At 40.4% G+C, this 121,896-nt stretch overlaps 1 protein-coding gene across 1 annotated transcript; it reads left to right on the forward strand.

The window, feature by feature from the left end:
* The first annotated feature begins 11,236 nt into the window (after positions 1 to 11,236).
* FAM124A (family with sequence similarity 124 member A) lies at positions 11,237 to 116,154 on the forward strand. Its single transcript, XM_020969997.2, is given in 5 exon segments — positions 11,237 to 11,558; positions 28,568 to 28,599; positions 69,771 to 70,346; positions 70,349 to 70,503; positions 114,894 to 116,154. Coding segments are annotated over 5 exon segments (1,653 nt in total). The 5' UTR covers positions 11,237 to 11,487; the 3' UTR covers positions 115,713 to 116,154.
* The last annotated feature ends 5,742 nt before the right edge of the window (positions 116,155 to 121,896 follow it).

Here is a 121,896-nt window from a genome sequence, read left to right on the forward strand (position 1 = left end):
GGATAGCTCTCTGGGAAGGGGAGAAGAGGATACGAAAGGAAATACAAGTGATATAATGCCAAAATAATAACTTCATTTTGTTTTCATATCATCTACATTCTGCCCTAATCTTTCCCTCTCCTTCTACAGACATCCCTTATAACAAAGTTTTTGAAAAAGGGAAAGAGAAAAAAAATTCAGCAAAACTGGATCGACATATCAAAAAAAATCTGACATTATAGTCAATGTCTGCAACCAAAGACCACTCTCCTTAGAAACAGAATAGAGAGAAGTATATCTCTTCATATATCTCTTCTTTAGGGACAAGCTTGATTTTTATAATTTGACAACATTCAGTTTCTATTGTTTCACAGCATTTTTTTTCCATTTACATTATTAGTGTCACAGTGTGAATTTTTTTTCTAACTCTGCTTCCTTTTATTTTGTATCAGTTCTCATTAGTCTTTCCATGTTTCCCTACGTTCACCATGTCACAATTTCTTACCAAAGCATAGCATTCCTTTATATTCATGTACTACAGTTTATTTAGCCATTTCCCAACTGAATGGTTATTTTGTTTCCTATTTCTTGCTACCAAAAAAAAAATGCTGCTTTAAACATTTTGGTGTATATGGGGCCTTTCTTTTTGTCCATGGCCTCTTTGGGTCATAGATCTAGCAATGGATTCTCTGAGACAAAGGGTTTGAACATTTTAAGCCACTTTATTTGCCTAATTCCAAATGTTTTTTCCACAGTGGTTAAATCACAGCTCCACCAGCAATGCATTAGTGTGCCTCTAGGTACCGTGAAAAACAAATTATATCAATAAGAAATCTATTTTTTTTTAAAAAAATGTAAGCTTCTGGGGGCAAGGACTGTTTTCCTTCCTTTATATCCCCAAAAGAAAGATTATAGTCTATACTGTTGGGAATGTAAATATACTTATATAGGAGGCACTTGACAAATATTTTTTGCTGTTAAGAGATTTATCCAATATTACTCAGCTAGTGTGATGAAGAGGATTTGAACTGGGTCTCACATTGAATTTTTCTTTCCGCTATACTCTAATGTTCCCTAAAGATGGGGGCCCTGAAATTCAAAGAACATAGGGATTGTAAGTTTTGAAGCTGGAAAGGACCTCAAAGAGTTCATCTATTCCAATTCCCTTGTTTTATGGATAAGAAAACTGAGGCCCAAAAAGTTCGAGTGACTTGTCTAAAGTCAAAGAAATCCAGTCCTCTTTCTAATACACCTCACAATTTCTCAGTCACCTTGGATAGGGCTGATACAAAAGGGCAGCTGGTAGACAGGTAAGTTCAATGATCCTGCTGCTGTTCAGTGATTTTCAGTCGTGTCTGACTCTTTGTGACACCATTTGGAGTTTTCTTGGCAGAGATAATAGAGTGGTTTGCCATTTCCTTCTCCAGCTCATTTTTACAGATGAGGAAACTGAGGCAAACAGATTTAAATGACTTGCCAAGGATCATACAGCTGGTAAGTGTCTGAAGCTAGATTTAAACTCAGGAAGATGAGTCTTCCTGACACCAGACCCAGCACTCTATCCACGGTGCCACCTAGCTCCTATTGCGATCCCAAGTTCTTTTCATTCCCCATGCTGATTCCAAAATCCTATTAAGGTTCAACAGAAAAGACAAGTCTACGTTATGCAATCCCATAGACACATAATTTTTTCCTCCTAAGGCTGACACTGGGAAGAGGAGGGAAATGTATCCTTTTATTCATTTTCTGAGCATATTTTTCAGTGATTAAGGAAACTATTTCATCACTTAGGATGCTGGCAGTGTCAAGATCATTGCAGGTCTTGGAAGACTTATATTTATCTCAGATTGGACTTCATGCTAGTAGAGAGTACATGCACTAATATGTTATCTGTGAGGCTGAGAAAACTGAATCTGTTCATTTCATAGTTATCCAAGGAATACATGAGCTAGTAAGATTCACCCTGGCATGAAACTAAAGGGGCAGGGCATTGGATCAGTCCTTTTGAGAAAAGAAATTATGATTGAGCAAGTGTTAAGCAAGGCCAAAAAGCAAGATGAATCATGAAAAAGTGTATCAAATGTTTGTGTATTTTGTTTACATGGTGACAAACATCTAAATATTTTGAAACATTCCAATATTTCACATTGCATGGACGAAAATAAGTGGATGTGTTTCTAATTTTTCTTTTAAATTTTTCAATAGCTCCCTTTTGTATATGTAGGAAAAGACTGATGCCCTATTGGATTTAACAGTTTCTTATCTGAGATTCTATATACATGGCCAGTGGTTGTCTGGTAGACCCATAGACATGTTTCTACCTTGCTAGCTTAATATCAGAGCTCTGTCTTGATCTTTAGGGTTTATCCATTCCCTAAGACTTTCCCAAACACTACAGTTAGTCACTACCTCTAAGCACACAGAAACAACACACACACACACACACACACACACACACACACACACACACACACAAAATCATACATTCTCCCCACCCCCACCCCCAGGCCAATTTATTCCTCAATAGAAAACACCAGAAGCCTCATAGAATTGCTGGAAACTTAATCTTCTGCTAGAGATGGAATTGTGGGATCTTAGGATCATAGATCCAAAGCTGAAAACGGCCTCAGAGGCCACCTGGTCTAACCCACTCCTTTTGTAGAGAGGGAAACTCAGGCCTAGAGAGTTTAAGTGATTTCCCCAAGCCACAGCACAGGAGAGGTTGAGAAATTGATTAATCTAACCCATTTCCTCAAACAGAACTACACAGTCCAAGTGTTGCCATATGGGGATAAGGCAGGGGGAACCAGATGAGAACTCCGAGTGGCCGAATAGGGCCAACAGAGCAAGGCAATGCTAGGACTCTTGTTCCTGGGTTGCTTTTCTTGAGTGTCTATATTTCACTAGGCTGTGTATGTCAATAACCACTTCCAACCTTTAACACCTCTATCCTCCCAGAGGGCAGCTAAGTGGCTCAGTGCATATAAAGTGCTAGGCCTGGAGCCAGGAAGACTCATTTTTTTTAACATCTTATGATTATTAAATTTTATTTTTATTTTTTATTAATTTATTTTTAGTTTTCAACATTCACTTCCATAAGCTTTTGAGTTTTAAATTTTCTCCTCCTTCCTCCCCACCTTCCTCCCCAAGATGGCATGCAATCTGATATAGGCTCTACATGGACATTCCTATTAAATATATTTTCACATTAGTCATGTTGTAAAGAAGAATTAGAACCAATAAGAGGAACCACAAGAAAGAAGAAACAAAACAAAACATAAGGGAAAATAAAAGAGCAAATAGTATGCTTCGATCTGCATTCAGACTCCATAGTTCTTTCTCTGGATGTGGATAGCATTTTCCATCATGAAACTTTTGGAGATGTCGTAGACAGATATCTGACTTCAAATATGGCCTCATGCACTTATTAGCTGTGTGATTCTGGGTGAGTCACTTCACCCTGTTTACCTCAATTTTCTCATCTGTAAAATGAGCTGGAGGAGGAAATGGAAGACCACTCTGGTATCTTTTGCAAAGAAAATTCCAAATGGGGTCATGAAGAGTCAGACACAAATGAAACAAACAAGTGAACAACAGCCTTCCAGTAAAGCACAGCATGTAGCCACAATTGGAGACGAATGATGAGAAAGACCGAGAAGAAAATGAACTCATTTGCAAAGAGAAGACTAAAACATCATCATATTTTTAAGGTTGTTTATTTTTATTTTTGGTTATTCTGAACTTGAAAACACCAACAAAGATGAACATTTCTGCTTAGAAAGAGGAATAGAAAAAGAGGATTAGATATAAAACTGTTGATCTCAATTGTATACAGGTTATGGATTTTTAAAGAAATATATGTAACAGATTAACCATATTATTGTCAAAGATGTACTGTTTGTTTCTATCTTCCCCTGAACTGCGTTCTGTTTTCTTCTGTGAATTTTTTAGAATCCTTCAATGACACTCCTTTATTTCTTTTATTTCCCTTATTTTCATTACGCTCCTCTCTCCCCACCACAATCTTTTCTTGTAATAAAAAATGTAGTCATCTAAAACCAACCCACAAATTAGCCATGTCCCAAAATAAGTGCCTCATTTAACAGGTGCAGTCCATTACTTCTCTGTTAGGAAGAGGAAGGGGAAGGAGCATGTTTCATCATCAGTCCACTGGTGTCCTGGTTGGTCAGTGCTTTGTCATAGTTCTAAGTTTTTCAAAGTTATTTTTCTTTATGAAGTTGTAGCCATTGTATAAATAAATTGTTTTCCTGGTTCTGCTCACTTCACTCTGTACTAGTTCATATATGCCTTCCAAAGCTTTTATGCATTCATCCTTTCTATTATTCTTAAAGTACAACAGTATTCCACTGCATTCATATACCATAATTTTTTCAACCATTTCCCAATATTTAGGCACCCCCCTTAGTTTTTAGTTCTTCGCTACAACAAAAAGTGCTCCTATGAACATTTTTGTACACATGAGCTCTTTTATCTCTTTAGGGTATATGCCTAGTAGTGGTATACCTGGGTGAAAGGGTATTCATACCTGGATGACAAAAGTCCAAACTGCTTTTCAGAATGGCTATATCAAATGATAGTTTCAGCAACAGTACACCAGTGTATCATACTCCCCATATTCACTCCAACAGTAGTCATTTTCCATTGTCATCTTTGCCAAACTGATGGGTATGAGATAAAACCTCGAGTTGTTTTAATTTGCATTCATGATATTACTGGTGATTAAGAGCATTTTATTTTTCCTGTGGTTGTTGATAGCTTAGGTTTCTTCCCTTGAGTCCTACCTCTTCATACGATTGACTATATATCAGTTGGAGAATGGCTCATATTCTTGCATGTCTGAATCAGCTCCCCAGAACATAATTCATATTTCATACCTTTATCAGAGAAACTTGCTTTAAAGATTGTTTCCAAGTTAACTGCTTCCCTTCCAATTTTAATTGCATTGATCTTGGTTGTGCAAATACTTTTCAATTTTACTTAATCAAAACTGTCCCTTTTATCTCCTTTGATTCTTGTTTGATGAAGAAATCTTTCCCTAGTTATAGCCATGAAAGTTATCTACTGTACTCCTCTAATTTGTTTATGATGTGACTTGTGATATTTAGTTCCTGTATCCACCTCTCTTTCTGCACAGATAACTCTCCCATTTCTTGCTTTTCAGCCCCATTAAATGTGCCTTCTCATCATATTAAAACATTTTTAAAAGTCAAAATCTGTATTGCTTGTTTATATTTGTATCTCCAGCACCTAGCACAGTGATTAGCACAGTAAGCATTTAATAAATGCCCTATCTACTCAGCTCTGGTCTTTTCTTTAGAAATACTTGAAAATCCTCTGTTTCATTTAAGGCACATTTCCTCTCACTCTAACCCGCCCCCCATTATATTTAGTCTTGTAGGAAAAATCATTATGATTATAACTCTTTATCTTTGGTTTTTCGGAATATCAGATTCCAAGATTTTATCTCCTTTAAAACAGTGACTTCTAGTTCTTCTGTGATCTTGACTGTGGCTCCTGGGTACTTGAAATCTTTCTAGTTTCTTGAAAAAAAAAATTTCTGTGACCTGGAAACTGTATTTCGGCTGTGGAATTTCTGGAAGTTCTCATTTTGGGGTTTTTAGTTTCATTTTGCTTTCTGGTTGTAACAAATCTGGGTAAACTCCCTTTATGATTTAGTGAAATACCCTATTCAGGTTGATTGTTTTGGTCATGGTTTTCAGAGAGTCTTATAATACAGCAAATATGTTACATTTTATTTAATTTTTAAAAATTATTTTGTAGTAACAGTTCTTATTGTCTCTCTGAGTCATTGAGTTCTGCTTGCTTCAGTCTAATTTGCCATTATTGGGGAAGATTTTTCATCTTCAGTTCTAAGCTATTCATTCTCCTTCCGACTTTTTTTTTCAGAGCTCTTAGGGGCAAAGTAGTGGACTATGATTTGATTAGTATAGACCAGGAGTGGGAAACCTTCCACCTTGAGGCCACATGTAGCCCTGTAGGTCCTCAAGTGCAGCCCTTTGATTTCAAGTTTGGAGTCAATCAAAGGGCTGCACTTGAGGACCTAGAGGGCCACATGTGGCCTTGAGGCTGCAGGCTCCCCACCCTGGTATAGAATATTTCCAGATGAAGAAACTGCCTTTACCAATGGAGGTCAGCCCCTCCTCTTCAACTTATAGTATTAGAGTATTTTGTAGAATACTGACCAGGTAAGTGATTTGCCCAGAACTGGTACTTGAACCATTTCTTCCTGGCTTAAAAGAAAGCTCTCCCTCCACTATGACACCAGAGCTCTTAATTCATTATAATTTCATTTTTTTAATATCTTGCTTCATTTGGACACCACCCCCACTGTTACTGCTTCTGCTTAGCTCTTGCAGTCGCCACCCCTTCCTTTCAGTCTTTTCTCTCACAGACTATGGATGTCTCTTTTAAAACCTCTGTGTATGACTTCACCATCTGCCTTCTGGCTCAGAGATCCCCAAAATGCAAATCAATCTCAGTGCTGAGAGGGCATGCTTGTCCCACTGAAGTACAAAACTCAAGTTGCCAGTCAGTTCTCAAAGCCCTATTACGTGGCTATATGTTTATAGATATAGACATATAGATATTTTGTTGTTATTGTTGTTTCAGTTGCATCTGACTTTGTGACTCCACTTTGGGAGTTTTCTTGGCAAAGATACTGGCATTTCCTTCTCCAGCCCATTTTACTGATGAAGAAACTGAGGCAAACAGGGTTAAGTGACTTACCCAGGGTCACACAGCTAGTAAGTGTCTGAGGCCGTATTTGAACTCAGCAAATTGAGTCTTTCTAGCTCCAGGCCAGGCACTCTATCAACTGCGCCACCATCTAGTGTCCCCTACTGTCCTTTACAAGGTTCAAATAGGCCACTCAGAGCCTAGCAGGGGCAAGCCTTTATACCTCACTGTCTTGGTTACTTGCCTTTTTACATTCTATAATTTCATTAGGTAGGCTGGGAAGACTCAATTGATCAGTAGTCCCCTGATTACCAACCTTCTTCGCCCAAACACTTTTGATTTTTCCAAGCATTTTAATAAATGATACTCTTGTCCCTGGAAGTTGTGTAGTATGAGCTTGAGAGTGTGATGCTCCACTTCAGAATTTAGACTGATACCTTTGCACATTCTGAGAGTGCTTAGTGTAGGTAGGGCTGGAGGGCGCCTAGTGCAGGCGCTGAGCTTTCATTCATTAAAGAAGAGCTATTTGTATTGTCCTGAGACTTTCTAACTCTTAACAGCTTATCTTTAGCTTCATTCATCCTTCTGCCATCTGCTCTCCTCACGCTTACACATAGCATTAGTGGTTTCCTTTGTCTAACTAAATTTGCCCATAGTTGATCATTTTTCTTGTCGTGGTCATAATATTTATGTTCCATGTGGCAGGCTCTTCTAGGGTTTGGCAAAAAAAAATATTTTCTGGGTTTTTCTCTTTTTTTTCAAGTCTTTATTTGTCTAGAAAAAGACTTTTCTAAAACAAGATAACGGCTCTTTCAGCTCTCTTTGGACATCTAGCACAGTGCCTGGCACATTGTAGATGTCTAATAAATGTTCATTTACTGACTCTCAATACTGCTGGCTGCATAGATAGTGAATGTTCACATCACTTATAAGCTTTCATGGTTACTGCTGACCTTTTATCAGCTGAGGTAGCAAGGCTGGAAATAAGAAATGGAAGTTAGGTGGCAGAGTGGATAGAACACTGGACATGGCATCAGGAAGACATAGTCATGAGTTCAAATACAACCTCAGACATTTACTATCTGTGTAACCCTAGGTAAGTCACTCAACCCTGTTTACCTCAGTTCCTCATCTATAAAATGAGCTGGAGAAGAAAATGGCAAACCACTCCAGTATCTTTTCCAAGAAAACCCCAAATGGGGTCACAATGAGTCAGACAAAACTGAAATGACTCAACCACAATCATAACAACAACCACCACAACACAAATTTTGCCAGTTTTACTCCTTAATCCTGCATCTATCACCAGGCCAATTTTTAATGTCTTGTTTTTAGGCTTTTCTCCCCTCTTAAAATTTTTTGCTCTAAAATTAATGATCTATCCTGTGACTATTCTTTGGCATAAACCCCCAAGAAGGACAAAGACTAAAAGAAAAGTCCTGTACACACCAATATATTCATAGCAGCAAGAATCAGTGTAATTTATTCATATGTATGTGTTTGTGTGTGTATATATGTGTGTGTGTGTGTGTGTGTGTATGAGAAAACAGCACAGTGGCCAAGTGGGATGGTGGGAAGTGATGGCCAAGGAGGGATATATTGGTTGGAAAACTCCAGGGTTAATTTGGAGCATTTTTCATATTGGGTTTCTTTCTTAAGAACTACCTGTTCAAATCCTTACACCCACAAAGTATGTTGTGTAGCTACTCAATTCCACTAATTGAACTCTCTGTTTTTCAACTGGGGCCAAATAGTTTTGAAAACTACAACTTTGTAGTATAAATTGAGGCACAGCTAAGCCCCCTTGTTCTTACTTTTTTTCATCATTTCAAAACAATGAAAAAATGCTCCAAATCACTACTAATTAGGGAAATACAAATTAAAGCAATTCTGAGGTTCTGCCTCATAGCCATCAGATTAGCAAAAAAAAACCAAAAAAAAAAAAGGAAAATGATAAATGTTGGAGGGGTTATGGAGAAATGGGCACATAGATGCACTTTCAGTGGACCTGTGAATGGATACAAACATTCTGGGAAGCAATTCAGAATTAAACAGAAAAAGTTACTAAAGAGGCCTTGGACCCAGCTATACCACTGCTAAGCTTGTACTCAAAAGGAATCAAAGAAATAGGAACAGGTCTTACACTTGAAAAAATATTTATAGCATTTCTTTTTTGGTTCTGGCAAAAAAAAAAAGAAAGAAACTAAAGGGATGGCAATCATGACTGGAACAATGACTGAATGAGTTATGGTATACAAATGTGATGGAACAACATGGTGCTCTAAGAAATTAGGAAATAGATGATTTCAAAAAGACATGGAAAGACTTGTATGAACTAATGCATAGAGAAGTGAACAGACATATATATGCGTTGATATATAGCCAATGAGAAAATTTGTTTTGCTTGACTATGCATATTTGTTGCAAGGTATTTTTTCTTTTTCTTTTTTCTCAGTGAAGTGGAGGAGGTGAGAGAAATTAGATTGCTGCTAATTTGAAAAAACAATTAAAAATAAAAAAGCTAGGTGGGTGCTGCAGGTTAGCTAGTTCCTCTGAGCTTTGTGTTATCGGCAAATTTGACAAATATATAACTATACTTTCATCCAAATCACTGATAAAAATGTAAAACAGTGCAGAGCCAAGTGCTCATTTCCGGGGCACAGAATTGGAGACCTCCCTCCAGGGTGACATTGCATACACTACAGACCACTTGAACTGAAAGGGAAAACAGATGAGAAATTAAGAAAACAACACAAGCCTGGTACACGACATAGTAGTGATGAGGTGTGGGGGTGGGGGACAGCCTTCTATTATTTGGACATCTGCCGGCAAATTCTCTCCTCCTAAAGCAGCGCAGTCAATAATTTATTGACTTACCTTAGTGAAAATTTTGTCCTTCAAAAAGTAGAGGAAACAAGGAGAACAAAGTTCTATTCCTTTCTTACAAGGAGGGACTGCTTGCTAGAGTGGCAATAATTGGGATCTTTTAGGGAAGTGATATTCACTCTTCCCACAGGTAAGTGGGACCTGTGTGCCGAGGAGGAGAGTTATGCCATTTGATTAAATGGTTTTTGTGTGTAAGTAATGTGTCCTTTGGCTTGCTTACTGGCAAAAGGTATACACAGTGGGGGTTGGGAGATGGCTGCTTTTAAGCTATGATTTAGAGTGGGTGCTGATCCACAGAATGTCTCCAAACTGGGAAAGCTATGCTAAGGGCCCAGGTGCTACATAAACAGCACCAATCTTCGGGATACAAAGTCCCTTATTGGCATTTTCTTATTCATTTTCATCAGGTCCTTCTGCCGATCTATTTTACCAGCTTAACGTGATTTGGTTTAAGCTTTCCCCAGAGTGTTAGTAAGAAATAAAAAAGCAGAAACAGGCTTCTAACCTGCATATAAAGGCAGTCTTTAGAGAAATATCCAAGTCCTGCAGGATTTACACAAGATGATATTATGGACATCATCACTGGGTAATTTAAATGAACTCCAGCTTGCCTGCTGGGGGTGAGCACTACCCCGACCTCTGGAGGGCTTTTCCAGCAGAGGAGTCTTGGCTAATTATCCTCAGAGTAGCCTCTCACTTATTAGGGCTTTTTCTCTGGAGTTCAAGGTGATTTACTGATACTGGTGATCTCATTAATACAACAAACCTTGGAGACAAGTAAGATCCCGGTTTGTTTGTTTTAAAGAATGCTTTTTTAAAAATCAAGACAAATTAAGACAGAGAGGGGAACAGTCTTATGGGATGAAAAGCAGTTAGACTGATCTTGAAATAGGTAATAATGAATTCAGTGTTGCAAACTATGAAGAAAAAAAGAAGGAAAACTTACCTACGTGTCAAACCAGGTTACTGGTGGAAAAGAGATGCTGGAGCATCTTATCTCGCCTTCAAAGTTCTCTCCTCTATTTCAAATGTATAATTTGGAGAGACTGGGGGGGGGGGGTTAGTATAAGTTCCTTGATAGACGTTGGTAGAAGCACCCACCCTCCTGCTCCCTTTCATAGTATCTAAGACTTAGAGCTAGAAGGGAATTTAGCAGCCACAGAGTCCAAGCCTTTCATTTTGCAAATAAGGAAATCGAGGCAGGGCATCACAGATTTAGAGCTGGATGGAAATTCAGGCGCCATTGACTCCAATCCCATCCATTTTGCACCACATCATAGATTTAGAGAACATTTGAGGCCAACCCTATTCATTTTGTAGAAAGGGAAACAGAAGCACAGAGTGATTTGCCCAGAGTTCACCGAGGAAATGAATGGAGTGGAATTTGAACTCAGGTCCTCCTACCTCCAACACCCTACTCACTACCGGCTGTTCGCTCTCTTACCGGAGTCCTTAAGCTGAAGGAAACTATGGACAGGAGGGAAAATATACACAGAGCAGGCAGCCCACAAACGTCCATCCATGCACACGCGCGCGCGCACACACAAACACACACAAACACGCTCACAGAGCGCTGGGAGGGAGGAGCGTGGCCATAGAGGCAGGAGAGGAGATGGGAGAGGGTGGGAGGAGGAGGGGAGAGGGAAAAGGGAGGGGGACGCTCTGACACCCAGTGTGCACAGCCTAGCGAGGAGAAAGAAGGCGGAGAAAGGAGGCAAAGGCGCCGGCCGCCGTCGCAACCAGAACACAGATGCGAGAGTTGCGGTCGGAGAGCAGGGAGCGACCGCTGTCCCCGGACAGGACCCAGGCGGGCCCCAGCGGGAGCGAAGGAAGGAAAGGATAATGCCACTGCTGCCGCTGCTGCCATCCCGGGAGCCCGAGGAGGAGTCGTGACTCAAGCCTGCCATGGACCCGAAGGCGGGCGGGGGCGAGGAGGAGGAGGATGACTGTGTGGACTCGGGAGCTGAGACCGGCGGGTGAGAAGGGATGGGAGGGATACGGCTATCGGAGCGCAACTGGGGCGCCGGGGAGAGCGAGCGCGCAGGCTCAGCTGCAGCTGGGGACGCGAAAAGGGGGGCGGCGGGGGCTCCCCCAAGCTCGGTGAAGAAGCGGGCGTCCGAAGGGATCGGGTCGGGGGCGGCAGGGTCCCCCCACCCGTCCTCGGACCCCTCTACTCCACCATGGGAGGGGAGAGTTAGAGTGGCGTAGGGAGAGTTTACATGTGGGTGTTACCTTGCTCTCTGGGCTGGGCTGTAGATCAAGCACCCCCACGGGGAAAGATCTGTCTTTCTCGAGACGCAGAAGTTTTAGGGGGGTTGGGAGCAGTTACTAGGAAAAGAGAGCCCCAGGCCCACACTGAAAGGGGCGGGGGGCTGGGACCTGCTGGCCGGGGCCTGGGGAAAGGTGAGACCTCTTGTGCTGGGGAGAGAGTCTAGGAGTGGGTCTCGAGGTGGAAGGAGAGCTATTTTCCTGCCTCTGAACCTCCTACTAGGAGGGGATCGAGATGCTGCTGCCCTTGTTGCTGTCCTGGGCTGGCTTTCTTCTTGCCCAAGCTACTAAATTCTGTTCGGGATGTTTGGGCAGGGTTAGAAAAGACCGCTCGCATTTGGTTTTGTGTGTATGTATATATACGTGCATGTGGATGTATATTTCTATGTATCCATACAGGTTAGGTGCTTTGATACTACACATCAGGTTGTTGGTTTTTTTGTCTGTCTGGCTTTAGAATGGGGCTTTAGTGCAGACTTCCTGACCATAACCCCCCTCCTCCCAATCCTCCCCCCTCAGTTGAATCATTAGAGTGTCTCCCTCCCTTCCTGAGTCTCAGACTCTCGACTTTTGAGATAAAGGGGAGGTGGGTAAACCTAGTACAATAGACTTCTGATTATTTAAATGACATACCATTTCCTATCAGCCAGCAAAATAAAATAATTAGCTCAAAATATCAGTAGAAGAATAATTACTCTTTTCCTCACCACCACTGTTTTCCTGTGTAGGACAAAAGGCTGAATGCTCCTGCCAGTGCTTCCTACCCAGCTCCTATCGCGGGCTGGACTTCCCAGTGCCTCCCCTGCCCAGCCCTCAGGATATAGCTACTGACCTGGGATGACCTGGAGAGGAAAGGGTGGCATGTCCTCGGGAGGAACCTTGAGGGACAGAGATCTGCTTTAGAATCGCGTTATTTCCAAACTAGAAAATGAGCCTGGGGCCATTTAGGACTCATTCTGGGGTTTGGCTGAACTGCAGGGTAGACCTGGGGGAGTTCCTAGAGAGTACAAAGCTTAGAATGGACTGAAGTATTTAGCACTGGAGTTGAACTAGCCTCGGGCTGCAAGCTCTCCTTGGATTTTCCCATCCCCAACCTGAGAAATTTAACCATCTTGGTACTGACTTTACTGGGGGACTTTCCTGTTTGTGTTTAACTTTGATTTCAAAAGCTAATTATCAGCTAAAGAGATTATAATTTCTAATTTTCAGCTCTTTTGTTGCTTTTGTGAATTTGTGACGTTTATCAACTTTCATTTCAGGGTTTTTGTTTTCTGCCTCCTATGACCTGGAATGTGAATCCAAGAAGCCATAATAAACAACCTATTCTTATTTGGTTCAAACCTCTGACATTTCAATTCACTTCCAGTTTGCAATCTCTCCCTAAAACAGATAAAAAGGGACTTTAGCTGGGCTGGTAGAAGGCACTGACCCAGATGGTGACATTATCCTTTAGACTTAGACAGTCAGCAGGACATCTGCTTATGTCTGCAAGCAATGGGCTGTTAATGCTGATGGTTTTATGGAGCTCTTTAGAGCCTGTGGTACTAAAACTGTGGCTGCCACAGTGCAGGCTTAGGTGAAGAATTTTTATTCTTTCAATATCATCCTTAAACTTTGAGGAGAGAACTGAAAAAGATGCATCTAAGTAAGATGTCATTAGTTATATTAGGTTGCCTGATCTTTGACACATAGGATTTATTTTCTCCTCTTTAAAATGAACATTTGTATTTAAATCTTAGTTTTGTCATCCCTAGTTTCTCCTTTTTTTTCAGTTCCCTGTCACAAAGCAAAATTCCTTTTGCCAGATCCACCACCCTTTACTTTTCTCTCTGATAATTATTGACTACTTAAGAATTCAAGTCAGTTTTCTGGTATTTAGTCAAGACAAAATTTGTTAACTTTTGGGTTGAGTTTATGGGGATTTACATTCTGAAAGCTCTCATAGCAATTTTCTTACATAGTTTCATGGAGACCTGTCACTTCAACGCCTCTGGTGTGAAAACTTCCTCCTCCAATGAATCAGTAACCCATCTATAATACAGTTTTAAAGAGAGTGATTTGCCCGTGCTCACATAGCTTATGTGTCGGAAGCTAGCCTTGAATTATAATCAATAGTTGTTATCCCTGAAAAGGGACTGCAGTATCATCCCACACAGTGTCTTTGTGATATCTCAGACCCTAACTCCATGCCTTGGCCATCACTCCATTATATGTGTTGTCTCTCCCACTACCTGTAAGATCTTTGATCACTCTTTCATTTGTAATCTATTGTTTCTTACTCCTTCCATTGTCTGCCCTTCAATGAGAGACATGGCTCCCTTCTGATGACATGGCTTCTCTTGCCACACTTCCATACCTCCATAGTTCACTGCTTGTAAATCAGAATTCTCTTAGCTCATCATTGTCACTTCTAAACAATCTGTCTTCTTTTGAGGTTCATGATTTCCAAATTTATTACCCATTCCAGACACTGATGGCCATTATTACTTGACCCCCAGATTATTCTATTTCCTTCTTCAATGAGTTCAGTGTTTGGCTCATCGTCTTCCTCACCTTCTCATCTTCTGTCATACTAGGGGATTTCAGCATGCACATTGATATCCCTTCAAATACCTTAACTTCTAGGTTCCTCAGTTTCACTCAGTTTCCATATTCCTTTACCCCATCTCACATAGCGATGATCAAACCCTAGATTTTGTCATCACCCAGAAGGGTTCTACTTTCTTCTTCACAGCCCCGGAAATTCTTTTCTCTGATCACAGTCTTTTATTGTCTGTCTTTTCCTATGCTTTTTAACCCCTACACACATACACATACACGCTGCTTTTCCTCCTCACTATGACTTCCATGCCCTGCACCCCTCAGCTCTTTTTCAGGTGACCATCCTTGTATTAGCTACCAGGGGTGGAGAAGGTTTTCTGCCTTCTGTGCTTTCAAGGCCACATGTGGCCCTCTAGATCCTCAAGTACAGCCCTTTAACTGAATCCAAATTTCACAGAACAAATCCCTTTAATGAAAGGATTTGTTCTGTAAAACTTAGCATTAGTCAAAAGGCTGCACCCAAGGACCTGTAGGGCCACATGTGGCCTCGAGGCTGAAGATTCCCCACCTCTCACTACACTCCCCTTCCTTCTTTCTCTCAGCCCTTTGCTTAACCAACTCTTCCTTGGTAGTGAACTTGATGGTGAATAACTTGATAATGTTCACTTGACAGTGACCAACTCTACACTATCCTTTATCTTTGAATCCCTTGCTTATGTTTCCCATTGCTGATCATGCCTTACTAAATCCCAACCTCAATTAAGTCTCACTATCTGCCTCCTCAATTATTCATGTGCTGCTGAATGGAGCTGAAAGAAATAGTGAAACTATGCAGATGGATTTTCATATTTTTGTTATCTATTCTCTTTCTTTCTTTTTTGGCAAGGCAATTGGGGTTAAGTGACTTGCCCAGGCTCACACAGCGTGTCTGAGGCTGGATTTGAACTCAGGTCCTCCTGACTCCAAGGCCAGAGCTCTATCTACTGCTCCACCTAGCTGCCCCTTTTGTTATTTCTTCTCAACTGGGCCCTCACTCCAGCAACACAAATGTTCTGTTCTCTACAGCTGTGTTAAACCTTCTTGTCTCTCCTTAAGCCTCATACCCTCTTTACTGATGACCTTAACTCATATTGACAGAGAGAAAGAGAGAGAGAGACAGAGAGACAGAGAGAGAGAGCGCATTTGTCAAAATGTTCCCTCTTCTCCACATCCTCTTCCATTACTACCTCCTCTCAAGTCTCAACTGATGAGGTAGCCTTTGTCTTTACCAAGGTAAACCCTTGTGCCCTTTATCCTATCCCCTCTTGACTTCTGTAGCAAATTACCTCTACTATCATCACTCCTTCTTCACTAATCTTCAGTCTCCCTCTATCTATTGGCTCCTTCCCTTCTGCCTATCAATATGCCCATTTCTCCTCATCTTTTAAAAAAAACAAAACCTCTCCCTGGTCCTATCATCCCCACTACCAATTGGCCTATCTCTCGCCTCCCATTTGTAGCTAAACTTCTTGAGGATGTTGCTTTCTCTTATTGCCTCTACTTTCCTATCTCTCACTTCTAAACCCTCTACAATCTTGCTTCTGATTTCATTATTCAACTGAAATGTCAGTCTCCAAAGTTACTGATGGTCTCTTAATTGTCAATCTTAATGGACTCTTCTCATTTTTTGTCTTTCTTGATTAGTGGTGCAGTAGATAGAGGACTGGGCTTGGAATTAGGAAGATCTCAGACGTTTCCTAGCTGTGTGACCTTGGGCAAATCAACTTTTGTCTCAGTTTCCTCAACTGTAAAATGAGGATAATAATATCACCTACCTCTCAGGGTTGTCATGAGAATCAAATTAGATAATATTAGCACAGTGCTAATCCATAATCTCCTCTCCTATCCTTCCCATATTTTCATCTTTTTGTATTATTGTCAGAGCACCACCATCCTTCCAGACAACATTCAAACAAATATATACAAAGCAAGCTATATACAGGATAGATAGGAAATAACATCTGATACATAGTAGGTGTTTAAATAAATGCTTCCTGTTTCCTTCCTTCTTCTCTATAGCCCTTGACACTGTTGATCACTTCCTCTTGGGTACTCTGTCCTCACTAGGTTTTCATGATACTGCTTTCTCTTAGTTCTCTTTCTATCCATCCAGGAGCCATCTCCAGTCATCCTGATCTATACCTTGCCCCTGGACCCAGATGGTTCCAGAGGACAAAGTGAGGCTGGTGACTTTGCACAGCCTCACTTAAATCCAATTCACTTGCAGGTCATGGCATCACCTTCCTGATGTCATGGTCCTCTTCGAGAATGAAGGACAAACAACAACTATCAACTACTCCTCGGTTTCCTCTGCTGGTTCTTCATCCATGCCATCCTCACTGTCCATGCATGTCCCACAAAGCTCTTTTCTGGCCGCTCTTTTATTTTTTGACTTACATTATTTAACTTGGTGGTCTTATCATCTTCCATGGATTCAATTATCATCTATATGCAGCTAATTCTAGATCTGTATATCCAGTTCTAGTCTCTCATTTGAGGTCATCACCCACCTCCAACCGCCTCTTGGACATCTCAGACAAAAGGCATTTCAAACTCACCGAGTCTGAAACAGAGCCCATAATCTTTCCCCCTCTTTTTCCTCCCCTCTTTCCATCTTTTGCTTCACTGTCTAGAGCACCACCATTCTCCCCATCGTCCAGGCTCACAAATTTGGTGTCGCCGTTGACTCCTCCCTCTCACGTGCTCCACATATCCAATCTCTTTTTAAATCCGTCTCTTTCTCTCCACTCACATAGAGACAACCTTAGTTGGACTCTTGTTGCTTCCTGCTGGGTTACTACGGTGACTTTTTGGTTGATCTCTTTGCTTCAAGCCTCTTCCCACTCCAGTCCATCCTTCGCTAAGCTGCCAAGGTGCTTTCTGTTGTAAAGTATAGGTCTGACCTGCCACTCCCCTGCTCAGTGTGATCTGGTGACTCCTGTTATCTCTGGAATCAAATATAAACTTTGTTTGGGATGTAAAGCCATTTGTATCCTAGCCCCTTCTTATCTATCCTGTCTTCCTATGCTTCTTCCCTCTGGGTGCACTCTGCCATCACAGACACCAACCTTGCTCTTCCTCACATTCCATCTTTGACTTTGCCTTGTCACTGGCAGTCTCCCCAAGCTCAGAATGCTCTGCTCTCTCACCTTTATCTCATAATTTCCTCAGCTGCCTTAAAAACTCAGAACAAAGTCCACCTTCTGCAAGAGGCCCTTTCCATTCCCTTTGAGATTATCCTCCATCCCCTCCCTATATATCTTATATGTGTATATCTTATATGTGTACCTAATAGTTTGTGGGGCAGCTAGGTGGCACAGTCGAAGAGCACTGGCCTAGGAGTCAGGAAGACTCATCTTCATGAGTTCAAATCTGGCATCAGACACTTACTTAGCTGTGTAACCCTGAGCAAGTCGATTTACCATGTTTGCCTCAGTCTCCTTATCTGTAAAATGAGAAGGAAATGGCAAACCATTCTAGTATCTTTGCCAAGAAAATCGCAAATGGAGTCATGAAGAGTGGACATGAGAAAGTATGCTTCCTGAGGCCAGGGACTGGTGTTTTCTTGTCTTACTTGGTATCTTTACCACTTAGCACTATCTGATGTAGAGTAGACACTTGTTAGCTGACTCATTGAGAGCAAAGAGCATCTTGCTTTGGTATTTATATTCCCAGTGTTTAGTACAGTGCTTGGCAAGTGGTAAGTACTTTAAGTGCTGACAAGTGGTAAGTACTTAATAAATGCTGTTAATTCATTCATTTCATTCATAAATGGCTTAACTATAAGGCCAAATAGAGGCACCCAGTGGCTCAGTGGATAGAGAGCTGTGACTGCAGCCAGTAAGACCTGAGTTCCAATCTGCCCTCTGACACATATTAGCTATGACCTTGGACAAGTCATTTAACCTCTGTTTGCCTCAGTTTCCTCAGTTGTAAAATGGGGATGATAATAATAGCAACTGAAGGGTTATTGTGAAGATCAAATGAGATAATATTTATTTAAGTGCTTAGTACAGTACCTGGCACATAGTAAGTGCTTAATAAATGCTCATTCCCTTTCCTTCTGCTTCCCTCCCAAATCTCTATCTATATGATAATAACAGCTCACATTTTTCCAGCAGTGTAAAGCTTACAGAGACATCCTTCAGCCTTTTGAGCCTTATTCACATTAGTTACCTTCACACATGTTATGTTTTAACTAAACTGGCCTTCTGACATTCTGTGTCCCGTCTCCCACAAGTGGAAAATATATCTTCCTATCCTCTGCCTCTTCGAATCTCTAGCCCTTTTCAGAACTCGGCATGTACCACCTTTCACAGAAAGTCTTTCTGCCTGCCCACAGCTGCTATCCTTCCCCTCTAATAATTATTGTTTAATTGTATCTGACTCTTCATGATCCCATTTGGGAATTCCTTGGCAAAGATACTGGAGTGATTTGCTATTTCTTTTTCCAGCTCATTTTACAGATGAAGAAACTGAGGCAAACAGGATTAAGTGACTTTCCCAGGGTCATACAGCTAGTAAGTGTCTGAGGCTTGATTTGAACTCAGGCCTTCTTGACTCCAGGCCCAGCACTCTATCCATTGTACCACCTATCTGCCCATTTGGTAATATATCACTGTAAATATAGATTGCAATTAATCAGTTTGAATGAAAGTGACAGTCAAAAACTTGCCTTGTGTAGATGTAAAAAGAAAGCTATCAAAAAGATAGACTTTGTCTTTTCATTATTTAATACTCGCATGGCTTTTTGCCCATTTGCCCAGCAGCAAATGTTATAGATCAGAATAAACAAAGAAACATGTTATGATTAGTGTTATCCACCCAGCTACCTATATACTGTTAATTTGTTCAAATAATTGTACCTTTCAGTCTTTAATTAATTCTTATGTTTTTTGCCCTGACATTCTTCTCTTTGCTTGGCATGGCATTGCTGCTGCCCAACATAGCCTTCAAGCTAAGATTGTAAGCAAGGCGATATTCTTCAGCCGTAATTGTTTTTGGTTGGAAGCCACAATTTCCCAAATCCACTTGAAAGTGAGCTTTGTACTTCAGTGTGCTTTTTAGTGCCTACGGCTGACAAGCCAGACTGCTAGAGAGTAGCAAACTATTTTAAGTAACTGAATCCCCTTAACAAAAGGACAGGCAAGATTGTTTTATATCTACATAAAGGAAATAGAACAAGTGAGACTTGGCTTTAGAACGGCCATTAGTAAGATTTGTCCACTGACCCGCTCTTTCAAGTGAGACTACACACCAAGTGGATTCATTTCTTCGGACATTGTAATCAAGCATTGTAGAATCACCCCCTTCACGTCATCCCTGAACTGCTGAATCAGGGTCATACAATGCCCTTTACCTATGGCTCCCTTCCAGTTGATGATATCACAGAATTGGGAGATGAGAGCCAGGTCATGAATCTAGTGTTTTTAGAATGGGTAGATAAGAAAGAATAAACTGAAGAAATCAAATCTGAAATAGACAGGGAGAAAGACAGGGAGAAGTCATAGTACTTCTTCTTTCTGATCAAGAGAAGGTGATACATTTATTACTTACTGTAGGTATTTGTTTTCCTTAGTTAACCAAATTTACATAGTATCTGGTCCAGTGCCCTGGACACTTGCTGAAAGTTAATACCAGTGAGATTTGTGGTGCAGTGAGTGATATTATGCATAAAGGCAAAGGGGCACAATCTTAAACTCTATGCCAATTTCCTGGGAAAGAAGATTGTAGGAAAATATAATTAGAAACCCAGAAATTAGCCAAAAAACTCAACTGTGCGCTGTTTGTGCTCACCAAGTATGCATATCATGTAAATGTAGGGGAGGGGAAAGAGGACTATGGGGAGTTCCCAGGTCAACTGGAAGAGTTTACAGGCTGTGATCTTTTGTGTGGAACTTGCCTAGGGCACATAGCTAGTAAGTGTCAAAGATAGGATTTGACCCTGTCTTCTTGACTTTAAGGCCAACACTCTAGCCATTAAGCTTTAAACTGCCTCCTATCTCTGTTATGGACAGATTAATGCAATTTATTTCCATCTACTAATTACATAACAATGGAGTCAACCCTAACTTTCTAGCCCCTGCAGTGTTGAGTTGATAGTAGGTTATGCCCTATTGGAGGCCTCTCAAAAGGCTCCTGAATTAGAAGCTGGCTAGAGCAAGAGGTTTTGACATGGCATCTAGTTGATGTATATGTCTAGATAGAGATATGTGTGTGTGTGTGTGTGTGTGTGTGCGTGTGTGTGTGTGTATGTATATATTATGTATATATGTATATGTGTATATGCATATTACATATATATGTGTATACACACACACACACACACACACACACACACACACACACACGGGGTGATGGTTCTAAAATGCAACCATACCACTTTGCTATTCACAAAATGTGTCCCACATAAAACTCGTTAAATCTCTTAATCAAGCAGTCAACAAGGATTTATTAAATTCTTACTGTGTGCCAGGCACCATGCTAGATGCTGAAGATGCAAAGTCAGAAATGAAACAGGCCTTGCTCTAGCCAAATCCACTTGAGACTCACTGGAGATGGATGTGGCATGGGAAAGGGTGAGCACTGGTTCTAGAGTTATAAGACATGGGTGCGAATCTTGATTCCTTATCACCAGGTAAACTTAGGCAGCTCGTATTCTTTTGAGGAGCACCAGTTTTCTTGCTTCTAAAATGAAGGAGTGTGATTCCAAATGCACTTTAGTTCATTCTGTATTATGAGCATGCTAAGTCCTTGCAGCTAGGTGGCGCTATGGATAGAGTGTCACACCTAGAGTCAGGGAGACTCATCTTCCTGAGTTCAAATCTGGCCTCAGACACCATCTGTGTGACCCTGGGCAGGTCACTTAACCCTGTTTGCCTCAATTTCCTCATCTGTAAAATGAGCTGGAGAAGGAAATGACCAGCCATTCCAGTACCTTTGCCAAGAAAACCCCAAATGGGGTCATAAAGAATTGGACGTGACTAAAAAAATGACGAAACAACAAAATGATTATTATATGATTATATATGTTAACCTATCACATATGTGCAGTCTATCACATCCTCTCATGTGCTTTGGGATTAGTCATTTCAAATGAGAAAACTAGAAAATTATTAAACATTTTATTACAAAATTGTTATAGTATTTTATCTCTAATCATTAAACATCTCATGGATTTTACTATATTAATCTAATAATAGAATTAGCCAAGTAGATTTGTCATATTTTGGCATTTACAAAAATGGACATTCTTTGAATAAAATGTTGCATTTGTATATTTAAAGTGTTCAAATCTGAGATTGTGGTGTAGCAGAATAGTAAGACAGGAAAACGGAGCTCTTGCCTCGGCTTTTCACTAGCTGACTGTGTAACCTTGGGAAAATCATTTCATCCTTTCCAGGTTTCAATTTCCATACACATTAAACAAGGTAATTGGACTAGATGCTCTCCAAGATTTCTTCTGTTTTTCAAATTCTACAATTACTAAGGCATTTTATTTGAAAAGGGAAAGCCAAATGCTATTTTCCTTTCATTCTTTTCTACTGGCATTATGTTCTCTGTTAGGTCATTTAAATAAGCAATAGGAATACTTTCAAAAATATTTATAGTTCAATATGTTCAGGTTTTTTTTTATTGGAAAGAACCATGACATTTAGCTTCTGGTGACAGCTGCGGAGTTGAGAGAGTATAATGGAGCATACACCAGTAAAATTAGGAAGAATACATCAATTCATCCTAATGCCTTTGTCATTGAGTTGCCTAAGTCTTTAGCCAATCAACAGGGCTGACTTGATATCTATGAAGAATGGAGCGTTGTTCTAGGATTGAGTGCATGTCATAATGGAGAGAGTATAGGATTTGAGGTCAAGAGACCTAATTTAGAACAGTGACTCAAACATCTGCCAGATGTGAATTGGGGAAGTCATTTCACCTCACAAGCCCTCAGTTTCCTCATCTGTAAAATGAGAATAACATTTCTACTATTTCTTACAGGGCTATTGTAGGGAAAGCGTTTGGTAAATCTTACAGTGTAATAAAGATGGCCTAACATAACAATTTATATAAATGATCTTGGAGGCTGAACCGAGGAATTAGTACTTTAAACCCATACCTAGAGAAATCTTGGAATATATCTTGTGTCTAAGACTTTATGAATGTGATTCACAGGGTCATTGGTTTAGAGTTGGAAGGGACCTGAAAAGCCATCTAGGTCATTCTCCTCATTTTAGGGTCTCCCATATCTCACATAAGCCCTGAAGGTAGCAGGATTATATTGGGTTCAGGGCAGCCTTTTTTTTTTCACCTTACAAAAAAGGTAAATATATTTCCCTTCCTTTTCAGGTTCATTTTTTCTGTAAGGTCCTAAAGTTATCTAAACTTGTGACATGCCATGATTTGGACTCTGACCTCAGAAAGAAACTGAGTTTGAAATTGGTAGATAGGTAGTACCCTAACATTACAGTGAACACTTTTTGAGATCTACAGATGCCTATGCCTTATGGTACTACTCTAAGGGCTTGGATCCCTCTGGGAAGAAAACACATTTGGGAATGTTAGATAAGCAATCTCACTATCTTTTGGAACCATACTATCCAAATAACTCACTGTAATAACAAGGCAAAATCCAGGCCCCTTACTCTTCCATATGGCGTCTTTAGTCCCTCTTCACCACTCCCATAACCAAAGTCAAATGTCTCTTCTCCTCTCCTCTCCTCTCCTCTCCTCTCCTCTCCTCTCCTCTCCTCTCCTCTCCTCTCCTCTCCTCTCCTCTCCTCTCCTCTCCTCTCCTCTCCTCTCCTCTCCTCTCCTCCCCTCTTTTCTTCTCATCTCCTCTCTTTTCTTCTTCCTCCCCTTCCCCTGCCCTCCCTTTCTGTCCCTTCTCCTCTCCTCTCTTTTTCTGACTCATACTTCTCAGATAATTTCCGTTGTTTCCAAAGATGACCAGATTCCTAAGCTCTTCAACCTGAAATAATCTTTAAGGTAACTTCCAAGACGTGTTAGCTATGAAGTGTTTCCTCCTTTAACTAGGAAGCTAGGATTCAGGAATGACATTGTCTAGGAACTTCACTCTTGGGCCATATATATGGGTGAGCACATCCTTCTTACCATGTGCTTCTGCCACAAGGAAGCTCTTGGGTGAGGAGTCCCTCCTTCTTTCTGCACTCTCAAGACTTCTCCAGCAGTAAGACAGGAGGGAAAAGGGATGAGTTTTGTTGGTTTCTTTTTATAAAATAACATATAAGGAGGGTTCCTTCCAACAAGGGTTCATCCTGCCAAGGGTCCAAGTCAACCAATTTATCCTGCAGTCACTATAACTTAGCCTTAGCTATGTGACCCTAAGCAAGTCACTTAATTCCAATTGCCTCACCAAAACAAAATAAAACAAAACAACCAAAAAAACCAAAACAACAAAAAACCCTTAGCCTCCGAGGGAAGGGTTCTTAATCTTTTTTGTATCATGGACCCCTCTGGCAATCTGTAAAACTTATAGATCCCTTCTCAGAAAAAATATTTTTAAATACATAAAATAGATAGTATCACAAAATAAATTTTATTGAAATATAGTTGTCAAAATATTTTCAAAAACAAGTTCCTGGACACCAGGTTAAGAACTCCTGCTCTAGAGACGTATTGGTATACTTTACAGGGAGATGCAATCAAAAGTCCTAATGAAAAGCACAAAAGCTCATTATATTGATTCAGTCATTAAGTGTTTATTAAGTATCTATTATGTGTCAGGCCTTGTGCTAGAGGCTGGTATACAAAGACCAAAACAAAATACTTCTTGCCCTCAAAGTGCTTATATTCTATTGGGAAGAAGCAATATATATACCTAAAAATAAATCTAAAATATGTACAAAGTAGGTTAAAGGGTAGCTAGGGGTTGTAGTAGATAGAGCGCTGTGTTTGGACTCATCTTCCTAAGTTCAAATTCAGCCTGAGACACTGCCTAGCTGTGTGTCCCTGCGCACGTCACTTAACCCTGTTGGCCTCAGTTTCCTCATCTGTAAAGTGAGCTAGAGAAGGAAGTGATAAACCACTCCCATATCTTTGCCAAGAAAACCCCAAATGGGGTCACAGAGAGTCAGACATGACTGAAACAAATGAACAGCAGCAACAGGTTAAAGATAATTTCCAAAGAGAAGCCTCTAGCAGCCAAGGAGATCCAGATAGGCCTCCTGTAGGAAAGGGCACTTTGGCTGAGCTTGGAGGCAAACCTGAGAAGTAGTGCATTTCCAGGCATGGGGGCCAGCCTATGCAAAGGCCAAAGATGGCTTGTCATATATATAGAGAACAACAAATGAATTTTTTATTGCTCAGTCATTTTTCAGTCACGTTTGAGTCTTGGTGATTCAGTTTGAGGTTTTCTTGGCAAAGATAGTAGAGTGGTTTGACACTTCTTTCTCCAACTAATTTTACATATGAGGAAACTGAGGCAAATAGGATTAAGTGACTTGCCCAGAATCACACAGCTAGCAAGTGTCTGAGGGTGATTTGAACTCAGGAAGATGTCTTCCTGACTCCAGGCCAGGCACTCTATCCATTGTGCCACCTAGCTGCCCCAGCAAGCAAATAGGCAAGTTTAATAAAATGTAGAGTGTGTGAGGGAAAGAAACGTATATTAAGCTTTCAAATGTAGACTGGCATCTGATTGTAAAGGGTTTTTAAAGCCAAGCAAGGAACAGCTTTGATTAACTGCACTCTTGCCTGTTAATTATTAGTAGTCCTTGACAATGAAAAAGCAATGCCTTTGGGTGCTCTGGTCCACAGCCTCGGTTTGAGGGGCTCTTTGGAGCTGTGGGAAGGCAGCTCGCTTGATGCAGGAACTGCCATTTGGGGAATTGCTTTCCCCACAGCTGTCTATGCATGAAGTCCACTGCAGTGTACATGAGACATTCCTCACGTTAACAATCCATTGTGAGAATCTGTACCTCTCATAGCTGATGGTCCTTGAGCTTACACTCAACCCCACCCCACCCCCCACAAAAAAAACCACATGGTCATGCAAAGTTTCTCTAGGCTTGTACCTGCTATTGCTTGTCAGGATCTCTCTCTGTTTCTCTCTACACACACACACACACACACATGCACATACACACATGCATGCACACATACACACATACATACATACATAGGTGTATGTGTGTATGTATGTAGCACACATTTATGTAGTGCTTTAAAAGTTACAAAGAACTTTATAAATAACTCATCTGATCCTTACAACAATCCTGAGAGATAGGTGCTATTATTATCCCCATTTCATAGATGAGGAAACAGAGGCAGGCAGAGGGTAAGTGATTCACCCAGGGTCTCCCAGCTGTAAGTGTCTGAGGGTGGGTTTGAGCTCAGGTCTTCCTGACTCCAAACCCAAAGTTCTGCGCACTTCTCCACCTTTCCTTTTTTTGAGGAAAGCAAAACTAAAAAAGGAAAGTGAAACTAGAATCTTATATTAGGAAAAAGGAATAAATGAAATGGGCCAGAGCGTTGTAGTGGCCTGGTTAAGGGCAAGAGAATTCAAAGGTTACCTTTCAGAGTTGAGCACCCTGGGGACAAAGTAAGAGTTCCTGTGGGAAGGGGATGAAGAAGATGGCCAGAACGTGGGTAGAATGGCTTGGAAATGGCTGGGAAGTGATGGGTCATTGCATTTAATCTAAGTCCAGTTGATTTTTAGTGTTGTTTTCATTTACATTATGTAGTCATTGTGTATATTGTTTCACTGTTCTTTCTTTATTCTATACCAATAATCCTCCTGTGTTTTCTGAATTCCTTATATTTGTTTTGTCTACTGGAGTGATATAATCCCATTACATTCAAATTCCACAGTTTATTGGGCTATTCCCCAGGTGTTAGACACACACTTGGTTTCCAGATATTTTTTCTGGGCAGCTAGGTGGTACAATAGATATAGCACCTGGCCTGGTGTCAAATAGACCTGAATTCAAATCCAGCCTCAAACACTTAATAGCTGTGTGTCTGGGCAAGTCCTTAACCTCTGTTTGCCTCAGTTTCCCCATTTGTAAAAAAAAATAGCTCCTACCTCCCAGGGTTGTCATGAGGATCAAATGAGACAATATTGATAAAGTGCCCAGAACATATTAAGTGCTTTATACATTTTAGCTATTATTATTTCTATGGCAAAAAGTGATAGGATAAATATTTTAGCATATCAGTCATTTACTAAACACATGCTGTGTGGCAGGCACTGTGCTAAGCGCTGGGAACACAAAAAGAGGTGAAAGATAGCCCCTGCCTTCAAGGAGCTTACAATCTATGGAGATTGTCTATCCTCCATGTTTTCAGAGTATTGATCTAGTAGTGGGATATTTCTAGGTCAAAGAACTTCTATTTAATGACTTTTATTGCACAATTGTGATGAATGTTCATACATCAGTCAACAATCATTTATCAGGCACTTACTATGTTCCAATCACTATTTGAAACACCAGGGAATACAAAGATGAAAGTGAAACAAATACGGCCTGTCCTCAAGGAGGCTACGTTCTCATGGGAGAGGCAACATGTAGACGTGCAAGGATATACAGATTCCACAGAAAACGAATATTAGGTAGTTTGGGGAGAGGCTGTACCAGCAACTGGAGAAGGAGGACAGTCTTCCTGAGGATGGCAGAGCTTGAACTGTCTTGTAGGAAAGCAGGGCTTCAAGGGGCAGCTCGGTGGTGCAGTGGATAGAGCACTGGCCCTGGAATCAGGAGGACCCGAGTTCAAATCCGGCCTCAGACACATAACACTTACTAGCTATGTGACCTTGGGCAAGTCACTTAACCCCATTGCCTAGCCAAAAAAAAAAAAAACAACAAAAAAACAAGGAAAGCAGAGCTTCAGAGAAGCAGAAGGGGGAGGGGAAGAGGGGAGGGGCAGTAAATTCCAGGCATGTGAGATAGTGCAAAGCACCCAGATGGGAAATCTAGTGTTGTGTATGGAACAATGAATAGGTCAATATGGCTGGATCCTAAGAAATGGTAGGACAGAACCAGTCCGTGAAAAGATCTGAATGTTAAGCAAAGGAGTTTCTATCTGGCCCTCTAGGCGATAGGGAACCATTGGAATTTGTTGAGCAGAAAGGTGACAGCAGAACAGTGTTTTACAAAAATCACTTTCGATAGCTGTGTCAAGATGGATTAGAGAGAGGCCTGAGGGAAGGAGACAACTACAGTAAATAATCCTGGCAAAAAGGTGACGAGGGCCTGAATTAGGGTGAAGGCTGCACCAATGGAAAGAATAGAAATATTAGAGATCTTATGGAGATCCAAATGATGAGATTTGGCCACTTATTATAGGGAGTGAATGAGAGGGAGGAGGTGACACCAAGACTTTGAACTTGAATGATTGAAAGTACGGTAGTGCCCTTGATGCTGAGAAAGGAACTTTGGAAGAGGAGTGAGTGGGGGTTGGGTGGATGATGCGCTGTCTTTTGGACATATTGAATTTGAGATGCTTATAGGACGTCTAGTTGGAAATGTCCACTAAGCAGTTGGTTATGTAAGACAGGTGCTCAGGGGAGAGACAAAAGGAGAATGTACAGCTCATTCTAGGAGGGATCAGTGTAGAGATGGAATCAAACCCACGAGAGCTGTTGGGAGTCACAGAAAGAATGTAAGGAAAGAAGAGAAGGCCTGGGACAAAGCCTTGGCAGATACCCATGGTTAGTGGACGTTTGCTGTCGAAATGTCAACTCTTACTATCTTTTGGAATTTAGTCTGATGAAACTTTAAATGGCAGATGACCAGTCCCAATATCAGCAATTGTAATTTTAAAAATAAATGCATAGATTTTAGTCTGGTGAATGCTGCGTAAGACTACATGTGTAACACTTACGTAGATGAACCATTAGATGCAGTGGAAACAGCATTGGCTTTAGAGTTGGGAGTGTTAGTTTAAATTCTGGTTTTGTGGTAAGCTTAACTAGCTATATGATAATGGGCAGGTCGCCTACCTTTTTAGACCCTGTTTCCCTATACACAAAATGAGAAGAATAATGTTTCCATACAAGGCTGTTTTGGGAAAGTACTTTGGAAAGCCTAATGTGCTGTGTGAATGGGAATTGTTGTAATTGTTTGGATAAAGAAAAATTAGATGGTACAACTATACTTATACTAAGATTTTTATATTTCAGGTCAGACTACAGCCATATGTCCTCTACCAGCAGTAAGTATCACTTGAAAAACCATTCTTCACTTTTTTTTTGTTTTTTTCTTTTGGGGTTTTTTTCTTTTTGCTTTTTGCTAGGCAGTTGGGGTTGAGTGACTTGCCCAGGGTCACACAGCTAGTAAGTGTCAAGTATCTGGTCTGAGGCCAGATTTGAACTCAGGTCTTCCTGACTTCAAGGCTGGAGCTCTATCCTTGGCACCACCTGGCTACTCCATTCTTCATTTTCTTAAAAATTATTCCTCTTGCTTCTATCTCTGTACTGTACATGTGGGACAGTAGAAGAACCACTGGATCTCAAGTCAGAAGACCTGGAGACCAGTCACAAATCTGCCACCTGTTATTTGCAGGGCCATGGGCAAACCGGTGCTCTATCTGCTGTACCACCTAGCTGCCCCAAACATCCCTCAGTTTTTTGCCAGGCCATCACCCCCACACTGGTTTCACTCTCCCACCTTGACCCCTTGATGAAACAGTTCATCTCTATATTGGTCTCTTCTCTTGGGTCCCCTGGGCTTCTTGCCCTGCTAGCCTTTGCTCTGGATTATTCCAAATTTGCTGCCTTAACTCCTATGTGCATGCCCCTGAAAGAGCCTGGAGGCAGCCATGAAACTATCAACTGGGTCCACTACAAATTTATGTCACATAATCTCCACTGTGCCCTCACTGCAGCAAGGCAATCCTTTTATACCTTTCTAATTAACTCACTTGAGGACACCTAGGTGGTGCAGTAGATAGAGCTCTGGGCTTGGAATCAGGAAGACTTATCTTCATGAGTTCAAATCCAGCCTCAGACACTTACTAGCTGGGTGACCCTGGGCAAACCATCACTTTACTCTGTTTGTCTTAGTTACTCATCTGTAAAAATGAGCTGGAAAAGGAAATGGAAAATCTGTCCAGTATCTCTGCCAAGAAGACCCCAAATAGGGTCACAAAGAGTCAGACACGACTGAAAATGACTAAACTACAATAACAAATTGACTCACTATGCTACTCACCACAATGTCTTTTGTAAACTTTGGCATCCCTCCTCAAGCCTCCCATGATGCCTCTACTTCCCTTCCCCCATACTCTCAGCTGAGAATCTTATATTTCACTGAAAACAATTGAGGCCATTTGCCAAGAGCTCCTTCTTCTCTCCTCCTCCTCCTCATTTCACTTTATTCTGATCCCTTCTGCTGCTATCTCCTCCTTCACCTCTGTCTCACATGAAGAGATTACCCTTCTCGCCAAGGCAAACCCCTCTGCATGCACAAGTGAACCCATCCCATCCTATCTTCTCCAACAGATTGTCCTCCATCATCCTCTCTCTATCATTTCTCTTTAATCCTTCCTGTCTACTGGCTGTTTCCCTACTGCCTACAAACATGCCCTTGTCTCTTCTATCCTCAAAAAACCCTCACTTGATCCATCCACCCCACAAGCTATTGTTCCACATATCTGCCCTCTTGTGGCTAAACTCCTTAAGAAATCTATCTGTAATCAATGCCTTTACTTTCTTTGCTTTTCATTTTGGTCTTTAACTCTTCAGTCTGTCTTCTGACTTCATTATTCATCTGAAACTGTTCTCTCTAAATTTACCGATGATTTCTAATCTGATGGCCTTTTCTCCATCCTCATCTTTCTTAACTTCTCTGCAGCATTTGATGCTGTCAGTCACCCTCTTCTCCCTGATACTCTCTTCCTTGTGGGCGTCTGCAACACTCCTCTAGCCTGTTACTTCTCCTCCCTCTCTAACCACTCAGTCTCCTTTGTTGGGGCTTCCACCAAGTCACACCCCATAACTGTGGGTATCTCCCAGGGCTCTCTGTCTTGGGCTTTCTTATCCTTTCCTTCTAGACTATTTTGTTTGGTAGTCTTACCAGCTACCATGGAGTCAATGATCATCTCTATAATAATGATTCTCAGATCTAATTATCCAGCTTTCAGCTACCTCCTAACTTCCAGACTTGAATCTCCATCTGAGTATTTGACATCTTTAACAGGATATCCTATAGACATCTTAAGCTTAACTTATTTAAAACCGAATTCTTTATCTTTCCCCCAAAGTCTTCACCTTTCCTATCTTTCCTATAGCTGTGTAGGGCACCACTATGTTTCTAGTCACCCAGGATCACAACCCCAGGTGTTATCCTTGACTCTTCACCTTCTTTGTCTCACATGTCCATTCTGTCATCTTGTCCTGTTGGTTTTACCTTCAAAACATCTCTTATATATGCCCCTTTCTTTCTTTGACATTGCCGCCACTGTGGTGCAGGCCATCATCTTTTCACTCCTGGACTATCTTGAAAGCCTGCTGGTCGGTCTTCCTGCCTTGTGTCTCTTTCCTTCTAGTCTTTCCTCGCTCAAGTGTCTAATTCATCTTCCTAAAGCACATATCTGAGCATGCCATCCCTCTATTTGAGCAACTCCTTCCTATCACTTGCAGAATGAAATACAAAATCCCGCTTGGATTTCAAGACTCTTCATCTCCTGGCCCCCTCTTACCTTTCCAGTCTTCATACACTTGGCTCTCACCTCCCCCATACTCAGCAATCCAGTGACACTGGCATCTTTGCTCTGCCTTGCACAAGACTTGTCTATCTTCTGACTTTGGGCATTTTCACTACAGTCTCTCATGCTCAGAATGATCTCTCTCCTTATCTCCACACCCTGGCTTCCTTGGCTTCCTTCTTGTCCCATCTAAAATCTCACATTCTATAAGAAGCTCTTCCTGATACCCCTCAATGCTAGCTCCTTCCCTTGGAGATGATCTCCAACCTATCCTGTATGTATTTTGTTTCTATATAGTTGTTTGCGTGTTGTCCCCCCATTAAACTGCAAGCTCCTTGAGAGCAAGTCTTTCACCTTTCTTTATATCCCTAGGGCTTAATACAATGCCTGGCACATAGTGAGGGCTTAATAAATGCTTCTTGATTTGACTTGACTTCTTGATTTCCTTTGGGAATCAGTTTCCTCATTTATAACATGAGAGTGTGAAATGACCTCTAAGGCCCCTCTGATCCTTGAGGTAAGGCTCTGTGATCCTTGAGTTTAATTACCTTAAAGGGATGGGGAATGTGGAAAAAAATTTGTTAGGGTTTTCATCAAGGTCACGTTGTAATAAAGCATCTGTAGATGGAAGTCCATTAAGGGCAGACAGAAAACAAATTCCCTGGATTCACTTGGTTGTACTCTCACCTAATTTACAAAGAAGCCTCATGAGATTTCCCCCGCTAATGTGTCTGTATCTGGAGAGAGTTATGGTTGTGTTTAAAAGACATCCAGCATTTAGAGAAACCTTTTCCTGTGAATGAATCCTTTAGACATAAACATCAGTATAGATGAGGAGAATGTAGCCAACTTTTCTTTTTAACTTTAAACATGATCTGAAACAAAATAAGAATAATGAGACAAGAGAAAGAATTTTGAAAGAGAAGCCTCAAATAACATGCTTCCACCTATCTCTAAAGGCTTTTATAAGTTATCTTCTTAGCCTGAAGTTGGTCTTTAAATGAAAGCAATAGAAATATGATTGTTTTTGTCAGCCTTTTGTCAAAGATTTGCTTGTTAAATGAAGAACTAGTTACGCTTCGGGGACCATTTATGTGCCTGGCTTATTGCCCCTACCTACGGGGACTAGCTTGTCTTTTCTGCAGGGACGCTCACCAGGGTCCAAACATAGGCCAGTCTGACAGTATCGCCCTGGGTAGGGGTGAGAGATGGCAAGGAAGGAAGATTCTTCTCAGTGATACTTCCCTCTGCGGTTCCTGTACATGGACTATTTGGGGCTAGACTACTCTGCTGCAGGTTCCCTGCAGGTCCCCTCAGTCCCTCCCCTTCCTGGCTACCCTCACTGCATTCTGTAGCCCCTTCTCGTCTTCTTTCTGATGGTGCTGCCCAGCTGGGATCAGCTGCTCCCTGCAGCAGATGGCACTTGTTCTGAATTCTTCTGGGACTCATGAGATGAGTAGATGGGCTAGCCCTGTCCCAAGTTTAAAGACATGTTCTCAAGTACATTTTGTTTAAGCAGGCTTGGGAACAAAAAATAATGTGACTACTCTGTATCAAATATAGACATGTCCCTTGGATACCTTGACTGAGGAATGCCTGGCAAATATTTCTTTTCTTCCAATTTTCCTTTTTAACTTTGAATTTGACCAACCTTCACAAATATGAACATTTCAATATGCAGAGAACAGAAGAGCCTTGTATATTAAACTTGAACTTCTATTACATATTTTGGCTTAAAAAGATACAGATCAAACTTAACAATAGCAAACTTTTTTCTGTGCTGCCAATTTTATTTTATTTTTATTTTTAATTTATGGAAAAAACAAGCATTTCCATAGCATAATATAATGAAAAGGATGCTTGCACCTGAAACTGCAAATCACAATAGCAAACAATAGCAACATTTCCCTGCTGTCTGTATCCTCCTTGAACTTCCTTCTGCTTTCTTCTGTGCATACTGTTAATACCTCCTTAACACTCCTTTCCTTTCCTTCTTTGTTCCATCACTTCCACTGCCAACCAAATCCTCAAGACCCCCTCTCCCAACAATAGAAGCCCTCTCTTGTAACAAATGAGCATAGTTGAGCATAAAGTTGCATAAGTGTCTCCCACAAGTAAAATGAATCATGGCTCCCCATGATTTAAGAGAGTTAGGCTTATCCCAGTCTCCTACATATAAGCTTTGAGAAGATTGATCTCTTTGGGAAAGACTAACAATAATTCCATGGATGCTAGCATCCATCTATAATATAAAATACTGGTAATGAGTTTAGGCATGGAGAGAGGAGACTGAGCAGGGTCCCTCACTCTACAAGTATCTTTACTCATCTGTAAATTGTGGCTGAAAGTGGAGAAATCCAATGTGCACCAAAAAATGATTCCAGAAGAGCACTCCTCTCTCCTTCTTTGGTCTGTGTAGGCTCACAAAATATCTCTAGTCTAAGGGATTTTCATTCATGTTAGGCATATCTTTCTGCTTATCACCTAGATAGGCTGGCTAAGGAATACTATAGCAATGTAACTGAAAATGTCTGTTATCTTCCAGGAAAGAAAGCATTGTTTGGCTGCCTCCCATTGCATGCCTCATGCTAAGTGCAGGAGGGGCCATGGACTTTTCTCAGGCTGCCTCCCCACTTCCCATTTGCCATCACGATGGATAACATGAGCCACCCAATGGGAGTTAGTAGCCCCTAATTTCTTCTTATAAAAATGGAAATAAACAGCTTTGAGGAAAAGAATAGAGAAGGAATGTGGGAGGGGAAATAATCTCCAGGTGTATGCAGGCAGCATAGTAGCATGCTGCCAACTGCAGAGGGAGAATTAGTTGGTTTCTTTATTTAACTCCTTCCTCTCCCAGAGAGAGGTCAAGGCACTTCCTTAGTTCTCCAGCTTGGAGTTCTAGGAGAAGGATATTGTCTCTAAGGGGTAAATGGGACCATGTCTCCAAACCAGGTCTAGTCAGTGCCACACTTACTGGTCACAGGCTCTTTTGAGTCTCTTTCAGCTTAATGTTAACTATATCGTTAGTGTTGGCAGTTGTCAGAGCTATCTCTCAGCAGCTTTTAGGGAAGCACAGAGGAGCACAAATCAGTGGCCAGCCAAGTGTTAGACTCTGAAAAAAAGTCCATGTGGTGCCAAGATGGAGGAAGAAACTCCACACCTTCCAGTTGTAGACCTGGAGAGACTGCCGTCCTTCTCCCAAGATTCACTACAAACAGTCCTAAATACCCCAGTCCCGTGATATCAGTAGCTAATGGATTTTGCATCTCCACTAGCGTGGTAATTCTGACAGAAGGTTACACAAGTAAAATAAATCCACACGTTCTCTGTCTGAAAATGTATGTCTGTTCTATGCGTCTAGTTCATCTCCTTGTTGAGGGGGAGAGGGAGTGAGGAAAGTAATGATTGGTCACTGCATTATCAGAGTGGTCTTTCAAAATTGTTTATGTGATTATAGTCATCTCATAAATTGTTCTCTTAGCTCTGTTCACTTTGCTCTCTATCTCTGTCCAAATTTCCTTGAATCCACGTGGCATATATTTCTTTCTTCTGTGCTAACCTCTGCCCTAGTAGAGTGTCCCAGTGATAGTCCTCTCTCCTGTCCATTGACACTATGTATCTCCTGTTCTCTCTCCATTTCCTTTCTCTCTTGCTGCAGAAGTCTTTGTTGCCTGGAACCAAGCCCTCCCTAACTCCATCCCTTAATTTCCAGTTCACACAAGGACCGGCCCAAGACAAATTCTTTATTCTTTTTTTTTTTTTGGTGAGGGCAATTGGGGGTTAAGTGACTTGCCCAAGTCACACAGCTATTGAGTGTTATGTGTCTGAGGCTGGATTTGAACTCAGGTCCTCTTGACTCCAGGGCCAGCGCTCTATCCACTGCACACCTAGCTGCTCCTAAATCTTTATTCTTTAGTGGAGATATTGGTGAGGTTGAATGGGAGAGAGAACAGAAGGTAACATTATGCAGCCATCCATCCCTACCCCAGTGATCCTAACTTCCCAGTCTGCAACTCTTGCCATCCCATAGTTTCTTAAACCAAGACACTGTAGCCCTCATCCCTCCCACTTGTTCTCCAGATAGAGCACAAGATTTGAAGTCAGAGGACCTAAGTTGGAACCCCAGTCCTGTCCCCTTACTGCCTCTGTGATTTTGGAAGGTCACTCCCTCTATCTCTGGGCAAAATGCAAGGGCTGTACTAAATGACCTTTAATGTCTCTTTCAGCTTAAAATCTATGATCCTATAACCTTCTAGCTGTCACTCTGAGGAGCCCCATACCAAGAGAGTCACTGATAATCTTTGAGTTAGGGAAGTCCCTAATCCCACATTTGGTTAGGAGAGAGAGTGGGAGAAGTCACTGGTACCATTAAGGGGCCAGGATCATGTGCTTCTGGCATGACACATTGGTATTTAGAATACATTTTACCATAGAAACATTGCTATCCATAGAGGTTTACTCTGTACTCAAGTGCCATAGTATAAATGTTAGGTGAATTCTGGGTTAACTAGGTTCTTGTGGGCTGGTCTGGGACCAGAAACACAGCTTGTAACATTTTGTCTGTGAGAAAATAATTTTCAAGTTCCAACTAGATGCCATTAGTAAGTCCTCTTCTTTTCATGAGCTATTCAGAATGATTACTGTCACAGCTTGAGCAATCAAAGTCATTCAGACTGGTCATTTTTCTTTATGTATCATTAAATAATTAAGAAGCAATGAAAGATTTGAATTATTTTAGTCCTGGTCTGATTTGGCTTATTTCACTAATATACTAGGCTATTTTTAGAGGGTAAACAATTAAACTGTTTTGTTCACAGATAATCTGATTTGCTCTTTTTGAAAAAATGTTTATTGATTTTTTTATCACCTACATTTTTCTGTATCTCACCACCCTTCCTTTCCCATAGAGTGATTCTGAGTGACAGAAAATTTAAAAAATAAAGAAGAAACCTAGTTCAGCAAAACTAGCTAACACAATGAAAGAGGCTGACATTACTTGCAGTGTTCAAAACCCCAGGCCCCCATCTATACCTCAGTTCCTCACCTCTGCAAAGAAGGGAGGGAAGTGTCTTCTCATATTTTTTCTTTGGAGTCAATCTTGGTCATTCATAATTTTATAGCATTCCATTGCAATTATTTTGTAGTTCTTTAATTTACATTATAGTCATTACATATATATATATATATATATATATATATATATATATATATTTCTGCTCCTGTTCACTTCATATCATTTCATGATTCTTCTATGTTTCTCTGCTTCATTACATTCATCATTTCTTAAAGCAAAGTAATATTCTATTACATTCATGCACAACAATTTTATTAGCCATTCCCCAATTCATATGAATCTACCTTTTTAACAGTCCTTTATTACTATAAAAATACTTCTGTAACTATTTTGGAGTATATGGTACTTTTTTTTGGTAATTGGCCTTCTTGGGGTATAGACTTAGCAATGAAATCTCTGGATCAAAGGATATCCTGTTTCTAACACTTAGGACCTATGTGACTTTGAGCAAATAACTTAACCTCTCTGGGCCTCGGATTCTTCATCTTAAAACAAGAGGGTTATACTTACTATATGGCCTTCGAGCTCTCTGTCACCTCTAATAAATCTATCATCTTATGACATTTTTGTTCCATTCTTAACATCATTCCAAATTGCTTTCCAGACCAAGTCATAATTTCACCAGTAGTGCATTAATGTACCTAACTTTCCATAATCTTTCCATCATCTACTTTTCCATTCTTTTGTCATCTTTGCCAACTTGTTGGTTGTAAAGTTATTTTCCACTAGAGAACGTGCTTGGCATTCATATGTTCTGAGGCAATAAATTGGTGCCATAGAAACTCTGGTTGTTGGTGGAAGGGTATTGAATAATTGCTGGTAGCCCCATGAGCAGCTGCTAGGTTGACAAAGCAGGGGGTCGTTTGTTCACCCTCAGTCACTGAGGACTGTCAGTAAGGATCAGAAGGAATGCCAAACAGATTTGCAGGTGTACCTTTTCAGCCCCTGAAGGCCTTTTCCCTTTTAAATTTAGGGAAATCCCTCGACTTCTGCCACTCACAAAGAGGCTATACTTCCCTAGACATGAGGTTTGAAAAGTAGTTTTCTAACCTATCTGCTGAAATTTGTAAATCCAGCACGACCATCTGGTGAGAACATAAGTGCATTCTCTAGCCAGGGAAGTGGGTGGTTTGTTTTGTGAAGGCTTTTTTATCATCATTTTAAAAAGTTTTATTGATGACTTTTGTTTTACATCATAAGTCATTCCAGGATAAACTGCTTGCATCTCCCCTTCCTAATAAATGCCCTCTTTAACAAAGCAAAAAAAGGTAAGCAAAACTGACACATTAGCCACGTCTGAAAATGGAAGCAGCATTTTCTACCCATAGTCCCTCATGTCTCCACCAGAAGGCAGGAGACTCATTGTCTCATCTTTTCTGTTTTTGAAGGTTAAAGTAAGAAAAGGTGTCTTAATTTTGGTGACTACAGTGGGAATGGGGAAAAAGGCACTAATGTGAAAGACTGAAGAAATACAATCTAAAGGACTTGGCAGCTGATCAGAGATGGAAAGTATGGGAGAGGGAATTGTCAAAAGCAATTCTTGGATTTTAATCCTACGGGGCTGGGAGGATGGTGATGCTATCAATAGAAATAGGGAAGGTCAGGGGAGTGGTAGCTTTTGGAAGAAGAGACCAGTTAAACTTTGATGATACTCACATACATATATGTACATACATATATATTGTGTGTATGTGAGACTATATAGGCATAGTTTTATGTATTATGTATACATATATCTGTGTATATCTGTGTGTTTGTATATATATATATACATACAAACATACACACATACACATATATTATAGATTCATGTATGTGTATATATAGGTATGTGTATTTATATATACATATACACATATATACTATGTTGTTGTTTAGTTGTGTCCAACTCTTTGTGATCCCGTGGATTTATCTGTGGGGTTTTCTTGGCAGAGATACTAGAGTGGTTTGTCATTTCCTTCTCCAGTGAGTCCCCATTTTACATTTGAGGAACTGAGGCAATTAGGAGTTACATGACTTGCTAGTAAGTGTCTGAGGCCATATTTGAATTCAGATCTTCCTGACTCCAAGCCTGGTGCTCTATCCACTGCACCACCTAGCTGTTCCATACATATTATAGATGCGCGTGTATACATGTTGCTTGCCCTAAGAGATTGTAAGTATCTGGTAAATAGTAGGAGCTTAATAAATGCTTATTAATTGATTCTCCAATATCACCATTATTTTTTATTACATTTCCTGGTTGGGACGTGTGTGTGTGTATGTGTGTGTGTGTGTGTGTGTGTGTGTGTGTGTGTATGTATGTGTGTGAGATCACAAATGCACAACAGGTATCAGTGTCCCATTATCAATTTTTCTGCTTAAAAATCAATGGAATTCTCACTTTCAGTTGTTGTGTTATTTTTAGGTGAGTGAGTATGTGCATTGCTCCTCAATTCTGCCTTTACTCCTAGCCTCTGGTTATTTGCTTCAACGAGCAAAAGATTACAATGGTGACCTTTCCAAAAATTTTTGCTTGGGGGCTCGGAACTTCAGCTTAACCTTAACAACATGTTATCTAGGCATAAGGAAAAGTGCTTTCAAAATTAGATCCTCAAAATTTCACCTCTGTAGAAATGAGATCTTTGTTGGGCAAAATAATTGAGTGTTTTCAGGTTTCTGTTCAGTGAACTGAAAAGTCGTAGTGTCTGACATGAGTGGCCTTGATTCACCTTCTTATAAGGGTAATCACTTTATTATTTATCCCATCAGAAGACTGTGCTTCATGCTCCCTGCAGCTGGCAAAAGCAGCTCAGAGATGCTACCCTTCCTACCCCCCCACCCTCCTCCCACCCTTCACAGGGATTACCACTGCACTTTCACAAGCACCATTTGTCAGTCCTGAAAGGGATTAGTGTTTGGTGCTGGCAGCCTGCTCAGCCAATTGTGCTGTGGGCTTCTGCCATTGGAATTGTTTACACAGGAGACTGACCATGTGACATATTCCACGCTTGTATGATGACTTCTGCATTGATACAAACTGCATAATGAATACGTGCAGCCTTGGCCTATCCTTTGCTAAAGAAGGTGATGAAAAAATGGAATTTTCTCCCCTTGTCTCATAGCTATTCTTTAGTATGCATATTGTTCTCCCTCCTTTACACTTCGTGGATTTACTGTTTACACACACACACACACACACACACACAACACACCCCCTAATATGGAATTTTGTGTCCAGGACTAACTAGGTCTATCGCTCGGACTGCCCATGGCCTGGCTAGCTCAGCTAGCTCAGCCTCTGCTGTTGTTGTTGTCATTGTTACATCAGTAGATCCATGATTTCATTGGCATAGGGCTTCTTTCCATTTAAACCAATCAGCACCTCAAACAATGCCTTTTTTTTTTTTGCCACAACCACACCTGTGTTCATGGACTAAGATGTCTCCCTTATAATGAATGCTTCGTGACTTTTGTGTGAATGTGTAGTTTACATGTTTAATCAAAGGATATATAAATGATGGTATTTTATCTCTGTCTTATATTTGTTTTTACAAGAAATTATTGCAAATTCCTCCTCCAGTATCAGACATTAACACTCAGTGGCCATCTTTTCTGGCCGAGGTGGACTCTGCTCTCTCTCTGCTCATTCTTCTCTTAATTGCATCAGGTTTAAATTAATTTGCATGTCATCGAGATGATCTTCTGTAAAATAGAAACCCTCTTTCACGTGGCTTCCTGTAAGTCACGTTAAAAACCGAGGAGAAAGAAGTTAGTTAGCAGAATGTGGAAAATACCTATTTTGGCCTTCAGCATTAATGAGAAAGCATAAGCCAGTTCCCAGTGAATCCATATGCCTTTCTCGTCTATATGTCTGTTACTATAGCAACAGCATGTGTGCTGGCAGCAGTGGCCTTTACCTTATTCCCTTTGGTACAAAGATAATATGTGAGGTGAGGATATATGAATAGTGAAGGGTGTGCTGTAGATTGGTCAGTCATTTGGGCCTCTGGCATTGTAGGTACTCAGCCACAGTCTTCTGTTTTCTACTAGGATGGTCTTATCTAGAGAAGCATGATCTGTTATGTCCATCTTGGATGCCTTACTTTCATGGCTAACATCAGTTTTGTTTTGGGGGATTTTCTCCCCATCTAAATGTGTCTCTGTCTTTTTTTAGATTGACAGACCAGACAGGATTTTTCTTAACATTTTCTGAAAAAGTGAGATGCATCATTGGCACTTGGTGAATCTTTAGTAATCACAATCTGTCCCAGAGAAGATGGGCTGAATTTACCTTCTCAGAATATTAAATGTTTCCAGAAGGTCTGGTTAGGAGATTAGTAAGCCACAGTGTATAGTTTGGGTTCTTATAGATTTAAACAAGAGGGGGAGGATTTATAAACAGCAGGAAAGAAAAACAACAGTTATGCCAAGAAAACTCAATATTTCCATGTCATGCTAGTGAAATTCTCATCATGAGAGGACTAAATATTTCCTTATAAATAAAACTGTGGTCATTAAACTATTCAGAGCTGAATCTGAAGGCTGTTTTTCTTTTTCTTTTTTGTTAAGGGTAATGTAACGTTGAATATTCTACTTTGTGTTTTCATAGTAGGCACACTGTCATCAGCATAGGTATTTTTGTAGGCAGCTGGGTAGTATAGTGGATACAGCATTGGACCTGGCTCAGACACTTACTAGTTGGTGATCTTGGCCAATTCATTGTACCTGTCTGCCTCAGTTTCCCTATCAGTAAAATTCTACCTCCTAGAAGTCTTTGTTGTAGTCATTTCAGTCCTGATTCCTTGTGACTCCATTTTTGGGTGTTTTCGTGGCAAAAAATACTGCAATGGTTTACTATTTCTTTCTCCAGCTCATTTTACAAATGAGGAAACTGAAGCAAACAGGGTTAAGTGACTTGCCCAGGGTCAGGCAGCTAGTGTCTGAGGCCAGATTTGAATTCAGGAAAGATGAGTCTTCCTGGCTCCAGGCTCAGCACTCTATTTACCGTGTCACCTAGCTGCCCCAATCTTAGATGTATTATGAGGATCAGATAAGATACTTGTAAGTGCTCTGCATACCTGAAGGTGCTATGGAAATTCTAGCTATTGTTATTATGTTATCAATCTTCGGCTCTTACAACCCAGAATAGGAACAAGGCAAATGATATTATTCACTCTAGTCCTCCCTTACATCTGAACATACTCTTTTGTGGAGAAAAAGTGTTGCCACTATTTTCCCTTTCAGATCTCTGGTCTGGTAGCCTATATGTTGCTTTCTATAGCATCTATATAAATAAGGCTTAATACTTTTCAATACACTTTCAGACACAGAAGGTGGGATTGGTGAGTTGGGCTCAGTGTTCTGCCTGCAGGAAAATTCCCCAGGGGTGTCCACGGCTCCCATATGTCTGTGGCACATGGAAACAGATGGTTAGGAGTAGTCACTCCCACACTGTCCAGAAACAAAGTCTATCCCCTTCCTCAGCCCTATGTAAACTTTGAGGTTTACCGTGGTCCAGTGTTAGACCCATAGCTGAGAGAGCCACCATTTAACCTGAGGAGCTTAAAGGTTAGTTGTCTTGTGTTGGACGATGCAGAAAGTCTAGAATTGACGCTTGAGGACTTCTGTCTGGCAGACTGCTTTTTCATCATGAAGGGTTTAAATTCTCTTACTGAGTAGCGTAGAAGGAATCCAGATCACACATTGCTGCTTTTTCTCTCACTAACCTCTTTCCCCAATAATTATGGCACCGGTTCTTTCCCTCACTCATGTTTGCTAACCTTCCTTTAATTACATCATTACCTTGTAATTTGAAGAAATGGAAACATAGCATGCTTTGAGAGCTGAAGCTATAATAGGAATTTTGAAAGCGTCAAGTGCCCACATCTGCTTTTGTGCACATCTGCTCGGCTTGCTGATTTTTTAAAAGGGGTGGTTGGGTTTTTTTTTTAATAAGCAAGGAAATTGAAGAGCTGATTACATGTTGCAAAATTAATAGATGATTTAGAATATTGCACATGAGCTGTGTACAACATCCAAGAGTCAAATTCAGACTAAAATTAATGACAATCGTTTGTTTTTCTTCTGTTCTATAATAGGAAGTAGTGACTTACAGATTTTACTCACATACAGAGACAGCATTTGTCACAGATTCCCTCAAAGAGATAGCAGGGCTTATAGTAGGCAGATTAGCTTTATATTCCCTTTGTGAATTTAACGCAGTGGCAAACATCTTGTCTTTTACATGGTATATCTGTGCCTTACCTGGATGCAATTTTAAACAGAAGCGATAATTTAGCATTTCTAATTCACACTCTGTTCAGCACACAGTTTTGCTGAATAATCTCTATTGTTTTAATCACATAAAATTTAGATAAAATGGGAGCCTATTTGCTGGTTTTTATGAGGAGTAATTTTAGTCATTGAATTTGCTTAGCTTCAGCAGCAGCAGGAAATGTGGTAGTGCTTATGCCTAAGTTTGGAGTTATCTGAAAGGATCCCAAGAGTATTGGATAATCAGTCCATCCATCAAGAAGCATTTACTAATCACCCGCTAGTGCCATGCAATGTGCTATGCCCCGGGGATACAGACATTCCAATGGGAGAGACAACATGGGCACGTGAATACTTACAGAATATATACAAAATGAATACAAGGTGGTTTGAGGAAGAGATCCACTAGCAGCGGTGGGCAACAGGAACAGCTTCATGAAGAAGATGGTACTTAGTCTGACTCTTGAATGAAACCAGGGGATTCAAGAAGTAGAGTCAACAAAAGAGTATATTCCAGACTTAGAGGACAAACAGTTCAAAGGCATGGAGCTTCATGCAAGAAGTGTGGTATATACAGGCCACTGCTGAGTGGGCCAGCGTGGCAGGAATGCAGGCTGAAAGAAGTGGGGAGTAAAGTACAAACAGACTGGAAAGGTAGGAAGGGGTTAGTTTGTGAATGCTTTAAATGGCAGACAAAGGAGTTTACATTTGATCCTGGGCATTCAGCAGTGTAACAACCTAGGAAACTTTTGAGCTATCACCAAAGCAATCCAGGAGGAGAGTGGGGAGAGAACGTATATTTCTAAACACTTCTGATCAATAAACATTTAATAAGCACCTACTCTGTGCCAGAAGCTGCTAATCCATGGAACAAAAAAGAAAAAGAAGGAACCGGTTAATAGATTGGCCAGGTAAACAAAAACACTCTAAGAAAGCAATAAACAAAAAGCCCTAACTAAACACAAAAACGGAAATTCTAAGAATCAAAGAAAAGATAAAATAGAATACATAAAAATGAGTTTATTAATGAAACTAGCAACTAAGCTTGAAAAATTGCTCTGAGGCACTATTACAAAAAAATGTACCATAAAAATAACCTTTACTTTGTTAAAAGGAAAGTCCACAGCGTCCTTTAGTTTGCCAGCAAAGCTCTGTCCCAGTAGCCACATATTTATTGTTTAGAGTAGAAATGAGAAGAAAATTTGCCTTGTCATCCACTCATTGGTACTCTTAAATATCCTGTTTCTTAAATTTCACAGGGATTAGACATTCTAATAGTGTTTATCATGTTCCATTTTTGACATTGTAGTAAAGCAATTCGATTAGATAAACATTATTAAGTACTGTGTACTAGGCATAAAGCTAACCACTGCACTGAGGATAGACAAAGTAGCATACAATAGAGTCGCATCATGTAAGGTGCTGAAATTTCAGTAATTCTAGTATATTGAAAGAAAGAGGGAGGGAAGGAGAAAGAAAAGGAGGGGAAATGGGAAGAGAGAGTTATTGTTTAGTCATTTTCAGTTATGTACGACTCTTTGTGACTCCATTTGGGGTTTTCTTGGCAAAGAAACTGGAATGGTTTGCCATTTACTTCTCCAGCTCATTTTATAGATGAGGAACTGAAGCAAACAGAGTTAAGTGACTTGCCCAGGACCATGCAGCTAATAAAGTGGCTGAAGCTGTGTTTGAACTAAGGTCTTCCCGACTCCAGGCCTGACACTATCCACTGTGCCTCCTAGAGAGAGAGAGAGAGAGAGAGAGAGAGAGAGATGGAGAGGGGGGAGAGAGAGGGAGGGAAAGGGGGAGAGGGAGGGACAGGGAGAGAAGAAGAGAGAAGGAGGGAGGGAGAGAGGGAGGAAGGAAGAAAGGAAGGAAGAAAGGAAGGAAGGAAGGAAGGAAGGAAGGAAGGAAGGAAGGAAGGAAGGAAGGAAGGAAGGAAGGAAGGGAGGAAGGAAGGAGGAAGGAAGGAAGAAGATTCATGGTCAGCCAAAAGTCCTCAACCCATTCCTTTTGACTTCTTTGAATTCTCTTTTATCTCATGGGTTTTAGGAAGAATAAATAGTTACATAATATGAACCCGTTCTAATATAATTACATGTTTGTGTAAAGCCTCTCTAATCCTCAGTTTTCCTGCCCAAGTCTTTACCTTTTAGGGTTTTCTTCTTTTTGAGTAGAAGCCCTGGTTTTGTCCTGCCTCCTGACGAATAGTTTAACTTAGCTGGGTGATGAGAAAATAAAATTTATTTGTTTTCATTGCAACTCCATAGATTGCGTCTATAAATTCTTGGAGTTTTAACTTGGACCAGTGTGGTTAATGGAAGGAAGATTAGATTGAAAGTCAGAAGACCTATGCCTGAACACTAGCTTTGTCATTTACTACTTATGTGGTCCTTTTGGCAAATCATCTGACCTCTCTGGCCCTCAGTTTCTTCATCTGTAAAATCAGAAGGTTAGATTAGATAATCTATAAAGACATTCCAGTTCTAAAATTCTTTATTTGTTTACATGATTGCACATGTATGATCTCTATCAAATTACTTACCATCTGAGGGAGGGGGGAGAAGAGGGAAAGAAGGACAAAATTTGGAACTCAAAATTTTTTTTAATGAATGTTAAAAAAAAGTCATCATATGTAATTGGAAGAAATAAAATATTTTAAAATATTTTTAATAAATCATTAAAAATAAAATAAAACTCTCTACTTATATAAAAAATTTCACAAGCTAAGGTTACAGTATCTCCCAGTCTACTCAACAATTTCAAAATGAGAAGATATTTAATTAAGGGAGTACTAAAATTATCTTACTATACAATATAGAAAGAAAACAGATTATATGTTTTTCTTTGTACCATGCCCCTTCAGGGACTTGGTTTAAAACAAGTAACCCATCATTTGTGAATTAAGCTAGAGGTACCCAGTGCCTTCTAGGTGAGCAGGTAGCAGCCTCATAGGCAGGGCTATGGAAAATGGGAATGGAGGCCTCTCAAAAAAATTAGATTTGGCCCTTAGAATCAATCTGTGTTCAGAGAAAATCAGTGTGTTGGGCTGTGATTCACTAGGGTGGTGTCTAATGTATCAGGAATAGTACCAAGAGCACAGACTTTAAATCAGAAGACATGGATTAGAATCTCAGACATGTCGTTTATTCTACCTGTGTGATTATAGGCAGATCATTTCAAAGCCTTAGCCCTTAGTTTTCTCATCCATAAAATGGGGGTTTTGGTAGGTGATCTCTAAGGTTCTCTCTAGCTTAAAATCCTGTGATCCCCTCCCTTTAAGGCTTCCATAGTCTTTCCCATCCTTCCGGTTCCACACCCTACCCCCTTCCCCATCCTCTCAGTTGATAATGACATAGTGCAAGGAGTAGTGAATTTGGAGTCGGAGAACCTGGGTTCAAATCTCAGCTCTGCTATATACTTTTTGTATGATTTGGGGCAAGTTACTTCCTTTATTTTAGTCAGTTTCCTCAACTACAAAATGATAGGCTTGGAACAGACTACAAATTTTTTGATCTAAATTTGTTCAGTGCCCCCAGCATTACATAATGCAGTAATCTGCACATAATAGGTATGTTATATATGTTGAATTAGTAATCCTTCATTTCCAGAGTGCTTTAAGGTTTACAAAATGTTTTCTTAACAATGGACGAAAATACATAGTTCAATTATTATTAGTACTGTTTTACAGATGAGGCTCAGAGAGATTAAATGACTTGCCCGAGGCTCCATAGCTACTAAGTGTGGAGCTGTGACTTGATTCAAAGTCTTCTGAGTTCAAGTTCCATGCTCTTTCTCACTATATCATGTCGCTTCCCTTCTTTTTTGTTTTCTAACTAAAAAGATATGATACTCCACCCCCACCCCCCAAATAGAAAAAGCAGTTTTATCAAGGCAGCCTATAAAGTTGGATAAGGTTCTAGAGGAAACTTCCTTATTCTCTGGCTGTAAGAGATTCTGTCTTTGTGAACCATTTACTCTTTGGACTCCACTGGAAAAGGGGAAGGGGGGAATCTATTGTGGGAATACTATAGCATTATCAGCCTCAGACAATGGGATTAGCTGAATTCCTGAATTCTTGGCACCAATGATGATATGCTTTGGTAAGTTCCTATGACATAGGTCCAGAAAGTTCGAGATCATTGAGGAAAACAAAGAGTAGCTCTTAAACCATCCAGTGTTTGCAACTCCTAGGGAACTGTTTGCTTTGCAAATCTGCCTGTGTCATTCCCCTTCTGAATAGATCCGGGTGGCTCCATATTGTCTCTAGGATCAGATGTGAACTGCTGGGTTTGGCATTTGAAACCATTGACAACTTAGCCCCAATACTATTGCATAGTATTCCCCTTCTCATAATTTATGGTGTAGAGAAGCAAACTATTTCTCATAAACGATGCTCCATATTCTGTCTCCGTGCACTTGCATCAGCTGTCCCTTATGCCTGGAGTACATTTGCTCTTCACCTCCAAATCTTCAAATCTCTAGTCTTCTAAGTATCTGAGCTCAAGCATTGTCTTCCATTTGTTATGGGAGAAATATCTCCTCTCTGAAATCATGTGGTAGGTAACTGCCACCAGATACGTATTTACTATGATGCAGAAATTATGGGGGCAAAAATCTAGGTTTTAGTATTATGCTCAAGCATAGGTTCAAGCCTCAGAGATAACCTGAATCATCATGAGGATTCTGACAAAGATTCTCAAAGGCAAAATTACATCACAGTGACAGAGAAATAATTCTTTGACATATTACAATCTTGTACATTCCTCTTCGGTCATAAAAGTTAAAAAGAAGACAGATTCATAATCCCATACTTTCTTCTATGTCATAAAAGTTGAACTTAGTTGAACAGAGTCATAATCTCATACATTCCCTAAGGAAACAAAATTCTGTCAAACAATATGAGGAGTCTGGGACGGTAGAGATTCTTCCTCTGACTTCTTATCTAAGGAATACCTAAGACTTTCTGTTTCTGTGTGAGGCAATTGGACTTTTGAGGAAATTGGACTTGCCCAGGGTCACACAGCTATCTCAAGTGTCTGAGGCGAGATTTGAACTCAAGTCCTCCTGACTCCAGGGTCCATGCTCTATCCACTGCACCACCTAGCTGCCCCAATACTTAGTAGACTTTTTTTTTCTCTTGGATCCAGTCAGGGTTAAGTGACTTGCCCAGGGTCACATAGCTAGTAAATGTGTGAAGTCAGATTTTGAACTCAGGTCCTTCTGACTTTAGGGCCAGTGCTCTATCCATTGTGCTACCTCACTGACCCTAGTTAAGACTCTTAAGTAAATTTTTCCATCCCGTGGAACAGCTTTTGTTCAGGTGAGGTTAATATTAAAAGACTTTTAGTTAACCATAAATTGTGGGAGGAATGGTTTGGAGCCCCAAATAATAAAGGGAAATTTAAAAATTCCTGTAATATACTTAAGGACTTTTCTGACCACTACAACTATAAGGGCTTAACTCTTTCATTGCCTTGTATCTATTTTGCACATTAATGTATTTTAATTTTATAGCCCTATGATGTAGATAGATAGATAGATAGGTAGATAGATAGATAGACAGACAGAGACAATATAGTGGAGAGACTAGAGAGCTGGCCTTGGAGATAGAGATGGCTGGGGTCTAGTTCTGCCTCTGACATATACTTGTTGTATGACCTTGGGCAAGTCCCTTACCCTCTCAGGTATCTGGGCCAGAGGTGTCCAACATCTGCATTGCTGTCCACAACACTCCGTAGTTTCTTCCCCTTCCCCTCCATGAAATGAAAATATAATTGGGAAATATTTTGAAAAATAAATAAAAATACAAGAGAACATAGAAAATGTTGCTGTGTGGTTTTCTAAGTCTGTATGGGGCCTGCAGGGATCTTTCTGTATGGTGTAGAGGATCCTTTTCTGTTCGAGTTGAACACCCCTGCTCTAGGCAGACTGCAAGCCTACAGAGATGCAAACCTTCACTGAAGGGAGTTTCCTCATCCCAGCGTTCCCCATATCAATGGAATGACAGCTCCAGTTCCGCATCCCTATCACTATCCCATCCCTGGAGAGGCAGTTAGGGGGCACCATTGTGCGTAGAGTGCTGAGCCTCTAGTCAGGAAGACTCATCATGAGTTCAAATCTGGCCTCAGACACTTACTAGCTGTGGGCAAGTCAATTAACCTTGTTTGCCTCAGTTTCCTCATCTGTAAAATGAGCTGGAAAAGGAAATGGCAAACCACTACATTATCTTTGCCAAGAAAATGCTAAGTGTGATGACAGAGAGTCAGACAAGACCAAAAGAACTGAACAACAATCCCATCCTATATATGTCTCCCCCAGTAGAATGTTAGCTCCTCTAGGGCAGTAGCTATTTAACTTTTGGCTTTGTATCTCCAGAATTTGGCACATAGTAGGGACTAATAAATGCTTCTTAAATCATTGTTAAAAAAAAAAACAAACCCCAAAACTTTAGGAGCTTTCTGTTTAAATTTGAGAGCACTATGGGTTGAAAGCTACTTCCCTGGATTTAAGGCTAGAGGGGAACCTTACCATTTGTTTGGCATGGTGGAAAGAGTGCTGACTGTAATCAAAGAGTCCAATTTCAAGTTTCACCTATGATAGTGTTTATATGACCTTGAACAAGTCTCTTAGTCTCTTGTGGGCCTCAGTTTCCTTATCTATACAATGAGAGAGGCTTAGACTAGGTCATAGGATCTTAAATGTAGAGCCAGACCTCAGAGTCAATGAAATTCCCTCCTCTTTCTCCCATTTACCGTTCTACAGATGCTAAAACTGAAGCCTGGGAGGGTAGATGTCTTTCTTGAGGTCACAGTTAGGATGTGACTCCAGGTCCTTTGATTCTAGAATTCTTTCACCCTGACAGTTTGGTGGGACATTGGCTACTGCAGTGCTGGCATGGGAATCAGGAAAACCTGAGATCAGACCTTTCTAGCTGCATGACCCTGGGCAAGTAATCTAACATCTGTCTGCCTCAGTTTCCCCAAATGTAAAATGGGGATAATAATGGCCCCATCTAACAAGATTGTATGAAGAACAACCAAGATAACAAGCAAAGCTCTTGCGAACTTTAAAGCACTATATGAAGCACTTTTATTATGGTTATTATTATTATTATTATTATTATATTTACACTGTTACCACGCTGCTTTTTGTTAAGGTCCTTTCTGGTCTGAAGTCTATGAGTCTGGTAAATATGCAATAAATACATGCTGAGCCATAGATTTCACTAGTCCTTCCAATGTCCTTCTGAAAAAAGCTTCAGGGAACCCCATGCTCTTTATTGAACTGATAAAAATATGCCAAGGCTGGTCTACACTAACAGTAAGAAGCAAAGCATTATCAAAATATTTGACATAATTTGAGAAATTTTTCTTGAATGGTATAGATCAGTGGTGTCATTCAAATAGAAACAGGGCCACTAAACCATACATAAAGATCCCTGCTGGCCTTACAGTGATGTAGAAAACCACATACTCATATCAGCTATGTTCTATTATATTTTTATTTGTCTTATTAAATATTTCCCAATTACATTTTAATCTGGTGAGGAGTGGAGTGCCACTCTGGAGTATTGTGGCTATGTTGGCAGTATGATTGACACCTCTGGTATAGATAATTGCCTCGGTTCCTTAATTAGTGTAAACATTGAAAGATCAGTAACAGATGTAAAAGTTTATCCAGCATACTTCTGGGTTCCTATTAAACATGTAAGGCGTAATTTCAGACCTTTTTTGGTTCAGAGGTTCCAAAAGACTATTTGATTTTCAACTTGCTGCTTGCATAAATTTATTTTTTATGTTAAAATTAATTAAAATTTTCCAGATGTCATGGAGCATGTCTATAATCCCAGAGGCTGATGGATCACTTGAGCTCTGGAGTTCTTAGGAATAATCGGTTCAAAGCCAGTCAAGTGTCCCTGCTAAGTCTAGCAACAATATGAGGAGTCCCTGGGATTGGGGGGCTTCTGTGCTGATAAATAGTGGGAAGTGGGATTGGCCTGTAAGTGGCACTGCATTTCTAGCCTGAGCAAGTGAAGGAGACCTGCCTCGTAAGTAAATAAGCAGGTGGACAGAGATAGATGAATAGATTGATGGATGGATAAATGAATGAGTGAGGATAAGTGAATGAATAATAAAATTTAAGAATGTGCTGTCTGAATGATAGATCTGGAACTGGGAGATTTGGAGTTTCATGTAGATAGTGTTTTAGCTAACATCTTTTGTTACTGTTTAGTTGTTTTTCAGTTGTGTTCAACACTTCATAACCCCATTTGGGGTTTTCTTGGCAAAGATACTGGAGGGGTTTGCTATATCCTTCTCCAGCCCATTTTACAGATGAGGAAACTGAGACAAACAAGACTAAGTGACTTGCCCAGAATCACACAGTAAGGGCCTGAGGCCGGATTTGAACTCAGGAAAATGAGTCTTCCTAACTCCAGGCCCTGCACTCTATCCACTGTGCCGCCTAGTTGCTCTAATGTCTTTCATATTGTTTTAATTCTTAAAAGGATCTCTGTTCTTAGTATTATTGGTAAAAACAAAACAGAACAAAACAAAACAAACAAACAAAAAACATGGCAGAGTGAAAAGAGCATTTGCCATGAAATCAGGAAAGGTGTGGGATTTGGATTTTGTCTCTGATACTGACTAGCTATGTGGTCATGAGAAAGTCATATGGCCTTCTTGAGTCTCCTCCTATTGTGAGGATTGTGGTAAGAGAATTTTAGTATTATTGAAATTTTTTTAAGACAGCTAGTCACATCACAAACTAGAGCTTGCATAATTTAGCGGAGACATCAAACTTTAGCTTCGACAATTAACTGGTCAGTGAGAGAAGAATTTCTGGCTCAAGCTTTATTACCCCTATTTACTTAAGCTGAGACATCAACTGAAACCCTGTAGCTTTTTATAGATCTTCTCCTTCTGCTGTTGGTTCTTTGATGTGTAACATTTTCCCTTTTTGTTTGCCTTCTGTGGAATTCCAACTGTATCCATCTTGCTGATGTAACTGGAAACTGTATAGGGTTGGTGAAAATGTTATTAGGACCCATTGATTTTTGTGTGCTGTAGAAGTACGCTTTGAGCATATAATAAAATAAAATGTCTCTTTGTGTTGATAAGCATGATTGGCATCAGTACTATCAATGAATCCTCGAGCATTTTTGTATCAGGACCAAATTTGGAGGTATTTTGCAAACCTTTTGGAGACCAGATAGTGAAAGTCACTATGCTTTTTGAGTCACAGATTCTAATCCATACCACCTAAGGAAATTCACCTCCAGTTCCCTACCTCACCAATGGGACATTATTTGTGATATATTGAAAAATAGTTACCTAAATGTCAAGAAAAACAAGTTCATGGATTAAAGATTAAGAACCTTTCTTCTAGGTGATCTCTTTGTGGTTCCCTCTTGGTACTTAACAAAGGTGAGATTTTTTTTAATAGAATCTTCTTTTGACCTAGAATCCTGAGAGTATGGATTTTATTGTTTAGTTAGTCTTTGGTTTTTAACTATATTTATTTACCTTTCTTGTATTTCTCTTATTTTATATATTTACATGTCAAATAGTCAGCTCAGCTCTGATTTCTTTTTGAAGAATAACCAAAATGTTTCCCTTTTGCTGAGAGTGATTTTTTTGTTTCATTAATGCTCAGCTTCACAGGTTATATTATTGTGGAATGCAGTCTAATCTTGGCTTTTTGGAATGTCGCATTCCTTCTTCACTTCCTTTTCAGTAAGAAGAACTCCTCGGTTTTTTACATTAATTTTCCTTGTTAGCTAAACATCTTTTCCTTGACTCCCTCCAGTATTGGTTGACATTTATATCATGAAGTTTAACCATATTCTAATCACCATTCCTCCATGATCTTGGGATTTAAATCTTGGGGTTTTTCTCTGTTAGTAATTGTAAATTCTATCAGTTAGTACTTTACTGTCTATATTTAATATTTATAAACTATTTGCTTGTGTTATTTATTGCAGTGCATTTTTCAGGTTGTTCAGTTTGCCGTGTTTTTCTGCAAGACCCAGGATCCTTAAATTGTCTTTATGTATCCTGTCCCCAAGGTTGATTGCTTTGGATTATACAGAAGTCACATGTTCTTGCAATGATGCTATCCTTTGTCCTATCAAAATTTCCCCCACATCTATATTTTTGAGTTTCATAACTGCTCTACTCTTTCTTAGAGCCTCTGCACTTTCGGACAGATTCTCCAATATGTGTTCTAAATTGCCCGCTCTCTCCTTTGTCATATTATTTTCTTGAGAGCCGCCTCTGATTTCTACCTTAATTTGATCCTGATTTCCACCCTTATTTCCTCTTTTACTTTTCTTATTTCTCTTTAGAGCCATTCTGGATTTTCTAACTGTTATTCCATTTTTCCTAGTAGTCTTCTTGCTCTGTTTTTTCTTCCCCTTGGGGATTTTTGCACCGCTTTCTTTCATTGAATATTTATGCACTGTTTTGCATACTTTCCTAGTTTGTATTTTCCTGTCTTTATGAGCCTCACCCCTTTTTTGTGGCTCGGGGCCAGAGCTTACCAGATCCTTTCTCTGTTGACTTTTGTCAGCTGCCCTTTCCTCTCTGATCATTAGCCCTACGTTGGCACTATGTTCAGCATAGTTTATCCCCTTCCCCAGCCATTTCTGTAACACTTTCTTCTGTCCAGACCACCAGAGTGGGGTACCTTCAAAACGTTCCTTCGAGATATTCAAAGCAGTGGTGGGACGGAGCCAGCTGGTACTGAATGTCTCCAATTGTTAAATTTTTAGGATGAGTATTTATGCCTCAGAAAAAAAAGACAAAACTACACATCTGGGCTTGTTTTATTATTTTTTTGGTCAGCTTGATTGAAGAAAGTGATGGAGAAAATGTTAAAAATGCAGATTAAACTTTAAAATGAGTTCTCATCTTTTTTCTCCCTAGAGAAATTGTTTATCATATTATCATATTATTTGTTTATCATATTAATATCATATCATTATCATATTAATTGTTTGTCAGCACACCCAAGGGGCAGTATATAACTGATTCCCTATTTCATGAAAGTTCCTCTAGGAAATATCATTGCTATCATTGTTCAGTCATTTTTCAGTTGTGTCTTACTCTTCATGACCACACTTGGGGTTTTCTTGGCAAAGATACTGGAGTGGTTTGTTATTTCCTTCTCCAGTTTATTTTATAGATGAGGAAACTGAGGCAAACAAGGTTAAGTGACTTGCCCAGGGTCACACAGCTAGTAAATGTTGGAGGCCAGATTTGAACTCAGGAAAAGGAGTCTTCCTGACTCCAGACTCTATCCACTATGCTACCTAGGAAGATACCATAGCTGAGTTTATACTCCTCCCTCCTTTAGAAGGAAAGACCAACTTTGCATTGCTAGGTCTCATACACACAAAGTTGTCTACCTTCTGCTGGTGTAGTGGACCAGCATTTTCCTCCCTTCTCTTCCTTATACTGCTTTTGTGACCATAGGTAAGTTTTTAAATTCCCTAGTTGGGCATGGGGGAGGTGGCAGCACCATGGGATTAGATCAGATGGCTTCTGATGTCTTTTCCAGCTCTAAGTCCTATAATCTTCTCTGTCACAGAGCTAAACAAATGCAGCATTCGTCCCACACTGGAGTTGGCAAATGCCTTCAGGCTACTACCAAAGATCAAAATGGTGGCCTGTCTGATAGGTTGCATAGGGCTGGGCTAGAGGAATGGTAGAGAATAAGTCTTCATTCAGCTCTCTTTTATTTCAGAAGACTTTGCATTGTGTGAGATTGTTTACCATCTTTACTTCTTATCGCATTTTTAATTACTAATATCTGTGCATTTATTGTTGGTTTGAGTTATTAAGGCTTGGGAGTTATGTTAAGAGCCATTTACCTCATCATCATCCTGTAATTCACAAGTCCCTGCCCACTAGTTGCCAAATTGAGCAATAAAGAATTTAGAAAACTCTGACAACATTTTTGCTGACAGTAGAGACTAGGAAGACCATTCAGTGATATTACTTTGCATTTTTAAAAAATCTAGACTTTGTGATTTCATCAACTTAGGAAATTTAGAGAGAAGGAATCCCCCACCTGGGAGATTATTGGCACTTAATCTGCACCATTGAGTTTGGGTGAATTCTCTGGGACATAGAGAAGTGATCTCATTTGTCCATGATCACAGCGCTAGAATGTGTCAGGGGCAGACCTTGAACCCAGGTCTTCATGACTTTGAGGCTAATTCATTATCACTCCCATGCTGCCTCTCTTAACTTTGCCATTTCTACTTAGTTTAATTATTTTTCTTTTAAATGCTGATCTTTTTTTTCCTTAGCATTCTCTTCTCTCTTTTCACAGTCTGAACCTTTCTCCAGGAGTGACCTATTCATCTTTATGTTATATTCTTGGTATGCTGGTACATGGACTTTTGCCACTTGACCCCTTTCTGGAAGATGAGTCCCACTGGCAGAGTAACTGAGCTAATAAGAGATGTGATACAATCAAGATATTTACTCAACCTCTGGCATTTGAGGTTGAGAAGGTCTCCAGCCGAAGTCTGGGGCCAATTTTCCAGAAATAAAGTCCCAGACACCAATGTGTCAGCAGCTTGGGTTAGCCAAGCTCTGTCCCTCTGCCCATTTCCAGGTTCCATCAGTCTCCCAGCATGGTGGTGCCCAACACCTGGTGTCTTGGAGCTGCCATACTGAGAGGAATGACAGATCCCTGGATTAATGTCTGGAATTTCTAATCTCCATATTGGGCAAAGCTCTTCATCTGTAGTGTAAGCAATAATCTAGAAAGTGCGGCGCTATTGCTTCTTTTCATAGTAATAATGATCATCTGTATATAGGGTGTCCTGAAATCTTAACACATTTTTACACTCTTAAAGCTTATAACTACACTAAGCCTTTGGGACATGTAATTTTAAAAGCTCAAGACTGCACTGAGACTTTTGGGACACCCTGTATCAGCATTAAAAGTGCCCTCAGACTTTTGGGACACTCCCCTCACCCCCTATAGTATTTAACACTCTGTATAAGTATTAATGTTATTAAAGCTTAAAAGTGCACTCAGATTTTTGGAACACCCCATTAGTGTTTAACACCTTGAACAAGCATTTAATGTTATTAAAGCTTGAAAGTGCATACGGACTTTTGGGACACCCCGTATAGCGTTTAAGGTTTGCAAAGCATTTTCCTTAGAACAACCATGCGAGGCAGACAGTGGAAGTATTGTTATCCACATTATTGCTGTTAGTATCTGTTGGGCTGTGTCTCTGGCTGAGTTGCTCAGTATGTGTTTATGTCAGATGTTGGACTCTCTGACTTGTAAAGCTCTAATGGAGAATCCACTGCTCCCTCTTTGGCCCTCTCCCCTAAGTCAGTTCTCCTGAGCCCTCTTCGTGGTCTTCCTGCCTTCTTGTTCATTTAGGGACAGACCCCTGGCTTCATGTGCCCTGAAGGGACAAACCATTTGATACCTCTTCACCCTCTAGAAAGACTTCTGACTTTCTGTGTTGATAGGGACAAAGCTTTACTCCTCCCGTCTACTTACACAGAGCCTTTGATCAGTCCCCTTACCCTTAGATCTTGTAGGTGTCCATTTTGTAGTTCCTTTAATTCACCTGCTCCTCAGCCAGTAACCATTCACCCTGGATGGGCAGCAGAGCTAAACAAAGAGACAGAGTGGTATAGGGGGTACAGTGTCAGCCTTGGAATCAGGAAATCCCAGGTCTGAGACCTGCTCCTTAAACATATTGGCTGTGTGACCATAAGCAAGTCATTCATTATCTGTAAGAAATTCTCTAAGACCATGTGTTAGAAACAATGGGCTGTTCTTTGTTAGTGGGAGGAACTCCCATACCAAGAGTGTCAATTCCACTATGTGACCATAATCTGTGTCCTTTTAGCTATTCCTGTGTTTCATCTCCCACACCCCCAAATGTATTCACCCTCACTGACGCCTACTGCACTCCTTATTTGGTTTAGCTACCAAGGAATATAACATGGTTTGCTCTTCCCCAGCTACCTTTATACCTTTATGCTTCTAAGGGGGGATGGGAGGAAGGCTGCATGGGTATTATTATATGTCTCTCCCCAGAAATAACGTCCCACTGAGCACCTGTCCACCGTATCACTCTATTTCCAAAGGTACTGTCCTCCTTCCTTCTGACAAGTCAAGCAGGCGACAAGTATTGGGTAGGTACTTATTATGTGCCAGGCACGGTGCTAGGCACTGGGGATTCAAAAAAAAGGCAAAAAATACAAACTCTGTACTCAAGAAACTCACATTCGAATTGGGGGAACAATATGCCAAAGAAATTTTAGATTCAAAGTACATAAGTGTAAATGGAAGGGAAAACCAGAGGGAGGGCAAGCATGGTGGGCGTCGTTGGGGTGAGGAGCTGGGGGTGAGGAGGGACCAGAAAGGGCTTCTTGTACAAGGTGGGATTTAAGCTATCTTGAAGAGGCCCGGGGAGGGATGTGAGTATATAGAGCAACCTAGGCATAGCGGACACCTTGTAAAAAGACCTGGGCTTTGAAATGATGTAACACAAATTTGTAGCAGATCCATTTTGGTTTCGAAAGAGTTGGGCTATAGCGTGTCAAGGATGAGGAAAAGCAAGGCTAATGTATATAGATTGTATGTAAAGACTGTGAAGGCAAGAAGGGGCCAGGTTATAGGGCTTTAAAAGTCAAACAAAGCATTTTATATTTGATCCTGGAAGTACTAGGAAACCACTGGAGTTGATTTAAAAGGAGAGTGACATACTTCAGAAAGCTCACTTTGGCATCCAAGTGAAGGATGGAGTGGAGTCAGGAAAGACTTGAGGGAGACCAGTCAGAAGGCTATTGAAATAGTTGAGGCATAAAGAGATTAGGGCCTGTGCCAGGTTGACAACTGTGTGAGTAGAGAGAAGGGGACATATACAAAAAAAATATTATGGAGGCAGAAACAGCAAGATTTGATAACATATTGGATGGGGAAATAAGTGAAAATGAAGAGCAAAGGATGACGTTGTTCAGTCCTGTCTGACTTTGTGAGCCCATTTGGGGTTTTCTAGGCAAAAGTACTGGAGTGCTCCAGATCATTTTACAGAAGGGGAAACTGAGACAAATAGGGTTAAATGACCTGCCCATGGTCACATACCTAGTAAGTCTCTGAGGCCATATTTGAACTCAAGAAGATGAGTCTTCCTGACTCCGGGCCCAGCACTGTACCACCTGAAATTCTAAGCACGGATGATTGGGGGGATGGTACGTGGATGAGATTAAGAGGAAAGATAATAAGTTCTATTTTGGGGTATGTAAAATTTGAAATGTCTATGGGGCATTCAGTTTGAGATGCTCAATAGGCAGCTGGTAATAGAAGATTGGAGCTCAGAAGAAAGGTAAGGATTGGATACATAGAGCTTGGAATCATCTGCATCAAAATAATAATTGAACCTATGGGAGCTAATGATATCACCAAGTGAAATATAATAGGACAAGAGGGCCTAGGACAGATCATTAGGGGAACACTTGAAGATAATGGGTATGACTTGGATGAGGATTCAGCAAAAACAGGCTAAGAAGGAGCAGTCAGACAGCGAGGAGGAGAAACAAGAGAGAGCAGTGTCATGAAAACCTGGAGAGCAGAAAGTATTCAGAGAAAAGAATGATTGACAGAATGAGGCTACAGAGAAGTAAAGAAGGAGAATTGAGAAAAGGCTGTTAGATTTGATAATTAAGAGATCACTGGTAACTTTGGAGAGAATATTTTCCATCGAATGATGAAGTGAGTCTCTTGTTAACTTTGGAGCTCCAATCGAATGATGAAATTAGAAGCCACATTGTAGAAGATTTAGAAAGAGTGAGTAGAGAAAGTGGGGGTGCAAGGAATTTAGCCTGGAAGGGGAGGAAAGATGTAGGAAAATGGTCAGATCAAGTAAGGATTTTTTAATTAATTTATTTTGATTATCAACAATCACTTCCATAAGCTTTTGAGTTTTAAATTTTTCTCTCCCTTCCTCCTCACCTCCCTCTCCAAGATGGCAAGCAATCTGATATAGGCTATACATATACATTCCTATTAAACATACTTTCACATTAGTGATGTTGTAAGTAGAATTAGAACCAATAGGAGGAACCACCAGAAAGAGGAAACAAAACGTAACAGAAGAAAAAAAAAGCAAATAGTATGCTTCGATCTGCAGTCAAACTCCATAGTTTTTTCTTTGGATATGGATGGCATTTTCTATCATGTAAATGTCTTAGATCCTTGTATTGCTGAGAAGGGTTAAGTCTATCAGTATTAGTACCTAAATGAATATGTTATTCCCTTCTTGAGTTTCCATTTCAGGTCTACCCTATTAATCAAGTAAGAATCACACAACAAAAAGCAAAATACACAAAAGAAAAATGATACAAAAATAGGAAAAGAACAATACATTAATGATGCACATATATGCTTCTTTTCTGTCTGGTTGCTCATTGCTTGTGAAGGCAGGATCAAATATAAAATCCTCTGTTTGGCATTCAAAGCCCTTTACAACCTTCCCTGACTCCCTTTCTAGTCTTCTTAAACATCACAGCCCCCCCTTCCCTATCACCTCTCCACCCACGTCACTCTTCCATCTAGTAGTATTGGCCTCTTTGCTGCTCCTTGAACAAGACACCCAATCTTCTAACAGAGAATTTTCTCTGGCTGTTCCTCATGCCTAGAATGCACTAACTCCTCATCACCACCTCCTGGTTTAAAGTCCCAGTCAAAATCCTACCTTGTACAGGAAGTCGTTCCTGATCCTTCTTAATTCTAGCGCCTTCTCTCTGTTGATCATCCCCCATTTTATCCTTTAATATAGCTTGTTTGAATTAACTGGCCTAAACCCTGTATGATGCTTTATTTGGCTGGGTTTTATTGGTTGCCAGGAGTCTCAGAATCACAAAAGCACAGAATTTGAAAGGGACCATCTCTACCATCACATCCAATCCCATCTTTTGAAAGAAATCCCCACTATCTGACATGCCTGATAAGCAGTAGTCCAGCTTGACCTCTAAGGATAGGGAAACTACCATCTCTACAGATTCAGGCAGTTGATCAGTAAACATTTACTAAGCACTCACTTTCAAGCACCGTGCTAAATGCTTGAGAATACCAAGAAAGGCCCTGTCCTCAAGGAGCTTACAGTCTAATGAGACAGACAACATGCAATCAGCTAAGTACAAACAAACTATATTCTGAATAAATTGTATGGCTCTAATTATTGGAAGTTTTTCCTGACATTATGCCCAAATTATCTTGTTTTCAACTTCTACTCATTAGATTAGATTAGATCTTTATTCTCCCCAAAGGAGCCAAATAATTCAATTTTGTGTAGTGAGATATATTTGTATCTATAACAGAACTGTTATTTTTCTCAGTTAACACACTTCCATTCTCTAATACCCAGACAATGGTTAGGTCCCCCCCTTCTCCACTTCAATTCCTTTTGTTCCCTTTTGAAACCTAGATTCTCTTTCCTTTAGGAAAACTCATCTTTATTAAAAAACCTAGAGGAGAGAGAGATGTTTCTGTTCCTTAAACCTTGTCTTCCAGGAGGGAGATCACTCAGCTATACTGTAGCACAAATATACATACCTCACACTGTGCAACTACTACTCTCCATAATGGTTGAGATTTTTTAGTTTTGGCTTTAAAAAAAACCAATTTGCTAGTATTTACACTTACTTCAACCTAGTTAAACCTTTTATAGACAGTTGCCCCCTTAAATTAATTGATAATGGTACTCAACTTCCTTTCCTTAGTTTCAACAACAATGCTAGTCCCATCTACCTCCCCTTCAGCCTTGTGTCAGCCTTCTGTTTCACTAATTTACCCCACTCACTCACTCTATCAATTTGCTTTACCTTCTAATTCCTTCACTTACTGTCTTGCCAACTACCTTCTCCTTTTTCTTGAGTATATTTCTTCCAGATTTCCCCCCTAATCCTCCTTGATTCTTTTTAATCTTCTTTAATCCTTTTCTGTCTTCCTTAATTATTCATGATCCTCCTCTTCGATCCCAGAAGTAGAATCTCATAGAGGGCAAAAGCAAGGGGAGAGGAAAGGCGAGAGTATAATTACATTGAATGGAGTTATATTTTTTCTTCTTTTCTCCTCCATTAGATTGTGAGCTCCTTGAGGGCAGTAACTGTCTTGGGTCTCTTGTATCCTCAGCACTTAAGCACAGTGTCTGGCATATAGTGGGTGCTTAATAAGTGTTGATGATGATGATGAGGAGGAGGAGGATTTTTTGGGACAATCAGACTCATTTGAAAGCCAAACTCACTGTGAAAATATATTCTCTAATCCATTGTAGAAAAGTTCAGCAAACTTCAAATTCTTTCTTTTGTGTGATAGTAATGGCAGTGGGTTGTTTTTTTGTTTTGTTTTGTTTTTTTCTCTCTCTGAGCAGCTGGCATAAGAGATCCTTAAGGAAGATTATAATGGAACACATGAAGATAAAATAGCTGTGTCTCTGCTTCTAGAAAGCAAAACTATTATTAATTATTAATAGTCATTAACTATTGATGAGTGACATAAATCTCTTTCTCCTCTTTTTCTATAACACTTAGTTTCTGCTGCTTCTACTGAGCTTATTTTCTCTTGTGGGTAGATAATCTTAACACCTAATATGATTATTGAGTTGCCCTGGGAGGCCTTTCACCCTCTGGTGCTGAGGACTCCTTCAGTTCTAGAATACCAATGCCAAGGCTGGTCCTCACACAGTGCCTCTTTATTAGAGATTGTCTGGGTATTCACATCCACTAGTTCTTGCTGCAAAGGGAAGGCAGAGAGGTCATTTTCAATCCTATTTTCTTTGCTTGCTTGCTTTTTGGCTACAGATATAACAACTCATAGCAAAGGTGTCTTGGCTAAGATTTCTGTCTTGTCTCTTTGCTTCAGTGTTCTTTTCTTGGCCCCTTTCAAGGCAGGAAGGTTTCATTCGTCCATATAGACATCAAGAATGACCCTCGTTACTGTCTTCTCAGAAACCTTTGTCTCACTTCTAAGAGATGTTGGGAAACTGGGCACACTGATGGCTTTGTTTAGAGGAGAGCAAAATTATTTTAATTTTCAAGTCTCTTCATAGCACTGGATTGATTCTCTTTGCTTCACTGTTCTGCTTTTTGTTATCCCCAACTTCCAAAACGCTACTTTCTATTTCAGTACCCTGATGAGACCCCTTTTCAAGAGGTGATATCAATAAGGAGGCCTCAGGTGAGAGAGGAGGTCTTTCCCTAAATAATTTCCTTGCTCCCCAACTATTCAGAGGTCTTTGTCTTCCCTGTTTCATTATGACTGAACGTCAATTAATATATAGACAAATCACAATTATTCACAGTCATAGGAGGCAAAGGTAGCTTGGATAATTGAAATTCACATAAAATCTCTAAACTTCACTTTACTGCATGTTGTCAACATCCTCCCCCCAGCTAAATCTCTTGCCAGAGTGACTGACAAGTGGAAAAATTAATTGATTTTAGTTTGAGCATTTTTTGTTTCCCCTGCTCTTCTGATGGCAGCGTAAATATCAGTGAAATGGCCAAAGGGCATGCAGCCAAAAGGAGAAAGCAAAGTAATGGGGCTGAATAAACAGCAATTTCGAGTTACTTTTTTCTAGGAGAGATAAGAAATTTACGTAGATCCCCATGCATTCTCCCACCAAGTATCCCTTATGGCTAAGTGCCCACATTTGCCAGGCAGCTGACTGGAATCAAGGACACAACTTGTGGGTTAGGAAACAGATGGAAACCAACTGCCCCCCAATACGGATGTAGCCCATGACCCTATTAGCATTGTGTCCTGATCACTTGCCTATTTCTGTCAAGATTACTGTCCTCCTTCCAGTCACCCGGAGTCTCAGCCTTCATTCTCATTTACCCCACGTAGAGAATCAGTTGCCAAACCCTGTTGTTTCTATGTTCATGTATCCTTCTTTTCTCTACTCATAGGACCACCATCTTAGTTCAGGCCATAATTACCTCTCATCTGGACTGTTGTAATAACTTTCTAATTGTTCTCCCTGCCTCAAATCTCTTCTCCCCTTCAATTCATTTTCTACAAACCTACTAAAGTAATTTTCCTAAATCAAAGTTCTGATCATGCCACCTCCCTACTCAATATTCTCCATTGGTTCCCTAATGACTTTCAAATCAAATATAAACTACTCTGGCTTGTAAAGACTTTCACCATATGGCTCCAAACCTGCATTTCCAGTCTTTTAATATATTATTATATGTAAATTATATATTTGTATATTATTGTATTATATTATTTTTTATTATGTTGTATGTGTATATTTTATATATAATATATAAAAATGTATATATTTTATATTTATACATTATATAAATATATATTTCTTATATATTATGGAATACACACACACACACACACACACACACACACACACACACGCATATATATCCCACAAGCTAGAGTCTACCTAGATTGGCCTTGCTGTTCCTCACACATAATATTTTCTCTCCCATCTCCATGCTTTTTTTTTTCTTTTGAAGGTAATCAAGGGTAAGTAACTTGCCCAAGGTCACACAGCTAGTAAGTATCTGAACATGAGAAGTCAAAAGAGTCACCACGAATCTGGATTTTAATCTTTGACCCTTGACAGAGCACATCACATAACCAGGTGTTTGACTCAGCTTTCCTTCCTTTCCCCGCCTTGGGATCCTATGGGACCCATGATTTTGCCCTAGGATGCAATGAGTTTATTTTTTTGTTGAAGATCAACTCTTCCTAATACAGTTATGCACATGACCAGAATCTGCAAAGACACGAGAGCTAGTGAATTGGATAGTGGCCACAAGTGAGCATTTTTCAGCTAATCCTTCTAGAAAACATAGCTAGACAGCTTTATGTTCAGTACACCTACAGTTGCTGCTGTTCAGTCGTTTCATTTTGGCAAAGATACTGGAGTGGTTTGCCATTTCCTTCTCCAACTCATTTTACAGAGGAGGAAACTGAGGCAAACAGGGTTAAGTGACTTGCCCAGGCTCACATAGCTAGTAACTGTCTGAGGCCAGATTTGAATTCAGGAAGATGAGTCTTCCTGACTCTAAGCTGGCTCTGTATCCATTTTGCCACCTAGATCTACAGAAGTACACTAATGACACAACTAATTACAATAATTAACACAACTGAGTTTCAGGTAGTTGGTATTTGTTCATTGAATAACTTCAGTCTTTTAAGTGCATATTTTTATTTTTATATGTTCTTTTTATCATAATATTATTTTTTATTTTGAAGTTAAACACTCTAAAGAGCATTTCCAAATACATGGCAGAACACAGAGGATTGTTTATGAAACCATGATTTTATTTCATATCATGTGCTTTAAAATGTGTGTAGATATACATATATAAATATATATGTAAAATAAATTTCACATGTTACTTTCAAAACTGTCCTGCTTCTCTGTGCTTCCTTTCTAAACTTCTTTATGTTCTCTTTTATGTGTTTTTAAAAAATATTTCAGTGGTCCTCTTTTATGACATCACTATTGCTAAACCACCCCCACCCCCACCCCCACCATATCCTCCCACTCAAAAACATAGAGAAAGGAAAAAAAATCCAGTAACAACTGAGACAAATAAAATGAATCTGTGCAGTGACCATGTTAAAAAATGTATCTCTTTCTGCACTTGAGCCCATCATCTCTGTGCCAGGAGCTGGGTAACACACTCCATCATAGGTCTTCTAGAGACATGGTTGCTTTGATCTTAGTTCTGAAGCCTTTAATAGTTATTTTCCTTCACAACACTGTTGTTCTTATATAAATTATTATCCTGATTCTGCTAGCTTCATACCGCATCAGTTCATACTACCCAAGATTATCTGAGCTCATCTCTTTCGTCATTTTCTTATGGCACAGTAATATTCCATTAATTCATATACTACAATTTGTTTAGCCATTCCTCGGTTGTCTAAGAGGCCATCAAAGGCACTCCTTTAGATACTAGCTCTTTTATATTTTTTTCCTTTCTTTTACCCTATTTCAGGATCAAGAAGTTTATTTTTTGTGGCTATCCTTCTCTGATATTATCCTACCACTGAGCATCATTTCCTCTCACTTCCACCTCCACTGGTTTCATTATTGAGTTTGATGTATTTCTACACCAAACTCTGTGTGTGTGTGTGTGTGTGTGTGTGTGTGTGTGTGTTCAACCCTCTTTTGTTTGTTTCAGATAAGAGTGAAGCTCATCTGCTACCCACTCCCCCTACTCCTTTCTCCATGTATACTTTTCACTCACCCCAATTAAGAGAAAGAGCAAGTTCTACCTTCTTTTCCCTCCTTTCTATACTCCCTTTGAAATTTCTGTTCTTCCATTTGCCCTCCCTTCTTTTGGCTCTTTTAAAACCATCATAATAAAAGCAACCTTCCCCTCCCCTCTGAAGCTTTTCTTATTTAACTCCATCAGTGCACTTGGGAAGATATTATGGTTCTGAACAGACACTTGTTTCTTCTCCCCCATCAGGATATTAACACTACAACATCATATGGTCTCTTTCAATTGCTCAAATAAATTTACCTTCCTAGATTTCTCTTGGCTCTTGTATTTGTGTTTTAATTCTGCTTGGTTTTTCCGCCATCTGGAATGCTTGAAAGTTCTCTATTTTATTAAAGATCCATTTCCCCCTCTGTACAATTATAGTCAGCGTTGCTGAATAAGTTATTCTTGGTTGTAAGCCTATCTCTTTTGACTTTTGGAATATTGTTTTCCAAGATTTCCTCTCACTTGCAGTAGAAGTTGACAGGACTTCTGTGATCCTAACTGTGGTTGCTTGGTACTCAAATGGCTTCTTTCTGGAAGCTTACAGTGTTTTTTCCTTTGATGTGGGAGCTCTGCATTTTGGCCATGACATTGCTGGAATTTTTTTCTTTAAGGACGTTATTGGTGGATCCTTTCTATCTTCACTCTGCCTTCTGGTTCTAATAGATCTTAATAGACAATGTTCATTTGTAATTTTTGAAATATAATATTTAGGCTTTTAGGGGGAAAAATCATAGTTTATAGGGAATTCAGTGATTCCTAATTTATTTGACCTGTTTTCCATGTTAGCTTTTGTGGATATCAGCTATCTTACATTTTCATCTACATTTTTTCAGTCTTTTGATTTTGCTCTAAAATTTCTTGTTGTCTCATGAAGTCATTGATTTGTTTATACTTTTTAGGAAGTCTCTTAGATAAGGTCCACCACTTTCTCTTCTAATTATTCTTCCAATTTTTTCCTCCAGAGTTTATATTTCATGGAGTTTTTTTTGTTGTTGTTTTGTTCTGTTTTACCTCTTACTCAGTTCTTCAAGCTATTCATGTAATCCTTGTGGAAAAATAATTTTTTCTTTTGAGTCACTGCTTAAGGTTCTATAATAACTATTCTCTCCCTCCTCTGTGGAGGGGAGGGATATCTAGATCTTCAGTAATTTTGTATACTAATCAATGTTTTCTTTGGTTTAATAATCTCTCCAGCTTTAGTTCCTAAACTGGACCTTTTTTTCCAGGGCCAAGCTCTGCCCCCTGCTATACTTTTACAGTGATGGGTCCTCTGGTTCTTGTTCTGACCTCTACCTTCCAGGGTTTAGACCTCCCTGGATGTTTGAGATTCAGAGCACTGCATCTTCAGGACCCTCTCCACCATGTCAGAAAAGTGCTAGGACCCCAGAGACTATGAACACCTAGAATCTCCATGTCTGAGTGCTACTGCACAGCACTGGTCATTGCTACTCCCTGGAGCCAGCATCATCACCCTAGGACTTTCTCACTGCCATTGGACTTTCAGAGCTCCCTGGGGCTATTGAAGGATTCAGGGTTCCTTTCTTGCTATTTCTGCACATAAAGCCTTTAAAGGCTACCTGTGTCTATGTTTTGTCTCTGGTCATGCTGGGAAGCTGTTGGCTTATTTGCCTGTGGTGTTGTCGACAATCTCCTTTCCTAGTGGCAGTTAGGTGGAAGAAGTCACTATAGTTTCTATTTGAATTTCTTGATCATTATTAAGGCTGGTGTGAATTTTAATTTTTACTGGAGAAAGTATGTGGTAGCTAGCTACCTTCTTTCAGGTATCTATCTTGGCCAGGAGTTGTACATTTTAAAATTTCTACCTGTTTATGATTAAATTTTTTTTCATTTCGGTCCTTTGAAAGGGGATGAGGAGAAGAGGTCTTAACTACTTTATTGGTGGGAGAATAAGAAGTAACATGTAGCTCTCTGCCTTGTTTCCATGACAGGCTTCTCAGCACCAAGGACTTTGCTCGCTTCAGTGTATCTTGGAATACGATTAGACTTAGAAAAAGAAGAGTGATGATTTAGAGAACTATGCATTTCTAAATCTAAGCCATATGTTTTAGAAATAGTTCCAGCTATTCAGATCCCAAATTCATCCACACTTGTTATTTTTTCTTTTTTCATTAGAGTTTTTATTTGTTTGGGTACTTCTGCTTTCAACATCTTGATCTTGTTGCTTTGTGTTATGGATTTGAGATAAATATGTTTATATTGGGTGGTTTTTCTTACCTTTTAAACCATATGTTCAATACTTGTCTATTTTTTTAAAAAACTAGTTGTGAGAAGCAGACTTGTGTAGTGGATAGCGTTGGGCCCAGAATTTAGCATTCATAGCCTCTGACTCTTATTAGCTGTATGACCTCGGACAAGACCTTTAACCTATCCTGCCCTCAGGCAACTCCCTAGGATTTATCTGAGTCAATGACCTGCTCCAAGATCTGCTCTTGGTAAAGAAAATTTCAACACAGAAGAAACTACAAGTCTTTCACATGGCATATTGAAAGTATTTACATAGTTGTAGGTAACACAGACATTATACCGTCTGAAAAGAACCCAGAGGAGGAAACTGGCTCTGCCCCTGACTCCTTATGTGACCTTGATCAAGTAAATTCCTTCTATTTCTTCACTTTGCCTCTAATTCCTCCGTGGGAAGATGAGGAAGATATGTGACCCATACTCATCTTACAAGATGCCTTGATGTGAGTTAATGCAAGTCTATGTAAATACTGATTTGAGCTCCTTGAAAATATTATTAGTAGGTAGTATGGCAGCTATGTGGCAATGGAGAGAGGGCCGGGCCAGAAAGACTCATCATGCTGAGTTCAAATGTGGCCTCAGACAATTACTAGCTGTGTGACCTTGGACGAGTCATTTGACCCTGTTTGTCTCAGTTTCCTCATCCATAAAATGAACTAGAGAAGGAAATGGCCAACTACTCCAGTATCTCTGCCAAGAAAACCCCAAATGGGATCATGAGGAGCCAAGTGCAACTGAAAACAACTGAGCAACAGTAGATACCTATTATTTTTATAGTTTGAATCTGACAAGTATTTCACTTCTAAATCTTTTTTGTCTTTGGCCCCTGCAATAAATCCCCATCCTAGCCGGTTCTTGTCATAATTCTTGAGTTGTTTAGAGTTGGCCACACCCTTATTTTGGTATTCAGTTGTCATATAAATGCAGAGAGACAGTAGAGAGCAGGGGACAGAAGCACAGTCCTGGAATCAGGAAGACCTGAATTCAGGTCCTGCCCCTATCTAAAGCTGACTATATAATTCTGGGCAAGTTGTTTTGTTTGGATATATTTCATGAACTTAGGTAGGTGGGAAAATACATCTTTATTTCAATGTATATGATTTCTTTCATAATCCCAGGTGTTTTATCTTACTATTTGAAGACATTAATCTGAGAAACGATCTCTTTAGGCTACACAAGATTGCCAAAGAGGTCCATGACATCAAAAACATTGAGAGCACAAGATACAAGGAAGTTGCTAATTTGGATTGGTAAAGGAGATTTTCTTTTTTCTTTTTAAATTTTCAAATTTTTTTCCAATTGCATGTAAAAACAATTTTTAATATTCATTTTTTAAAATTTTGAGTTCCAAATTCTCTCCCTTCCCTCCCACTCCCCATGAGAAAGCAAGCAATTTGATATAGGCTATACATGTGCAGTCATGGAAAACATATCCATATTAGTCATGTTCACAGAACAAAAAAGAAAAAAGAAAGAGAGAAAGAAAGAAACAAAGAAAGAAACAAAGAAAGAAAGAAGAGAAATAAGTATGCTTAAATCTGCTTTCAGATTCCATCAGTTCTTTCTCTGGATTTTTTATCATAAGGCTTTTGGAATTGTTTTGTATCATTGTACTGCTGAGAGTAGCTAAGTCATTCACAGCTGATCATCATACAATATTGCTGTTACTGTGCTCAGTGTTCTCTTAGCTCTGCTCATTTCACTTTGTATCAGTTCATGTAAGCCATTCTAGATTTTTCTGAAAACATGCTGCTTATCATTTCTTATACCACAATAGTATTCCATCACAATCATATATCACAACTTGTTCGGCCACCCCCTAATTGGTGGGCATTCCCTCAGTTTCCAATTCTTTTCCACCATAAAAATAGCTGCTATAAATATTTTTGTATGTGTAGCTCCTTTTCCTTTTTCTGTGATCTCTTTGGGGTACAGACCTAGAAGTGGTATTGCTGGATCAAATAGCCCTTTGGGCATAGTTCCAAATCACTCTCCAGAAAAGTTGAGTCAGTTCACAGCTCCACCAACAGAGCATTAGTTTCCTAATTTTCCCACATCTAGAGGGGATTTTTTTAATGTGAATTTCCTATGATAATGAAATCACAAGTCCAGGCCCCAAAAAACATAACTGAAAAAGGAAAAAATATTCATGGAGGGCAATATTTGGAGAAGACCAGGAGGAAAAGTAAAAGCAGAGAGAACAAGACAAGAACAAATGAATGAAGAACACATTGCATAGTAATGTAATGGAAAGGGTGCTGCTTTTAGAGTCAGGAAGATCTGGGTTCAAATCCTGTCGTGGTCATTTACCGGCTGTGTGACCGTGGCCCAGTTATAAACTCCCTTAGCCTCAGTTTGCTCACCTGTAAAATGGGTTTAATAACAACATTTATCTCCAATAGTTGCCCTAAGGATCAAATGGTATAATGTATGTGAAGCAAACCTCCAGGCATTGTATACATGTCAGTTATCATTCTGTAGAAGTGTCTTAGCCCTCATTGCTCCTACAAACATGACCAAGCTCGTAGATGCTTCCTTTTCTGTTGCCACAGTTGAATACTCCGAGATTGATCAAACACCATATGAAAGTCCCTCCCAAGCTGCAGGGTTATTTTTCCCCGGGCGGTCTTAATTTGGTCACATCTCCAATGATGCAGAACTCATGGAGGGCAGCCTGGCTGGTGTGTTTGCTTTTCCTTTTTCTGCCCAGCCTTTACCATAAAAGATTCCTGAGCACACAGAGGAGAAAATTTTTCCCATTAACACTGTGTTTCTGTTGGTTCTTTCAGGTGAACTTTCCGTGGAAGACACTCAGGATCCCTTCCTTGTCAGCGTCCATGTTATCACAGACCCAGGTGAGTCCAAAGCCCTCCAGGAGGCCATAGACAAGGTTTTGGCTTGGGTCCACCCAGATCTCCAGCTCTTCCGTGTGTCGGAAAGGAGAGTGCCTCGGAAATGGAAGAGGCACAACAAGGCTTCCCAGCCGGCCCTCGCTGTGGTTCTCTTCCTACAGGAGGAATATGGAGAAGAGCAGATTTTGGAACTCCATGAAACTTTCCAGAGGCCACCATGGCACTACCACCACACAGAGCGAGTCCATGGCAGGTTCCTCCCCTACCTACCCTGTAGTCAGGATTTCTTCACCCTGGCCCCAGGAACCCCACTCTGGGCCCTCCGCCCGGTGCATTATGGGAAAGAAATTATCCGTTTCACCATCTACTGCCAGCATGAGAACTTTGCTGACATCCTGAAGCTCTATGAGCTGATCCTGAAAAGGAACCCGAGTCAGAGGAAGTCTGACTTCTGCATTTTCCCCATTTACTCAAATCTGGATGTGGACATCCAGTTCTCTCTGAAAAGACTCCCAGTGGCCAAACACCAGTGCCCACCGACTCCTCTGTGCTAGAGTTCCGAGTGAAGGACATTGGGCAGCTTGTCCCTCTTTTGCCCAATCCATGCAGCCCAATAAGTGAAGGAAGATGGCAGACAGAAGACCATGATGGGAACAAGATTCTTTTGCAGGTACCTGTGTTAGATGTCTGCCTGTGGGTGAGGGGAAATTTGGTCAAATAGCTCATGCTGCCATCTTTAGAGCCTGTAAGAAATAAGAGGGAAAAAAAGGAGCACTCATTTTTTGTCCACCCACTTTTCTTTACCCAAAAGTACAAGGCAGGTTGTTTTTACTCTTAGGTTAAACAAAGTGAGAAGCCTGGAGGAATCTCTCCACTGGATCATTTCATTTTCTTGTTGTGCCTCAGCTTGGTGCAATCAGCTTTCTTGGAGTGGCTTTTCCTTTACCCACATGTTTCAGCATCCACCACTACACTTACAGAAAGGAACGCCAGTGGGTTCTGGTTGCAGTGGCTGTCAGGTTCTGATAGAACAGAGGCTGCATGGTTTGCAATGTGGCCACTTTATGGTTTAAACACCAAGGAACAACCTCTTGAATTCAGCGAGTTGTCAGAAATTTCAATTCTTGGCCCCCAAGCAGAAACTACAGAAAGCGCCCACCTACTGCTTGTTGATTGCAAAATACATCATTTTCCACTAGAGAGGTTTATTCATTGTTCCTTGCCCTCTTGTCCCCAATTGTTCAGAGAGAGACATGGGCATTATTTGTGGTTGTTAGATCAAACGATTTATTAGGAAAAAAAATACTTCTTTTATAAGCTTATTTAAAGAGTAAATTATTTCTGAGAAGTTTATGGACCTGATTTCATCAGTTAACCTTGGAAAGGGGAGGGAAATGAAGCTAATGAAATCTACTCAGTTGACTATATGCCTCTCTATAATAGCAAAGCTCGTGTACAACCCCAGAGTCCTCCTCCCCTCACCCCCATGCCACCAGTGGGTTTCCTAGATACTTTTAGCCCTTTAGTGATAATTAATTGTGCTCAAAAATTCAAAATTCATGACCTAAATCCATCCCACATATGTCTGGAATCTACATGAATATGTGGGGTTTCCAAATTCAAGACATTTTTGAACCAAAAGTGAATTAATTCTAAAAGTTAGGAACCTCTCTGGAAAGCATCTTCTAAGTCATAGTGTTAGAAGGGCATTTGAGGGTAAACTAACATAACTCCTTTGTTGTATGGAGAGGGAAACTGAAGCCCAAAGGGGTCCAAGTGCTATGCTATGGTTCCATAGTTTGCCTCTGTGGTCAGCTTTGGAGTTCCCATGTAATAGCCAAGGAGATAGAGGAAGCTCTTTGCTATTGGGGAAAATGCTATCAGCCATTTTTATAGCTGAAGTCACACAAGGTTGGCATGACCCTATTTAGGTAAAGCTACATCATTTCTGTTGCATTTGGCTTTAAACATGGACTGTGTTCCCACAGAATGAAAGGAAATTACATTTTGGCAATGATGTGGTTAATTGCTTAGAACAGGCATTCAGGCTGCATAATTCAAGCCAAAAATAGGGCCACCTAGAGATCGGAATTATTCAACTAATTACCAATGCTGGCTGAATCATGCTCAGGAATTGTGCTGGGTACATGGCTCCATAGTAACATGACAGTCGCAAAGTAAGTGCTTAATACGTGCTTTTTCATTCAATCATTTATTCCTTCATATTCAACAACAACAAAACACTGCAAATCTAATTTTTGATCTCTAATCATTTTTGAATAGGGATAGAGATTAGAGCTGAGATTTAGCTGGTATAAGGAAATTCTAAATGAAGATTGTCCCTGCTACCAATGCGCTGCTCTGCAATTTGTAATTTTCGAGCTTTGCCTGGGGCAGTGAAAGGATAAGTGATTATGCATCATTGGCAAAACTTGAGCCCAAATCTTCTTGATTTTGAGGCCAGGTCTCCATGAACTCTGCCATGTTGCATTTTTATAATATGAAGAATTTTTTTCTTACGTCTTCGCAAACAATCCAGACTCCTCTGTACAAAATATGTTCTGTGCCCATGGGATATATGGGCTGACTATGTTAGCATACCTGGTCTCAGGCTACCCATGCTCTTTGTGTGCCTTTATCTGCACCATTTGGCACAACAGTGGCATTGAATCAAAACTCATGAATGCTAGCATTTTATAATGTAGAAAGACCAGAAAGAATCAAATGCTTGCTAGAATGACTTTTGCAAATGAAACAATACAGAAACTGAGAATCTTTTTTTCCCCTCTTTGATCTCCACAATAACCAGTGAAGAGGCAGAGTATGAAAGCTTGGCCTGTGTTTGGTTCAGAATGACCTCCACGAGACGTATTTCAAAGAGGAGGCACACACAAACCTAGTCCCTCAAATTTGTCCGAGTGGAGACTTTTGAGGCTTTGGCATCAAAGTGTGAAGAACATGAGAGAAATGAAACTGTCCTCTGGGCTCAGTAATCCATGACATCAAAGGGAACTTTGCACGGAGGAGAGAAAATCAATATGGACAAAAAGGAGTAACTGACCCTTTTAAAATAACTATGTAGGAATCATAACTCATGCTTAATACTTAGTTTGACGGGGGAACATTGGTGGATTGTGGTAGAAAAGGAATCCTTTGCTTTATCACAGAATATAAGCCTCTAGGCTCCTTAAAGGAATCTTCAAAAGTGGATAGCACCATTGTATGGTTGGCATTAAGGTATTCATAAGTAGGGATGAATGTGGCGAAGGGAGAATTTATTTATCCTTTTATGTATTCATTTGATTTGAATTTATTTGCTCATTTGCTTTTCCTTTTGGTGAGGCAATTTGGGTTAAGTGACTTGCCCAGGGTCACACAGCTAGTAAGTGTCATGTGTCTGGTCTGAGGTCGGATTTGAACTCAGGTCCTCCTGACTTCAGGGCCGGTGCTATATCCACTGCACCATCTAGCTGCCCCCGCCCAGCTCAGTTTTTTAAGCTGGGCCAGTTTGGCCCTCCTTTGGCCACCTGGTACCCCACTTCCTTTTCTGGGGGCTTGCCATACTCATGACAAACTTGGTGCATGCTCAAGCTCTTAAGCTGTTCATAACTCCTGAGCTCCAGCCGTCCAGCAGCCTCAGCCTCCCTGGCAACAGGGATTACAGGCATGGACCACAACGTCTGGTGGGAAAACAGTAATAGAAAACCTGTTTTTATACATATTTTCCAGAAGTTTACAACAAAAAGCATTCCCTCTCCTAAGCTGCTTTTTCTACTAAAGTTTCTTTCTGCCAAAGGCTTTTGTTCAGTTTGTGGGAATTCAGGGTGGGAAGATCAGCTCAACTGAATATCGCTTAATTGCTTACTTAAAATACAGATTGTATTTCATTCTCAGCCTAATCAACTTAACCCCACTCCCCCTCTCCCATGTTTCAGGAAGACTGCTTCCCCTTAGGTAGATACTTGCATTTGAAGTAAGATTACATTTCCTCTTCAAAGGAAAGAAAAATTTGACATTAAAATATGTTTATAAATACTCTAAACTTCACCGTGGCTTAGGACAGGATAGCAGAGATGCTTTTGTTAGATCTATTCAGCACCAACCAAAAACTTACATATAAAGAAGTCTGGGTTCTGAGGAGGTGGTAGGACCCAGGTTCTCTGTCTACCTCTTCTATTTCTTATATATGTCTTTAGAAACAACTAGACAACACAGTAGAGTACTCTGCCTGGAGTCGGAGAGACCTGAGTTCAAATCCAGCCTCGGACACATACTAGCTGCATGACCCTGGGCAAGTCACTTACCCTCTGTTTGCCTCAGTTTCCTCATTTGTAAAATAAGGATGATAATAATAGCACCTATCTCTTAGAGTTGTTGTGAGGATCAAGTGAGATATTTATAAAGCATTTGGCAGAGAACCTGCCCCATAGTAGGCACTATATAAATGCTCATTCCTTTCTCCTTCCCTTTCTTCTTTATGGTATCCATGACTGAGAGAGTCAAAAGCTGTGGCAGCAGCAGAAGCAGAGAAGTAGACATGAAGAAACATACTAGGTCCCATAGAACAACATCTTGGTCATTAATCTAGAAGATTTTGTGGTTATTATTTAATAGATACCTAGCATTTATATAATGCTTTAAGATTTGCAAGGGTATAATGTTATCTCGTTTGTGCTCACAATAACCCTGGGAGTTTGGCACTGTTATTACACACACACACTCACCCCTTTTGCAGTTCAGGAAACTGAGGCAGACAGAGATTAAGTGATTTGCCCAGGGTCACACAGCTAGTACGTATCTGAGGTAGGATTTAAACTCAAGTCTCTTTGACTCCCAAGTCCAACACTATCCACTGTGCCCGCCTAGCTGCCCTTTATAGATTGTGAGTTCACAGAGGGCAGGGACCATGCACATTTTTCCATTCTTCACAGCGTCTAGCTCAATGTCTTGCCTATAATAGGGATAGAAATTGGACCTGTGATTTCATTGGCATGAGGACCTTCCGGTGAGGAAACTCAATGCAGGTTGGCAATGTCTTTGCAACGTATAGGCACTGGGAGCATGAGTGATTTCCCAACGATCACACAGCCAGTATGTGTCTAAGGCAAGACTTGAGCTCATGCCTTCCTAGCTCTGAGCTCCGCGCTCTAACTACTGTCCCACTCTGCCTCTCTTGAATGTAATGAGTGCTCAATAAATTGGTTGAATGAATGCATGGATTATGAAACAAAAGATGGTGTGTGTCAGAGTAGGGAGTGGGGATTTGTAGCCAGCTAACAATTAATGTTATGTCTTTGAATGTGGAAGAATGATTTAATAATGATGCTCATATATATGTAAGCCCCTTTCACAGAAAAGAGGGACCAGTTGTTTATCACCACTGGGGCTAGATGAGGGAATGGGCTTAAAATGGTGCCCTAGATTAGATTCAAATAGAGGAAGTTAACAGATATGAAATGAAGGTTTTAAATATTCTCAGTAAAAAATAAATAAATAAATAAATAAATGAATCCTTGATAAATAATTGAGATGAATTTCTCCAGAGGGTTCTGAAATCTTCACTGAGAAGCTTTAAAGTTGTCATTTCTGGTGTTACTGAATTGTGGTTCAGACCTTGCTATGGAGAACTGAATTAAATAACTTCTTGTGAAATATTCTGGCCTTGAAATACGATGAAAAGGAACACTAGTGTGAAAGACATGTGGAATGGGCTAGCCTGGGAACAGGAGTCACATGACTAGCACCTACTGGCACCTTTAACTCAGAACTCTCAATGAAGCACAAAGCGGCCACTAACCTGGCTGCATAAATGCATTGATTAGCTATGGGCCCTGGGTCCCAGGTGGATCAACTAACAGCAACACGGACTCAAAAGATTTCACTAGAGAAAGCAGATGGGCATGCAGTCATCCCCAAGGTTGAGATAATGGGACGGAGAATGAAGCAGGCAGCTAGGTGGCACAGCTGGACTTGGAACCAGGAAGACCTGAGTTCAGATCCAGCCTTAGACACTTACTAGCTATATGACCTTGGGCAAGTCACTTAACTTCTGTTTGCCTCAGTTTCCTCAGTTGTAAAATGGGATAATAACAGGACTTATGTCCCGGGGTTGTTGTGAAGATCAAATGAGAAAATATTTGTAAAGTACTAAGCACAGTATCTGTCACACACTAGCTATTATTATTAGTGTTTAGCGATGGTACAAAGGAGCAGCTAGGTGGTGCAGTGGATAGAGCTCCAGGCCTGGAGTCAGGAATAACTCATCTTCCTGAGTTCAAATCTGGCCTGAGATACTTACCAGCTGTGTGATCCTGGGCAAGTCACTTAACCCTGTTTGCCTCAGTTTCCTCATCTTTAAAATGAGCTAGAGAAAGAAATGGCAAACCACTCCAGTATCTTTGCCAAGGAAACCCCAGAATGGGGTCATGAGATTTGGAAATGACTGAACAGTGATGCAAAAAGAGAAACACACCCAAGAAATCCCAAAACCTGATGAGGGCCCCAGCTGTTTTGCTGTGTCTGAGCTGTGTGCTGCCTAGGACTTTATCAGGACTCCTAGTAATCAGGCATTCATCAGCAGAACCACTGAACTACGGGGCTGAGGTAAGGGAAAGGAGGAAGTCTCTCGATTGGAGAATGATCACCAGCACTTGGAATTGTCCTCTGAAGCTCATGGACCGATGACAACAGCCTTTCACCACTTTTCTTAAGAGGCCCCGAGACTTTGTCAATGTACATTTCCCTGTTCTTACTACCCTTACTATTGTACTAAAACATGGATTTTAGTACACACGGGTGAAAGACACCAAGTTATCATTACTTTAGTACTTCACAACAACCACAACAACAACTTTGTATTTGCTAAGTCCACGAGAGTTCTTGAGCAGCGATATGGTGTACTGGAACGAGCTGGGCATCAAGACATGGGTTCCATCCAGTCTGGGCTCTACCATTAGCTGGCTCTATGACCTTGGGTTAGTCATTATCACTTCTCTCAGTCTCAATTTCCTCATCTGTACAATGAGGAATTTGAACTAGATGATCTCCAAGCTCTATTAGCTCTGAGTGTATACATTGATTAATTTATACACCATGTTTTGAAAAATATAGCATACCATATATAAATCTTAGCTATATGTTGTTATTATTAACTATTGTTAATTTTGCCCAACCTGGGTTTTACTTCCCCATGCATGATGCCCAGAGTATTTGGAAAAGCAACCCCAGAGCTTGGTTTGACGTTCCTACCGAAGAGTTGGTGACCTTGTATCTGCTTCAGGCTGGGAAAGTACAATGATTCTCTTGAAAGATACAATGGACCTCGACCGATGGTCTTGCGTACGACTTGGTGTCAGACTTCTAAGAAGCATTCATAAGTTCATAGAACTGAAAGGCACATCCAGTCCAACCTTTTTCCTTTTGCACATGAGGAAACTGAGGCCCAGAAAGCTAATTGGCTTGATGAGGTCACCAAGGTAGTAAATGGCAGAGGTGGCATTTGAACCCAGGTCCTCTGACTCCAAAGCCAGGAGTGCCCTTTCCATTGTACCTTGCTACCTCCCAGAGGGAAGGAGGAAAGCAGGCAAGTTTAAAATTTCTGCTTGAACTCTTTCAAAAAACATCTCTTTGTTTCACACGGTCCATTAAATTTGTTCTCTCCAGGGCTTCACTCTAAAGCATATCATATTCTTCATGTTCCAAAGAAACAGCTGCTGTCAGTTGCATGTGGGTGCTCTTAGAACAGCAGGTGATGCTGAGGCAGCCAGGCGTCCAAGCCCCCACCCAAGCATGGTGCCTCTCTCTGCCAGGGAGCACAATATTCCCCTGTCAGTGGGTTTCCAAGAGGGATTAGCATTCCCATCCTTTTAAGGGTGAGTTTTCAAGTGGTTTAGTGTCTGAAGCTGTTCAGCAGCACTTTGTTGATAGAGAGCAGATCCAGTTGCTCAATTCTTTTTTTAAAATTTTTTTATTCCCTTAAATATTTCCCAATTATATGTAAAAAATTTTTAACATTTATTTTTTAAAAATTTTGAGTTCCAAATTCTCCCTCCTTCCTGCCCCTCCCCCATCCCTTGAGAAGGCAAGCAATATTATATTGATTATGTATGTGAAGTCAGGAAAAACATAATTCCGTATTAACTGTGCTACAAAAGAAGACACACACACACACAAATAAGGCAAAAACAAACCATATGCTTCGATCTACACTCAGAGTTCATCAATTCTCTCTCTGAAAGTGGATAGTACTTTCAACATGAGTTCTTTGGAATTGTCTTGGATCATTGCCTTGATCAGAGTTTTCTCAATCTTTTTAAAGATCCTTTTGTTTCTGAAAAATGTATGTGTGCATTTAACGGTCTACGACACATGATGTGGCCATTATGAAGGAGTCTAGATCATAGCACACCCATGAAATAGTTTGGGTAAAATTTTTTAAATCCCTCTTTAAAACATTAATTTTTGAACAAGTAATTTTACTTTCAATAATGCATTTTTTTCTTATTTCTTTTCCTTTTAACAAGAATATGTTACTATACAGTTACCACCACATTGTGTGATGACTGACTTTGATACACTTAGCTCTTCTCAGCAATGCAAGGATCTAAGACATCTCCAAAAATCTCATGATGGAAAATGCTATCCACATCCAGAGAAAGAACTATGGAGTTTGAATGCAGATTGAAGCATACTATTTGCTCTTTTATTTTTCTTCTGTTTTGTTTTGTTGCCTCTTTCTTGTGGTTCCTCCTATTGGTTCTAATTCTTCCTTACAACATGACTAATGTGAAAATATGTTTAATAGGAATGTATATGTAGAGCCTAAATCAGATTGCACATTGTCTTAGGGAGAGAGGTGGGGAGGGAAGGTGAGAAAAATTTAAAACTCAAAAGTTTATGGAGGGGCAGCTAGGTGGTACAGTGGATAGAGCACCAGCCCTGAAGTCAGGAGGACCTGAATTCAAATCCGACCTTAGACCAAACACTAGACACTTACTAGCTGCGTGACCCTGGGCAAGTCACTTAACCCCAAATGCCTAAAAAAAAAAAGTTTATGGAAGTGATTGTTGAAAACTAAAAATAAATTAATAAAAGAACTAAAAAAATGTTGTTATAGCCATGCAAAATGTAGTTCCATCTTCTGAAAAATATATTTTCACTTTGTTGTTATTTGATAACATGGTTCTCTGAGAAAGAACACTGAATTTGGAGTCAGAGAGCCTAGGTTCAGTTCTCAGATTTCCCATTTATGATGTCAGTGACCTTGAGCAAGTTATTTAAATTCATTGGAACTCTGTTTCCTTGTTTGAAAGAATTGAAGAGTTGGACTTTGATAGTCTCTGAGTTCCCTTCTAGCTTTATATCTTATGATTCTATAACACAGAAAATCTGAATATTTTTAATAAAATTAGAAGTTATAATGTATGTTTTGACATTAAAGTATCAACCCAGTTCTTATTCCCACATTGTGAAGGACAGATGGTCATTAATCTCCAACTAGATGTCTTCCAGAGATTTAAACAAATAGGAGAGAATATTTCCTCCTCTGGGGTCAAGAATAGGACCACTTTTCAAGAGTGTTATGTATAAAACCAAACTCTTCCCAAAGGTTAGGGCCGTCATTTCGCAGCCAGATGTTTTCCAAAGATGGTCACGGTACAGTCTCAGAATCGACTGAATTGAAGGTAACCTTTTGGAAGTGGAGTGCCAACTTGCAAGCATTGTTCTTTGGTTGTGAAAAGCTAAGGGGCAGGGTGGTCTGCAGTGCAGTTCTTGCGGTGAGGATAAGAAGGGGGAGTGGTAACCAAGGAGGAGAGCCTTTGAATTGACAATCTTTTTGGACAGTTTTTGTCTTATATCACCTTAATTTCCAAATATATCTCTCCTTCCTGTCCCATCCAAAGACCCATCTTTTGTAACTAAGAAAAAAAGAGAATAAAAGCATTTTGGCAAAACTAATCCACACATTGTCTGAGTCAGGCCCTCCGTGCAGTATTGCACCATAATCTGCCACCTCTGCAAGGAAGAGAAGGAATTGCATCATCTCATCTCCTCTTTGGAGACAAATTTGGTTTGCCCGTTCTTTCCAGTTTTTGATGTGCATGTCATTAGTTTCCATCCCCTAATCTAGGGAAATGATTCTCCTCTGGAAGAAAAGGCTTCTGGATTCCCTCTACAAGCAGAAGACTTTCTCACCTCTGTTTTTGAGAAGGTAGTACCCTTTCTCTCTTGTATGTTTGAAGGTGACAGTTAGGATTGAGACTGTGTGCTAGCAGTATGTGATGAGCCCCCACCAAAGTCACTGTGCTCTATTAACATGGGCCCCTTGCTTTTCTGCCTTCTCCCTTCGGTGGTGTATTTCACTGAACATCTCAGGGCATCCTGCTCCTCACTGTGTTCCTCAGCTAGGAGAGTAGTGCATCTGTTCCACAGCTGACAAGTCCCAGATGAATTGCCAGCAATGATATCCCATCACTACACGAGTTACAATGAGAATGTTAATCACACATATAAGCATGATGCTAAATTGGTTCAGTGGATTTATGGACAAGGGAATCAGGAGTGAAGAAATATGAAGGATTCCCTTCAGATGCAGAACTGTACATTGCCTGCACTGTTTAAGAAGGGAGTCAGAATACGTTCCATGAGTATACTTTCAGTGCATTGGGTGGTTTTTCCTACATGATAGCACGGGCCTGGGAGAGGAAGTGGGGCGTTCATGTAGTCAGGAAGACCCGGGTTCAAGTTCTACCACTGACATAAACTGGGCCTCTCTGCGCTCCCAGAAACAACTCCAAAATTATAAATTGCAGATTGGTGGAAGGAGTAGCCTTATTGGAAGTCCCCTGTGCCACTGATACCACAGGTCAGGGTTGTTCATTTGTATTTTGGTTTTTCTTTTTCTTTAAATAATAAGTGAATTTTCTGTGTTATAGAATCATAGGATGTAGAACTAGAAGGGAACTCAGAGACTATCAAAGTCCAACTCTTCAATTTTTTCAAATAAGGAAACAGAGTTCCAATGAATTTAAATAACTTGCTCAAGGTCACTGAGGTCATAAATGGGAAATCTGGGAACTGAACTCCAAATTAAAATCCTTTAAATAAACAGCATTATTTGCTGTAAAGGTAGACATTCTGAAGCAGTGAATGGAGTGCCCTGTAAATGTGAACATCATTGTAACTGTTGTAATTGCTATTAAAAATCAGATAAACTCCTCTTGGAGCTTTAGAGGATACGATATATCCACAAATGATATAAAACAGGATCATAGAATCTTCTATTTAGAAATAGAAAGGGACCTCAAGAAGCCATCTAGATAAAGCCCCTGGTTTAGTAGATGAAGAAACTGAATTTCAGAGACATTAAGTGACGTGGCCAAAGTCATACAGATAAGGTCAGAGGCAGGATTCAAGCCCAGCTCCTCTACCTCCAAAGTTAGTGCTCTACCAGAAAAAAGGTCTGGGGCTGGGATCAGGAAATACCTGGGTTCAAATTTGACCTCTTGGCACTTAGCATGTGACCTTGAGTAAGTCATTTAACTTCTCTGGGACTCAGTTTCCTCATCTATAAAATGGGGGAAATACCTCTGGCAGTACCAACTCAAAGAGGGTATTGGAAAGTTCAAATGAAATAATGTCTGTAAGGTGATTGTGAACTTTAAAGTGTTTTATAAATGTTAGTTTTTTCTTGCTTTTTTTTTTTAATAGTACACATGAATTGTTTTTGACAAGGGCTTGGGAAAGAGTGGAAAGAACAGTGAGATGGTTCTGTTCTAGTGGAGAGAAAAGCCCACAGGCATCAGGGTATAGGAGTAATCCTCTTGGCCATCTGTGCCATCCCAACCATGAGAGCTGTCAGCACCCCTATGGTGGTTCCATCCACAAACCTTGACTTGCCATCCAGAGTGCCTCATTAGGGCTGTGGTGTTCCTGGGTAGCAGTTCTGCATTTGACCACGAAGAAGGATCCATTCTCTCTTTGTATGAATCTCCACAGGAGGTCTCTGGGCGGGTCTCTGAACATCTTCCTTCCCTACTGCGGTAACTGACTCTGCAGTCAAAGAATATATTTCAACTTCTGACTTCTAAGGAAAATGTTCTGAGATTGTCTGTGTCAATTGGAGAAAAGTGAAATGATCATTTTTAGAAGATGGTGAAACATTCTTCTAAACTGGAAACACCTTTAAAACCATAATTGCTTTTAAAATATTAACACGTAACCTTAGGCTGGAAAAGTCCTTTGGAGGAATCTTTTGAGGTGATTAATCTTTACAGTAGTCATTTAAATCAGCACAGGACCATAATACCTGCTTGCACTTTAAACTTATCTCAAAAAATTGTCCATGCCTAAAATAAATTACGGGATCTCAATGTTGGAAGGGACCCCAAAAGTCATCTAAGGCAACCCATACTTGAAAGTCTCCCCTACTACACCTTAATATCCTATTAAGTTCCTTGAGGGTATGGACTATTTTACTTCTGAGGTGCTTAATAAATGCTTATTAATTGATTGATATTAGCTCTACTGAAGAGAGTATTCACTTAAATACTCTCAATGATAGGGAACTCACTACCTCATGAGACAATTCTATTTTTTCATTTTTGTAATTATTAGGAAGTTCTTTCTTTACAGCAAACTCAAATCCTAATCTGCCTCTCTGAAACTTTCATCCATTTTTCCTAGTTCTTTACTCTGGGCCAAAAAGAACAAGTCTAGTCTCTCTGCCACATGGCATTGCTTGGAATACTTAAAGATAACTATTGCATCTCACATCCCCGCCCGCCATCATCCAAGGAATTATTTTTTTTCCCATGGAAAGTGAGCAAAGCTTTGGTCCTGCAGTTGTAGGCCCGGAGTTCATACTTCCTTTAGACATGTGCTCCCTGTGTGACCCTGGACCAGTAAGCCACTTAACTTCCCTGGCTTAGGGCCCTCATCTATAAAATCAGAAAGCTCCATTTGATGACCCCAGATGTCTCTTCTAGGGTTGGATCTGTGACTCTCTAAGAAAAAATTTAACCCAAATGTATTTTACCTGCTTTGCTAAGCTCTTAGTCCCTGAGCTAATTAATTCTTTTGAAAAACCTTTATTTCATCTTTTTTCTTTGAAATGTATTACTTCAGGGCCAGTTTAAACGTTTGCAGCTACTGTGAAATACTTGGAAAATAGAAGCCTGAAGACTTCCAGAGAAACAAAATATGACGTTCTCGAAAAGGGAGAGAAACCTTTTGCTGAAATAGAAGAGGAGATAAAATACCTAGAGTTATTGGGCTGAAGTCACACCTGAATCATCCCAGACAACTGGCTGTCTTGTCTCTTTCTGGGCATTTCTAGGAAGGAAGGTTTCACAATCTTCCTAGTCCCATAATTTTTGTTTCCATTTATATGGGATTCAGGCAAGATTATCTCCTTTCCAGATTTTAAATTACATTGAAGCAAGTTGTATATGAGTGGGCAGCTGTTGTGGGTAGCTAGATGTCACGGTGGATAGAGTGCTAGCCCTGGAGTCAGAAAGACCTGAGTTCAAATCCAGCTTCAGACACTTACTAGCTGTCTGACCCTGGGCAAGTCACTTCACCCTGTTTGCCTCTGTTTCCTCATCTGGAAAATGAGCTAGAGAAAGACTCAGCAAGCCACTCCAGGGTCTTTGCCAAGAAAACTCACTGTGGGGGTTACAAACATAAAAAGGGATCAGTGCCTGTTTTCAAGAAGCTTACATTCTATGGGGGTAACACGTATGCATTTAACTATATAAGAAGTATATGTAAAATAAGTACAAGGTAGTTTCAGGGGATGAATGTTGTTGTTCAGTCATGTCCGACTCTTTGTGACCCCATTGGGGTATTCTTGGCAAAGATGCTGGAGTGGTTTGCCATTTCCTTCTCCAGCTCATTTTATAAATGAGGAAACTGAGGCAAACAGGGTTAAGTGACCTGCCCAGGGTCACACAGCTAGTAAGTGTCTGAGTCCAGATTTAAACTCATGAAGATGAGTCTTCCTGACTGCAGGCTGGGCATTCTATTCAGTACACCACCTACCTGTCCCCAGCTTCAGGGGATAGGGTCTAACAACTTGAGGGTGAAGAGTAATGGCCTCATGTGGAAGATGAGGCAGAAAAAAAATATATATATATACACACACACATATATATATACTTACACACACATAAACATATATGTGTATACATACATATATACAAATATAAATATACATTTTTAAATGGCAAGAAAATAAGATCAAGGGGGAAAGTATGAAGGAGCTGCTATTATTGACTGAAGAATTGAAAAGGAAAGAATAATTGGTGAGAAAGTCATACCTACTGGGAATTGTATTTATAGAGGACTTTAAGGTTTGCAAAGCATTTTACAAATATTACTTCACATCCCTGGGAGGTATATGTTATTATAATTTCCATTTTACAGTTGAGACAACTGAGGCAGAGAGGTCAAGTGATTTGCTCAGGGTCACATAGCTAATAAATGTCTAAGGCAAGACTTGAACTCAGGTCTTCCTAACTCCAAGGCCAGCCCTCTGTCCAATGCACCACTAAGCTGCCTATGATTACCATATGCTTAAAGTATTTTCTCTTGTAAATTTATATTGATGGAAGTCTAGTGGGGAAAAAATTCCTTAGCAGTTTCTTGAGAAATGAGTCATCAGAGTAAATCTGGGAAAGTTGTTAGATCTGTATAACTGAGATGGGAATGGCTAGATCAGACACTAAACTCAGGATCAATGTTCTGAGACTTAGGAATGATCCTCAGGTGGTCAGCAAGTTCTTAAAGAGGGACAAACTCTATGAAAGTCAGAAGCCTTCTATTCAGGGGTCCTAAAAAGGTGTGTGACTGATTTTAGAGAAATCGGAAAAAAAAAAGGAAGAGATCTACTCAGGTGGTCAGTGGCAGTGGACCAAGACAGACAAAGGCCCTCCAGGGCGCTGGAGAAAGGAGAATACAAAACAAGCTATGGGCAGCTGGCCTGGCACTGAGGAATGTCTCCCAAGGGTTTAACATCATCATGGCACCCTGGAGATCCACATACAACTCAATACATTGTTTTCTTCACATGTTATAAGGAAGCCTTTGGACTGGGTTGTTGTTTTTTCCTCCATAACTAGAAGATGTGAGTTTACATTGGAGTTGAAAGGTACTCACGTTAGCCACAAAGAAGAACTTCCTGTTTTTGAATCAGTCAACAAATAATTCACCATTTACTATGGTAAAACACTTGTAGGGGGTTAGAAGAACCTTAAAATGGGGGTACTGCCTGAAATTTTTCTCTAAAATGGTCCTGAGATTCAACTATGGATTTCGGTTATTCCAGAAAAAACTGGTACGAACTTAAGGTGAGGGCACTGTCTGAAATGAACTTAATACCTCAAAGTAGTCCTGAGATTCGACAATAGCTTTCTCCAGAAAAAACTGGTACACACTATGCAATTTTAGGAATAGAGGACATGTAGACACATAAAAAGTTAATGACGGAAGATGATATATATAATCGGTGCCCTATGATTGACGTGGTGATGCTAGGAAGTCAGGAGAAAGAGAGATCATTGTGGGCTGGAGAGGGCAGCAAAGCTTTCATGGAGGGGCTGGGACATGAGCTGGATGTTGGAGAACTGGGAAGATTTAATGAAGATGCAGAACTCATTCCAGGCAAAGTTACCAGTATGAGAAAAGGCAGGAAAGGTATTGGGTGTAGTCAGAGGCAGTGAGCTGACTGCCAAGGATGCCATACTGGGGAGTATTAGGAGGTGTGTTTGGAAAAGAAAGTTGGGGCTGCATTGTGGAGAGATTTGGATCCTGGGGGGGGAGGGAAGTACACTTAGCATTGAAATATACTTGTACAATTCCCATCCCTAGGGATGTTTTATTATAAACAGCCATTTGTCTCAGCTAATTTAGGTGGAGTTGAGATGGGTAGTAGAACTAGCTGACCTGTAGAAATTTGTTTCAGATCTGTGGTTTTGAAGGCCTACGGCAATTATGGTAACATACGTGGACATAGCGTTCTTCTTATCAGTCCTGTGAGGTAGGTCATATAAGCATTATTTATCCCCATTTTACAGATTGAGAAAATTGAGGCTTATGGAGGTTAGCTGACTTGCTCAGGGTCAGAGCAAGTGTCAGAAACAATAATTCAAAGCCAAATCTCTTGACTCCAAATACAGTGCTTTTTTCACTATATGTTAACATTTTCTCCATCACTTTCTTTAGTTAGTTGACAGGTATCTTTATCTTTAGATATCTTTATCTGTATCTTTATCTTTAGATAGGTGAAAGAGTAATATATCAAGTGTTTTCTGATTTCCAAGGTGTAAATGCTCATGCTGAAAAGTTAATAATTGGCCCTTGTAAGCTAGGTCAAGCTGGCTCCAGTCCACTCACCCCTGGAACCTACAAGGGAACTTGGATATCCTCTTAGTCCAACCAGGTCATTTCATAGATAAGGAAATTGAGTCCCAGAGCAGTTCATTGAGTTGCCTTGGGGTACACAGGTAGTAAGTGGAAGAGCTGGGATTTGAACCAGAGTCTCCCATTTGAAATCAATCATGCTTTCTACTGTTTATCACTGGAGTTACAATCTAATGACAGAATCCTAATACATATAGACATTAGATATGGGAATAAACAGAATTGTAATTATAGAGATTTATTGTAAAGGCTAAATTATTGTGAGTTATAAATTATGAATTTTGTTGCCTAGATAGTACTTGTCTGTTTATTGATTCACAGAAGAATCTTAAAGGAAAGCAGTGACTTAGGTTTTGAAGAAATTAATAGAGTGCATATGAGATTAGGTAGCTAAATGGCTCAGAGGCTAGAGAGCTGGGTCTGGAGTCAGGAAGGCTTATCTTTCTGAGTTCAAATCTAGCCTCAGACACTAGCTGTGTGGCCCTGGGCAAGTCACTTAACCCCACTTGCCTTAGTTCCTAATCTTAAAATGAGCTGGAGAAGGAAATGACAAACTATTCTAATATCTTTGCTGAGAACACCCCAAATTGGGTCACAGAGAGTTGGACATGACTGAAACAACTCAACAGCAAATTTGTCGAGTGTCTATTTAAATGTCTTTCTTTAGGTGCTCACGTTTACATGAGCAGCTTAACTTTCCTTCTCCTTAAGGGCAAAGTTTTTTTCCTTTGCAGGGTCCCACACAGCATTATGCTCCTGTGTGCTACGTGTCGATGTTACTGTTGATTGCCTGATCCTTTACGTATCTGTGGCAAGTATCATGCCATGTCCCACCATGTAGAATTTGGAAAGAATAAGGCAGCTAAATAAATCCCTGTCCACAGTTGAGCAAGTTTGGGATATCCACGTTCACAGAACCCACAGGTGTGAGTATTACTCAAGCAGCCCATGATTTGTGGGAAAGGTGAAGTGGGTGAAGGAAAATTCTTCTTCTGCACTGCAGAGCTGGTCATTTTGCATTTAACAAAGAGCAAAGGACCTTTTATGAAATATTTGTTTGGATCCCAGAATCCAAATATGCCACTGATTAGACCCAAGCTGATCAGCACAGCCAACAATGACACCCACTCCTGTAGAGCTTTGAGGCTTATGTGGAGTACCTTCCTTACCCTATAAAGGAAGAAGGACAAGATTTATTATCCCCATTTTATACATAAACAAAGGTTCAGACAGAGTACCTTCCTTCCCCAAAGCCACACAGCTAGCAAGTGTCAGAATTCAAACCCAAAATTTCTGACTCCAGGGACAGTACTTTTTTTACTATAGTGCATAATGCTGCCCCTACCTTTCATTGGTTTTCTTCTATGTTTCTATCAGAAATTAGCAAATGGGGTCAGATTTATTTGCTTTATTTTGCCAAAGAAAATTGTTTCTAAAACTTGAGAAATTCCTTTTCATACACACATGAGGCAGATATGGAATAAACTTTGGGATAATAAGCAGAAAGTCCTTCTAGGAAACTTCCAACTGTAAGCAGGAAAATGCAAAACTTCAGAGAATGGGTCAGTCAACTAGCATTGATTAAGAACCTGCTATCTACATGCTAGGCATTGTGCAAAGTACTGAGGATACAAAAATAGGCAAAAACCATTCCCTGTCCCCAAGGAGTTCATATTTGAATGGGAGAGACAATGTGCAAATGATTATGTATGAACAAGATACATACAGGATAAACTGGTAGTTTATTATTATTATTATTATATATTATATTATATATTTATTATTATAAGATTTAAGGAAGATTGGGAAAGGCTTCTTGCAGAACGTAGCGTTTCAGCTGAGATTTCTTTGAGGAAGTTAGGGAAGCTAGGAGGCAGGGATAAGGAGAGAATGCATTCCTGAATTTGTGGGACAGAAAGTGAAAACTCCTGGAATCGGGAGATAGAAAATGTGCAGAAGAGTTTCCTCATTTACAAATAAACTGGGCCTGATACCTTTGGACTGTGGAGTTTGTCCAATCCAACCCCCTAATTTTACAGATGATGAAACTAAGGCAAGTGATTTATCAAAGGTCCCCAGGTAGAACTGGCAGAACTGTGTCCTATTAACAACATATCCTATGCCATTTTCACTAAATCAGTTTAGGTAATAGTTTCAATTTAGTAAGAAACTCAGCATCCTATTTCTAAAGTTTATTTGCTAGGGAAGGGAATTATTATTATGAATCTAATCTACCTAATCAAGATTTTTTTTTGTTTTCCAATCAAGCAAATTCAAGGAAAGAATTAACTGTGCCTTTGCTATGAAAAGTTTAGACTGAAGTCTGTGTGTTCATGTGTTTTCTGTGATAGGGCTTTCTTTGTTCTCTTGGAGAACTAAGCCTCCTCTGACCTTGGTGGTGTTTTATTTCTGGCACAAACATTACAAGTGTATTAGACAGCTCTGGGTCAGGCTCAAGGGAGGTAACAGATACTGCTGAAATCATCCAAACAATGAAAGAAGAGTGGAATCCATTTGGGCTTTGTTACTAAAATGTAGATCTGCAAAGCAGCTAGACCAGACACAGAGGATGGGGTGATGGGGAAGCATCCACGAGAAAGGGCCTTCTCTCTGATGTTCAAGCTGCATCTTCCCTTTCCAGCTGTAATGGAACCGTGTACTGTAGGAATCCCAAACACTCAGGAGTCAGTCTATTTTAGAGGAAATAGCAGAAGTGAGTGTCCATCGATTATAAGGATTAATGGAAAAACATATGCACAGATGAGGGGCTCACAGGTTCTAATCCTGGTATGCCACTAAGTTACACATTTTTTTAAAATTTTGGAGGCAATAGGGGTTAAGTGACTTAACCAGGGTCACATAGCTAACTAGTAAGTGTCTCAGGCTGGATTTGAACTCAGGTCCTCCTGACTCCAGGGCTGGTACTCTATCCACTGCACTACCTAGCTGCCCCTACACATTTATTTTTGTTGGTTGTTTATTACATCGAGGGGGGAAGTTTTCATAAACTTAGAAAGGACAAGTGCTCATTAAAGTAAATGTATGTCCCAGCCCCGTGGGAAACAGGTCTAACAGGGGTGGGGAAATCCAACAGAGGGCTGAAGAAATGAAATGAACTCTCTCCTCCATTTGTATTGTCTTCATGTGAATCTGTTTCTGAGGAACCAGCCCTATGGATCCTTTTCTGTCAGCCTAATAATAGGGGTCACAGGAGAAGAGGTTAGCACTGGCTGGGAGGGGAAGAGGAAAGCTGGGTCAGTGTGAGCGGAGCCAGAGCCAGCTCTGTGCGCCAAATGGCTGTTTTGCTCAATACGTTTGCAAAACCAACTTACTGGAACTGGGAGAGATACAATGATAAGGGCGTGGCTCCTGCCTAGAGTCTTGCGATAACAGCTTTCATTAACATGGTGCGTTATGATCTGCAGACCTCTTTTCTCTTCATGATCCTATGAATGGGGTACAGCAAATTTTACACTCCCTATTTCAGAGAGGAGGAAGTGAGAGAGGTTAAAAGACTTGACTTGCCCAAGATCAGATCACTAGTAACTGAAGAGAGAAAAGGTATCTATTTAAATAGATAAGATACAAAGTAGAATGTGATAAATGTAGTAGGAAAGTAGGAAAAGTCTGCCATGAAGGAGAGATTGCTACATGCTAGGGGGTGTGAAGGAAGATTTCATGGAGTCAGTGACGTTTCAGCCAGACTTTAAAGATTGGGTAGAAGGTCAGCAGATGGATATTCCAGGCGTAGGCAATGACATCAGCCAAGGCACACAGAACATGTCTGGCCGCGGTGAAGATTCCTTTGTAATTGAAGGGTAGGGGAGTGAGGGAGAATATGAATATATGATTGGTAGACACAGGCAAAAGGTAGGTCAGAGTAAGACTGGAAAAGGCATTAATGCCAAGCTAAGGTGTCTGGTATTTATCAAGTAGGCAGTTGGGAGTCACTGAAGACTATAGAGCAGTGGAATGATGACCAAACTGTCATGATGCAATGTGGCAATTAAGCCAGGTGGGTTTTTTTTTTATCATACACGAACATTCAGAGATTGCTGAGCTACTAGGCCTTGTCAGGTAATACTCTTTCAAACTCCTGTTGGGTTCACAGAATTTCAGAGATAAGAGGAGTGTTAGAGATGAGCTCATTTTATAGCCGAGGCCCTGGAAGGTTAAAATTGAATTCAATTAACCGAGGACTTATTCAGTATTTGCTGGGTGCCTAGCACTGAGCTGAATGATTCCAAGGGGGAAGGAAGGAACAAAGCAGCCTAGGTATGATGAGAGCAGTTAGGTCTCCCTCCAATTTCCATCGGCCATCTTTCAATTCTGCAATTATTTATTCTGTGCCTAATACGTGCCAGGCTATGCTGAGCGCTTTACAAATGCCTCATGTAACAATAATAATAATAATAATAATAATAATCAAAGCTATCATTTGTATGGTGCTTACTATGTGCCAGGCAGTATGATAAGCACTTCACAGATGTCTCATTTAACAACAACAATAATAATAATGGCTAACATTTATATAACGCTTACTCTGTGCCAGGCACTGTGCCAAGTGCTGTACAATTATCATTTCATTCGATCCTCACAATGACCCTCTGAGGTAGGTGCTATTATGATCTCTGTTTTACAGTTGAGGAAATTGTGGCAGACAGACATGCAGCGACTTCCTCAGGGTCATACAATCACTAAGTGTCTGAAGTTGGACATGAACTTGGGTCTTCCCAACCCTAGAACCAGCGCTCTATCTGCTGAGCCACTCACGAGTATATGTTATCCTGACTGTGCCACCAGTTTTATTCTTTGGACTGTGTACCTCACAGCCCCCAAGGCAGTCCAGCTTTTAAAACAGAAAGATGGCGGCTATAACGCCTAAAAGTTTCTACTACGGTAATTAGTTTCCTTCTTGGATAATCAATAAGTCAACAGTTAAAATGAATTTTCTCAAGACATCCCGCATCGGGAGTTTTTTTGCTCCTGTTTGCTTGATCTGTTGCTCTCTGATCTCATCTGGCACCTCTTGGCTTGATCATTTCATCTGAAGTCTTTAAGGATAGGGGCTGGACCTGTGATTTTATTGGTATAGGGAACTCCCAGATAAGGAAACTCTTTCTGCCTTTGCAGATTGGCATCTTCTCTACGACTTGTAGTCTTCAGTCTTGGGAACTCTAACCAACATGGTGACCAACCATGATTCCAGAGGACGCGTGATGAAACAGGTCACCTCCCTCTTAATAAAAGAGTGATGGATTCAGAGTACAGATTGAGACAGCCATCCATCCAGATAGGCAGACGGAGAGAGAGAGATAGTATAGGTCCATATAATATATACATGTATTTTTGGACATGGCCAATGTGGGAATTGGTTTAGCTTAACTACAAATATCTGTAACAATAAATTAGGGTTTTATGCTTTCTTAATGGGGAAGGTAAAAGGGAGAGAAAGCAGATGTTTGTTTAAAAAATTTTTTTTTAAGTTTTTGAGTGTTGCCTAGAGCATTGACAGGTTACATGATTTTCCCAGGGTCAAAATGCCAGTATTTGTCAGAGGCAAGACTTGAACCCAGGTCTTTGTGGCTCTGTCCATGAAAGGAGGGGATCAGTAAACTCCAGGTCAAAGGCCAGATTCTCCCACCTGGTTCTGTATGGGCCTGGGGCTTAAAATTGTTTCTATTACAAAAATGTAAAAAAAAAACCCAAAAACCCTACATTCTTGACTTCCGGATACAAAACCAAGGCAGTGGCTGGATTGGACCCTCAGGCTACAGCTTATTTTTGTTGTTGAGTCGTTTCGGTCATGCGCTACTCTTCAGGACCCCCTTACCCTGCACTCAAGCATAACCACCTTTGAAAAATATCAAACAATATAACGTTAGAGAGAAAAGGGACAATAAAGATCATCTTTGACTAATATTAAATCAATAAAATAATTGTCAAATCAGCTGTACATTAGCAAAGAAAGATGGAAAAATGAAGCAATAATTTGAGTAATTCATCCCACTCCCTCCCCTCTCCCACCAAATATCCTCCATATAATTTCCCAAGTTATAAAAAAAAAAGTGGATCTTTTGTTTGCTTTATCTGGTTAATTGCTTTTTTATTTGCTAGTGTAGACCTGTCCATAGAATAACATGAAGAGATTCTCCTTTTCCCACAAAATATCTGAAGGAAAAATTCTGCTCACCCTTCCTGAAAATAGGAATCAGTTGATAATGTTTAGCTCTGCTCCTTGTGAGGAGAGGGACAGCCAATAGGAAGAATGAGTTATGTAAGTTATATTAAAAATATTCAAATAAACAAAAACATCCAGGAATAACTTCATCAGATTTATTATGGATGGAGAAAGAGCCTCCTTTTTGTCAAAGAAATTTCTTCCTTTGCACTTTCTTACTTTGCATGTCTCTCACTAGCATCAAATATTTATGTTTCAGCCCATTTCCCCCCAGATATATGAGTTGGCTTATTTGAGTTAGGTGTCCTTCTGTTGTTTCCTATTTAGATTTATATGCTTTCTAAATATATAACACAGATTAATAACCCGGCTCTTTCTCAGCACTTCAATGCTCCTACTCTTTTCAATTTAATATACTCTGTGAGCTTGACTTAATGCACTGCTTCCAACCTTTTCCCAAGTGTGACTGCAGGTGATAAATAAAGCCAGTCCCTGTGGCATCCCCATTGGCAATTCTTCTCAACTTGAGAAATGCCATTTATCATTAGCTTTAGTTTTCACTCTTGCAAGGAAGAGTTTAGTCCTTTGACTATTCATAGCAGAACAAAATTATAATGGGCTGCCTGTTGTATACAAGGTACCCAATAAGTTGAAAAGCAGAAAGGCAGGGATTAAAAGGATCCTTAGTGAAATGTCCAGTAATAATCACTCACATTTCTATAGTGCCTTACAGCTTACAATGTGAAGTAGTATGGTATGATGGGCTTTTAAAGCCAGGGAGATGGGAGTTCAAATCCTGCCTCTAACATATACTGGTTGGGTGACCACAGAGTTTAAGTCACCTAAATGATCAGGGTTTGGGGCAACTCTCTAAGACTACAAAATGCACCTGCATGGATGGAGGGAATTTCTTCACCCTGTGTCAATAAAATGATAGATCTAGTCCCTCTCCCTAACTCTGTGGGGTATTATTTCCATTTTGCAGATGAGGACACTTAGGCTCAGAGGACCTGATTCGCCCAAGGTTTCAGACTATGGAGATTTGACCTCAAGTCTTCTTCCTCCTAATAGAGCATTCTTTTCACTGCATCATGTAATACTATCATGTTTTTCTTTCATATGGAATATTACTTATCAAGCAAAAGTATTTTATGCCTGGAAGGATATTTATCTGAGTAATTCATAGAATTATTGATCTGGTCAGTAAGTTCTAAGTCCTAGTTGTCCAGGGAGCTCTAACCACCTAAGACAAATAACGTTTAGGCCTTTTTTCAATCTCTCCTAGGCAGAAAATCCCACAACCATCTTCTGTGGTCTGAAGTTCTGAGTAAATGAGCTTCCCTTTGATTTGATCATCCATATCTGTTTATGAATACCTCTGAGGTTTGTTGTAGAAATGCTGAAAATCTGGGGCAGCGACGTGGCACAGTGGATAGAGCACTGGCCCTGGAGTCAAGAGGACCTGAGTTCAAATCTGGCTTCAGACACATAACACTTACTAGCTGTGTGACTCTGGGCAAGTCACTTAACCCCATTGCCTCAACAACAACTACAAAATGTTGAAAATCCTTGTGAGTAATGTAATAGGAAGCTGGGTTATATTCCCTTTCATACTTTCCCCCAATCTAGAATTTAATGGAATTTTTTTAAAGTGCCTGGATATTTAAGGGTAGGAATTCCATAACCAAATGTGTTTTTTCGACAGGTGTATAACACCACCACCACCACCCTCTACTCTCAATCCTGCCAAGTTCAGTTTTAGAATTGCATAAATCTGAGATTATAGACATCATCCAAAAAAAAAGTGATGCAGAATCACTAAGAGACTGATGATACTCAATGTTTTTCTTATTCTGATACAGAGTAGGTGGAGGAGGCTCACTGTGTACCCACTTTCCTGCTGGTCAGTGTGTGTGTGTGTGTGTGTGTGTGTGTGTGTGTGTGTGTGTGTGTGTGTGTGTATCTCTGTGTGTGTGTTTCATTCCAGATTCCCTGTTGGAGTGTATTCATACAGAGCCTAGGTGCAACAGATCTCTAACACAGAATGCAGAATTTCAGAGTTGGAAGGGACCTCATGAGCCCTCCAGTCCAGTTCATACCCTAAATAAATTCTCACAACAAAACATCTGAAAAGTGGTTGCACTGTCTTTGCTTGAAGAACTCAGGTGAGGAGGATCCCACTACTTGTCAAAGCCTCCTATTCCTTATGAAGTTTATTTAATATTGAACCCAAATTTACCTCTTCGCCATTTCCTGTCATTGCTGCTGATTCTGCCTGAACAAACTTAATCTCTCCTGAGTGTGGGAGCCTCGGTAGTCAGAGGGAGCTGCCATGTTGCCCCAACAGGGTTTTCTCTCCTCCAGGCCAAACATCCCCAGTTCCATCAGCCAGCATCCACACGACATGGATTTGCACCATTCTTGTTGCCCTCCTGTCTGTGGTTTCTAGTTTATCAACATCCTTTCTAACTGTGGCTCCCCAGAACTTAACACAATATCTCAGTTGAAACATGCCCAGGGCAGGGCAGAATAATACTGTCTCTGGGACACTATGCCTATCTTAATTTGGTGTATGTTTACATGAATTTTTCTGCCTGTCCTATCATACTTCTGGCTCACATTGAGTTTGTAATCCATTACCCCACCCCGACATCTGCTCTAGATGATGAATTAGGAATCTTATATATGGGTTCAAAAACTCAACTTCACATTTCATCTTCTTATATTCAGCCCAATGTTCTGTCCTATCAATATCTTTTTAAATTGTGATTGTCACCCAGCATATTAGCTATCCATCTCATATTTGGTCTTTTGGATATTTAATGGCTTAATAAATACCTTAGCTCTAATGAGGGATTTGATACCGGGTGTCCCAAAAGTCTTAGTGCAGTTTTTAACTTTAATAGCTTAAAACTGCCTGGAGACTTTTGGATTTATTTTTATTTATATTTGTATCTGTATTTATATTTATATTTGTATTTATTCCTTTTAAACTTCATGTATTCTAACTCACCCAACATTTCATTCTATTGAAATTTTTTCGGATCTAGATTCTTTTATCAAACGCATTGGCTATTCCTCCCCATTTTGTGTCAGCAGACAACTTGATACTCATGCCATCTCCAGTGTATCCAAGACATTGATGAGAATATTAAATGAAAAGGCCAAAGTGTAGTTTCCTTGAGGTATTCCATTAGAGATCTCCCCCCAGGTTGACATCAATCCACCAGTAACTATTTTATATATCACTCTTTGAAGGAAGATAACAGGGTTTTTATTTAATTTTAAACTTAAATATAAAATGAGAAAAGGGGGAAAAAAGAAGACATTTCCATGTATGCAGCAGAACATAAGAGAGGCTGAAGATAAGTCTTTTTTTAACCCTTCATGGCTCCTAAGCCTAGCATTGTATTAAGGACATAGCTTAGCCTGATTGATACTTACTGAAGGAAATGAAGTATAGAGGGCAGGGAGGGAAGGAAAAGAAGGAAGGAAGGAAGGATGGAAGGCATGACTTGAGATTTCAGTCGTCCTGAAAACCACCTTCTTCAGAGGACTATTATAGATGAGGAAGGATTCTGAGATGTGCAGTGTTAACTTTAAACATCTGTATTCAAGAAAGAAGAATGTCAAAAATTTAAAGAACATATGAGTGGAATACCGTTCAAATGCACTGAACACACCTCTGTGACTATTTTAGCAATTCATGTGGATAATCTCACATCTTACGTTCCATAAGAAACAAAACAGTCTGGGCTAGGACTTTGCTATAACTGGGTGACTATTAGAACCTAGGGCAGCAAGGTAGTGCAATGGATAGAGTGCTAGGCTTGAAGTCAGAAGGACCTGAGTTCAAATCTAGCCTCAGACACTTACTAGCTGTGTGCCCTTGGGCAAGTCACTTAATCCTATTTACCTCAGTTTCCTCATTTGTAAAATGGCACCACACCAGTATCTTTGCCAAGAAAACCCCAAATGGGGTCACAAAGAGTTATCCACAACTAATTGACTTAAAAAAAATTAGAACCTATTCTTGAGAAGTAGTGTGGTATTGAGTATGAAACTTAGAGTCAGAAGTTCTAAGTTCAAATCCTGACAGATACTAGCTTTGTTATCCTAGCAAGTTACTTCACACAGATACTAGCTTTGTGATTCTGGCAAGTTATTTAACACACTAGTACCTCAGTTTCCTTAACTATAATTTGGAAGTTAGGGGCAGCTAGGTGGTACAGCGGATAGAGCACCAGCCCTGAAGTCAGGAGGAGCTGAGTTCAAATCCGGCCTCAGACCAAACACTTGACACTTACTAGCTGTGTGACCCTGGGCAAGTCACTTAACCCCAATTGCCTAAAAGGGAAAAAACAAAAACAAAAAAATATATAATTTGGAAGTTATAGTACTTGAATGACCTACCTCTCAGGGCTGTTGTGAATAAAGCTTTGCCCATCTTAAAGGGATATATAAATGTTAATTTTTATTATGGGTGAGAAGAGAAGAGAGAGGAAATTGTAATTTAAAAGAGTTTATTAATCATTGTTTTCAAGCCTACTTGCATCCCAAATCTTTGGTGAACCAATATTTGCAAGGTCTTCTAGGTATAGTCCATGAGAGTACCTGGAAGCTGAATCCCATGAAATAAAGATAAATTTTGCTCAAGAGAAAGAAAAAAAGGAGAGAGATTTAATGGAAACTATCAAGCACATAGACTACCAGGGGAAATTATTAGCTCAATAATGAAGATATAAATCCAGTAAAAGTTGAGACCTATCAAACACATGGGCTACCATGGGAAATTCCTAGCTCAATACAAACAGACAAATCTATCAAAAATGACTTGTATATGATAAAAATAGAATTTTTAGCAATGATCCTAAAAACATAAGGCATGAAATTACTCCTGAAAAGAGGACAATGTATTAATAATAGATACCTGGTGAGGAGTAAGTGGGGGGGGGGGTCTACCTTGAAATAATTTCACATTGATTTCCCAACTCCATGTAGAGAGAGGCAAAGAAAGAATAGGAAAGACAAAGACTGCTAGCTATTCTGTCTGCCAGAGGAGTAACCTTCTATCCATGTCCACACACAGAGCAGTTGAGGAGCTCACTATATTCCTCACTGTTATGTCTTCCAGAAGAGCAAAGGAGAGAGACAGAGAGAGACACACACACAGAGAGAAAGAGAGAAGAGACAGTGACAGGGGAGAGGGAGATAGAGATAGAAAGAAAGAAAGAAAAAAAAGAGGAGAGGGGAGAGAGAGAGAGAGAGAGAGAGAGAGAGAGAGAGAGAGAGAGGAAGGGAGGGAGAGAGAGAACGAGAAGGAGAGAGAGAGGGAGAGAGAGAGAGAGAGAGAGAGAGAGGGAGAAGGGGGGGGAGAGACAGAGTTTCCAAATGACAAGGAAGAGATGAAAAAAGGAGAGGGCACAAGAGCATGACCGTGTCTCTTCTCCTCATCTCTATCCAAGGGAAAAAAAGGAAAAATAGAGAGAATGTAAGTAAATGGCCAACCACCTGCTCCTCTGCTCAACCTGAGAGAAAAGGGGGAAAACCCAGTCTCTTCTCCTCTGTTTAACTCAAGAGAAAAGAGAGAAAGGTGAGAACAGAGCCAAGAAGCTACTGCTTCCATGGTTGGCTAGAAGACAAGATAAGTCAAGAGAAAAATTTCAGATGACCTTGGTCTCGAAGCCCTGCCTCCTACTGCTGGTCCTGTCAGGTCACATGCTCCTAACCTTGTGGGTTCTTGCTAGCATCCATGACTGCTCCCTAGTTCCACTCCCCAGGGTAGGGACAATATCTCTTTTCTTCTACATTCTGATTTTTTTCCAGGAAAGGAGCCAGCTTTGAATTAAGGAAAACCTACTCTATCAGTGAACCAAAAACCACCTCCTCAATCTAGTTTAGAGACCACAGCTATGAATCAAGAAGGGCCTGTCCTGCTAATGAACAGAAGGATGCTCCTTCAATGCATGGCCTTGGCTGAAGCCAAATGAAGAAGGGGAGGTTATTCTGCATTCCTCCATCACCATCCCAAATAGCTGGAAGCTATCAGTTGTTAGCTATAATATTGCCAAGGATTATGGAGCTGAGGAAACTTCATAACATTATAGCCTCTAACAACATCTTAGTCTGATATTTTTCTATGACTATGCTGGTAGAACCTAAGCCCTGGCAGTTCTAACCCAGCAAAAAAGGCTTTGAGTACAGGACTAGTAATGGACCATTTGTCATCCGAGGGCCAACCTCACTAAATTCATTCTCACCAGAGGGTTGACCACCAGGCAATAATAACTATTATGATGATGGCTCTTGTGAGTACTCCCTCCACTAAAGCATTTAACAATACCTCCAGGTCTTAGAGGTCAACTGGGTGATGCAGTGGACAGAGTCCTGGGCCTGAAGTCAGGAAGACTCACCTTCCTGAGTTCAAATCTAGTCTCAGACACTTAATAGCTGTGTGGCCCTGGGCCAGTCATTTAACCCTATCCGCCTAAGTTTCCTCATCTGTAAAATGAGCTGGAGAGGGAAATGGCAAGCCACCTTAGTATCTTTGCCAAGAAAACCCCAAATGGGATCACAAAGAGTTGGAAATGACTAAACAATAAATAAACCTACCTATACACACATGTACATGCGTGTATATGTGTGTTTGTCTATATTCTCTACATTCACCATACAATGACCACTTTCTTCTAACTAGTTTCTTGTTTTCTTACTTCAAAAAACACCAGTTTTCAAAAATTATTCCTCAGAAAAATTGATTTTTATAAAATTGGAAGCAGCACTGTTTTTAGCAGAAACAGCATGATGTCAAAAGGACATTGGACAGATCGGCTGGATTCTAGCCCCAACTCCTCTCCGTTACTAAGCCATGGGTGTCACTCTCTCTCAGTCTCTGTGGAGCCTCTGGTAAAATGAAATTTTCACCAGCCCTGCCAACACCAAATGAAATAATAGGTCATAGATTTACAGCTGGAAAGGGGTTTTGGAGGGCCCATCTGTGGGACCTCTATCCAAATTTCTATACAAATTTGAAGCATTCTTATTACTAGACTGCCATTTTCTCCCTCCCCAAACTGTCTTCATCTCTTTCTTCTGGGATGCATAGTACTAAGTTGGACAAAGTCCAAGCTTTGCCTGGGCCCACTACAGTCAAGATAAATGGCATAACCAACCCCCTGAAGGCTAGCGAAAGGTCAGATAAGGTATATAAATGAACCTGCTTCTCCTTCTAATGGATTGATTTTATTAATCCCTGTAGCTGATTGCCACTTGACATTCTGGGATTTCTTCTAGGTCATGGGTATGTGATTTTCTTGGCCAAACCATTACACAGAAAATGATGCTCTGCTATTGCATTGTACCATATTTCCACAGAAGAGAACAAAAGAAAGTGCTCTTGTACTAGTAGAAGAGGAAATAAGGTTCCAGAGAAGTAGCAGGGGAAAGAAGAGGATGAGAAGACAAAGACAATTCTGTTGTGAGAATCATCAAATACTACAGTGAATATAGTTGAAGTTATGGAGTTTTCTACTTGGGACATTTTATACACTATGCACATATTATAGCTGTCCATCTGCAGGGACATGGAGTAGAACAGAATTTCTTAAGCAATTTGGTGTCATGGCCCCTCTAGCAGTTTAGTGAAATCTTTTCCCAGAATAGGGGTAGCTAGATGGTACAGTGGATAGAGCAATGAGCTAGGAATCAGGAGGGCTCATCTTTCTGAGTTCAAAACTGACTTCAGGCACTTACTAGCTGTGTGACCCTGGGCAAGTCACTTAATTCCTGTTTGCCTCAGTTTCCTCATCTGTAAAATGAGCTGGAGAAGGAAATGGCAAACCACTCCAGGATCTTTGCCCCAAAAAACCCAAATGGGGTCATGAAGAGTCTGACTTAACTGAACACCAAATTCTCAGAATAAGAGTTTTAAATGTATAAAATAAAAGGAAAACAACCATATTGAAATAGTTATCAAAAAAAATTAAGCAGCAATTCAAGAACCCCTTTGACTAGATGATGGCAATCTCTCTCCCCTTTCACTGGCTATAATATTGTCATTAAAAACCATGAAAATGCATAGATTCATCTCTGACCTCTGCAGCCATATTAATAATCTCCTACATTCTAAAACCATTCACTGAATGTATTTCCACTTGTGTGCCAGCTGTCTGCAGAAGTTAGATCAAAAACCCTTAGGACTTGCCCTGGAGTCTGGTTTTATGCTGATTTCTGGGAGGGAACCAGATCTCTCTGCCAGGAAAGTCTGTCTCCTTCCCCTTGGCATTCTTGGGCAGATTAATTTATGGAAAGCTGTTTGGTTACTTAGTGAAAGGTGTTTACTCGGCACATCAAAGGAATTCCCTGGACCTACCAACCACTTGAGTGGGGGTGTCTGGAAATGTGAACCTTGTCTCTCCCTGCTCCCTTACTTCAAAAGGAAAAGGAAGCAGATACAACAGTAAATTTGTTAATGTCACTGGGAGTAGCCTGTGAGGAGAATTCTAAGGTGACCGCAGGGAGTCCAGGAGAGACTTCCAATATAATGAAGCTCACCAGTTATTATTCATTCTGGAAGGGCCCCTTCTGCAGCACCCTGGATGATTAGTCATTTCTGGTCTCTATTGTTTCCATATACTTTCTTATAGGGTAATTGAATCCCCTGGGCTTATCAGCTACTATGCAACCATGATCTAGCCACAATCAGCCTGCCCCTCCAAGGCTGAGGGTCAGTTCTGATTTTGGAACCCTGCCAACACAACTCCCTGCCCCCAGGACTGCTCCGAGTCTATCCCCTGCCCCCAGATGAAGATGGACTCCCTTGCTGCAGGAGCTAAAGGTCATTTGAATGCCTTGGAACCCTCCTTTCTCTGCTCCAGAATCTCTACTGCTGTCTACTCCTGGCATTCAGAGTGCATGTGTATTTTCCCTGGTTTAACTCGGGGTAATCATGGAATCATATGACCATTAGAGTCAGGAAGGAGCCCAGAGGTCATCTAGTCACCAACACAGAGTGCGAGAGACAGAAAAAAAATCATCCAGTCTAATCCCACTAATCTTCTAGAGGATACTGAAACTGTGTAGAAGTGACTTGTCCCTGGTCACAGAGTAATTAGGTCGAGCAGGGACTAACAACCTAATTCTTTGGAATTCTTCTTCTACAAGTCCCCTGCTCTTTCTACATCTTCCCCTCATTTTGTAGATGAAAAAAAACAAACAAGCAAAAAAACAAACCTGAGGTTGAAAGAGATTTAATGATTTGCTCAAGACTTCCTGGCTAACTAGTCAATCAATAAACATTTATTAAGCACCTGCTGTGTGCCAAGCACTGGGCTAAGTGCTGGGGATACAAATACGGTAAAGAAAGTTGAAAAACAACAAGAAAGACTTTTGGTCTTGAAATCAGAAGACCTGGATTTGAATCCTGGGTCTGGTGGTGGTGATTGTTGTCCTTTGTTTTCAAAGAGGACCAAAATGATAATTACTATGCTGGACTCAAGTTTTTGTGTGTCTGACTCTGGCCGATCAGATTCGGAATGTTCCACCGCAGGTAGGGCACAAACAGTCCATTGAACCTTTGGGGTGGATTCTCTAAGTTTGCGTAGGTTGCATTTCTCTTGAGCTATTTCATTTCTGTTTTGTTCAAACAGCATGGCACCTTCTCTGATGAGGGCACGCCATGCTGAGCGGTTCTGTGCCAGTGTCTCTCATGTCACACAGTCAATTCCAGAGCTCTTAAGAGAGACCTTGACAGTGTCTTTATGTGACCTTGGGCAAGTCACCTCAATCCCCTGAGCCCCAGTTTCCTTCTCTGTTTTGCACTAACAGGCTCGTTGTATGAGTTAAGCGCCTGGGAAAGTGGGCCACTGAAGGGAAGGCAGACTCAGATGTTGCTGTATGCTTGGGAAGGTGTCCTTACTACTCACTGTTCTACGGGCACTTACAAAGGAGAACTGAGTACAGTTCCACAAGATGCATTCAGTGACATCAGGAAATAGGCAGAGGAGAGGCATATGAGACATTGTGGTTAGAGGCTGACCTGCCTCTAACATTCAGTCAATACGCATTTATTGAGTGCCTGCTGTGCGCTAGGGATACAAAAAGAGACAAAGACAATCCTTGCCCTCCAGGAGGTCACAATCTAACAACTAGTAAACAGCTATGTACAGACAGCTATATACACGATGAATAAGAGATAACAGAAAGAGGGGAAGATGCTAGAATTCAAGTGGGTTGGGAATGGTTTCCTGTAGAAGATGGGACTTCAGCTGAAACCTGAAGGAAGCCAGGAGACAGAGAGAAGGAGGGAGAGATTCTAGGCATGAGGGACAGCAAGACAAAATGCCAGAGCTAGGATGAAGTGTCTTATGAGAGGTGAGGCACAGAGACTAGTGTCACTGGGATTGTAGAGTGGCAGGAAAGACTGGAAAGGTAGTGAGGGGCTGGATTATGAAGGGCTTTAAATGTCAGGATTTTGCATCTGATCCCGGAGGTGCTAGGGAAACCTGGAATTTATTGAGTAGAGGACTGATATGGTCAGATCCGTGAGTGTGGCAAGAAAATGTGTTTCACCCTAAAAGCCAACAGTCATTATTAGCTTATAGCAGTTACTGCAATAGTTATTAGTTCAAGGGACAGCTAGGTGGTACAGTGGGTAGAGCTCCAGCCTTGCAGTCAGGAGGACCTGAGTTCAAATCCAGCCTCAAACACTTGACACTTACTAGCTGTGTGACTCTGGACAAGTCACTTAACCCTGATTGCCTCACCAAAAAATGAAATGAAATAGTTATTGGTTCATAGCTCTAGAATAGGAAGAGACCCCAGAGATCAGCTAATCCAACTCTTTCATTTTAGAAATGATCTAAAGACGATTTAGCTGTGATCATACGAAGTAGCAAGAGGGAGAGCTAAAACTTGAACTCTAGTCCTCTGGCTTCAAACCCTGTGCTTTTTCTGTAGTGCCTGCAGAATGCCAATGTGCATTAAGAGAAGAGAGGGAGTGGCTGGGAACCCTCATGGTCATCATGATGTATATGTGGGGGTGGGGTGCATGGTGAATAAGGATAAGTGCAAGGTTTGGTTGCTAGCATCTCCCCCCTCCCCAGCACACCCACAGCTTATAGCAGTATGGAATGGAGCAAGCAATGATGGGAAGCGGTGTGGTACAATATATCTGAATCATAGGCAGAGTCAAGTTCACTTACAGGTTCTTACTCCCAAGGAAGAGCATCTGCGTAGGGACTGGCATCTTAACGTCATAAACCTTGAAGTGCCACGTAAGTGTGAGTTATCATTGTTATTACTCATAATAGAATCATCAACAGCGGAGCTGGGACTTGGAAGCAGATCTCCTGACTCTCGTGCAAGGGCTCCCTCTGCTATTCCTTGCTATTTAGCTGGAGTTCACATTCTGTGTGCAAATGATGCTCCTCCCACTGCACGGATACATTCCCCTTCCTGGTGTACCTGTCTCCTTTTCAAATGAGTAATCTACGGGTCATTCCAACTCTGACATGAATTCTATGATTACAAAATTAAACAGCACGCCATGCCAAATACTATAGCAACAAATGTCTATAAAACAAATATTCTCAATTCTCAAACAGTGGACCATTACTTTGAGCCATATTCAATACAATGAAATTCCAAAACAGTGGAAAATTTTGGATAGCCTCTTGAAGGGTCATGCAATGAACACTTCCCTTTAGCTCATCATGAACTAATAGCAGTAGGGACTTTTTAAAAACATAAATTCATGGAGCAGGAATCCTCATAATGATCACAGTCTTTGAAAAGCCTGGGAAGAAAACCTGCAAAAGTTGCAGATAAAGACAGATTTTTTCCCAAATAGTAAGAGGACATAGGGAACCAGAGAGAACAGACACTCCTGGGAAAGTGCCGCAGAGCTTTACTTTTTTTTTTTTTGCTATAGCCATTACAAAGTTTTCTGGAAGCCAAGTTCATGCACAAAGTCTTCCTTTTCTGGAAACCCTGTGACTTACTTAGCCAAGCTGAAATCATGAATAATTTTTTTCCCTTCTATAAATATATAACATTCAGGCACCCCTTCCTCATCAAACTTATTCCAACCCGTACTAGGAGTCCTCCAAGTCAACTTTGGCAGATGTACATATTATTCTGGCACTTGCTCATTTGGTGACAGCCCCAATGCCCCCAGATCCCTTTGGATCTGTCCAAAGTCAGGTTGGCATGTCAAGTCTCAGGCTGTTTTTAATGATCTGGAGCATACCAAGGAAGTGGGACACATTTAGGACTCCTTGAGTTCTGATCTGTCCAACTAGGTTCAAAATCTCCCTTACATACATGCCATCTCCCCACCCCACTCCCACACACACACACACACACACACACACACACACACACACACACACACACAACACATATTTTTACTTTAAATGGTATTTGGAACTGCTAGGATCATGGGTCTAATGGCCAAAACCTGTCACTGGATATTGCCTTTAGAAGTACCCCATATAGCCAGATAGCCTATACTTGAAGAAGGTGGGCTAATTTGCATAGACTCAAGAGGGACCTGGGATAAATACTAGAGATAAACAATGAGAGCCTACACTTTAAGAGGAGGAAGACTGCACTAGTTGTGCTTGGGAGACTACTGAGGGCTTTTGGTCAGACCAAGGTGTTTGCTGTAGCAAAAGCATATTTTTAAATGATGGCATGCCAAGGGATAACTACAAGACATGGATTCAGGGTTCACGATTGCAGCGACTCAAGGGGCAATGAAAAGATATATGGCAGATAGTAAACAGGCAGCACATTACCAGTGATGCCTTCTATGCCAACATGACATAAAAGATATTACTTGGATATGGATAACTAGAACAGGAGGTGGATCAAACACAGAGTGAAAATGAGAGCCCTGAGGGTTGCACAAAATATCAAAAGAGAATTGGTCCCTCATTCTGGAAGGCAATTTGGAATTAGGTGAAGACAGTAGCTAAATTGTGCACGGACCTTTGACCTAGAGTTTCCACTGCTAGGTATACATCCCAAAGAGGCCAATGTGAAAAAGAAAGCCTCCACAGACACCAAAATATTTATTGTGGAACTTTTATAGTAGTAAAGAACTGAAAATAAAGTAGGTGCCCATCTCTTTGGAGAAGGCCTATATGACTTGTGGGACATGAATGGAACAGAATACTCCTGCGTTATAAGAAATTATGACTATCGTTAATTCAGAGGAGCATGGTAGATTTACGTGAATTAGTGCAAAGTGAAGTAAGTAGAACCAGGAGAAAAATTTACACAATGACTACAGCAATATAAATGGAAAGAAAAATAAAACAACAGAAACTAAATGCTGTGTAATAATAGCTAGCATTTATATAGAGCTTTAAGCTTTGCAGAGCATTTTACAAATACTGCTTCATTTTTTTCTTCACAACAACCCTAGCAGGTAGGTGCTATTATTGTTGGATTGTAAAAATCAGGGTCAGAAATTATCTCAAGTTAATGTGAAGTTTAGTGATTGTCATATACAGTAGCCAGAATACATAACTATATAGGCTAAATACATGCAAGTGAGTATCCCGTGAGACTACAAAATTCCCTTAAATCACCCCAATTTTTATACGTGATCAAACAGCTCTGACTTCTCTTTATCGAACATTTTTCCCATTTGACATAATATTGATGCAAGTCCTTTTTCTCATCCTGAAGACATTCTGATTTTAACAACATCCAGAGGTCTCTTGTACAGTCCTACAATTCTATTGCCTCCTTTTCCTGTTCTGCAACCTTGTGGGTCAACATGAATTACTTTCCTTTATGTTAGCTCTCTGTCATAGTCATACACAAAAATGTTAACTCTTCATTAACATCCTCATTTTACAGATGGGGCAGCCAAGTCAGACAGAGGTTAAGTGACTTGCCCAGAGTTCACACAGCTAGTAAATCTGAGGTCAGATTTGAACTTCAATCTTCCTAACTCCAAGTCCAACACTATCCAATTTACCATCTACATGTTTATGAACAAACCAGTCCCAGAGAAGATTTGAGAAAATACCTCTTTCCCTCCACCCTTCTTGCAGAGGTGAAGGGACTGTGAGCATGGAGTATCGCAGATAACATCAAGCTTCTTTTATAGGTTGGTCAGTTTTACTGAATTTTTTTTCCTTTCTCATTTTTCAGTCTTTATTATAAAGAAGAGATTTTAGGGAGGAGAAGAGGAACAGTGGGAAAATGTAGGTGATATAAAGACAAAAGATATCATTAAACTTCTTTTTATATTAAAGGAATAAGCGGAAAACCCAGAAGATTGGGAGAATCCTTTGGGGAGGCTTTATGAATGCAATGATAAGAATCACGCAAGATGCAGAGGTGCGAATGAGTTCTGATTTCTGTTGGTTCAGGGGAGAGGGATCTTCATATTGATGAGATCAGGGATTTATTGAAATACTGAAAAACAGAGAGGAATTTGGATGTCATCCTGTCCAACTCTGACCTAAATCACAAATCCTGTCCAATATCATCAGAATTTCATCAAGAATGGTTATTCCGTGAAGAGTTTCAAACCCCTCTTGATCCAATTTCCCTTTTGGAGCTTCAGACCATGAGATCCTTTGTACCCTATCTTTGATCTCTCTGAGATCTGTTTTCCTCACCTCTTAGGTCAATGTCAGACTGCTCTTAGAAATCCTCTCCTTATCTATCCTGACCTTGAAGACAAGCTCAGCCTCAGAAAGTTTCCCTTACCTCATTTTTTGTTTTTGGTTTTTTTAACCACTCACCTCCTCCTTGTGGGTTCCTTTTTTTCATTTCCTCTACATTCCAAATGATGAAATGATCGACTTGGCAAGTCAAGAATTTGTCAGCTTTTGTACGTTGCCCAAGTGCTCTGTGGAAAGATTTTGATGATACTCTCATTACTGTCTTCAAGAACAAAGGCCAGAAAGCCAACTGAAACAACCGTTCTATTTTCTCATCTCTTTCCATTGCTGTCAAGACCTAGCAGAGTCCTTTTGAATCACTTAAACAAAATCTCCAGCTATGAGCTACTGAAATTTAAGTGTTGTTTTTAATTATATTATAGTACTGCAGAACTTTTCTTTGCTATGATGTGTCAGACACAGGAAAAGTACAGGAAAGAGATATCACCAAATGCAATGACCTTACAAAGGCATCTGATACTATAATAGACCCATGAGCACAACAGTTTAATTCAACAAGTATTCATTCTTTTTTTAGTAATTTATTTTTATTTTTCCCTAGTTACATGCAAAAACAATTTTTACCATTCGTTTTTAAAACTTTGAGTTCCAAATTCTCTCCCTTCCTCTCTCCCCAACCTCCTCATTGAGAAGGCAAGTAGTTCAATATAGGTTACACATGTGTAGTCAAAGCATTCATTCTTTACTAAACACGTACTATGTGCCAAGCACTGCGCTAATCCTGAGCATATAGAGACAAAAACAAAACAGTTTCTGCTTTCAAGGTCCTTGCATTTTATTGGGGGAAAACAATATATACTTAGAAAATTAAATGCAGTTAGTCAACACACAGTTATTAGGCACTTACAGTGGACCAGACATATGTGCCAGGGTCATATGGGGGTGTTCAGGAGAACTAGTACATGTAGTGTAAGGGCTTGCCAAGACCTTTTCAGGGCTGCTCATCCACCTTTGATGTCCACCAGTCACCCAGCTCTCACCTGTGGCTTCAAGAAGATATAGCATGCACAGCAGCCACACTCCAATAAACTGTGTCAGCAGATAAACCAGGCTGAGGGTAAACAACAGGACTCAAACCTGTCTGTGAGTTAGGGGGTGTCTGCAGCAAGTATGTGAAGACTTGCATTGGCAGAATGGGTGGAAGATAACAATTTGTTCCAATGGCCATGAAGGTGGCTGAAGCAGGTGCTGTGGAGCTCTTAGAGCTTGGCCAGACATCGAAGATGCCAAGGTCATCCACGGCACCCTGGATCAGTGCCAGGTGTCTTAACTTTTGTCTTGCCACTGGACTTTGATAACAGGAAGAGAAAGTGAGGCTGATGACTTTGTGCAGCTCTGCCTCATTTTAATACAATTTATGCACAAGTCAAGACATCACCCATGATGTCACGGGTCCTCTTCGAAAACGAAGGACGACCAATAACAACAACCATGTGCCAGGCAATATGTTAAGCACTGGGAATATAAAGAATGGCAAAAACACAGTCCTTTTCTTCAAGGGGTTTATATTCAAATGGGGAAGAAAATATGCAGGTACATAAAAGATTTATACAGTGTGTAAAGAATTCATATTCTAATGGAGGAGAAAACGTAGAAACCACTCTACATACAAGATATATACAGAGTAAATGGAATGCAATTTGAGAGGGAAGATCACCTATAAAAAGATGGGATTTGAACTGAACCTTGAAGAAAGTCAGAGAAGCTACAAGATGAAGATGAACCAACTATCTATAAAGTAAATAAAAATGATTTCAGAGGCAATGAAGAGCAGTAGCGATTAGAGAGATTTACCTATGTGGAAAAATTGCATGCTCACTAGAAGTGAGAAAGAAGGCTGAGGTTTTCCCTGCATAGATATGTCCCTTAGCGGAGTGACTATTTGCTCCGGATTTCCAATGCTGCCTCTAGCCAGGGTTTGGAGTCATCTGTGACCATAAAACAGATGAAAGCAAACTGTCACATGCGAAACCCAAAGGTGCCACCTTGACAGCATTATTGGCATGCTTATCAGGACCCACCTTCGGCTCCTTCTTCATCCTTTACTTAACCAGCTGTAGCCAACACATCTTACGTACTTGTAGACCTGGATTCATCAACACCCTGAAGCCTCTTCTTACCTAGGCGAGAAATATATTCCCAGTACTTAATGCAGTACCTGGCATTACAGTAGGCTTTTTAATAAATGCTGGGTGATTGACCAGTAAATCCTGTTTAACTGCACCTGGGGGGCATATCACATAAAATATCTTTAAAAATTCCCTAATTTTATTGCTTTACTTCATTGTTCAGTTGTTTTTCAGTCATGTCCGACTCTGTGATCCCATTTGGGGTTTTCTTAGCAAAGATACTGGAGTGGTTTGCCATTTCCTTTTCCAGCTTATTTTATGGATGAGGAACTTAGGTAAACAGAGTTAAATGACTTGCCCAGGGTCACTGTAAATGTCTGAGGTCGGATTTGAACTCAGGAAGATGTGTCTTCCTGATTCTCAGCCCAGTGCTCTATCCACTGCACCATCTAGCCACCCTTACTTCTTTAGGTGACTGTCAGTAAAATTTCAGTGAGAATTGTGTGACATGGCATGGGAGAAGGGGAACAATGGAGAATAAAGTCGCAGAGTCTCGAAGTTGGAAGGGATATCAAATTCCATCTAGGTCAAGTCATATTGGACCAAGAATCCTATATACCATCCCCAACAAGCATAGGCATGTATGGACCGTTGGGATAAGTGGACAAGGCATACCTAGCTAATATTTTATGCACCTTCTATGTCAAAAAGTGATCATTCAGGCTTTGTTTGAAGACTTTAAGTGAAGGAGAGCTCACTACCTTCCAAAATAGGCCATTCAATTTTTGGACTGCTTTCATTGTTAGGATTTTGGGAGGCAGGGGTTGTTTGTTTGGTTTTTGTTTGTGTTTATTTATATGTTGTTTTGGTTTGGTTTTTCATCAAACCTAAATCTTCCCTCAACTCAGTAATTTCCCCTCCCTGCTGCTAGTTCTATAGAACCAGGGGCCAAAATGGAATGAGTTTAATCTGTCTTCCACACGACAGTTCTTCAAGTACTTGAAGATCCAGTCCGCTCCAGGCTAAACATAGCCCAGCTGAAAGAAAAGGTGACTGAGTAGATGTGAGTGCCTGTTCAGTCAGGGAGAGTATTAGACAGGGTCAAAATGGGATCATGGAGGGAATACACAGAGAGCCCTGTGATTGATGGGAAGCCTCTATAAGGAGCTGAAAATGTGGCCAGATGTCCCCAGTGTGAGGGGAAAGAGGTGTTTGACTGCAGCATTAGGAAATCCCTGGGGCTGAGCAAACAGGACACGAGGAAGCAGGGGAAAGTTGCTATGGAAGTGAAACCTGATTAAATCTGAATAAAGATTTCAGCTGCAGTGAAGTGGGGGTAAGGATTACTTCTGTGAGTGGCCTGGACCTAGGCAGCAGCAATACACACTGGTGAAACTTGGAAGGAAAAGAGCTTTTGAATCACAGAGAACTCAGGTGTTATTCACTTCAGAATGGATTGTAAGGCCTCAGATCTTGCCAGTAAAGACACGAGGTGGTCCAGTGGTAAGTTGACGGGAGGTGCAAGGAAGTCATAGCTTGCATTCCTACACATGGCGCGACTCACTTTGTGAGACAGATGTGCTCCTAAAACCTCCCATGTAAAATGAATTTTTATAAACAAAATAATTTCCCCATTGATTTCCACCATTATTTAGTTAATGGGTTCGGCCAGAACATCCTATCTGTCTCACATCCACGCCTAAATTCAGACAGTTGCCATTGGTTTCACTCAGATCCTGAGGTCTGGATCTTCTTCTGTCCCCTAGGCATTCTCTATTCTCCACGCATATCGTGGCTCCCCAGTATTGCTGTTGCTGTGTGTGAAAGGCACTGATCTCAGCCTCCCATGTTAGCTACCTTCTTAACTCAGGATTTAATGCGGAAAGAGCACACCTCCACACTTGTCCTAGTGGTCATGCTAACTCCTCTTCACAGAATGACCACCAGAGCTCCTGAAAACAGTCTCACTTTCTGTCTCCAGTACATGGCATTTTTCCTGACTGTTTTCCAACACACAACTACCTGGGCTCACACTCTCAATATGCCATCACTCATGCCTCCTCCGGTCTCGGGTTCAAGCTACAGTTTTGTCTCCCTGTCAGTCACAGTACCATTGCCTGTACCTGCTCAGTCCTCCTGACTTGCCTCATTTTCTAGTGAACACATTCGTCGACTCTTGCCTACAGAGGTGACTGTCTTCTGCCACGGGTTTTCTGACACCATTGTCAGGGATGTGTCTCCTCAGTGCCTGCAAATGAAGTCTTTTCCTGAGATTACACCAGGGCTGTGTTTGGGACAAAAACAGCCTCCTGCCTAATTGTAGCTGGGTACTCTCTGATGTCTAGAGTACTAGTAGAGGTTTTCAATCCATCAGATGCCAAGAAACATTGCATATCAACACTGATAGTGTGTTGAAGCAGAAATAGCTCTGGAAATAGAATTTAGGGGATTGAATTCAATTCCTTGCTCCAACCTTTATCAGTGCAATCATGAAATTTCACTTTACCTCTGTTTTCCCCTCTGTGAAATGGGAACAATAATACTAATATAGCAAAGGTTATATTTGTGCCCTAGCCAATAAGCCATGTTTTTATACCTAAGGCCCACTCCATCAATAAATCCAAGTCAGTATGAAAAGAGTCTGACAGTAGAAACACTAAAAAGAGGCGAAATAACACAGGGCTCAACAAAATCTTTTTAAATGAACAAATCATAATCACAACAAAACCAGGGGAAATAAAAAGAGCTATCAGAACCTTCTATGCAGAGTTACATGCCAACAAAACCAAGAACACATAAGACATAGAAGAATACCTTCAAAATACAAAATATCTAAATTAGCAGATCTCCAAGTAGCAATATTTAATCCAGTTTCATAAAGGAAATAGAATTAGCTGTAAAGGGACTAACAAGGGGGGGGGGCTTTGGGGGCAAAGTCCTGGCCTAATGAATTTTGAGAATTGTATCAAAATTTTAAAGAAAAATTAATACCTGGATCATACAAATTATTCTCAAAAATTGAGAAAGAAAGCACTTTACCAAGCTCCTTTTATATCACAAATATAGTCTTAATGTCAGAGAAGGATAAAACATAGTACCAATATTATTTCTAAATATCAATTTTAAGTCTGGATGTATCTATCACATGGTTTACATTGGGTGGTGGTAACAAACTCAGATCGAAAGGGGGCCACTACACTGTACATGAGGTCCCTGAAGTTTGCATATTGACTTAGAAAACCACATATTAATATTATCTGCTTTTTTGTGTTTTCATTTATTTTGTTAAATATTTCCTAATTACTTTTTTAATCTGGTTCTAGTGCTAGGGATATGGTAGACCGCATGTGGGTGTTTGATACCCCTTATGTCAAAATGGAATTCCTTATAATCTCAGAGAATTCCCTAGGGCACTGAGATGTTAATTGACTTGTCAATTAACATGGTCAAATAGCTAGTATATGTCAAAGTCAGGATTTGAACTGAGGTCTTTGTGACTCTGGTGCTGTTCTCTATCCCCTATGCCATACTAACTCTTTTTATAAGCTTCAAGACTTTCTATCAATGGGAGCTATTACTATTAGAGGCAGTGAGGTTTATTGGCACTGGACTGGGAGCCAGGAGAAGCGAGTTCAAATCTCAGCTCTATCACATATCCTAGTTGAGTGACCCTGAGTGAGCCATTTCACCTGAGTTTCACTTTCTTCTGCTGTGAAAGGCGACTGCTTGTACATCACAGGGATGTTTTGAGGAAAGTGCTTTGTAAAGCTTTGGGTCAAAGGTTAAAGAGCTATAAGGGACCGTGTAAGTTACCCAGACTAAGTTATTACTGCCAGTACTTCATAAATCAGGAGCCAAAGCACAGAGAGAACCATTCTGCCCAGTCCTGCTGTGAGGGTCCTGCATGGAGTGGCAGAAATATACAATCAGTCGATCAATAAGCATTTATGACGTACTTACTATGTGTCAGGTGTGCTAGACTCTGGGTGTACAATAGGGAGAAAGCTAGGGCAGGAGGGTCCAAGTGGCCACTGCATTTAAAGCAAGGCTTTTAGATTCCAAGCAACAGTAAGGAGCAGGTTTCTTTTCTGAATTTCTGAAAGCAGTGGACCGAAAACAGAAGTACAGGAAACAGAACTAAAGGAGAGGCAAATGCCCAATCCCTGAAGAGAATCTGTGGTGGCTGGGATTCAGCCTGGTAGTTAATGACTCCCATAGCTTACTGGACAGTCCAGTTACCATAAAAAGTGGATGGGGTATTAGAGAGAGAACAATCAATATCTCCTAATTGTTTGTAGGCTTCTGGGGAGAGATTCATGAAATTTTAGCTAATTTTTTTTTCTTAATCGTGCTTTACTCATTTCAGGGCTCATTTAGCCTTCCCAGTTGTGGCAAACCCTAAGGTTTTATTTTAACTCTGACATGGGCTTTAAAATTGAGCTGGCTGGTTTAAGTCTGGGCCTTTCCAATTTGATCCAACCAAAAACTACATGCACGCATTTCTATAATCCAGGGGAATATGAGATGTTACTAACTTTCTCCATATGTGCTGTAACACCTAAGGACAGGGGGTATGGGGTTGAGCCGCCAAGGCTTCCCTATGTCCCCTGCCTTATAGAGTTGGAAAGGACCTCAAAGGCCATCTTATCCAACCTCCTTATTTGACTCACAAGACTAAGGCCCAGCAAGTTTAAGTGACTTCTCCAAGGTCATGTAGGTAGTTTTCACCAGTCTCTATAATCTAACTCCGTTTTGCCCTCCTTCATTTCTCACTGCTACTACTAGCACTACTACTACTACTACTACTACTACTACTACTACTACTACTACTACTACTACTACTACTACTTCATCATTTTCCTGGGTTCCTAGGGTCATAGATTTATAGATGGAAAGAACTCAATAGATCATGTTGCACACCCCCTTCCCCATTTTTTTTTTTTTTAATGAGGCAATGAGGTTAAGTGACTTGCCCAGGGTTACATGGCTAGTGAATGTTATGTGTCTGTCACATTTGAACTCAGGTCCTCCTGACTCCATCCACTGTGCCACCTAGCCGCCCCTCTCTATTTTAGATAACAAAACTGAGACCCAGAGAGGTTAAGTAATATTTACCTTAGGTCATACAGGTAGTGAGTAAGCAGACCTAGATTTGAATCTCCCCTCCTCTGACACCAAATCCATTTCTCCTTTCACTAATATTAAGATGTCTCTGGAAAGAAAGAAAATAGGTTCTTCCTTCTCTGGGAGCAACACTGCACTCTTCTCTGGTATTTAAATGAATTTATTGTTCAAAAAGGGCAAAATCTCCTTTTTTGATACATTTCACTTCACCGTGAGTTTGGACTAGTCCATATAGTTTATAAAGTAGTCTTAGTGAGGATTTTTGATGCTTGGGCTAGATTGAGCTTTCCTATAGAATTTGGTAGGTTTTTTTGCTGACATAAGTACAATGTACTTAAATTATTAATATTATTGCTCATTGATATTATTGTTTTATTATGTTATTAATTATTAATGTTGCACATCTAAGTACTATATTCTTTTTCCATTGAGTTGTCATGCTGTTCCTTTAGGCTTTTCCAATGATTCAAGAGAATGATTTATAGCAAGTATAACTTTGCAAATGCACCACCGAGAGACGAACAATCCCATATTAATGGAGTATTCCCTGTTTTCCTGACAGGCGCACAGTTTATATAGAAAATCTTCTAAAGCCAGCAAACTTCACTTCTACCCAGAGAAGACTCCTTCCTTCATCCCTTCATCCAGCTTCATTCCACGGAGTCGCACACTCAGCAGCAGCCAGCAGCAGCGATCAGGTGGTCCAGCCAGCGGGCTCTACCAGCCCGACCTGCCGCCGGGGAGTCAGGGAGGACGGACTCACAGAAACAGCAGCGCTCGTCACCCTCCCTGGTCATTCCAGAGGAGCAAATCACTGTTTTGTCTGCCCACTGGAGGAGCTCCCCTTGAATCTGACTCTTTGCCCTTGGCCGAACCACTGTGGGTATTAAGCAGAGGCTCCCCAGCAGAAGAGGCATCAGAATGGAAACAGAACCCCAAACTGTCTGTTGATGACTTAGAAGGTGCCCAGGAAACTGATGTGGACACAGGCCTAAAGCTTTCCTTCTCGGACTTGTCTGTGGTCTCGGCTTATTCGGCTCCTAGTGGGTTTTGCAATAATTTGGAAACTTTCCTCCCCCCAAGAAAACGTCACCCCCATCAGCCAAAGCAGGGAGCCTCCAAAGGAAGGCCTCTATCTGCTTCAAGCAGCATGCCAGCAGAGGCCTCCTGCACTTCCCTTTCCTCATTTACCAAGGGGTCGTCCAGCTCTCCCCCATCGTTCTCAGTCTCTCCCTTCGTATCCTCCTCCACACTCAAGGAGACCTCTGACCCCCCTGCTTCCCACTCTTCAGAAATCAGGCAAACTAGTGACAACCTCCCACAACTTGCTGTGGAGTCCTCCGGACCCCCAACTCATGAAATAGAAGAGTTCTACATCTGAAGTTTTCCTCACTATCACCCCATACTTGGAGTCTCGAAAATTCTCACCTACCCTTGTCCCCACTGCGCTGCTGAGTTACAAACACTGAGAGTGTTTATGTAGCAACATCTGTACTCCTCTGGAAATGAATTAACTTGCCCTGATTCTAAGAAATCTGTAGCATATGTGATATAATCATTACTTAGCAGAGAGCTGCTCTCTTTCCAGAGACAATGGAGAAACACTGACATTGTTATGCCAATAACACGTATCTTTAAGTTGCAAAATATTGTTTTAAAAAGAGACTACACTTACAGACATAATTTATTGCTTGCATAACTCAAACATATCTTTTTACCACCTGAAGTGGAAAAAAATAAGCCAACTTGTGTTATTATGGTTTGATAGTTCTTACAACTATGAAGGCAAAATAATTAAAGCCAGGATACTGAAATTTGGAAAAGTGGGAGATGCTTTATTACTTTTATAAGAAATGTGCAAAATATTTCACATATATTATAATGAATATAATTATTAATATGAATATATAATATGATGAAATATAATATTCCAGCTGTCCTGAAAATGACCTTGTTGGAGACCTACAAAAGCTTTTTTTGGTAACTAGAAGTTTTATAGGCCTCTAACAAGGTAAATAAAACACCTAGGGAATACAAATGTAGGTGCCTCCTTATCATAGCATACCTCACCGTAAGAAAACCCAACATATGGAAAAAATGAGATTTACAGATGTCACATTGTCTACTTTTAAAAAAGAATTTCTTTTGCTAATGAAAAGGCTCACCATAGGACTCCTTGAAGTCACAAGCTGCCTTAGCACATTTGAAATGTGACTTGCTTTACAAAATTTGGATTTGCTTGTGTCTTTTCAGGACCATACCTACTATATAAAAGGGGCATGGTAGAGGTTAATCTACTGTCCTAAATTTATGGTGCTCTCTTAGGTATTGATAATAAGCACTATAAGTTAGGTATATATTTTGCAGATGAAGAAACAAGGGCTGAGAGGGGTTAAGTGACAATTAGTATCTGAGGCAAGATTCAAACCCAGGTCTTCCTGACTCCAAGTCCAATGGATCTAGTCATTATACTATGGGGTAAGTCATACCCTTTGGCAAAGAGGAAGTCTTGTGTGCATTCACATGTGTGCATATATGCATGTATGCATATATGTGTGTATACACATATAAAAACTATCTGGTCCCATACTAACCCAAAATAATGTTCCCTCAGTTAACTGTGAAGTTTTATCCTTCTTAAAATTTTATTTTTTTATATTTTTATTGCTACATTTTGTTTTTGCATCACCTGCATTTCCAAACACATCTGCTACTCCACCCATTGAGCCATCCCTTATAACAAAGCATTAAAAAGAAAGAGGGGAAAAAAAATAATTTCAGCAAAACTGATCAGACCGCTAACAAAGCCTGACAGTATATTCAACATCTTCTACCCATAACTAGGTGGCACGATGAATAGAGTGCAGAATGTAGGGTCAGAACAATCTGAGTTCAAATACTGCCTCGTACACTTACTAGCTGTGTGACACTGGACCTTAACCTCTGCCTCAGTTTTCTCCTCTGTAAAAATGGTGATAATAATAGCACCAATTTTACAGGATTGTCTTGAGGATCAAATGATTAAACACATGTAAAGCACTTTGTAAGACCTTAAAGTGCTATGGTAAATATTAGATATTATTGTTATTATTATACCCCCCAAAAAAACATACTTCTGCATAGGAGTGAAAGTCATATTTTCTCATCTTTGGGCCAAACTTCTCAAGATTTTCTTTTTTGAATGTGAAAGCTAATCACTGTTCAATTACAGTAACAGAAATGAAAATTAAAAACAAGAAACTTAACATTAGCATCCACCCCACCCTCCCAACCCCCAACCCCACCCTCAACAGAAACTGTAGAGGTTTTTCACTTATAGGTTACTGTCATGCCATGTGTTCATAGAGGCTTGAATTAAGAACAGGAATCAGCCTGACTATTTCCTGCCTTTTGTCCATGCCTATTACAGCATGAAGAATGTTTAAATCTCATCCTTTGTCCCAGTAGGGTTGTGTTTATGGCCCTGCTGAGCCCTGGCAGTAGGGTTATGGCTGGGTTTGCTCCAGAGACTAGTCACCTTGTCTAGGACGGGAGGATGAATTTGGTCTTTTCAGTTCCATGAAGTCACACGAAGGTTGACATTTTCTTCTCAGCCTTCACTGGTATTTTGGGTAAAAACTCATTCAATACCCCCACCAGGGAAGAACAAATAATTAGATTAAAACAGCCTCCAATGTTGATAAGTAATGGCTATTTTGGGTCTATGATTCCAACAAAACCATCTAAATCAGGACTAATATGGTACGAAGCCAAAAGTTACTGATGACAGCAGCTAACTTCATTTTATGGCTCTAGTTCTTAGAGATGCATCAGCAGCCTCCCCTCCACCTACTTTCCTTCCACCCTGTAAACGTGGCACTCAGTCAGTTGCTGGTAATCATAAGTAACACATCAATGAGCAAAGAATAACCAAACAGGCCAAAATAAATTTTAAAAAAAAAGGTAAGAATTGAAAAGCAACAAATGAATGAATGAAAAAGCATTTATCATGTGCTTATTACATGCAAAGCATGAGGATACACATATGGAGGTGAGATAGCCCCCATTCTCAAGGAGCTCATGTGAAGGAGATGGCCCCTATAGAAGGTTTCAGCAGCAAGTCAAATGAAAAAATCCCGTGGTCCTCGGGGTTCTGCAGCACAGCAGGTGGTAGTGCATCTTTAATGTCATTTCCACTGTTAAAATCACATCAGTTCCTGATGTTGAAACATTTAGGATTTTGGCTGCAAGAACTGTCCTTTCTGGGTCTTCAGTAATTGTGGTTACAGTAGCTATAAGAAGAAATTTTTCAGGCCACATCTTCATGATGCCTGTGGGACCTGGGCTGGAAGAAAGACACATTACAAATTCTAGTTATCTATTTCAGTAGGTGGGGGAGGGTGGTGCCATTCCCAAGGCTTGAGAGTTCAAATTCCTGAGCTATCTCCAACTGCGTCTAAAAAAAGATGGTAGTTGAAGGGGTGGTGGCGTTTCATCTTGTCTGGCACAGGCCACCTTCTTTCTCCCTCAGGGTGCCTTGTTGCTCCAGCTAGGCCAGCTTGCCTAACCCGTAGGTGATGATTGGTCAGCAATTGGTGGGGGTGGCTGGCCATGGGAGTTGTTTCTCCAGATAATGGCTGGCTAGGGTGGGGGTAGGGGTGAGGGCACAATAAATAGGTAAACACAACTCAGTACCAAGAGCCAATGGGGCACAAATGAACCAATGCTATGGCCAGGCTATCTTCCCTTACACTTACCTGCTTAGTCTGTACCAACACACAACATTTTTAGCATATGAGTGTGCTTTTCTACCATCTACCACACACTGGTCCTACCCTTCACAGAGCACCACCCTCTTCACATCATACCAACCTTCTGAGAACCCCAGAGTTACTTAAAGCTGAAGATCCCTATGTATAGGATCACAGGACTGCCAATATTGGGCTCAAAGGGACTTAGAGGTCATCTAGTCTAATGCCCTCATTTTACAGGTAAGAAAACTGAAGACCAAGGGAGTTAATTGGCTTGTCCAATACCCCATGGGCAGCTGGTGGACAGAATGTTGGGCCGGAAGTCAGAAAGATCTGAGTTCAAATCTGGCCTCAGACACTTAACTAGCTGTGTGACCCTGGGCAAGTCACTTAACCTTTTTGCCTCAGTTTCCTCATCTGTAAAATGAGCTGGGGAAGGAAATAGCAAACTACTCCGGTAATATCTTTGCCAAGAAAACCCCATCTGGGGTCATGAGTCAGACACAACTGAAACTACTGAACAACAAGAAACAACAAAAATATCCCACGGGTAGTAAGTATGAGAGGTGAGATTTTAACCCACATCCTCTGACTTCAGTCTTTTGCTGAAAAAAAAATTATATGGTATATAGGTGAGGTAACCCAGAGAAACCATTTCTTTTCGTAGAACCATGGAATCCCAAGAGATGAGCTAGAGCTCAAAGGTCATGTGGTCCTCTCCAAATCCAACAGAGGCCATTAATTCTTTCTCCATGTTTAAATGGAGCTTGAGTAGCCCATGGTCACCTAGCTAGTATGAAGCAGAACTTGAGACTGAATAGGATTCTTCTGACTCCCAGCCCAGAGGTCATCTAGAGTCTGCTTACAGACTTACCTAAGGAACTTGGGACCTCCCCAGTAGTCCATTCCACTTTGGGACATCGATAGTTATTAGGAAAATGCTCAAGATCACAGACTCTGCCAGGTGGTCCCAGCTGTGTTCTCTGGGACTATCTTTCTCTTGAGCAGCCTGACCAGTTAGAGTCATCAGGGAAGCCCAATGTCATGTGTAGGGTCCTCACAAAGATTAATATTCTAGATGCAAATGTGGCCAGAGGTGGCAGATGTTTATTAAAAGCACCAAAGAAATGAATACAAACAAAATACATGGATATGCTCAAGTGGAAATTGTTTTATAAGCACAAAGAGTACTTGACAATTTATTATGTGTTTATTGCTACGAAAACCATATTTTCTGATTAAGTACTGTGTAAATTCTTCTATCTTCTTTTGAGGTTTATTACTCAAGATTTAGAGTTATGATTACAGAATGCATTTTAAAAGCTATAATTTCTGACTATAACAATTGAAGCATTAAAAATTTATAGGCACAAAAATTTGGTTGTAGTGAAGGAGGACTTGGAATGGGAGTCATGCTGTGAATTAAATCCTAGATTTAGCACCAGCTATGTGACCTTGAGCAAGTCATTTGCCTCTTAATTTTCCCAACTATAAAATAAGGGGTTTGAATTAAATAATTTCTAAGGTCCCTTTCAGCTCCGATGTCCTATGATTCTATAAACATAGGTAACATTTTTACATTTCTATTTTAGCAACAGTGAAAGCTGCTATCTAGTCCATGGAATGAAAACTGCTGACCTGAGGATTAATTCACTATTTAAGAGGACAAGGAAAAGAAATAACTGGAAAAAAATAATGCCTAAAGTCTTTCCAGACTTTAAGAACCTATACTTCTATGCTAGTGTATTTGGTAGAGTGGGAAACCTAATCTCCCTTGTGTTGCTACATTTTACTGTCTGGTCTTTTTGTTTTTCTGATAATAATAATTTGTACAGTAGTTTAGAGTTTGTAAGGGACTTCATATACATTATGTATTATTTGATATATTGAAAATTATTTTATGTATAAATAATATATGTTCTATTATTTATATGCTTATAAATAATATATATTCTGTTATTTATATGTAAGATATTATATTACTTATATGCATATAAATAATATATTATTTATATGTATATAATTTGGCATATATCAAATATATTGTATTACATATGTGTGTATATACACACATAATGGATTTGTGTGTGTGTGTGTGTATTTTTCAATCTTTGCAGCAATCCTGAAAGATAAGTACTATATTATTCCCATTTTAAAGATGAGAAAACTGAGGTTTAGGCAAAGTTACTTTCCCAAGGTTGTACAGCTATTAAGTATCTGAAGATCTGAACTCACATTTTCCTAACTCCAGTCCAACCCTCTATCCATTGAACCACCTAGCTGCTTTTTCCAGGGAAATTCCTGCTCAAGCTCCTGCATTGCCTTAGAAAGCACAGGAAATACAGCTACCTCCATGTAGATTGTTCTCCAGCCCACTTCTCCTTCCTGATGTTCATTGCATTATTCTCATTTAAATCACCGATGTTATGAATCTGAGTGACTGAAAGTGGAAAACTGCCATCCTTGTTCCCTTCTGAAAGCTTTGCCCAGTGCCTGGAACTAAACTGAGGTCAGTTTTGATGGTGACTATGTAAAGCATGGGGGGAGGGATGTGTGTGATGTGGTGTGGTATGAATTTCTTGCTTACAGAGAAGCATCTTTCAAGATAATTTCATCATCACCAGTGAAACTGAGGGAGGTCACAAGAAGGCTGAGTCTAGGAATGGGGAATTATAGCCAATTGCTCTGAAGCCCTGGCAGAGCCAGGGGGCATGCAGACCCAGGCAGCTGGTCCAAGGGCCAGCTCTGGAGCCTCGGCTGTGATGTCTCTGCTCCTACGAGCAGGTGATCTATGGCCCAGTGTTCCCAGCCACCCCCACATGTAGTACCTGGTCT

The sequence above is a fragment of the Phascolarctos cinereus genome, unplaced genomic scaffold (assembly GCF_003287225.1).
Source record: "Phascolarctos cinereus isolate Bilbo 61053 unplaced genomic scaffold, phaCin_HiC Scaffold_726;HRSCAF=1367, whole genome shotgun sequence".
NCBI classification, from domain to species: domain Eukaryota; kingdom Metazoa; phylum Chordata; class Mammalia; order Diprotodontia; family Phascolarctidae; genus Phascolarctos; species Phascolarctos cinereus.